The sequence below is a fragment of the Aplidium turbinatum genome, chromosome 17, assembly GCF_918807975.1.
Source record: "Aplidium turbinatum chromosome 17, kaAplTurb1.1, whole genome shotgun sequence".
NCBI lineage: Eukaryota > Metazoa > Chordata > Ascidiacea > Aplousobranchia > Polyclinidae > Aplidium > Aplidium turbinatum.
The window spans coordinates 3,938,722-4,082,900 of record NC_137488.1 but is presented as its reverse complement, the minus strand read 5'-3'; the positions used below and the strand labels follow the sequence as shown (position 1 = coordinate 4,082,900).

Genomic DNA, 144,179 nt, shown 5'->3' with positions numbered 1-144,179 from the left:
CAGCAGAATTTGATGTTCAATGTAGCAAATTGCAGAAATAGCCTAGGTCCATAATTATGTTCTATGTCATAGTGTTACTTATATTATATCCATTATGAGTTTACTCGATATCTGACTTACAGTTAGTCAATAGATTGGACTGAACACTAAAACCCAAATATAGTATCATTGCCTAACTACTCAAGCTAGTAAGATGATTGGTCTTCATCTTGAGAGTGTTGAAGATTTTATCAAATGCATGCTTGTGCAGTGGTTGACATTTTCTATTAGGCAGATAGAAAGGCAAGGAAATTTATCCTTGTATCATTGTATCAACCTTCTAGCAAGTTGTAAAATGTCAAGGACACAGCAGTGTGCTCTTCAGTAGTGCCCAACAAACTACCATGGAGCAATGTACAAAAACTCACATTACTCGAATCTATAGCTGACATTAAACACAAAAATGTACTTCAAGACAGTCAATATAATGATCAATAAACAAACCTTTATTTTATCAGAAAACGAATTCTTTTGTGATGTTAAAATTGAAACTTCCTTTCTCAGGGATGCCAAATCTGTTTCATAATGACGAACTAGTCCGGACAAACGACCTAGTTCGGCATGTTGTTTTAATGGCATATTGTTTTAATGGAGTGAAACTATGGAATCAAATACGGTACCGGTACCAAAAGAAATACAAGAAAAGTCATATACTAAGTACTTTTAAATATTTATTAAAAAATTTGTACAATGATCACTCCTAAAACATATCATTTGCTTATTTCTCTGCACAGTGTTTTTTTGGCAGTGGTTATTTGACCGGCTCCGGTCTTTTAATCTGAAACACTATTTGACCGGTCATGATGTATTCTGTTTTTTTCTCTTTCAAAGCAAAAGAAGAGAAGAAAAAAGTGCCTATACAACTTTTAAATTCGTCACTGCTTCGAATTTTTATGTTTATTGTTGGAAGTTTTTACGTAATTTAACGTGGAAAGTAACCGCTCACACATCATTACATCATTGGCCAATTTTTTAAAATATTGCGTGTTTTATTTTTTCTTGCCTTCAATCGCACTGCAGTATATAATCTTGTGAAATTTTATTTTGTATGTTATTCGCTTTGAGGATGCGCATTGTCACGGTGCGCGAAACGTTAGTGAAGCAATAAACCATCTAGTTTGTTGTTACAATTTTAATAGATTTGAATTTTTACATGTTGATTATCATCTTATTATCTAGTGTATTGACCTAAAGTCTTATAGTTATGTATAATATTTGATCTTTTCTATTTCTTTACTATATTATCTACTTTTTTACCACTTTTATTAAATTTTATAACCATCTTAATAGTATATCATTCTTTATTATTGTTGCAGTTTATACTGATGAAGCCACACTTGTGTGGCGAAAGCTCTGTATTTAAATAAACCGATTCTTCTGATTTGGTGTGATATTGTTTACTTTATTTAAAACAAAATAAATTGAACTTTTTAATTCAATTGTGATGCTATAAGAACTGAACTGATATTGATCTGTTGAACTCATTCTATTTGTTGCTACATTGATTTGAGTATTATAAACCAGTTGTCTACTTATTCAAATTCTTTTCCCACAATATACATTCTAAACATAAAATGTCATTTAAAAAAATTAGTTGGATAGCTTTTAAAAAGCTTATGATAGCAGGTAGCCTACTTACATTTTCTAACTGCTCAGGTAATTAATGCGATCGCTAAAAGACAAATAAATCATTCAATAATTTAACAGATTTGGCTAAAGTTAATGTAACTCTATGAAATACGTGCTGGTGAAGACTGAAAATCTTCCCTGTCATTTTTGATTCAACCAACGTCTGCCTTGCTGCCTACAAATACTAAACGAGCTGTTGTTTTATCTGTGAACTCATGCGAATCGAAACATTTCGAACGGTTGCACTTTCTTTAAAAGGTATCATCTCAAAAAATACGTAACCTTCTTATGAAATTTTTTACTCAATTAAAAGTAAAAATTAGGGTGGAACATTTAAGAGGACAAATATTTTTAAATATTAAATAATTTCTGCTTTGTATAAAAATACTTATCGAAACGAAATTAAAAAATAGTCACACTTTTGATAAGTTATCCTTTAAAAAAAACATGAAAAGAAATGGCTAACGTTTCAGCATGACCGTTGGATCGAAGGCGTTGACTGATGTCTCTTGGTGGGCCTTGGCCAGCTGAATTTATGGAAGCTCAGCTCCAAAAGCAGTGCAGCCAGTGGTGACTGGTCAGGCCAGGAATTGGGCTTCCAATCTTTCGTGAGAAGGCAAGATAGCGAAGTATGTACAACGAGATATAATATTGAAGGCAAGACGTTTGATTTCGTGTGAGTTCAAAGGTGTACTGTAGGGATGTGATCAGGGGCGGCGCCAGCCAAAAATGAGTGGGGTGGACAAAAATATTTTGAGGTAATATACTACCGTAAAGTATGGTCACTAAGATTACCGATTGCGATGTGACTCACTGCAGCTCGGTTGTGAAATTTATTGAAAAATAAATAAAGGAAATCCGAAAGGGGGCAAAATCTCGTTTTCCATTAAGCGCACTCTAAATTATGAACAAAAGAATAGAATGGGGCCAAACGCTCCCATACATTTCCTCTGCGGTCCATAGAATTGCCGAATACGATCTTGATGTTAGCAAGCTTGTCATTTTTTGTCATGGAGCTGCTGCAATGATAAGCGGCGTCATAAAAATTTATTGGGTAGCCCCTTAAACAGATTTTTAAAAAAGCCTGGCTATTACCCAATAATACCCATAGGTCAAGAATCACTGCACTAAAGTTTTATTTTGCGCTCGCAGGTCAGTTTAAAAGCTTTCACCAATTTTTGAGGACCAGTGTTATCGGCAATGTCTCGCTCACTGCTGATCTGCACAAGATGTTCAAGTCTTTGTGATGACATGACAGGTCGCAGATAATAGGCCTAGTTTATTGTCTTAACTTTGGTGTGGATACGTTCACAAGATGCCACAGTCATGGACAAAGTAGAAACAGTAGCAATAATTTGAGACAAAACGCTGTAGGCTACAAATTATTTAAGATCGATTTTTCTACACAATTTCAAAAGTGAAGGCAAACACAACCACACGGTCCACTTTGGTGCTTTTCAATTTCTTGTTTCCACTTGTGACAATTAGCTATGACCTCAAAAAAAGAAAATCCTATTGCTGCCCAACCTGATTTTCATGGAAATTATAGAATTTGACTAAATAGGCTATTCAACTTTAGGCAAATTTGATGGAGACATGTGCGTGAAATAAAATGCAGCTGCATTTGACATTAATTCACATGCTTGATCCGAGTAACGCCTTTTAAGTTCATTTAGCATTCTGTCAAAAGATAAAGAAAAATCCCTTAACTTTTCTGTAATGGATTCAGATTCACTCCACGGAAGACTGTTGCAACGTAGCCTACCAATGATAGATGACCATCTCGGAAATGGCTCGGTGGGTAGTGGCATCGCTTAGCCGGCGTGGTGGTTTCACTGGTAATTTGATTTCTATCCACAAACAGCGATGAGTTGAAATTTGAAAACCAATTTGTTAAAATCTTCTCTGAACGCAGTGAGTCAAATGCTCTTGTCAAGTCGTTGATAGCATGCAACCCCAGTGGTGAGAACCATTTCTTCACTTTTTAAATAATCTGAAGCCTGTTGGCTGTTTACATAACGAAAAGCATTTATGAGGAATAAGACTAGCTGTAACAAATTCAGTTTGCTTGATGCGGAACAACAAACCAGTAGCTATACCATTACCTTCGTTTGACATTTGTTGGAACATTGACAGCAGTACTGGATATAGGCTACATTAATAACAGCATCCAGATCATCTGAACGTGCAGACCATCTAGTAGCTTATCAGATAACGAGTGCAATGCAATTTTTCCAGACGTGATTCCCTCCTTTTTCAAATGCTCTTTATACAAAAACTGTCTCTTGGGAGAACAGTCCATCAAGTGGTAGGCCTAGATGTTACCAATTGTTTCAAAAATTGTTTTGACTATCGCTACGTTTTCAACATTGTGCCCAAGCGCAAGACTTAATCGGTGTGCAAAACAATGAAAATATACCGACAGTTTGGCACCCGCTGCAACTAGGTGTTGCTGTGCACCTTCATTCATGCCTGACATGTTGGTAGCCCCATCAAAACCTTTGCCTATTAGGTCTTACAAAGCTTGTGTCTCAGCTGTGATAAAAGCCATCACCTCAAAATGGTAAAATTAGACTACAATCAATCAATACAACAGAGCGGTAACAATGAAGATTCTTTATTTCTTCTTATGTCAGTGCTGCAAAAGTAATTCATACGTAAGAAGTCGAAATTAATTTATGACGCAGTCACTAGGCCCCCCTAACCCCCTGCATACACCCCCAAGTTTTCTCATCGGGTCTCGACGAATTACATAATTGGCCTTAAATAGGAGTGGGGTGGACATGTCCACCCCGTGTCGCCGCTACTGGATGTGATCAAATAAACTTTGTAATTGGTCCAAAGTTTGCACAAAGAATTTCAGAACGTTTTACTAACTTTAAATATTAAACGTTAAGCTTTTAAAGAGTTTTGCTCAATATGAGAAGAAAGATTAGCACAATCAAGCAAATCGTCAATCATTAACGCGTCCGGGACGAAAAAGATACTAACTACAAAAATCGATATAGGCCTACCAGCACGTTAATGAACGGGAAAAGGTGGAAAAACCTTGAAAGGTTTAAAACTAATCCCACAAACTAAATGATAAACTAAATCATCTTATGATGTTATGTATTAAGTGACAGTACTATTGTGTACGTATTTTTCATGTATATATGACTGTATGTTTTCATTCTCTGTTCTCACTAATATGTTTTCTAAAACTTAAAAGTTTATATATAGTATACTGTATGTTATCAGATGTTATTGATGGTTAGAGTTAGTAGTTATGAAACTAGCTGTTGACCTAATTAACAGCAAATGCGTTATGTATATCAGAATGATGAAAAAGCCGCTCGGTTCTTACAACATCAAATATTTATTGATTATTATTATTATTATAACCTAACCCAGGGATATCTATAACTACGGGATTGGAAACTCTATTCAGTGCTATACATCAGTAGGGTCATCACATTACTACGACTACAGAAAGATTAACAAAATAAAATACCGACTAAAAGATATACAAAATTCGATTTTACAATAATAATACAAAATACACTCCCATTGACACTTAATTGATGTATAAGAGTACATTTACGCTGCTAGAAAAAAAACAATGAATCCAAAAAATAAATGAATGCAACGAGTCCAAAAACCTCCTACTATTGTTCTTTAGCATTTTGCGTACTGCAAATAGGATCAGAAGTAAATGAGGAGTGTTCAGCAATCAGTGAAATATGCTGTTGTATCATCAACTTGTTCACAGACCAATCCAGTACGAAACCAATTCGTTTACGATGTCATCAGAACTAAAACCAATAGTCATTCTGGAATTTTTTAAGCAGCAAACAAAATACAACATGACTGCACTAATGGAATACAAACAAATAAACAAACCAGGCAAGCGTAGACCTTACAATTTACAGCAGGGGAATTGATTGTTACACTTTTGGTTGTTCGTTTAGTCTACTACGTGCTGCCCTTTGAGGTCAATTTATGTGATTATTTATCACAGCAGCGCACATAGAAAAGTGACCCTACTGGTGTATAAAGTGGTTTTCAGTTCCACAGAGTTTCCAATCCCGTAGTTATAGATATCCCTGCCTAACCCCACAAACCACATGAGGTGGTAAGTCACCTGATGTGCAAGTGAGGTTTACGAATGAACTGAGCTGGCTACTCAGTACTCATAGACTCCTATGAAACATCGGAGCTGGTTTATAAGTCTCCGCCCTGGCCGTAATTCTATGACATGAATACACATCAAAGCATGATTCCAGTGTATGATGTCTAGTAATAAAACAATCGGTGGCTCCAGCCAAACTCTGGCCACTTTTTTCAACTCTGACTCCGGACCGGAGATGATGGTGGTCCGACCCATAGCCGGAGATGTGCATGTCAACTGTGTGTGGCTGTGGTCAAGTTCATGACCTTGGATAAATGTAATTTTATGTATCGTTGTGGTATTGTAGTAGGCCCAGGGCTGCAATTTTTGCCTTTTTCGGTGGCAATGCCGCTCGACACGCGCCGTCACCATGCGGCAAATACGGTGCTTTACGAAAAAAAAAAACTGAGAGAGGACGTCAGGTCAGGTTTTGCATACTTGTAGGCTTTGAATTACTGATGCATGCCCATTTTACTGAGATTAACAGGTAATTGTCTGCAAATTGTTTCATTCACTTGGTGCCACTGAATAATAAGCAACCCTAAAATGCGTTGCTCTAGCACACATCCTGAGAGCCAAGCCAGTGTTGCTTAATTATTACGTTTTTTTCATGCACAAAGCTGGGTGCTCAACTAACTGAGCTAGTACCGGTAGGTAACAAAGTTAATACTGTAGCAACGAAAAATGAGTTGAAAACATGATAAAAAACAAAAGTTTTATTAAACGAAAAGAACAAGTTAATTGTGCATTCCACTACATTTTGGTGCATTTAAGTTAAGTTTGATATTTGCAATCAGTTTTATAAGACAATTCAAAATTTCTAATTCATCGGTAGGTCTACTACCAACACATTACTGTAGTTAAAGTTTAATTAAATGTATAAGCACAATGTAGAGTGCTTTTTTATATGTTTACTTTTGTAGTTTTTGTACATTTTAGTAATATGTTCAAGAATATTAATTGTGGTTAATGAAAGACATGGAAAAACTACTTGATCAACTTGTAACTCCGCCCTTGACTCTGGATGGAATACAGACAGAAAGCATTGGACTTAATGCTGCTAGTTTTAAACTTCCAGTAAGTCAATTTATAATATTTTTTTGGAAATGTCAAAGCTTGGCAAGTACCTTACCACCTGCAATTGGAAATTAAAGAAGTTTTATTATGGCACGCTGTTTATATCAGGGATGTTGAAATGTTGTCATTCGAGACCTAAATATACATAACTGGATTGGACAGCTGGTCACGCCTTCATTTAAAATATGAGTTGTCTACCAGTGGCTGACATAAAATTCCTTTGACTTTGCTTTATTTCTTATTGTAGATACCTAATTGTAACAATGCACTGCTGAAGATAAAGCATTTTAACTTTTTTTAACAACTCTCATAGCCTAAAAGAAAAGCATTTGCACTTGATTTATTGGTATATATATCTGAAAATGAAATATCATCTCTTCATTTATGTAGACAAGTATTCAATATTCTGGTATTGTGCATTAATGGTATCCTTTATTTTTTTCTAAATTTTTGTTAGCTAATTTTAATATGTATAATTGTATACACATGCGGCTTTTGTGAAACGTGAGGTGCTTAAAAAAAGTTCTTACTTAAAAAATGCACTATAATCCTTTCAATTCATGCATCTTTGCAGGATACAAGCATTAACCTTGAAGAAAGTCACAACTCATCAGCAACAAATAGTAGCAACAGTAGCTGGATGTCAGAATCATCTTGTGGATGCCATTCTCCAAGATCCTTCAATTATCCTACCACATCATCTTTGATTTTTCACAAGCAATCCATCCTTCCTCCACTGGTATATGCAATACTTACTATTTACTAAGTATCGGTAGTTGGAACTTTTATTAGCAACAAAAGCGGTTGGTAAAGATTTTGTGACACAAGGAAGGTCGTCAATTTAAGATATTTTTTGATAATTTTTTTAATGTTTACCCTATTTTTACTGACAAATAAATTTTATTGTTTATGTTTACTTCTTGGTATTTAGTAGGGTTAGTGATTGCTGCAGCAAGAAGTAAGTTGGCCATTAAGTTAGTTTGGTTCTTTCATTTTGATTCTCATCTTTTACTTTACCATATTTTGCAAAATTCAAAAGTATTATATATATATAATTGTTCTAATATGGCCTTCAGAACCTGATCTGGATACGGTGTGTTGATGTTGATTATGTTATTCACTTCCAGTTTAAGGTGATTTGTTGTACTGTATACTCGTATATACTGCAGTTTGTTTGGGGTCTCAAGCTGGTTTCTCTTTTTTTCTATTGTATCCAGGCTTACCCGGTAGTTGAAGATTTAGATTAAGTGAGTCTGCTACTATTCGGTGAGTCCGATTCGGTGAGTTCCTAACCTCTAACCCCTAACCCTAAAACAGCAATTAGGCTACGGTACCCAATAATTAAAAAAAAAATTGACAAAATCACCGAATAAGGATCGGACTCACCGAAACGGGCCATTCCGAGATTAAGTGGACAAGGCAAAGAAGCCAATCTTCAAGTCCACCTTTAAGCATGTCTTGCCAAAGATATGGCGTGTGCTCTCTGCCGGCGTCCATTCATTTTTTCGAGTTTTGTTCAGGCACTGTGTGTGTACAGCCGACAGTCTGTCAGTCAAACCGTCTACTAATTAACAAAATTATTAACCTAACTTCAGCTTTGCTCTGCTACACGAACCGAAATGCAAGTTTATCGAACTAAAGCTTTGGAAAAGGAACGTAAACGACGAAAGCAGCAGAAAAGTACCTTGTTGTCTCGAGTGGAAGCAATTCTATCCAGTGTGGATGTAAGTTTCTAGAAATGGTTTGCTTCCATTAGTTTCACTGTTTGTAATTAAAAACTTCTTGGTGCATTATACCCAATATAATTTTTCAGCAATTTATTGTTTATTTTGATCAATTTATTCCAAGTTAACGTTGCTGCTGTCAGAAACCCAAGTAAGATACATGTATCAGCTTGTGATGTAAGATGACTAGAACGAATGCAATTGGTGCATTACTTTTTGACTTTCTGTTTGTTCCCTAAAAAATCTCAAAACATATTCCAACTTTTGATCAAAATCTTAGTCTGACGTCACAACTTCAACTACCAATCCTGACTGTTCACCACGATCACGTGGTGACGACAAGACACCATTGAAGACACCTTCGCCTTCTGAAGGTAAACAACGTAGTTTTACTGATAAAAGTACATATTCGTTGATATATTTGTACTTCCATTGACTTGTTTTTAACTTTTCTATGTTGCAAGTCCAACCGAGCATTGTTTTTGCTTGTATCATACTAAACTACAGTAAATTAAAAGAAAATACGTTGAGAACAGACACTTAGAGTTGCTTTAAAAAACCAAAGCTCTGCATGGGTATTTTATCTTTAACATCCGCAAACTCTTTGTTGTTTTTTTGCCCATTAAGAAAAACAGTTGTTACATTTTACAGATAAAAGCAATGGTTCTTAAACATTAATTATCAAAAATGAATTTTGATTAGGATTACTATCTAATGCGACTGTCAAAGAAAGTTCCAGTGATGCCACTTCCCTTACGTCACATCCGGAAAGTAACCCCGACGAATCAGGTGAAAGTATCACCACCTCCCACGAAGATGCATACCGACTTAGCTTGCAAAACTTGCTTCAAAAATCATTAACGTTTGAATCAAACTCGCCTGGCATAAAAATCTCCATTGCTGGAAAAGTACCATGTGGTGGAAAGACACAACAAGGTTTGAATGCTTTGTTACATTCATTGACCCGAGTAGCTTTTGCTGTGTGTTGCCTTTTCTATAGATAGCTGTGTCTTGTCATCATCATCATAATCCATCGTCGGTTTGTTCCCCACTAGTGGGGGTGGCCGATTGTTTCCGCGCAGCAATTGTCTTAATCCCTTTTCTCCATTTCACCCTGTCCCTTGCATCTTCCTCCTTCAGTCCGACTTTTTTAAACTCATCCTTCACTTGTTGTTTCCACGTTCTTCTTGGACGACCGCGTTTCCTCTTCCCATCCACCTTTAGATCTAGTGCCTTTCTAAGAAAACTTCCTTCCTCCCTCCTTATCACATGCCCATACCATCTTACTCCATTTGCCCTTGCCAGTTGGTCTATGGTCTCTCTCATCTCTAGCATATCCAACAATTCTTCAGTCCTTTTTTCCCTTCTCGTTTTCACCCCACACATTGCTCTCACCATTGACCTTTCTGTTCTTCTCAAGATTGCCAGTTCACTCTCTCTCAATACCCATGTCTCGCTACCATATAGCATTGCAGGCCGCACACAGCTCCGATATACTTTTCCTTTCATCCTTAGTGAAAATTTTCTGCCATACAACATTTCCCCACATTCCCTGAACTTTGCCCAGCCCAATCTTGCCCTTGTTGTCACCGCTGCTTCACATCCACCACTTCCATCTATCCAACTATCCTTGTAGTGAGAGTAATACAGAAAGGTTGGTCTGATTACTATCCTTTATCTTTTAGTGTCTACTTCTTCATCTGGTGGAAGTGAATGGGCGGATAACACCATGGCAACTGTCATTCCTAACCACTCACTTTCGAGTCGTGTGGAGAATGGAGGAGAAGGATTATGGGTTTCTGAAGAATGTTTAGAGCAAACTGCTGAGAAAATGGTCAACACTGCGTTGGAACATGCTGCAAAGGATCTGATGGCTCTATGGTCCGCTTCAGAAAGACTTGATCAAGATGGGGAAGCAAATTGTGATCATGTTGGATTCACAGATGAAGAAAATCCCCTGACAAGCAGCAGCGTTGATTTTCCTTATTATTCTCCTCGGGTCAATGCTTCTGGCCGCCAATCTACTTCACCATGCAAAGCAACTGAGCATATCAACAAGGCTTTACATCTGATAGAGAAGAACCTTATTCGGAGCTCTTCGCACACTGATGATAATCCTGCTCAGGTCAGCAGGTTCTCAGAGGACTCCACTATGGTCACTGTGGAAACTGTGTCATCAGAAACCTCCTCCCCAGACTTTTTCAAGGAAAAGTGTCCCACCTCAATGACCACATCAGTAACTCCAGAAACCGAGTCCTTACTCATATGTTACAGAAATGCTTTGGAAGCTGAAGAGGTGAGGATTTGCTGTAACACGTGTAATTTGCTGTCATATTTTATGCATATTTTACTATGCAAACTCCTAATGTGTGCTCCACAAAGATTATATTGTAGTATTTTTAATACGAGACTGAATACAAGATGTTGTAATTTCAGACATAACTGAAGCGAGCTTTTAACGCACTTTCCAATTGTGGCAGTTACATTGTAATGATGTAGGAGATTAAAAATACGTTTCTTTATTCTGCCCACATTCCAATTTTTACGCTTCTTGTCAGGCACTTTGAATGATTGTTGCTACTATTACTGGTATATTTACACTTACTCGGAATATTCAGGCTCAGACTACAGATGTGGATGGTTTGACGCTGACAACCACTGCAAGCCCAGCAACTGTCGCTCCACCAGGTAACGTTTGAGTTTCGTTTCATTCAATGTGCAATGAAGTAGTTTCCAGTGATATCAATCTGCTGTGGCTCTAATATATACTTGCGCTATACTTTGATAGGATCTCAATTGACCCCAACCGCTTTCAACCTTGTTCAATCCGAAGCTATCCAAGAAGGTGGGTTTGTGCTTTTGTAAAAATAAATATAAATGATTTTTTTACAGATTCTGTTTCATTAATAATGAAGATAAGATAGTTTTACTTTAACAAAATAGCCAAAAAGGGACTTTTTTTTACAATTCATCCAGCATGTAACTATACGTGGTATCTTTTTCAACTTCAGAGGATAAACAATAAATAGATGTCATAGAAGGTCTTTTCTAAGATCGCTCAGATCTCACCGCCATGCAATGCACTGATTGAAGCTTGTAACTTTCGCTGAGCTTCCAGGACAACAATGTAATTAACAAACATTTTTCGTTAACAGTGGCCTCCCACTTGCCAGTGATAGATGAGCCTCATAGATCGGAATGTGATGCCACGCAAGACATCACCACCTCCTCCTCCATAGAACGTCGCGTGAGGAGAAATTCTTACTCCCTTGATGCTCCTTCTCCATTCTTGGTCAGTTCCCGTGATGCGCACACGTAAGTGAAGTTTATTTATTGAAAGTTTTGGCCTTCATATTGTGATTTTCGTTTCGTCATGGTAAAGTTTTGGTGTTCATTCAAAGGTAATTCTAAAAGTTGCTCGGCAGTCGAGTGTAGCAAGAATTAACAGCAATAGACACGTATCTCGCCTATAAGGCTTGGCTCATCATTCGTACCACGCCACTGACTTATTCCAAGTTATGCACTGTTGAGAGATTTTAAAAAAGTTTACTGTTAAATCATGTTTTGACGTATATGTACGTTGTACGTACTATTTGTGTCACGTGATCTGGTTATTGTTCGGAAATCTAACGATTAAATAATTAAAATCCCATCGATGTGACTTTGTTAACAATACAAATGTGTAACTGACTAACCGCATCTCGTTTTGTTGTTTGCCATTCCACCTATGAATCGCTTCAATGAGTGGATGTGGGAAGCTTTACATAGCCGAGTGGTGAGAACCCTGATTTGGCCTTCGAAGGTCACTGGTTCGACACCGCTCAAGAGCATGCGGTTGTGTCTTGACAGAACACTTAAAGGCATGCCTGAAGATTGGTTTCGTTACCTTCTTGTCTACTTAATCTAAATCTTCAACTACCGGGAGTACGCCTGGATATGACAAAACGCGTCTATATTTGACTAATTGTGTGCGAACTTGATAGTGAGATAACAAGTTGCTTGTGTAAAGCTCATCCTAAGTCGCTAAATGTTCCTGTTTTCATCAGCCACAAAATAGAGTCTCATCTCTCTCGTTGTAGGGTTCACCCTTTGGAGGATGAAAGCAGACCACAAAGTGTGGAAGCGTTTTCCAGCGATGTAAAGCGGAAGTTGGAGATGCCATCTGACTCTGAGGAAAGCTCAGTCTCCACAGCTCGCCCAGAATACCATCCATCGTCCCTCTTTTCCAAAGGTACGTTTTGAAATGGTACTCGGTTATCAAGAGTAATTGCTTGTTTATGTATATTTTCTTGCCGAAAAGGAGGAACTTTATTGTTCGCGAAAAAACTGATGATGATAATACGCTTTCTTTGTTAACTATAAAGTTTTCTTTCCATTTATGCCAGTTTTTGAGCGGCTATTTGCATTGCAAGTTTACATCATTTCAAGGGGTTTTTCAAATCACTTTCTCGTGGGGAAGTGTCAATGCCAGCATATCACCTCATCAAGGTGTACGAAAAGTTTAGTATTTGACGAAATACGAATACAGAAAAGCCATGAAATGACGTCATACCTTTGAACAGCTCCCGATGTGAACTTAATTTAAAAGCGACCGATACTTACAGAAAACGCAACAATGTCCGATTATTGCAAAATGCTGGAGGAACAGCACAGGAAGGAGATGGACAAACTGCAAGCACAACACGAGGCTCAACTCGCCAAGTTCAAAGATGTAAGCGCTTTGTAGCGGAAAGGATAACTTTGCTCTGTATTTGCGGGTGGCTTGGTCAGGGCTGCGTCTCACTGTGGGACGAATCACAAAAATGAGCTCCACATTGTAATTTATTGTCAAAAAGTTTACAATGAACCAACAGCTACTCACATATTTCGACCACACTAGTAGCTCGTTTGTGTAGCCAATAAAAAGCGACTGTTGCTCAGTGGCCGTATTTCAAACTATAGAAATGTCTTTTCTTGACCGGAGATTCTGAAACATTTTGCTAATCTTTCCGTTGTTAAAAAAGGAGAAAAAGAACTCCGCCATTTTATTGCCATAATTCTGCTAGCATTTGCCTTGCGGTGAATCTTCAAAGTTCAACATGCAGCTATTGCTGACAGCATTTCGTTTACAATGAGAACTCTTCATTGTACGTTCACTACTCAGTCACTACTCAGTCCTGAGTTGGAAAAAATCATGATTTTTTAAAAAAAATCAAAAAAATCGGATTTTTTTGATTTAAATCGGATTTTTTTGATTTAAATCAGATTTTTTTGATTTTTTTTATATAAAAAAGCGTCGAGTCTACTTGGGGGAAGAGATCATTTTAGTAAGATAGCAGAATTATTTTTAACCCCTTGATTGATTGAAAGGCTTTGCTTTGCAAGTGTTTAATCATTTTTATTATCATATTGTAGGCTAGCCTGTCTAGTGTCTATTGCACGGTACTACGACAGTTTATCGAACGACAGTTTATTAAACGACAATTAATCGAACTACAGTTTATCGAAACGACAGTTAATCGAACAACAGTTTATCGAACGACAATTTATCGAATGACAGTTAATCGAAAACCTAACCCTTACCAGTTACCCCTAGCCCCTAACCATTATCCCCTAACCCCTGAGTATTCCATTGCATATGTGCTTCGTCGTTCGATAAACTGTCGTTTCGATAAACAGTCGTTTCAATGAACTGTCGTTTCGATGAATTGTCGTTCGATGAACTGTCTTTCGATAAACTGTCGTTCAATGAACTGTCGTCCGATAAATTGTCTTTCGATAAATTGTCGCGTCAGGTTATGGCACATATTTTTAAGTAGGTGTGATATGTTGCTTTATACTAAATCATAATGTGCATATCGAGATTGAGGTATGTCTCAGACTGTCATCTCACTACACTAAAATCTTTTCTTACGTTTGAGCACACATTACTTTGCTTTTTTGCTCAACTGATGCATAGCCTACAACCAGACTTTTTGCAAAGAAAGTTTAACTGTGTAATATAATTATGTTACCGACGTATCATACCATGAAACAATAAAAGTTCAGATGACACAAAATTGCAGTTTATTTTGCATTGAGAAGTTTGTACATAAGTACAAGCTCGCCAGCTTTTGCAGTGCCCAATCGATTTCGAACTTCTGATTCAACCAGACCAAAAGTGGAAAAAACTTGCTCAAAAACTATGTTTAGTGAACAACACTGTTTGTGAACTGCCAAGTAAACGAAGTTGCCTTTCAAAACATGCATAGCCTATAGCCTTAAGTATTTAAATATAACTTTTGTATTACAGAGAAGCAGTGAAACATTTGTTGATGTATTTATTTTTATTTTAGCAAATAAAAAATTATTTGATTTTTTTAATTGATTTTTTTGATTTTTATTGTTTGATTTAAATCATGATTTAAATCAATGATTTAAATCATTTGATTTAAATCAGCCAACCCTGCTACTCACACAAGGATGTTCATGGTTTCAGGAGCTGCTCCACGGGAAGTGTGAGTTGTCGGACTCTCTGATGAGCTTTTCTGTGTTTGAAGCCGTTCCCGCGTGGCAGGAGGACAATGTGTCATTACAACATTATAATCCTCCAGTAAGTTGCTTGTGCTCGATTGAAATGTTGCAAAGATTGACAATTCTATACTTGATGATGACAATGCAAACTCGTAGAACTGTATGAGTTTCCCATAATTAAGTGTCTGATGGTGGTATTTTTCATTGTTAGTTTGGAGGTATCATCTGAAAAAATGTTCGAAAATTGCAAAGTTCTGAACTTGCCATCGTACTTGTCCCTTCCATAAAATGGCTGCATTGCCGAGTGATGGAGCCCTGGAACGAAGTTCGAAAGGGCGCCGGTCCGATACCGCTTACGAGCATTGGGTTGTGTCTTTGGCAGGACAATGAAAGGCATGCTTGAAGGTGGACACGAAGATCGGCTTCCTTGCCTTCCCTTCCACTTAATCTAAATCTTCAATCACCGGACGTAAGCCTGGATACGGCTAACTAGTGTCGCCATCGTACTGCTCATTGATCAAACTACTTTCTTTCTTTCTGAATGGTCTTCCAGAATGTTTGACCAATCTTTGTTGAATTGTTTATCTATAGATGGATGAAGAACTTCACCAGAAATGGTGCAAATTCTCTGCGCTTATCAAGGGCCATCTCATTAGGATGCTTCTGACTACACGGCCCGTGCAAACCACAATGCAGACGATTAGAGTAAGTCACGCCCTGTTTGTTTTCCGTGACTCTGTACCAGCTGACTGGCAAAAAACATCTTTCTAATGTTCATGTATCATTTAAAATTTCTAAAAGGGTATCACAGTGCTCTGATTTTGTTGCACTTGCAATATTTTGTTTTTCCAACCCGTGTGGTCTCGGAGTAAGCATAAACAGATCGTCTTCACTGGAGGAAAATAGAGTCCACACGAATCTTGCTAAGTAAATGATGTGTAGAAGGTTTAGGTATGACGTCAGGAGACGTGCACATGGGCTGGGTGCCCAAAGACATGAAACAACCGGATCAAAAACAATATGAAAAACTGACCAAACTTTTCTTTCAGGACACAAGCAGAACGATTCTTTCGATGAGGAGCGAAGACTCTTCCGTGGCCACGAGTATGTCCTCCATCCAGGATGCTACTCTCATGAACAGACTCTTCTCACAGGTGCTTAGAGTTCTAGTCAATATTTGTATGTCGGCAGTCAAACTTTTGTTTCGCTTGTAGAAAAGTTGCCTTTGATTGGTTGGTTTTGTCCCCAGACTGAGAAAGCCTCTGAAAGGTGATTCCTGGCAATGTCGCATACTGGTAGAGGCTTTGAACCATTGACGACTAGAACGACTTGAAATCACTTAAAGTTAAAGTGATTGGAAATCGTATTCAAATTTTAACCCCATCACAGTTGTCTTAACGTTGATTCAACGCCTTCAGAAGTAGAAATGTTGTAAAAATGTAAACTTTCCACCAGGCAAAACCAACGCCACCTGGCAAAACTCATGTCTTAACAGCATTACCTTCTCACAGTTGAAAGCGGCATTGTACGATTTCCACACTGTCTTCTTCGAAACCCCACTTCAAGAACGTATGGAGATGATATCACGGTCCAGAAGCATGTTAGCTCATTCTAAAGATGCCAAAGTATGTTCTTCACGACAAGACAGACTTTCAACTTTTCGAATATTGTGCTTCCTGTCAAGCCTTTTAACAGCATTGTTTTTATTCGTTAGGTGGCAGACTTGTCCAAGCATCCGCGATTGTCTGCTGCGACCTTGAAATCGCTACAGCGAAAAAAGAGCGAAAGGTAAGTTAATTTATATTAGATATAGGATACGACTGTTCATAAAGACGTCTTGAAATTTCTCATGTTCTTCTGTTGTCTAAAAATTCTGAATTAATGCATGGTTATTTGGAAGCTATGCAGCCAGTGTTTGAGTCCTGTCATGCCTTTCCGAGAGATTATTAATTTTGCGAAGTTATGTTTCATCAGCCCTAATAAACAAACGCGATTGTATTAATTTTACTATAAAGTTATTGCTATTAACTTTTTTTTTCAAACCTTGTTTACTGTTCAGAAAGAGCAAAGGAAATGACCAGAAATTCACTTCAAGCATTTCTAGGTGAGTTGCATTCGCTTCGTTTAATTAGATTCGTGGCACCCATTATGACGTCACTTGCGACCAGTTAGATGCCAAGTAGCCTACTTTCATTTGGATGCTGTTTTGTTTGTGCAGATCACAACCATGGCCACCTGAAGATGCGGCCTGATTTGTCACATTTTGCAGATTTTGATTACAGCTACTGCTAGTGTTTGACTGACATTTTTTTAGATGTTTATACTTTCTGCGGTTTCCTAATGACAAAAAACTTTTTTGTTGCCTTGGGGAAGCAGTAGCAAATGAGAAAAAGTAAGTTGAAAAACGCAAAATCAGACTGTTATTGAAAAATTAACAGTCTGACTAAAATCTTCGAAATCAAATTTTCTTTGTTTTTCAACATGTGAGGATGTTAAAACCTATTGTGTCATCTGGGGAAACGAATAAAGAAAGCGTAAAAATCTAATTTTTAGAAAAATTTATTTAAGCGTTTGCCCAAAGTTAGAAAAACCTGGAAATTTCTACAAAATGTGACAAATCAGGCCGTATCTTTTGGTGGTCATGTCACAACATATTATTTTATGCTTCTGTTGGGAAAACTTTGATATTATTTTCTAGGTCAAAGCGTCCAGCAACTGCAGGTCATAGCCAGCCTAGGCAGGTGAGAGGATGATTGTTCTCGGTAACGATGATGATTGGTGTTGATAACTTGCCCACAAATTTTTTATGATTTCTGATACGTTATTTTTTGTGAAAAGCATTTTCGGCCCCGTTACCTCAGTGGTTACGCGCCCGGCTCGAGATCACGAGGCGCAAGTTTGACTCTCGGGGTGTGCGCTTGAGTAATGCATTTCAGGACTGATCTTCATTCAGCGGCATCTAATAGATGGAATAATTTCCCGGCAACAACACTTCAACAATCGGAAAACTTCAATCTGCCAATTTCGGTAACCGGCCCTGCGTCAAGAGCCTTTACAAGAATGCAAAACTATCAGAAATAACCAATCAAGGCTTTGTCAGTCCGAGGATAAAGATTCAAAAACCAACCAACCATTTATTATGTAACAAAAAGTTTATAGAACAATGAAACTTTCTGGAATGTCGCGTTCGTAATAAGTTTGTATTCAGCGCAATTTAGTGTGAAATATAATGCGATAGTTTTTTTAACTTTGGAGAAGTTTGACCAAAAAGAACAAATCTGACATTCCAGAAAGTAAATTGTTTTAGTACCGTTTCGTAGTCTGCACTGTTTTCATGTTTTGTGCGAAAATACATTGTGTAAAAACTTTCTGTCTTTTTAAAAGTTCACCCATGTTTGAGTTGATAGAATCCATACAACAAGTCTTGTTTTGTCCGATTGATATTATTCAAACAGAACATCGAAGGCCTCTGATGTTTTCGGGATACTAGGCTATATGTCGCGATTTGTTCAACTGGTTGATCTTGATGTGTCGGAATGAAACCCATGCTTTTTTGAAGCAAAATGGGATGAGAGAGAGCAGGGGCCTTATCGTTGTGTTCAGGATATTTTAATAAAAAGTTTTGTTTTTTCATTTTCTAGGTGACAAGCAAAATATCCTACCTCTGGAAAGTTGCTCCTTCAAAAAAGTTAAGTAGAGACTCCAGCAAAAAAGTAACACGATCGCCACCAAACGTTGATCGTAAACTGAAGCCATGGTCACCAGGTGGCGGAAAAAGTGCAAAAAATGCAAAGTTATCGAATCCAGCCCGCAAAGTGTTGCATCGTTCAATGGCCGCTAACCTGACACCGACATTGCGTTAACGTCGTCATTTTGATCTGCTTTCTACGTTGAATTAGACGTTTGATAGGTGTAGAAATGTCGATGTTTGCTTTGTGGTGTTAAGAATTTGTAGTACACAGACACGCTCAAAAATCCTCATATCTGTTTTGAACACAACAAAGCTTCTTGCCTATGAAAACCAATCATCCATGTCGTACTGCTGCTGCTTACGTCAGTGATCTATTTGTCATATTGCTGGTGACGTCAATGTATTTAGTTGTTTTTGTAAAAGCTCGTTTTGCGGGGTTGTTTTGCTGCTATGTTTTGTTTTCGTAGCCCTACTAGTGATATGTGCTATGTTTCCAGGTAATTTGTGCGGCTAATCTCATTTCTTGTGACGTAGTTAATAGACCTTTGCATCGAAATAAGCAAAACCGCTTCAGACAACTTACATTTGCAGAAAAACGCCGATTTTGTTGAGATTTAGTTTGTTCTTTGACCCTGTTGTGACGTCTAATTACGTCATGCAACATCCAGTTTGTAACATGTGAAGCACTGTTTTCTGTTATGGAACTTAGACGTTTTTTATACAAAAATATAATTCTGTTAGATAGAAACGTTTATAGCCTACATTTTTATTCTAAAAGCTAACTGTAGCCAATACAGGAAAGGTAGCCTAGTCATCTTTTTTCTTTATAATTAGGTTATTAAATTATTTAAAAAAAAAAAAGGAAAACGATTAGTTATATGATCTGTTCTTTGCTACTTCAAACTGGTTCTTGTGCATAATGTGTATTTCATATAGGCCTACCGGCAGCTGTATTATGCGTTGGTCATGATAGGCTATCTTTGAAGACAAACCCGTTAGCTCAGTGGTTCAGGGCCGGATTTAGCTGATGGGGGGCCCGGGGCACTTTTAGATCGGGGGCCCCCGTGCAAAAAAATTTTTCAAGCCTACGGCGCGAAAAACCATCTCTACGTATACAGTAGCATCAGTCCAGTACTGCACAGCATTTTGCAGAAACTTTAAAGGCCAAAAGGAAAAAAAATAGCACAAAATCACCTTTTTTTCCACATAGGGGGGCCCTTCAAAAGTCGGGGGGCCCGGGCAACTGCCCCCCCCCTAAATCCGGGCCTGCAGTGGTTACACACCCGGCTCAAGATCACGCGGTGCAAGTTCGACTTTCGGGGTGTGCGCTTGAGCAACGCATTTCAGGACTGCTCTTCATTCAGCGGCACCCAGTGAATAGAATAATTCCTCAGCAACAACACTTCAACAAACGGAAAACTTCACTCTGCTATTCTCGGTTACCGGCTACAAGTATGCGAAAATACCAGGAATAACCTATCAAGGTTATGTTAGTCCGGGGATGAAGTTTCAAAACCAAAAAACATTTTATTTTCAGCTCAACGGTTAAGCATGGCAGACATAATGTTTTATGGAATTTTGTATATGGATGTAGAGGTAGTGTGTAAAGGCGATTGCGGCACTTCGAGGTGAATCCGGCCACCCTCGGTAACGGGGACATCACCGGATTAAAACTGGACTACCGGTACTACTATTCATGATATTTGAAATGAAGCAAAGTATAAGGCAATATCTCCTACCGAAGTTGGATAAAACCCATGTTAATGTGACCCAGCTGCGCTACTCAAGCGCCTGGCAGGTTCTAGCTGGGGGGCGAGGGCTGACACTTTGCGTATAGCAGCCTTAGCCCTTATCTACTCTTCAGCAGAGTACTGTGCACCTGTTTGGTGCCGCAGTGCTCACTGCCATAAACTGCGCACAGTGACCGGATGCCTGCGTCCCACACCATTGGACAATCTCCCCATTCTCGCTGGCATCCAATCCGCTGAGCTTCGTCGCAAAGAAGCCACTCTGTCGACGGGCACTGGAGCCTAACCATCTTCTCCACCACAAGATCTCTGCTCTCCCAAACGAGTACCCCCATCGACTGAAATCAAGACACCCATTCGTGCCAGCCGCTCAACTTCTTATCAACGAAGCTGATGTACAGGACATCTCTGCGGCTGCTTGGGCGGACCATAAATGGAAGTCAACCGCCACCAGACTCTATTCGTTCATCGCCGACACACGCCCCATCGGTCTAACACTACCAAACGGCATGGGTGCGCCTCAACCGTCTCCGTACGGGCGTCGGGCTTTTCCGCTCAACCATGCACCAATGGGAAATGGCCTCTTCCTCATCCTGTGAATGTGGTGCCGAGGAACAGACCGCAGACCACATCATCAATGACTGCTCCATCTTCAAGCCACCTAATGGAGCAGAAGGTCTGCGTGTCATGGATGATGAAACCAAAGACTGGCTGCTCTCTAGTAGTCTTCCAGTGTAGTCCGGGAACATTGTGAATTGGGGTGGTACAAGGATAGGCCCTCGGCCCCAGAGGCTCATATGACGACGACGATGTGACCCAGCGACCCACATGTTGATATCATTGCTGTGCAAATAGGCTTACGCAAAACCTCTTAAATTGAATTTCAGGACTACCTTTCAATTTGAGGTTTACATTTGTTCAAGAAATCACCGCAGGCTCAAATAAAGCAATGATTTTAGTCTCCGACTCGACTTGAAACGCCTCGCTGATAATGATTAATAAACAAAGGTTCATGGAACCAAGTTGGTCTGCATTCTGCACAACATTTGCTGAAAAGGAAGATTGCTTCTTTGGTTTCTCAAGCATAAAACTATGCAACCACATGCTATTTGTGCATGTTGCATTGCAACAACAAGAGTACCATTTTCAAAATGTGAAAGGTCTGAACACGACCTTTATGCACTGAACCTTGACTTTGAAGCGTGGGAGTTGAGCGCTGCAAAATGCAAACGTTCGCTTTTAAACATGCATTAACATTGAATTCAAGCTAAAAAGAATAGCTCTGAGACTTTGAGAGAGGCTAATAGGTCCGGTACCAGTGAGATCTTCTGGTCCTTAATGAAGACACCTCTAAGAACAAAGCACTAGGCTATATCTAAAGAGCTACCATGTAGCCTACCGGTAGTTTAATCGCTCCCGTGGCCAGAAGTATCCTTGGGACTCCCTGTCAACGCTTGCCTACTGTTTGTAACTAAAATACTGATATGAATCAAAGTTTTTATGTATTTAGTTGCGGTAACTAAACTTTAAAAATAAATTAAATTTTATCAAAATAAGTTGGTTGGAAAACAACTTGAAAAGATGCTGAAAGTCATAATGATTCTGTTTGTTGGTAAGTGGACAGGTGATTGCTCAATGGTCCTACAACTGAAGTACGGGCTAATCTCTGTTGTTAATTGAATAGTCACTAGAATTGGGGTTTCAAAATAAAATCTTTCTAAACGTAAACAAAAGAAATGTGATAAAAATAGTTCTGTTTACAAGGAGCGATCTTCCTGGCATCAGCACGAGGCTGCACTCGACCGCCGAGAAACAAAAATATTTGTATTGTGTCGAATACAAAGCGATTTTTCATTGTAGACTATCGTTTGATTATTGAAGCAAGTTTCTCGGAGACATTTTAATTATGCTTGCGTAGGTATATAAACACTTCTATACACTGTAGACTTGAAAAAAAAATTCTTGTTGTAGGCTATGCGCTTATATTTAATCAATTTTGCAATAGTAGGCTAAGTTATAAACTGTTTTGCAGGACTGCATTGCGTAAATTGCTCAATCAATTTACGAAGGCAAAAGAGGCTGCTTAAAGAGCTCAGTGATCATCTAGAATGCACACAAGGTAACGAAATAGTTTTACACGTTTTGCGTCATGGCTTATTAAACCAAAGGTAGACTGCTGTCGGTGCTGATAAAAAATGCATTTTCTTGTTGGTTGCATTTACAGGTATTTAAAAAATAATCATTATATCTCTAACATCATCATTTAGCAACCCACTTGTCAAAACATTTCAACAAAATTGATTAAAATTTTTATGAAAATTTATTTTATTTTTACAGTTCACGGGTCCTTCAACAACCAAATTGGACAGCTGTTCAATTGCCCAAAGGGTAAGTCTTGCCAGTAGTGTAGGACGTTGAGGGGATAATTTTGGCCTGCTACCAATAAGAGGTCCGGGCCCCCAAACAAGACATTGTGAGACAAAAAAAAAATTAAAAAACATTTGGCGTTTGTTTTTTTCCAGGCCGCTAGAATTTCGGGTTGGGAATTCAAATGATTTTAACATTTAGCGTTTTCTGTCCAATGTTGGTTTTTGATCAAGACACACACACTGGTATTTAACTAAATTCATCAACATTGAACTTCCGTAGCCTACAAGTCTGAATTATAAGCTTTGGTTTAAAATTGAAGACTTTCGTTTTAAATTTTTTGTTTTCACTACAACTTATTGCATTATTTTCTTAGTTTTTTTCAGAGCATGTAAAATTTTTCTACCCCTTGGACCTAAATCGATTGCCGAAATAAACCCTGCGCGCCCAACGCCGGCGATTTGGTTCATATCTTAGGATTGAACGAGCCGAGTGAGCGAGTAAATTTTACAAAAAGGAAAAAAAATGACATGTTTTTTCTCGATTTTGGGAGTGCATGACCAAGTGTGTCCTCTAAATACCTTGACTGGTTTGTTGGTTGGTTTTGAATCTTTATCCTCGGACAGACAAAGCCATGATAAGTGGTGGTTTCGCATACTTGTAGAGGCTCTTGACGCATTGCCGGTTACCGAGATTGGCAGAGTGAAGTTTCCGATTGTTGAAGTGTTGTTGCCGGGGAATTATTCCATTTACTAGGTGCCGCTGAATGGAAAGCAGTCTTGAAATGCGTTGCTCAAGCGCACACCCCGAGAGTCAAACCAGCGCCACTTGATCTTGAAGCTTCTTCGTTCACGAAGTCACGCGCTAACCAACTGAGCTAACGGTGCGGCCATTTGATCCGCATTGCCATCAACTCACGTTTTTTGTTTCGATTTTTCGCAACTTACAAAATTCGTCGCTTACTTAAGAAATTATATTTACCTGCAGTGCAAAGAATTGCTGCAAAATTACGCGCAGTCGTGCAACCAACTTTTGACTATCTCGATGAGAACAATGACAAGACGATCACCAAGAAAGAATTATTGAAGCGAACCCGTGATCTGAGGATTCACTCAACTGATCTAAGTATGTCTTTAGTGTTGCAGTTTGACGTGTTTGTGTGCTAGGAAAATTGACTTGGTTGTACCGATAAAGCCCACTTCGGCCTCAATGCTCTGATTTTTTTTACTATCACAATATGACACACAAACTTTTAAACTTTACCGGCTTGTCTTAATCAAACAATTTAAAGATTGATTAAGGCCGCAACAGCATTTCAAATTTCTTTGCTTTCGATATCTAATAATTTTTCTTTTTCCGAATAGACCTAATTGGAAAATACTATTCTTGTCTATTAAATTTAAATTTGATTTAAATACTGATCAAGATTGTTGGGCAAACTGAAGATGATAGGACGCCCGACAGTCTGCTGCAAAGTGAAAATCTTTTATATACAGTAGTAAATACATATCATTCTAGCTTTAAAAGAAAAAAAAATGTTTAAAATCCCATAAAGTTACACTGTTATTAGCCTACATGTTTGGTTATTCCAACCAGAGAATAAAGAACCAAAATGTAGATACTATTCAACAATACATTACTGTTTCTATTTTTCTAACATGCCGAATTCGATTTTTTTTTTTTTTTCTTCTTCACTTTTGTTATGGTTTAACGTGTAAAACATACGGTAGCCTAACCCAAATTTATCATACTACTGTGACATGCCACTACTACATCCCAGCTGGCGATGCCTGTCGTTTTTGCATTAATTCAACGTTTGCTAACGTTGGATCAGTGTGGAGGTGACGAGTTTAGCTGACTGGGGTCTAAAATTATCGCTTTATCAACGCAAGTTTTATCAAAGCACGCTTGATATCTTCAAGATATAACTTCCCTGGGTATAATTGAATTTCCGCAAGATGATGATGTTGTTTTTGCTAGTTTGTTTTATTTGTTTTTTTCATTGTTTTCATGTCGTCAAGTTATAGCCTATCTATTTTGTGAGTCGTGCAAGGCATGGTGCGTTGCGCTTGAAATGGCTTTGCCCGTGGTAGGATTTCTTTGTGGGGTTTTCTTTGCCTGCCTTGCTCTTCTTTGCTATGAGCTAAACGCATCAAGACGTGTTCCCCTTACGACCATCAGCACTCTTGATAACGCACCATGGCCGATCTTCATAGCAACTGTCCATACAAATCTTAAATATATCAGCTAAAGCTATGTCGGCTAATAAAGCTATAGCCTAAATATGTGTTGTTTAATTGTTTTTTGTTTTTTTGTAACATTTTCTTTTTTTATTTTCCCTTTATATCTTAAATTTTTCTGAAGGTGTTGCGACCGTGCCAAATTTCTTGCAAATCAATAACTTACTTCGGTCTCAAGCACGTTTTAACGTTCGCGTTTTGTCGCTTCTACCCTTTTCTCGACCTTTGCTATGTTGACGTGTATTGTTTTGATATGATGGTCAGAAATAAAAACAACTGAACTGAACTGAACTGAACTGTTTTTGATGGTGTCACGTTTAAGTTTAAACGCAACGTCAACAAAGGAAACCGCGCTTGAACTAACATATTTTGAAAAAGACTGTGAAAATAAAATAAACTATAAGATTCACTTTATCAGCAAAGGAAGAAAATTTCAAAATCAAGACTTGTGACGTGGACGGAAGTCAGTCTTTAGATTTTACAGAATATGCGCAGTGTTCGGTCTGGGCATATGGGATTCCCATAATGGTGAGCCACTTTTATATCAACATAACATCTTAAAGCCTAGGCCTATAGATTAGAAATGTTTTGTTAATGTCAATGCGACAACATGATTGTGTAGAAGTAGACCAGACATCCAATTATGACATTTTGATAGTGACACGACGTTTTGATAAATAATGACTCGTCTACATATGCTATAGCCAGAGGTGTTTAGTAGCACGCCACTTTTTTGTAATTTTTGCAGTAGCGGCGCTACCATTTTGTTTAAGTAGCGGCACTACTTATTTTCTAATGTAACGGTAGCAGAAAGGCGCTACATTTCTTTCAGTTGCACTCCTGCTATCCACTACTTTCCAATCTAAAATTAAAAAATGGCTTGTTTTTGGAGATTTTTTTATGGCAACAATGCGGAAAAAAAAGAGCCAACAAAACCAGCTGATTTTTGTTTTTGCAGATTGCTAACCCTCACAAGGCTCACAACTCACAGTTTTCCAAAACTAAATTAACAAGACTTATCAACCATTTTTCTACTTACTCTTACAAGACCATATCTCAAGAAAAGCAACAAGAAGTTATTGATAGCATCCCTCCAGAAGAAGCTGGAAACTACAGCATATTAGATCTAGCAAGAATCGATACTGAGTTGCTTCGTTTGTACTTGGTTCAACTTCGTGCGTCTGCTGCTGAATGAGAGGAAAGATCAAAGACTAACTAAAAACTCTTTTGTTGTAAATAAAGCTCAATGATACAGTGTAAACAATAGCTTCATTATCTTGTATCTATTGCGCCCACATGAAGTACAATTTACAGAATCGGGATGTTGAACTAACCTAAGATATTGCAGATACGCTAGTGATGCGTTACCAGCGAGCAGAGGTGTAGCCAGCACAAAAGTTCGTGGAGGGGGGGGGGAATCAATATTATTGGACATGCCAGTGAGCACAGCAGTGAATCGGCGAAGGCGAAGCACCTGAACGGGGATCTGCGGGCTGCCTCCAGAAAATTTTGAAAAAAAACAAAAAACATTTCAACATTGCTCATTCTAAGAATACTTTCAACCTAAGTTAATAATAAAACTCTGTCAAAAGATACTGTAATGCAAGTTGAAATTCTTATTTAAGATATTTCAGGGAGAGTGGCAATTGCCTCCCCTCCATGACTACGCCCTTGCCAATGAAATATACCTCGGCGGTGACGATCTACTAGCTGTGGCGTAGACATTTACGTCCTAGTAACTCAATCTTATGTTATTTTTCGTCCTTGAAGAAAAACGCGTCAGGAACAAAAACGACCCTTCTAACTACTATAACTTGGTCAATGCACCAGCAGTCCAGCACGTCAATGAACGGGAAAAAGTGGCAAAATCAACATTAAGTCGTGCCGAACAGTAGCACAGTAGGGCTTACCTTACGGTACGGTATATGTCTGTGGTTACCACGGTGACTAACAGTAAAAAAATGAAAGAAAAGGACATGTAATAATAAATAACAGCTTAACGAAAAGTTTTGTGGATTGAATTTTCCAGTTCCAAATTTGATGTGGATGAGCAGATGAGCAGTCATCATAATATATATATATTTTTTAATAAGATGGGGAAAGAAAAGCGGACATAAGAAACCCATTCGCAAAAGCCCGTTTCGATGTGGCCCAGGAGAACACAGTAGCCTAACGAGTGATGCCATGGACAACAATTGTCCAGTCTGCTTCCTGTGTTTGTAACTTTGCGTTTGTAGATAGCGTCAAAAATAGTGTAACGGGCCAATTCTATTGTGTTCGATTTTAATCCTTTACGCAATGGTTGTCACGCAACTAAATCGTAATTGGCGTCCGTAATTGCAAAGAAACTCGTAATTAAAAGATTAACCAAAGCAACTCAAAATTCGAGTTTGCAAGCAAAAGGCGGAATCATTACGGTTGAATGCTTTACGACAAAGCCAACTCATGAGATATCTTTGTCGCTGTTCCAAACACGGCGGCGCTCAGTAGGCTAATGTTAAACCTATTAATCAGCATAATTTAAAAACACAAGAACAAGCTAGTAACAAGCTAAAAGCAGAGTATGTTATGAAAATCATGTCACATCTCTAAAACTATAGACCATAGCAACGTCATTTAACAGTTGAAAAGGAGCGTTCTTCTTGGCGTCAGCACTCCTGACTACTCACTATAGAACAGCGAGCATTGTGTTTCGCTAACCATACCGGCGTAAGCTTCCACACTAACCATCAAGACTTTTCCCAAAAACATGTGTTTCTTGGCAGTCGAGTGTAGCAAGAATTGATAGCGATAGACACGTGTTTGAGGCTGGGCTCATCAGTTTTCCACCGCTATAATTCATGCCACATAGTTTTCAACCGCTGCTTTTTTCAGTCAATTGAATTCTTACCTTTGTGGAAGAAAACTAAATTAACTGTCGCCAAGGATATGCACTGTTGAAAAGGAGCGATCTTCCTGACGTCAGGACTACTTGACTACTCACTATAGAACAGCGAACATTGTGTTTCAGCGAAACATACGACCTTGAATGGTCACTTCGCAGCCTCTCGTTGTTGTGTTGCTTTGCTATTATCATTTTATTTTTTCAATTGTGACCTTTTCAACAGTTTTAGCCTACTGTAGCCTACATTGTTTTGTGATTTATCTTACAATTTTTTTTCACAGCAGCCAATAAACATCTATCCATCTTTCCCGACTGCTTTCGTGCCTCATTTGTGAGCGGGCCAATGGTTTGAGAAACACCATACAACACGTGGAGCTTGGTTGGTTGGTTTTGAATTTTTATCCTCAGATTGGAAAAACTTTTGATAGGTTATTGTTGGTAGTTTTGCATCCTTGTAGATGTAGAGGCTTTTGACGCAGGGCCGGTTACCGAGATTCGCAAAGTGACATTTTTCGATTGTTGAAATGTTGGTGCCGGAAAATTATTCCATCCACTAGGTGCCGCTGAATGGATAGCAGTCTTGAAATGCGTGGCTCAAGCGCACACCCCGAGAGTCGAACCACCCCAGAGTCGGGCGTTTAACCAATGAGAACGCGGCGGACCTACAGCTAAAGCGCTTCACTAAAAACAATAGGAGCCCAATAGAACGTATTGAGGAGAGCAAGATGATATTCATACTGTATTGTGCATAGAAAATAAAGGAAAGTACCAAGTTTCTTCTTGTGTTTCTGTTGAGTAGACGGTGCACAATATGTGCAGAATGCTGTCATTTCTAATTATTTCCTGTAATTGAAACTTTTTTCAAATAGCCTATTTCCTCATTTTGTCGCACGTATGGAGTACTTGAAGTGTGTTAGAATATATCTGGTCTAGTTCATTGTGCAATGCCACACAAAAAAATGTTAACCAATTTTTTGGTATTTGTTGGTTTGTTGGTGAACTCTCGTCAGCGAGTAGCCTAAAGTTGGATGAAATAGCACGAATATATCCGTGGCCAGCATGAACTTGTTTGTCACTTATTGCGGAGTCATACTTATTGCGTGTTGTGTTGGATAACCCACCCGAAACTATAGCCTACTGTAGCATACACAAGATTGATCAGAAATTGTTTTAGAAATCAAGAAGCACAGTTTTTTGAGCGTAGAATTTGTTTTCTCGATTGATCACAGATTTAACAATCATTGTACAAAGCCCCGTTTCACTGAAAGACTAAAAAATACCTTAATTGCAAAACTTGTATCTTTGTCCCGGGATTCAGCCCTATTGTGTATGTATTTTTTCAAAAGTTCAATGTTTAGTTTTACCCACGAGAAAAATTCTTGCAAAAATATCGAGAACATTTCTAGTTTAAATACTGCTTGTTAGCATTTATCACAATAATTTGAAACGCTAGGTTTGCATAATTGCAAAGCCAACGCTTTATCCGTTGCGCCATCCCACCTAAAATACTATTATACCAAATTTTTCAAAGCAAATGCAAAACCAAAAAGCAAATGCATTAGTTTTGCTAATTTTCGTAGTAATCATAGTTGTGCCTTTATGTTTATATCACAGAAACTTGCAAAATTAAAATAGGGATAGTTCAGAATCACATCGACGAAAAGAATGGTTTCTAACGATAAAATGTCTGCACTCAATCAATCAGTTCCAAAGAAACAAGTTTGAAATCATGATTTTAACATATCCAAACAGCAAAAAATAACGTGTCACAAATTTATTTCACAAAGTTTTCTAGCTTTCTATTTACAATAATTTATTTTTCGTGCCAGTATCGATAAAAATACGAAGTTCTTGAAGTTGAAGTTAGCTCCGGTCTCAATATTTATAGAATAAAATTTACGAAAAAGATATCGTTCAACAATGAAGGAACTCCTATTTGACGTGTGGTTAAATGTTTCTTGGGTGATTGTTGGTAACCGCCATGTTGTCCACGCAGTTTTCTATTTATAAGAGTGGAAATTTTATTCCTCACGCTTTCAACCTATATTTAGGTTCAGAAAACAATTAGTGGAATGCGGAACTGATCGAACTGAAACAATATCAGTGATTTGTTAATAACGCATCTCACAGAGTGTAGTGACCAGGGGGTAGTAAGCAAAAAATTTGGGGGGCGGGCAAATAAGTATTATTGCTCATGTCAGTGAGGCCGGTGACGAATCAGGAAAAAGCGAAGCACTCAGAGGGATCTTGGGAACCTTCTATAAAAAATTTGTAAAAATACCTTAAAAATGTGCATTCTGAGAGTTCTTTCTGCCTTAATCTATAGTAAAACTCTATCAAATGATGCTGTAACAGAAGGTAAACTGTTTATTCAAAATATTTCTGAAAAAGAGGAAATTGACTCCTCTAACTACGCCGCTGGTTGTAACCTCCGAAGAGTTACCCTCTTTGCAAGCTAGTGGTTACACATTGGCATAAAATAAAGTAAACATGCACTTCGATTCGGTCAAAAAATTATTTTATGCTAATAAGTCGTGCCCGCATGGCTTTAACAACTAGCACACCTCCAATTGCATATGGTGCAATATGCAGTATAGGTATGTGGAGCCAACTGACTCTTTCAACTAATTTACCTACTTTAAACTCTTAGGTTTGGTTGCCGTGCTTAATTTACTTTCGTGTAAGTAACCTTTACATCTGCATCGCATGCACGTTTTAAACTTTTATGGTTTTGCCACCTTTTCCTTTTGTTGGTTTTGTTCCGGTGCTCTAGCTTAAACATCTCCATTGCTCTTGCATTCCGCCACAGAAAAATAAATTGAATTAAATCACTAATTAAAACCATGGCACCAAGACCGACAGATTGTAGTAACTAAGCGTTAAGCAGATTAATTTGTTTAATTATTTTGTTTATTAATTTATTTATCTTTTTGACTTGTCCCCAAAATAGCCTAATTAAGCCTAATAACTTATAACTTCTATTGGAAAAATTCTTGCGGGAATTAGGCTAAAAAGTTATAAAGAAATGCTTTTTTTCCTAAAAGATACTTCCTTGAAGATAAAAATAGATCTACAGTAGAGCAGAAAGGCTTGAAGTTTTCTAGGCATGAGACGCATTTCGCAGTTCATGAGCGTTGGCGGGTTGGCAGCGATTTTAGTTTTTAAATTTTGGTTTAAGCGTTTATGATTGTGAAGATGAGACCGGATAGAAGATTTTCTCCCATCGACCGTAAGCGGGCCACACTTTGAGAACCCTGGTTCATTATTGCAGGTTTAGGAGTTTTAACAAAGCTTTTCATATGAGTTTTTACGCCTGGAAAAAATCTTTTTTTTTATCATAATTTTGTTTAAAGATTACTTACTGCATGAATAGCATGAAACAGATCCGGAGATTAGCAGGAAACAGATGTGTTAGACTAGCACCCCTTGGAGGTGCTGGAATAGACTATAGGGGGTGCTAAATGCATGCAGTATAATATCAAAAAATACCATTTCACTTTTCTGTATTTTTTCGTCTTTCAGCCAGTATCAGCAGTTGTCATATCAATGATTGCTGTTTCGAAGTAGCCTACATGATTTGCTGTTATTGTGGTCATCTCCTAGTCAAGTACGCAACTTGATCCTGAGTAGTTTGTGAGAACTTACCTGGTGGGTGCTTTGCTGTAATATTGTTGCTCACCTCTCGCTCTAGAAACCACCATGGCAAAATACGTTCTCACAAATCACCATATCCAGAGTGGATTCAGCAGCCCTTCTTGGCAGACATGAGTGATGATAATAGACTAAAGGAGGAGCTGATTGATATGCAGGTGAATCAGAGTTGTCGAACAAAATTTTGTTCTTCCGCTTGCTGATTTCTGGTGTGATCAGTTGACAGCATATCTTCATCTTGCATTGGCACGGGCAGCATTGGAATTGATTGTTCCATTTCCGACTACCTACCTGTGTGAAAAGGCGATCTCCACCATGCTCCAAATCAAAACAGTTGGCCGGAACCGCCTTCAACATGGGTTGCTCCACGATATGACAGTGGCTTTGACCAACACGAAGCCTCGAATAGAGAAATTGGTCACACATAAGCAACAACAGAAATCACATTGATACATGTGTACCCGGCTGGGTAACTTAAGTTTGTCCATGTTCTTTCACTATTCTCGGGTTTTCCTATTTCCTTTATCACCAATGACGACAGTAGTTTTGAATAATAAACAAAATGATCAATTTGTACATCGCTTTCCTTTCAATAGTGCAGGCCAAAGCTTTGACATGCTTTTTGATCGCTGGCAGTATATTTTGTATTTTTTTGTCGCTTAACAAACTGTGCTGTTGTTTTAAGAGAGTTGATTCACTTACATATGGTTATAATTGAGTTTCTGTTGGTGAATGAAAGTCAAATACCAAATCCTGAATCAACTTCGTTAAAACAACTGCACAGTTTGTTAAACAACAAGAGACTTCATTACAAAATATATCACCAGCAATCTGAAGGCATGTCAAAATTTCGGCCTCTACTAAACTTTTGGTCAGCACTGTAGTAGTCGTATATCAACAATAGTTAGGGAGTGCTAGACTGCTCAGGCCTGTTTACAGGGGTGCTAGAGTCAGAAAAGGTTAAGAAACGCTGTGTTAGAGAGTGCAGACAGTGTGCTTGTAGCAATGCAAACCGTACCGTATCTTGAAGTGCATAAACATTTTTATTGTCAATCATTATAGACCAGGGGTCACCAAACTTTTTCTCTGAGGGCCGGATTGCTGCGAGATAAACAGCTGCGGGCCGAATGCAAATTGCGAAAAGATATACAACTATTTAAAATTTCCATTGACTTGAATTGAGCACAACAAATAACAAAGTCAGCGGTGGAATAGCAAAGTTGTGATGAAAATCGAAAGGTTGCTGGAAAATTTATCCCCTACTGTGATACACTACAGGGCATCGTTCTCTTGAAAAACATTACATCTTTCCCAATTTGGCCTAGGCTGTCCCCTTTGTAGTGGCCTAATGACAAAAAGCAACGTCAGACCTTTACTAAAAGTTTGGTAACTTTTTTTCTTAACAGTTGTAGTGCAGCTGTTATTTCCGCAGCACGTGGCGGGCCGGATGAAATCAGTTCGCATGCCGTAGTTTGGTGACCCCTGAACTAAGTGAAAACGAATCCTCAGTAAGAAATAAACGTATAAATGACCCGTAGTGCTGAATATATGCGACAGTAAACTATTTTGTTATTCCACGTTCAGATGTGAAGAAAATATACCAAGATTCATTCATTTTAATGTAACTATATACTTCTTTGTAAATAATTAATTGAACTAAATTGTTTTGCAATGTCATTAGGCTACATGTCAAACAATATTTTCAAACGGTACAAGCTATAGTCAAAATGAAAATCTTTTCCTGGCTGTGTTTGCTAGTAACCTAGCCTCTCCAGGGTGTCCATGGGGTACGTTAGAACCCAGAATGATTTTAGGGGCTCATGAACCTTTTCAAGGGCACGCGAGCTTGAAGAGACTACCACGTATCCTTTACATACAGTGAGTGTTTCTTAGAAGTGTATTGTTGATTCGGGCCCGAGGTTCTCATTGGTCATGGACTAAAATTATCCACTCAATGGCTCTGACCTTCTGGGTTTAGATCGTGTAAGCATTGCTGATTAGGCTATGGGGCGGTAAAATGCTAAATCTTGGACCTTAAAAGTTAAATCAACGGCGACGAAAACAAATCAATAAACTCAAGGCAATTTAACCACTGGTTGGTTTGGTTTAGTTTTTGAATCTTTCTCCTCGGACTGACAAAGCCTTGATAGATTATTTCTGGTAGTTTCGCATACTTGTAGTGTAGAGGCTTCTGACGCAGGGCCGGTGACTGAGCTTGACAGAGTGAAGTTTTCCGATTGTTGAAATGTTGTTGCCAGGGAATTATTCCATTCAATATGTGCCACTGAATGGAGAGCATTTCTTGGAATGCGTTGATCAAGCGCACACCCCGAGAGTCGAACAAGCGCCGCTTGATCTTGAAGCTTCTTCGGTCACAAAGTCAAGTGCTAATCAACTGAGCTATCGGGGCTGAGCTACCAACTGAGCTATGGACAGTAAAGGCAAATATCTTTTATCGTCAACTCTCAGCCACTCAATCAGTCCTTCATTGATTTAACATTTATGATTTGAAAATGTTTGAGCATTAATACATTAATCGTTTGTTATTTTGTACATCTTGCAGGAGGCTTATATGTTACAGCGAAATCATCACAGAGTTTATCAAATTCTTTGCATCGTGCAGCCTATGATTATTTCCTATCAGGAATAGCCCTTACCGAGAAAAACCACTAAACTAAAATGAATTTAACAACAACAATAACAACAACAAATGGATCTGGGTAAGTTCTGAAAACACCTTGTAGTTAATTAAAACATGAGTAACTTAGTTCAAAAAATCTTTATCCTGAGACTAGGTTATTATACTGTATAGGGTTTGAATTCCTGTCACAATCTCTGTTATAGAGGTTGAGAGCATAATTATGAAGTCTTCGAGCGTCTTCTGTTTCCGTTCTCTCCAGCTCCAACGCGTAAAGAGACTTTGGAAAGACTGATGGCATAGCTTAAATTAGTGTTTCACAACCTATTTAAGTTCGTGACCCACTTTTATTGCATTTTTTTGTGCGACCCGCAATGAGATATGACCAAACGAATAAAAAAACAAATACAACGTATCCACATGCAATTTAGGCTACTATTAATGCGAAACTTAAGTTTGCATATTGGATATTATTAGATCAAGTCGAGGCTTGATAGAAGACAAGCTCACACGCAACGTAGCATTCAGAGTGTCCGTTTTCAGGCACTGTTTTTATTGGACTTTTTGGGTAGTGTGTGTGTCCAGGTGCCTCTGAAGCTTCGATGGCTTGTATGACGGATTCGACAATATGTTTGCACACTCAACACATTGTACTTTTGGCTCAAAGTCATTTCTTGCCTCAATGAAATCATATTTGATGTAATCAAAGTGATATTTTCTCATTACAACTTTCCTAGATTTCCTTTCTTTTCCATTTACTTCGTTACTTTTTCTTTTCAAAAAACTATTCATTTGGTGACTATAAAAAAATCAAATACTGTAAAGTTAAAGAGTATAAATAAAATACATCAACTCTTGTTTAGCCATTATTTAAAACACCTCTAATTGGACATAAGATTAACAGTTACATAAACCGACGTCTTAACTGTTTACCTCAATTCAACAAACTACTAATCTGCCTATAGCAGCCTACCTACGCTTTCCAACGCAATGCGACACAACACATAGTTCTAATTGTTACACATTTCTTACATTTGTTGCATAACTGTTACCTAATGATTATGCAATAATTTTCCGATTTAATAGAAAACTGTAGGCTACCATTTAGAAAAAGCTTCGCGGCTCATCTGAAATAGCTTCGCGAGCCACTGGTTGGAAGCACTGGTTTAAATGGAAAATCAAACGCGAAGCAGACTAAAATAATAGTTTTGAGAGTGTTGACTGAAACCTTCTGAGCTAGCGAATAGTTTTGTGCTTTCAACAGATGAACAAGCATTGTTCGCATCAAACTCTGAATAAAACTTGATTTGTTTGACGATTTCACTATAACTCACTTCACAATTTCTAGGACTCTGTTTCACCATAGTTAATAAATATACCTAGTTCGCAAGCTGCCGTTGTTTTAAACTCGGCACGTACGCCCTCTGTCGGTGGTTAACACGTTTTGCTGACTCAGCAAAACCACTATGGGAAAACCTGTAGAAAAATTGGCGAATTGATGGTTGCAGTGTTTGTTAGGTGAGTTTGGGCTGCTGAATGAGGGGGAATAACGCTAGAAAGAAGAAAATGTGCTACAGAAGTGCTAAACCTTCCTTTTAGGCCTTCACAGTGTAATTTTAATTAATTCTCTTAGGCCTAGGTTAGCATGAATATAAGTCATAAAATTGTGGTTTGAGTTTTCAATCACTAAGCAATTGATAAGTTTAAAGTAGTGGTCTTTAAAGTTAATAAGTTGCAATGTACCAAGTAGGCTACAGTGACCTACTAATTGAAAGGTTTAATTAATAAATATTTGTGGAAGCTTGAACTTTAAGCTGAATTAGGCTTGGAATTACCGTAGTAATTGATAGATGCTTCTTAGCCAGCATCATTTACAAAAAGTATTGATTGATCAACTAATTCAGTTGTCAGTTATTTTAAAAAGGTGTTTAAAGTTGTTTTATTTAGTGATACAACAAAACAGTCATGGGATTCAATCTGTGACACTCAAAATAGCCACTCCCAAAATAATTTATAAACAAAAAGAGCATTAAGATAAATTTGAGTACCGGTAAGTATACTGTATAGGTTCATTAATTTAAAGCACCAATGTCATAACTAAGGTTAAAAGTCCTGAGATTTAACTCAAAACTAGTTAGACTGAATGAAGCACAGCAGAATCAGATAACTTGTTCCATTTTGGGGAACCCGCTTTGCGACATAGCATCTAAATTGGTTATGTATATACCGTAGACAAAGGTTATGTTTTGTCTATTTCCTTTGTGTTGTAATTTTCTATTAATTAGCAATTATATAAATATCTTTTATTGTTCAAAGTCTTTGCACATTACAGTTCATAATCAAATGCTGAACGCTATTTAGGATCTTGTGAATTATCTTAGTTACGATTATTTAGTTTGATAATGGCACAAGTTAAGCGTAAATGTGATGAACTAAACTGTTGTTTACCACAATGTAACAACACCACAAATATGGGATTTTGTTCCAAAGTGGTGAAAAGAAAAGGTTTGCTGTTTCAACAGCACAGTGGGCAGAACAGTTTCATCAGGTAAGATCAACACTATAAAATAGTGTAATTTTATGTTGTACCGTATGCATAATGGTTGATGTTGGTAAATATTAAGAGCTTATGCCTAGTGAATCACGTAATGTGTCACACACGTCATGTTTATTTTTTGTAATTTAAGCAATAAGCATATGGTACATATGGTGCTTACTGCTAATGTACTCATACCTATATAGAGAAGATGCACTGATCTATCATTCCTGTGTGTGTATAGTTAATATAATTAGTGATGAACACGTGTGCTAATTGTAACATACATTGTTAAATGTTATTTATGATATAGGTCATTGATTTTCAGATTTAATCGGAGATGTCAATAGAGAGAAGATGCTACTAATTGAAGCTTCTCTAATCGTCCCTGTCCTTACCAGCGATAAGTTGAGAAACGTTTGCTGCTCGCAGATTTTATGTACTTGCAAGAATAAAGCAGGATCCTCTTGGAAACTACTTTTCAAAGAGTTGCATGTGATACCATGCCTACAGTTCGAATGTTTAGCAGTACCTCCAAAACTTTAGATATTGTAAAGCAATCTGCAGTGAAGGGATCTAATGTCGTGAGTGAACATTAGACTAACCACCCCGGCATACTGCACTTTACTCGAGACTGCATAAAACAGTGATTGAAATTGGCACTTTGAGAATCCGTACCTACATTGAAGGAACTTCGTAGCCACAATGCATACTGTTATGCTAATTTCCGGTGCAGTCAACCTCACATATTACATACGGTATGGGTTATGGACGAGAACTTTAATCCTGATGGTTTCTTATACTTTTTAGTTCATTCGGATGAATGGGAGTTATAAGAGTGGTTTACTGTACTTTCACTGCAACTACATCATTGCCGCATTGGCACCTTCTTTGTACTTTTTACAGTATATATTTAAGTTATGGTGTTAATAGAAAGCCTATTTCATTCTTTAAAGTAATGTGTTGTGAAATCAGCTTGAAAAGCATATGTACAATAAAAGTATGCTACGATTTTATTGTACAAAATAAAATACAACAGGAATCCTCCTTCAATGTTTGCTTTTAGAATTGTTTATACTTTTCAGAGTGCTACATAGTGCACTGTTTGGCTTATACGACTGTTTTGCTGTTTTGTTTCTACCATGTAAGAAGTCTTATAGCACTGGCAAAAAATATGACTCCTCATACGCATGACATATCTCTCCAGCACTTTTTTTTTATAAGTTCAGTTTTTTTATTTCTGACCATCACAGCAAAAACAATACACGTCAACATAGCAAGGGTCCAGAAAAGTTCTTCAAAAGCGCATTCATAGAGGGTTTCCAGTTAATAGATTGCCGTATACCTTGCACAGTCCAAGTCCGGCAATAAGCTTCCTTCACAATAGTCATGACATGCAATTATGCAGATTAAGGTTGTTGATTTCATTGCGCAACATGTCGGTGTAATACCACACTTTTCGAAGAGAATTTCCACCTTCCAAATCTTCATTCAACTGTAAAATACAAATAAATTCAGTAATGCACCATCTTCATCAGGTGCCATTAATCTGTCCCAACTTAGGTGACCATGTGATGCCATTGTTCTTTAGCATATGGTACCAGTAAAGTAATGCATATGCGTAAAATAAGTCACGTTCAATTGCTATATGTATATAGTATACAAAAAATGGCATCCAAAGAAGAACGTTTATTACCTCAAAATGTAAATATAGCTACGGAATTATTGAATTAATGCACTTCTAAAGTAGCACCATCATAATGGATTAATAGATTAAAAAATATTATTTTTTGTTGTAACATTGACTGATTATGTCTATCCAAAACTAATATGTAACAACAACAGAGGAGCAGTGCCAACATGAGTCAAGTAAGTTTGTATGCAAATAATTTGTTGTCTCATAGCAATGTTTTGTGGCATTATGATTAATGCTAAGAACAAGCTTATTTAAAACATATATATTCATTCAACTTACCTGATAGGAATTGTCTCATGCTCTTGGTAATAGTCTTGCGTAATAGTTCATTTACAACAGGTGGATTTAGCAGCATTCCTTTTGTTCCAAAAATGCAAAAACATCACACAGTTCAAAACACTCAACATGGGAAAGAAGACTGTGCACAGAGTCAGCATCATCTCCATGCAGCTTAAAGGAGTATCATATATACTGTGATTTTCCGGCAAACAACAGCTTTTGATTGTGGAAGTAAATTTCAAATCACTTTTGATAGAAATGCTGTATTGTGGCACACCTTTACATAATTGCATTTGCATATATCATTAGCTTCCCAGTACCAGTAGGTAAAATGTAGCCATTCAGATGCAATGCTATTGCTTGAACCAGCAGAGGTTGAGGTAGTATGTATTCTCCATTTGTAGCCAGTACATATAGTTTTTAGTGATATAAAGCTCAACTCAATATCAGATAAACTGGAATATAATTTTTTCTTGTGGGATACTGGTGATACTTCATTGTGAAGCACAATTCTACGCCTCTCTGGAACTCTTTTGCATGGTATCAATTTCTCAGGGACATTCAAACTTGGCAGTGCACCAAACTTTAACCAACTTCTTTGTGAAGTTTTACAAATATCACCTTCATTGAAATGCATATTACAAACGAAAGCTTTACCATCATCAATTCGTTGCTTGAAGGAAAGGTTTGTAGGTGGCCTGTATTTGAACAAAACTTGCAAAAACTTGTTTTTACATCTGCAGCCCTTCCATAGCGACCATGATTTTTTTCCGTTGGGAACAACAAAGAGTGAAATGTCAGGGTATGAAGAAAAATTGGTACATCCTGGCATACAACAATATTTTCCAAGACAAGCCATAATACATATATACAGCTTAGCTAGAGAAAAATTAAGAGAAACTTTAATAGCTGTTTTTACCTAAGAATACACATCGATCAAAATCGCTCACAAAAATGCACTAAAAGTATCCAAATGCTGATATGCTTTAAAACTAATTTTTAATATTTACATTGCAAGTCACTCTTCGTCAGGTAGGAATCTACTGTAAGTATGCAACACTGCTAGCAGCTGAGATGGGCTATACTAAAATGTGTAAGACTGCATGGTGCAGGTTTTCGTGTGGTTTACCAGTAATATTGGCCATTTAAGTTCTTGGCCATAAAACTGTACTAAGTCGGCTATTCTGAAAACCACACTAGCCTTAGCCCAAAATTTAATAAAATGTGTATAGCTGTTAGCTATGTTGCTGGTAACCTAGCATCCTGCTGAAATAGTAGCTGTGGAAAGCTACCAGTGCCTTTCTGCCTATATGACTCAACTTGGTGCTGCAAGCATTCTGAGGAAAACGTGCTCATGGACTGTTATATTTTAATTAAAATTGCACTGTGAAGGCCTAAAAGGAACGTTTAGCACTTCTGTAACACAGTTTCTTCTTTCTAGCGTTATTCTCCCTCATTCAGCAGTCCAAACTCACCTAACAAACACTGCAACCATTTAATTTGCCAGTTTTCTACAGGTTTTCCCATAGTGGTTTTGCTGAGTCAGCAAAACGTGTTAACCACCGACAGAGGGCGTACGTGCCGAGTTTAAACGGCAAAATTCGTATTCAGTTGGCGAACTAGGTATATTTATTAACTATGGTTTCACAATTGTATAATTCTTTCACGATTTCTGAAAAACACACTACCATTTATTACCAGTTTGACTTGAGTAGATGACCAGAGTCACCCAGAAGCTAAAGTAATGTTACGTCATAAGAGCTAATTCTTCCGTTCAAACTTGTGAAGAAATAATTATGAAAATATCTATGTTTTAATGAACAAAACAGCACCCCCCTAAAGAAACACTAATCTACATATAAAATCACTGTTAAAAAGGAGTCCTAGCGCAAAACGCTTTTTTTCAATTAGGTTGAGTTACTTTTAATCCTGGAGGCTAAGGCTAGAAATTTTATTTTTACACTCTACTTCTCAGTAACCACTCACTGTATAAAAGCCAACCGCAAGTTAGTTATGATGAACCTAACTGGTGAAAACGTTTTAGCCTACTTAGCGGAGAAAGGGTGCTCGAGATGTTGGTTCGACACCCAAAGAGAGCAAGTGGGTGTGTCTTGGTAACAAACTAATTGACCTGCTTTGAAAATGAAAATAAAGTTTGACCTTTGACCTTGTTATTCGCTTTTTTTCATAATATAAATGTAGCTAAAATTTTACTACTGTCAACTGTTCAACTTGATTGGTAGTTAACTTATTTTTGTTTCAGGGTTTCCCAGTTACCTTTTGGGACAACCGAGATAGTAATAACAGCCTCAATTCTGCTGCCATTGTGCGTGTTTGGAGCTATTGCAAACACTATTACAATCACCGTCATTGCGAAGTCAGCCAGTTTGAAGTGAATATTATTAGGATTTCATTAATTTATACAAACTGTAGTAAACAATCAAACTATAAAATGAAGATTGTTTTTGTATTTGAAATTATTATCAATCTAAGAATTATAAATCTAACGTATGATCAAACTGATGCCTTACTTACAGTGGATGACCATCTTTCTGTTTCTTAAATTACAATATTTATATTTCATTCTGAAAATTGTTACGTAAAATAAGTTTATCATCTTTTTCCATACATCACATATCGGTATGACACAATAAGACCAACAGTCTACAAAATGATTAAACTGCAATAGCTTTTAAAAACTCTCAGCGATAAAACTCCCTATAGAAAGTGCGACGTTGTCTTTCTGAAAATTGTTTACGGTACAAACGTGAGCTAGCCTATTTGTATTGTAGGAGAAAGGCTAATTAGGCTACCCCAAACATGTTTACCATGGGAAAATTTTACCTAACCTGAATTGTTACATAACCTACATTGTACATAATGATCGACAATAAAAATGTTTATGCACTTCAACATACAAAAGAACTAAAAGTTTGTGGAAATTTCGAAGTGGATTGTCAAAGCTAATTTAAAGCCACAAAGTGCTTTTATTTACCAAGGAATAAATTTAACCAGCTCTGTAGAAAATGTCTATGCTTACGTCACTTTTAGGCTACTTTGCGCATGCGCGTAATCATGTGCACAAATTGTAACAACAGCTTTACCGTTAGCCTAGAACAATTGTTTACGGCTGTCGTACAACAGTTTTAACGTGTTTTAATGTAGTAAAGTAGCAAATAATACTTGACTTTTAAATGCCAATACAAAAATGGGGTAGCGAAAATACACAATGAAGGGCAATTTTTATGGTGTTGTAAATATAGCTCTTCCTGAAAAGTAATTTTGGGGTAGAGGAAGTTTTGGATAAAAAAATCCTAAAAAAATTTACCTATTAAATATATATAGTTTTATCGCAAAATCAGGGCTAAGTTAAACTAAAAGTTATCGCCCTGAGTCACTAAGTTATAATTGTCAATTAACTCCAAGCATCACTATTAATCTAACTAGTGGTGTTTTGTGCTTTGTGCAGGACAACGTTTTATCTGCTTATCCTGAGCCTAAGTGTATCTGATCTTGTGTCTGCTCTTATCAGTCCTCTGGCTCTCTATCGCCTCACTTGGGGGTTCGAGTATTGGAGATGGTCCACCTTTCTATGCACTGTAAGTTGTAAGTGTGTGAAATTATCATTTAATACAATACTCTCCGCTTATCAAGTCCACGGTAAATAGGCCCGCCCGCTTGGTAAGCCCAATTTGCAACAAAATTATTGAATGTATAGGAGGTGCAAAGAGTGGTCCCGATGAATAAGCCCAAAATTGTCCCTTTTCGAGGTGAGCTTAATAAAAGGGGACTGTTTTATAATTTTCTTCATAGTTTTTATGAATTACCATCACTGTTTGAATCAATTAGTTGAAATCCTATAGAACTTATGATGTGTTACACCAAGATTTTACTAAAACAACTATATTTTTCTCGGTTATTTCTTGCAGTTTTACTGGTCAACTGATATTTGGACTTCATGCGTCACAGCTTTACACATTTTAATGTTTTCTGTGTTTCGTTTCATCTCCGTACAATGGCCGCATCTTTACAATGCTTTCACACTCAAAAGAACCAAGGTAAAGAAGTAGGCTTCTGCATGGTTTGGTCTAAAAACATGATAATAAAAACGTTTTTTGAAGACTTTCCTGATGTTGATATTATCAAGGTAGCTTTTTTCTTAAACAATGCATCACAATTATGCCGTGTGATCAAAAGTGTTGTGTAAACAGATGCGTCGTTTGCCAATCTAAATTCGAAATCGGTGACTTAGTTGCATGTCTAGTACAGGAGTAGGCTAGGTGAAAAAATAGAAAATGCATAGGTCTCATTGGCTTGCATGATGCATGTGTGACATGGTAACAACAGAATTACAAGTCGTTTGCATTAAAAAAATTACCTAAAATACAGTAAGCCACATTTTTCTAGTCCATAATCACCAATAGGCTGCAAGTGTGCCGTGTCTTCATTTTTTCTACTTATAATTAGGTCAAAGCTAACATCTGTTCTGTGTCAATGCATGAAGGCAGTTTGATAAGCGATATAATCGCTTTCTTCAAATAGTAGCAGTCTCACAAAAACAGTCAAACTCTTCCTATAAAAGTTCAAATCAAAACTTCATTGAAAGTGCGTTTAAACAAAGAATTCTTTGTATTTACAGAATACATGATAGTGTATGTATTTTTACAGTCAGAGCACCCTCTAGTCACATTATAATTTTTTCGGAAAACGTAAAAAGGGATTTAGTTTGTAGATTGGTCAATTCTTTATTTAATTTTTAGTTACAGTTCTTACTACATTGGTACTGACTGGCCTTCAAAAGTACAAGGAAGTAACCTACATCGACCTATAGAAAAGTAATTGCAACAAATTATGTACAAGAAGCAACCCAAGAACTAACAGGGAACAATTTGTCTTTACGTCATCTTAACGTCACAATCAGCCTTTAATGTCGATAAAGTCAAAAGATTTCCTAGATTTTGTGACGGAACTACTCTCATACTAATCTTAGTTTCGGTTAACGTTTTGGACATTTCGAAACGAGTTTTTTATGTTAAAAATAATAATTCAAAGAAATAATCTTGTCCTTTTATTTAATTTTGTGCCAGTTTTAATTCTTGCTCTGTTCTTTTTTACGTTTCTGCTCTAAACTATAGGCTTGCCATTTTTTGAAAAGCAGTACGGTAACAGAGAAGCTGAAAAAAATTGAAATGGCTTATTAAAGTAAAACTAACAACAGCGATCAAATGATGATTAGAACAAAAAAAGTGATACATTATGGGCAGCTTGTTTGAATTAATTTTTAAGTTACAAAAACAAACATTGGGAAAAATGTAAGAGCAGATCGTAAAAACCTTGCACAAACAAAGAGAGAGAGTTTATAAGGTAAAGGTCATAGGTCACATCTGTCCAAGCGTGATTAATCTGTTGAAGAAAGAAAAAAATAATGTCATATAAACGTATATGTATGCATATTACCTATTGTTCAACCACAACCATATAAAAACTAAACGATACCCCAATTTCAACTTTGCTTAGTTACACAAAAAACCTGCAATGGATACGAACAATAGCTCCAACATTTGCAAATCCCATTGTAGGTCTATACTATCCATTGTTCAACCACAACCATATACAACGAAACGATATCCCAAGTTAGTGACAGTGAAACTACTTGTACCATCCTTACCCCAAGTTCAACATTAATTTAGTTGAACACAAAAGAATGCAATGGATACGAACAATATCTCCAATATTCTCGGAACCATGAAGCTCTCACAAGAAAAGTTAAATGCGCAACAAAAGCGGGGTTTACAACGTAAAGTTTGCAACAATAAACTTTAAGGATTTCGTGGACAGGAAAAAAATTATCAACAAAGTTCTGGAATCGGATAGAACAGAGAAAAGGTTAATAACATCTTATAGATCTCAGCGCAATCAAATGAGAGTAGAGAGTTGTCTTGAAGTTTCAGATGCGATAATGGTTTTCAAGAGTGTAAGCCCAATGAGAATCCCTATGAAGATATTAGACTGGACTAAGTTGGTCACTTTCCAGCATGTTCTAAAAAAGGCAACTGGCAAACTTCCAGGATGCACAAGAAAAATTAACATGTATTGCATGAAATGTGAACATTCGTGGTGTTCTGAAACAAAAAGTGTTTCTACAACTATCACAACAAATGATTTTGCACTTTTGTCAACAGTAGTTTTATAGCCTATATATTTTTTGTTTTTGAACCATTTATTGTGTATTTGTATTTTTTCCATACTCATGAACTGTAAACAATATGTTTCTCGGCAGCCGATTGTTTAAGAATTGATAGCGATAGACACCATGTTTCGCCCACGAGGCTGGGCTCGTCAGTATCGCACCACTAATTCTTGCCACAAGGGTATTCGCCCGCCGCTTTCACCAGTCAGTTTAACTCTTATGAACTATAAACTATTAGGACATATTTTTCTTCTTTTGCGCATGACAAAAACTAGCCGAACACACTACTAGGGCATTTATGTTCTATTAGAATATAATTAATGTAATTATCAGAAAGAATCAAAGATGCGTTTTATACGAGGTATGTGTTCAATCTTTCATGTTTGAAGAAAATAAACCATGAAAAAATATTTTTGTTGCAAATAAATAAATCAGGGAATAAAGGGTTAATTTTTAATTTCGGACTTCAGCGAAACGTAATTTTCCTGCCGAGTAGAAGATAATAATAATAATATTTGCTTTTATTTAGCGCTGTATTCATCGCAGAATGCGTTGCTCCTCAGCGCTTTACAAAGCAGACAGTATCAAGATGTGATTTTTTTGAAAAAGGGTGTCCTAAGAAATGATTTAAATTTGTTAAAAATAAATTACTTGAGAAAAATACAGAAATTTATCGCGAACCATGAAAATCATCATCTCATCCGAAACTTTAAGACAACTCTCTACTTTCATTTCACTGCACTGAAGAGATCCGATCGAAAAATTGGCTTTTTTTCACTTGGTGTGGTTTTTGTAATTTTACACTTTGTGTGGAGCTACATGTACTTGAGAGGTCACTGATAGTGTTTGTCCACTTGTTGATTTATGCAAATCAGTTTGTATCCTCCGTGGGTCCTTGTTTACATCATGAACCAATCCTATGGATGCTGGGACACCACTTCATTTTCTTTGAAGATCAACAATTTGCTTTTAGCGCAATTTTGACAAATCGTTACATTTTCCTCAATCCATTGATAAAGAGTGGTAGCAGTTCGGGCATGACGAGATAGAATTGTATGGAAGAGTTATAAAACTCGGCTCTTCAGTTAATGAACGCGCCAAATATAAAATCTTGAAAAAAACTTTAACAAAATTTCAGCTCCTTAACTTAGAAAAATTTTATTTCAGATATCCATTTGCGCAGTGTGGCTGTTAACTTTTGCTTGCGGGTTTGTACCATTAACTTTTTGGATCGGCGTCAACAAGTGGATGAGAGGTAGCGGGATGCCTGGAACTAATTTACCTTCGTGTTCTTTAACTCCGACAAGGTACAATTCTGATCTGATGTCAAGCTGTATACTTTTGCATGCTTGGTCGGATTACCGGATTTGTCAAGTGATTTGACAATAGCGACCAATCGACACTGCATACCTAATCTATTAAAACAAGAAAGTTGCCACATGCTTACGTCCAACACTGCAACAATACTTACCAAAGCTGCATGGACTCGGTATTCTAACCATTCATGAGCACAGGAAAGCACTGATGGCTTTGTTATTTTATAAAGCCTGTGCAAACTCAAATTAATTATGACACAACAGCGATTATCACGGCCTTCGAAACGTAGTTCCTGAGTCATGTGCAATGACGAGTCATGTGGAACGTGGAGTCATGTGCAAGTGCAATGACGAGTCATGTGCAATGACCAGACGACTATCAACCTATCATAGCAAACCCGCAGCATTTGGCTGATACGATCGTTCTATCCAGGTTTGTGAAACAACTAACGACCATGTTGCTAAAAGGGAAACTCAATTTATCACAAGAGAAGAATAGTTGATTTGAGTTTGTATTTTTGGTTGGTTGATTTTGAATCTTTATCCTCGGACTGACCAAGCCTTGATAGGTTATTCCTGGTAGTTTCGCATACTTGCAGAGGCTTTTGACGCAGGGCCGGTTACCGAGATTGACAGAGTGAAGTTCTCCGATTGTTGAAGTGTTGTTGCCGGAGAATTATTCCATTCACTAGATGCCGCTTAATGAAGAACAGTCCTGGAATGCGTTACTCCCCGAGACTCGAACCAGCGTCGCTTGATCTTGAAGCGGGTAACCACTGAGCTAACGGGCGGACAGACTTCGGAGTCGCATTGTTTCTGTTCTTTTTTTTAATTGCAGACAACGTGCGCGATTTCTGAACTGATTCTGCGTCTGTAGAGATGAGATTACAATTTTAGAAATATCTTTTGCTCCGGACCTGGTTCAAATACGGAGAGCCGCGAAGGAATCCAATAAAAAAAAAATAGAAGAAAAAAAATTTTTGAATACCACAACCCGATCAGACTTGGCTACATCCAGTCTAGGATTTCGTCAGGTCTAACAAGACAGAAGTCCTTTGTAATCCAGAACCTTGCTGCAGCAAACAAAAAACAATCAAAATTATTCAATCAAGCATTTTATTTCTGTGTTGCAAATTAACAAAAAAATTGTTTTTCAGCATCCACCAACTTCAGCTTTACTCTAAAATATCCTATCCAATCTTGTTCTATGTTCCTCTTCTGATGATAATTGTCTTCTCCCTTGGAATCTTCCTCAAAATTTATCTGTTACGACGAAGAAGAAAAAAGCTGAGAGGTATTCGGAGCGCTGTGAGAATCAAATTTGTTTGCTAACAATCCAACGCCCGTGAAGTTACGTTTTTGAAGTAGGCAACGCTTCAAAACAGAGCAGATCTTATTCCATAAATTTTAGGCATAATTTTTTATGAACATACTTTTTAAAAGCAAAACTTTCTGCATACGTTTTTCCTTGGAAAATTAAAGTACTGTAGCTCTTGGCTTTGGCAGCAACATTGCAACAACATCACTAAAACGTTGACTGTTCAAAAAATTTTTATTCAACGAATTGAGTTTTTGGAAAATTGATGTGTTAACTTTAGAAAACAAACTTCCATCAGTGACTTTAATTTACGCCCATAATATAATTTTTAAATAAAAAATTGTTTTGTGTTTACGATAAATAGGCTACCTGTGCAAGCATCTTAGCATCCTATTTACATTTTAGAAAGCAGTACTAAGCAAGAGAAAGATACTATGGAAGCAAAAAGAAGACGAAAAGAAAATTACATCCTTCTTCAACTTGGATTAATTGCTGGATCCTTTGTTATTGGGTATATTCCAAGAACAGGTGGGTCATATGTCTGACTGCAGAAATGTTTTTTACATGTAGTTGTAGGCTACTGGGTAAGTTACAGCCTGAAGACTATAGAAGCTATACATTATTTGCAAAAAAGTTACACAAAGAATGCTGTAAGAGCTAACAGGACTGACAAAACATTAGAATATATTACTCTAACTTCATTATCTTGTAGCTTATTTAGAAAACTTTCACCATAAATGTGTGGCTTTATAGGTAAGCTACATTTTCTTTTTCAGATAGAAATTTATTCGAATTAATTCATAAAATCTTGTCAGCTCTAAATCATAAATAGCCTACATGTGTGGGAAAGGGCTACCTATTGTATAATATAATAAAACTGAAACTTGTCAATTTAGCGAGATCAGCGTGATGGTTTCTCCCATTGTAATATTGATGGGCTATGCAACATTTTATGCTGTAATATTTGATGTTCACCGATGAATTAAAAGAAAATATTGTATGAAACGCTCAGTAAACAGTTTTTTTTTATCTTGAATCAATACGTAATAAAAACTAGGTATCATCCTTAACACCACGAGGTAACCAAGTAGCCTATAGTCACCAGAAGAACGCAAGTCACTTTATTTATCAAATGCCTGGTGAACAGTTTCACTGTCTCTACGTAATGAATTTGTTGATACATCTTTAGTTTATCACTTTATTACTCTGGATGCACCTTCTATCCCACCGAGTGAGTACTGGAGGTTCACAATATCGGAGTACATAGCTGTTCGTGTCAGTGAGTGCTTCAATCCTGTCTTCTACGTCATATCTTCAAGGTAATTCTTTCCTATGGTTGTTGGTTGAAGAGGAAAAATGTCAATTTCAAAGAATAGTATGCAACTAATTTTCATGATCTATAACTTATGCAAATACTACTTGTTGTTGCCTTACGTTGGCTTTCCAATTATGCAAACTGGTTCGACTCCCGGCTTCAGCTGGTTGTTGGAAACACCGCTCACCTCTACACAGGGTGTAATAAATTGGATGGGCATAATTGCTGCAGAAAAGGCGACCGAAAGAAAGGATCTGGCTACCCTACTCTCCTTAGTGCCAAAGGCGTAGTACAATGAGCACCTTATCTTCTCATAGCCGACACTTGAATCAAATATGGGACCACCTTTACCTTTATTGCTTTCAGCTTTTTTAATCATTTCAATTAGTCGGGTAATAGTTCACACAAAAATATTTCGAGGAGCATAGACTGATTCAACAAGTTTGTATGGTATGTGTCCGAAATGTCTACTTTAGTCTTCCGTAAACTGAAGTAGCTAATTATTATTATCACCCGGTGCTTCAGGTTAGGCTACAAAACCGATTGTTATGCTCGGATGAAAGATTTCGTCTTTTTGTTGAAAAGCATTCTAGATAATGCTATTATTTAAACAAGAAAATTTATGTTGCGTTAATTTATTTTTCAAGGACAATGAGAAAAGAAACCACGAAAATGTTTAAATCAATCTGCCAGAAGTTGCATTGCAAGAGAAGGGAAGATGCAGTCAAGCCAGCAACAACCACAACAGGAACTTCTTCTCAACTATGAAGATCCACTTTGGTTTTGACTTGTTGAAAACTTTGCTTCATTCGATAAAAAGGATTTTTAAATGCAGTACACAATGTATATTCCATAAAAAGTGGCTTACTTGTGTGCAATTACGCGTTCTCAACGATTTACTTCATGTTTATAACATTTAAACTGCAAATAGACTACTTCAGAATCAAGACATTGGCAGAACTTGTTGGAGATTTAATCAAAAGTAACACCGCGCTGCAGTATATAACTTCGTAAATTTTAAGTTTTATTTTGTATGTTGTTCTCTCTGAAGATGCGCATTGTCATGATGCGCGAAACGTCAGTGAAACAATAAATCAACTTCTTTATTGTTGCTTTTACTTTCACTTTGATCAGATGAACGTTGCAACTACTGCTAAAACTTTTCAGTGTTCGATTTAATTTCGATTCCAGTATATCAATTAGTTTAAATGTTAACATACATTGTACCACACGCAGCAAATTCAAACGTCTGCTGATGTTGAATCAATGTAAAGTAACCACTGATTTTCTGTCTGGGACAGTGCTTGAGATTAATGTCCTTCTCATCTATCCAGCTAGCAAATCAGCTGTTTTTGTTAATTCAATGTAAAAACAACCGGTTTGCTAGCTGGGATTATACGACATCTTGTTAGCAATGTTGAGCGAAGAAAACACAAAACAAAAAAAACGACGTTTGCAACAAAAAGACTTAATGGAAGCAAAACAATCTTGAATGATGTGTAAGCTCAAGTTTTCTTTGTTTGGTTTCAATTTATTTCGTTTCAATATCAACGCATTTTGTCTTTCATTATACACAGCTCTGAAAGCGGTCCACACGTCTTTTTTGTAACTTTCTTAATTTGAGACGTTTGAAGGTATTTCAACAACACTAGTTATTATAGCTCAAAGTTATAGCTCAAAGTTATTATAATTTATCGAATAATTTTCTGTTAGAAAAGTTGGATTTGTAAACCTCTTACGCCTTGTACATGATCAACAACCTTGTGGTGGCACGGATTGAAGTATTTTCTATTTAATTATTTACCATAATAAAGTTGTATTTATTATATGACCGCATGTCATTCGTTCTTTTTCAGTCTAAACATTTTTGCTATAAATGTGCGTTGCTGATACGATCACCGACTGCGCGGCCAAATAGCGATAGCGTCTGCCCAAAATCCAAAAGGCCGTCAGTTCGACACCGCTCTAGAACACGCAGGTGTGTCTCTGCAAGACACGGAATGACGTGTCAAGTTCGAGCGACTGACTTGATAATTACACGTCCCTTGCTACTTCCTACGGTGATGTATCTGTATCGCAGTGTACTGAACTGTAAGTTGTTCTAATGGGAACAAAATACAATAGGATTATCATTATTACCATATGGGGTCTTTTGTTGATAAGAGTGATATTATAACTTTGATTTATCATCCCGCCAGTTGACAGCTTGTCTAGAATTAAAGTTAGATAGGCTTGTGCCACTACACGAGTTGGTTAGCAGCATGTTGATACCCGCTGTAACTTGTACAGTGATGTAACCAAGGTTTTTATGAGTTTTTTTTTCTATTTTAAGAAAACTGTTTAATTGTTTATACTAGCCATCATAATTGGATGATAACTTCCCAAGTCCAGTGGCTCGTAAGGCTTAGGGATCGCAACCACTAAAGCTCTTCTCCACATTTTTGGGGCTGTGAGGTGGTGCAAGCAGGAAGAAAGCAATCCACGTAACAAGGACTTGTAGGCAGAGCCAGCATGGAGTATAAGCTCAAGACAGGTGTTGTCTGGCCCTGGAGACTTGTGTGATTTCACTAGGCGGAGAGCGGTGCTGAACTCTTCTGGAGTGAAGTCTCCCTAATAGGCCACTTCTCAAGTTTTTTCAAAAAGTCTTGCTGGTTTGCTTATGGAAATTGTGACATCATAGGCAAATGTTGCGAGTTGTCAAAAACCTGATTTACGAAACTTTTCCCCACAAAATTTTTTTCAGTCGTGTTAAACTATGCCTTTTGATTGGTCAAAACACCCCATCTGTTGCAACGACCTGCAATTTACAAATATGTTACCGGGAGCAACTGACGTGATCCTCGTAGAAAAACTAAAGGGCCGGGAGCTTGGAAAAACCCGGAATTTTACCTAAGAGACTGACGCAGACGACACAAGACTCGCAATTGCAGTATTCTAATCTCGGCCACCTCTGGAACGTACATTGCAGCTTACAATCAAGGTTTTAAAAGGGGTTGATTAGTTTATTTACTACCTTGATAGTTTGAATCTTTTATTTTGCTTTGGTAATACCACGCGAACCTCAAAAAATGAAACTGCTTATCGGTGATCATGCCGATTGGTGGAAGGATGACACCGAAACAACACGATGTCGTAAATCTTTCTATTTGCATTGTGGAAATACTAATTATGCGATGGGTAAGTGTATTTCAGGCTGTAGTCGTGCTAACTATAGTTCCTCGTCTCTTATTATAGAGCAAACTGATATTAAAAACGTTATGTACTTTTAAGCGTGCGTTTGCTGGAGTGACATAATTATGTAGTCATAAAATACTCACGAGCTTTCATGATACATTACGTCCACATATTCCCACAAAAGCGTAGTTCGGTTGTGATGCTTGGGTTTATGACCTCGGTTTAAAACTGAAAACATTATGTGACTTCTTTTCCTTTCGTGACATTGGTAGTTTGTTGGTAGCAGACTTGCACAACTAGAATTTTGTAGTCTTTCGAAATTAGATTAGAATTATAATTAGAGTAATTTAAGCTTTTACAAATTAGACTAGGATTAAAATTAGAGCTACCCAAGTTTTCACAAATTAGAGTATAATTTAAACTAGATTAGAATTCGTTGGACGCAGTTGTCACATATCTTTAGTTGGATAAAAACGCCAATGTGGCAACTCGGGATTAAAGGGTCATTCCACCATCACAACGCCAAAACGACGTACGTCATAATCTACATTGTAACGTCAGTGAATTGATGAAATAATCGAATTTTTCATGACCTTGCTGCTCAAGGGATAGAATGACACTTTGATCTTGATCGTTTTTATTGCATTTTCTTTGTATAACGTTGATAAGAGCGCAGTATCCTTCCATTTTCCAAAAAATACTGTTGGACAAGCTAAAATTTTTAGCAAAACTGGAGATTGGATAAGAACTACAATTAGAGCAAACAAGTTTTTACCGAATTAGATTAGAATTACCGACATTTCGCTCTAATTTATCGAGTTAGACAACTAGAATTATCTAGTTGTCCAAGTCTGGTTGGTAGTGAATTGGATTATGACGGAAATGAAGTTACTTACCACGTGACAGCAACAAGTTGCGTTTAGAAAGCAAATTTCAGTGTCAGGTAACTTAGTTCGATTGTAATTTTTAAGCTCATGTTTTTACTTATTCCATCACAGCATGTGTTGTATATAACCATGAAGCGTTTCCAGCTGAAGTGTCAAATCAAAGACGTTTTAAAAAAATTGAAAATCTTGTAGTTACTTTATGCTCAACTTTTGTGTTTCTTACGGAGTCTACCGTATCTTATTTTGAGGAATACTGAACGATTTTTTTTGCTGCAAATCGTTTGAAGATACCAAAAGATTTAGTTTTCATTAAGACCAAACATTTTATTATGTTTAAAATTCTCGTGAACTGTGGAAAGTAGGCTGCTTGCTCTTTATCACGTTTCTTTTACAACACCTAAAAGTTGGGACAATAAATTTTAACCATTTAGTTCTTCCTCTTGCTTATGAGGCAACAATTCAGGCAACATCTCCCAATTGTTGCAACCAGTGAAATGTCTTCATATCAGGGTCCATGAGATCCACATGTTCTGCAGGTCGAAACACTGGACAGTGAACAGTGATTTAGCATGGAGCTCTGTGAGCTACAATTGCTGTCTCGGTTTGTTGTCATTTGCTTGATTGCGACAATCAGTTACCAGGGCTCACCACTAGGAGGTTGACAACTTGAGCACCAAACCTAACCCTAACCATTTAGTTGGTCTATGTATTAGCAATCTGTTTTTATAAATCAATTAAACTCATTAAAAAATTAGTTTCATTCTCTTTAACGTAACATGTTCAAGCTGGGGATTTCCCGTGCGTCTAAAACACTTCCAGATCATACTTTATGACAGGATGTGACGTCAGATCTAGCAAGGCGTTCGAAAGCGACTTTCTAGTATTTCCAAAAAGAAATTTCTGTTGTCATTTAATTAAGACTGCTTGAATCACGTCAGCAAAGATCACTATGTATTTGAATCTTAAAATCTAGTAAGCTTGCATAGTATAACAACTGCAATAAGTTAGAAAGCAAGGCCAGAAGAATACTAAAGTATTATTTCTTTGGAATTTAGTTTGACAAAGAAAACATGATTCCGCACGAATTTTGCTTTATTATGCTAATACAATGTCATTTTGAATACATTTTTCTCATTTGCAAGGGTGTTAAAAGGTAAAGAAAATTCATAAAAGAAGAAAGTGATTCTAAATTATACTATGTGCCTTCAATCACTTTCAATTTACCATTTTAGCGTTTTGAGTTTAGACAGTTTAAAACACAAAGTCACTTTTTTCAGCCCGTCAGGACATTTTGCAGTTCTTTCACGTTTTGTTTTTGTATTATACAGTATTAGTAATGTATATTGATAAATCGGTTTTATTCGCATTTAGAAGTAAGTTTTATTTTTATAAGCGCAACATGTTGTTTCAGCCCAGTAGTTGTTAACTTTTACAAGCATGCCGAATCCCCGCGATATTTCTAAAGTTTACGTCGAACTCTGATAAAACTATAGGCTTAATGATCAATTTGCATTTATTTTTTAAGATATAGGTTATGCAAAGTTCGTACCGTACTACGATACTTGACCACCAAGAATACACTTAATTTTATTTAAACGATACGTAGATTTTACCAAGTAACCTAATGCTTACCTTGACTTGCCTGTCGATAGATGAACTGAAAGTTCTTTATTGAAATGACAAAATGTACTGAACTCTCAACATTCTTCATCTGTTGCCTACTTGGTCAAAATAAGTTGCATTAATAGACCACAGAACGGTTTTCTACCTGTAGTGTAGGTTTGTATAGCCACTTAATCAGTTTTATGCAAAGTGTCAATTGGTCCAGGCGGAATATACTAGTCACTACTTTGACCTACAGCAGGCTAGACCTCTAGAGCAGGTTGCGAGTTGCGACCACAGCATCCCTGTCGTTTTTTACATTGATTTAAGGTCTGCAGGCATTCACTGATTTGCTGTCTGGGATATTGAACACAATGTGTGGTGCTTGGATTAGGTAAAGCATAAGACGCTCGCTTTCCAATCAAGCGGTCCTGGTTCGACTCCTAGCTTCAGTTTGTTGTTGGAGAAAAACACAGCTTACCTCTACTCAGAATGTAATCGATTGGGTAGGCATAGTTTCTTAAGAAAGGTGGCTGAGAGAATCTGGCAAACTTACTTTTGGCAGTGCTGAAGGTATAGCGCAACCATAATTTCATCTACCTACAGGCTACCCGATGCTTAGTAGCCTATTAAGCATGGCACCATCTTTTCTACATATGGCATATCGAAACGAAATTTCATGTTATGCTCTTATTGTGTACAGCTCAAGTTGCTTGCAAGTTATCGAAGTTGTGTTATTTAAGAACGACATGAGACGTTTCTTGAGGCCACTTTTCATGTATTTCCTTCTCCGCTTTACTTCCACTCAAGGTAAGAGCCAGCTGGCACGTGACGCACAACACAACTGACGTCATTTCAAGAAAATGACGTCATCACGACATGCACGAGAACGCTATTTTAGTATTTCAAAATCTATCTCTATAATAAGTGATTTCATATCGCCGAGATGAAAGTGTCAAGTTATTTTATACGTTACCCAGACATCCTGTGCTGATGGTATACTGTAGTACCGTAGGAGAATGCAACATTTTGGGGGTGCAAACAAAATTTGCCCAAATTTTGTCTTTCTAAATATACTTTTAAAAACGCAACAGTTTATAATTTGCTCAAATAACTGAATATTTTTGCCCAAATTTGCGACGTTTTGTTTTTGTAGCGGGGGTGCGAATGTCTTCTTGTACCCCCGTCTCCTACGGTAAAATTTCATCCTAAAAGATATTTAAAGAAGTTGTTCAGTCTCTCTTACATCCTCTCATACATCTCTCATACATGCTCATACTCTAAAATAGATTTTCAAGTCCTATGCCTAAACATCGCAAATATCTACTGTAAAAGCATATAAAAACATAATTAAACAACAATTACTATTAATACTACAAAAAGTGCTCAATGCCAAGCAAAAAAGCCAAGCAGAGCAATTACTGTACTTTCTAAAACCTCTAGAGCCTGTTTTATCTTAAAAGGGAGATCATCAGAACGTCATTTGAATAAGAACCTTCTGATGATCCCCATTTTAAGGTGAAACAGGCTGTAGAGGTTTTAGAAAGTAATAACTATATTTGATGTAAAAACGTAATTATGCGTAGTCCACAGATAGTCATACCTACTTTTATATGGTTTTCCTACCAAGGCAGATTGAAAAATGTCTTTTATCTTAGTTGAAGAGAAAAAATTAGTTTCAGGTAGATTGTGGTGATAACAGCCATATTTTTTGCTTTTCAAAAGGGAAAATTCTATTGTGTTTTTACAGAAATCTCTGCAAAGTGCCAAAAACACTATGTTGAACCTGTTACCGTATTTGTTGGGTGGTCACACAGAATCAGTTGCAACGTCTTGGAGTCTAGTTTATATAACTACATAGACTCTGACACAATACTTCAATCAATGGAGGAGAGTGAAAATATTGTTGTAAGATGAAGAAAAATTATTATGTTTTTTAAGAATTCAGTTTTTTTGAATTCTGAGTTTAGAAAATAAAATCATTTTATTTATTAAACATTATAAGCTGTTGCATTGTTCTTTAATTTATAATCGAAACACAACGAAGTAGCAAATGGCTTTTAACAATTGACTGCAAAAAATTGAACTAAGTTATAGGCTGGCCTAAGAAACTTAATACATATGCATGGAACATTTTGCACTCCCAACAAATGAAACATTAAGGTTGGTTTGATTTTTGAGTTTTTATCTTCGCTCTAACATGTTATTCATTCCTGGTAGTTTCGCATACTTGTAGAGACTTTTGACGCAGGGCCAGTTACCGAGATTGGCAGAGTGAAGTTTCTGATTGTTAAAGTGCTGTTGCTGGGGAATTATTCCATCCACTAGTTGCCGGTGATTGGAGAGCAGTCCTGAAATGCGTTGCTCAAGGGCACACCCCAAGAGCCGAACCAGCGCCGCGTGATCTTGAGTCGAGCGCTTAACCACTGAGCTAGCGGGGCGGTTTTGTTCTGCACATCAACCCAGACAGCAAAATCCGTCATTTTAACATTGATGATAAAATGACAGATTTGATGTCTGTTGCCTGGGTTAATGTGTAGACAATCAAGCAAATAGACTACGTTTTTGTATAAACTTTAATGACATATCTGATCCTCTGGCGATTTGAACGAATGATGAACAACATAAGAATGTTTTGTTTTTAGTTAAGTTGGGTCTGGACTCTGAATTCTACGAAAGATTCCGTTAGAAGAAAAGTTTCCCGGACTTTATCTGATCCCGATCTTTATCAAATCGGGTCCAGATAAAGTAGCAGTCTGGGAAACTATAATTTGGGAAAAAGTTTGATTAAATTTTCTTAAATTCTTTTTCTTTTAGTGTGAAATTTGGAACCAGACGGAGTTATTGTGGAACATCAGCATCGAAAACTACAATGACCTCACAAATAATTCAAGTCATAATTATTTGATTGAAGATGTACATGATGACAGGGCTTACAAATTCCAATTGGTTTTAAAGGTCAGTCTTTAATTTACCACAAGTAGGCTAAGCCTATAGGCTTTAAGGGATGTGTTTTAAGGGATTGTAGAAACCTTTTCTGAAAGTTTTGCTGACTAAATGAAAATGAGGATTGAGTCGCTCCATAACTCTGTTCAACTTGGTCTGCAACAACAACCAACTCTGTCCCAACAATACTTCTACTTAGTTTTGATTATTTTACTACTCAGTTTTTAGGCTACTGCGGTACATTGGTTCAGGCAATACGCGCCTTATAGCCTACTGCAAACCTTAACATTACTGAGTGTATATTAAATACCAGGGCCGTTGACAGGATTTCTCGGGCCCGGTACCAATTTATTTTCCGGCCCCTTTCATCGACAATGTTATGAATAGAAAGGTTGCTGTTAAAATGAGGATGACACATGCCGTTCAAAGTAGAAAATTAAGAGGAATAGATCAAACCCGATATGTCAAAAGCATGGTTGTTTAACAGATCTTGAACAATCTTAAAATTTCTCGAACCGCGAAACTTGCTATCTCTATTTAGCGATTGTTTTTTGAACTTTTATTTGTCACATGGCGCTAGAGTATTACTTTCCTATTCCATTGATGTTTCACTAGTCATTCTAGGCTCACCAGAAGACAATTTACAGCAAAGTTAGTGCAGACAGTCAGAAAGTTTTCAATTTGATTTGGGAAAGGTTGGGCCTAACTCAAACATTTGATGATTGCTGCGATTTGAAAAACGGTTTTGGTCTAATTTTTAGTCCAGAAATAGGGATAGCAATCTTCTTACCTGTGCCATTTCAGTTTTTGAGTTTAAACAAACATTAGCTTGTATATTTTGAAATTCGTGTTTCGGGTTAATATTATTCGTGGTTAAAGAAATATTCGTGGTTAGAGAAATCACTATACAGTAGCCTACTAGACTAAACTAAATTCTTATTGTACTGTTTGGTGGCTAAAGTGGCTATTTTAGCACCACAGAGCTGAAGTGGGCCCGGTACCCAGAAGGGGGCCCGGTACTTTACCATCTGACGGCTTAAGGGGCTGTTTTAACCTCGGATGGCAATTCCTTTAGATCTGATATATTAAGATCTTGATAATGTTTGAAGTCGCGGCAAATCTTTTAAATCCGGGCCCCTTAAATATTCCGGGCCCGGGTCCAAAAGTACCACCTAGACCCCCTGTCAACGCCCCTGTTAAATACACATTATCTTAAGCTTCAATTTATTTATTTGTTGTAGTTGCATTTAACGAGGTATAGTATAGAATGGAAGCAGGCTGTAATGCACATGCAATAAAATAGTTGGTATGCGAGGTTAACTATGGACCTATTCAAATAGAGTCGTACCACGACACCTGATACTTTATGAGATTTTATAATCTTTCTCTAAACAAATGTGCGTTTGTTCAAATGCTGTAAAACAATGATTGTCAAATTGTTTGTTAGTTTTTTAATATTTTGTTTTATTCTTTCAGCATGCTAAAAGTGACGCGTGCCTTTACGCTGAAGTCAATTTAAATCCTATCCCATTTGAAGAAGAAACATGCGAGCAATTTCTTGCAAAGCCAAGGAACAATAAATTTCCAGCAACTCTGATAGGTGACAACAAGATTTTATCATGCGCAGGTAAAAAAAAAATTGAAGAACATTTTATTCCTCAGTCCGGTCGCGTATCTGTTGTCTGTAGGTCGCTGCAACAAATGGGATATTTTGACCGGTAGACATTCATAGAACAAATTTTTCTATGAACCTGCTGGCTGCAGAATTGCGAGCCTTCTAGCACTCAGCCAGAGATTTGATTCTTGCTTTAAACTAAGTTTGATAATTACAGAAGAAAAAAGAATACTGGCAGGAGTGGGAGTCGAACCTACGCCGTCGAAATGACTATTCCCTAGTCGCATGACTGCAATCAGCTGATTTACACCTTGCCTTCTGATTGGTTAATAAACTTTATCCACTGCAACGATATGCAGATTGCAAATACCAATCCCGATCAACTATATTTTCAGTTTGAAAAAGTTGAAATGGATATGGTTTACATGCGTAAACTTAACATAATTGTATATACTTAAACACCCTTTAAAATATTACTCAGCCAGCGTAGTCCAACTTCTTTTCATTGCGGGACAAAACTTTTATTTTTTTTATCTTGCGGGCCTATGTTTTTAAAAAGCGATTCACAGGCTTACTGCTGAAAAATTATACATAGCCTATGGCATATAGTTACTACTCTCTAAAATCTCTACAGCTTGTTCACCCTAAAAGTGGGATCATCTTTAACTTTATCAACTTTAGATTTTAATTTTAGACAACAGAGTTGGTATCTACAAGAATTGTAGTTGTGGCCATGCGAAATTTGCGAACGCAAGCGTAAAAAGCCTCGTTTCCAAGTTGATTTCGATTTTTGGTTTTAATATTGTTCATTGCCGAAAACGTACATTTGCAAATGTATGTACTTCCAAACATCGAGTGGCCTACAGGTTCAGAACAGCATCTTTTAAAAGGGGAAACAAAAATTGAAGTGATATTGCTAGATTAAAGCAAAGCTGATTATCAGTTCGTGAACTTCGCGGGCCAATAAAACGGAGCTCGCGGCCTGCAGTTGGCCCACGCTGACTCAGACGATTAAATTTGAAACTAATGATTTGAAAAGTGCTTGGACAGCAGCAGCTAAAATCTTCTAAAATCCCCAAAACATATTAGCCTAAGTTAATATTTAAAATCATTGACCAGTATCCAAGTCATGCATTCGACGCTTGGGGTAGTTTATTCATTTCTTTTTTTTAGGCTGCCCGACTTTCCACACTGTTGTGAATTTTGGTTGATTTGGTTCTATTTGGTTGGCGGTGCCTTAGCCTACAGGTCTTTCAGGGAATTGTCATGTTTAAGTGGCTACCATGTAAAACACCTACAACCAAAAAGCAGAAAATTTAATATAATGTATTGTCTAAACAAGGTGTCATACCTAAGCTGGCTATAATTAGCAAAGGGCGTAATTCTGAAAAAAAAGTTTTCTCAAGAAAATTCTGCGTATTCCACTGACTAGAAGTCGACATGTGTTCATGTCATTTGAAATTTTAACAGTGCCTGCATCTTCATCTCTGGGGCAACCAGATGGAAGAGATGTAGACTTCATATGGACAAAAAATTGCTCTTCTCAAGAGGTTGAACTTCACTTAAACAAACCAACGGTAAGCTTTGTGGAAACTATTATGACGTAAATATTAGGCTACCTTGCAGCTCCGCAGGCTACAAAACAGTGATTGCGAGTTGTAACAGTTATTGGTGCGATGGCGCAGCGGATAAAGCGTTGGCTTTCCAATATTGCAAACATGGTTCGACTCTCGGCTTAATCTGATTGTTGAAAACATCGCTCACTTCTACCTAGGTTGTAATAAATTGGATAGGCATAATTGCTGCAGGAAAGGCGGCCGAGAGAAAGGAACTGGTATCCTCCTCTCATTTGTGCCGAAGGCTTAGTATAATAAAAACCTTATCTTCTCATATCCGACACTTGGAATAAAGTATGGTATACCACCTAGTACCTTTACCTTTTAGTTGTAACAAGTTGCGAGCTGAGTTTGTGACATAATACTTTTGTTCCGGTCTCAGATAGCCACTATCTGGCTCTGATCTAGTAGGGATGTGGTCAGATAAAGTGGCTGTCTGAGATTAATTTATTAATTTTTGAAATAGGGTAAATGCAAAAGAATGTTTCCTTGGTAGGTCACACTCAGTTATGAATTTTACATTACACCACATTACTTTTCAATTCGACCCAAATACATCAATGGGTATTGTTTGAAACATAACATCACTTCAAACTTTTGTGATTTTGAAATATTGTAAAAACATTGATATACTATTGTTTGAATTGTTTGTTTGTTCATCTTTATCCTGCATTGCGGGAAAGCGGACTTGAGCGCTATGCGTCGGTGTACGCCTTCCGACGTACACCTGACCCACGCTGCAGCCGACGGCAATGTCTGTTTCCGGTTGTCTACTCTATTTATGACTTAAATTTGGTACTACCCATTACTCGAAATCGATCACTGGGTAGAGGCAATTATCGTAAAGTTTCTTGCCCAGAGAAACAACAGCAAGTGCGGGTGGCTGGAGTCGAACATGCAGGCTCTCGACTGCGAGCCCAACGCGCTAACCACTCGGCCATTGCTGCATGTGTAATTGTGTATTCATCTACAGCATTTCCAAACCATTATTTGAATTTAAAAAACTAAATTCTTGTTTCAGCTCATGTTACGATCTATCACTTACGACCAAGCAGGGCGATACGTATGTTCAGCTAGGTCCAAATCCACTGGCCTCGTCAGACACCTTTCAGTTACTGACATTTGCGTACTACGTAAGTAAGCTGCCGTAGTATAGACGTTGGACAATCAAGCATTTCGTAAAAAATAAAATGATTGAATTTACATGCACTGTTTTATGCATATCCTTCAAAACAAAATTAACTTTGATAATTCTAGAAATTTGAAGAAAATGAATAGCAGAATAGGTTTCAACTGGTTAAGACTGATTGAAAAAGTTTACCCAATAAGATGAAATTCACACTAAAATTGATTCTTCATACAACTTAGCATTTGATTGTAAAATAACCTCTGTGCAGGCAGTTGTTGTTGCCTGAACAACAGTTTGTGCAAAGTTGACACATTACAATAACATGCAGTGTTGCCATTATATTTTCTACAATTATAAAATTATACGTTTACAGCTGCGGTTAAGTTTTCTAGCGTCACGCTGAATTGTCATGAAACTGCAGTTGTAGCAAGAGAAAACAAAGACGCTACATTTCACTGCAGTGGAAGCTTTGGAGGAGCACTCCCAAAGCGATATGATTTTGCTTACACAACTCCAAAGGTAATGCTTAGCGGACCGATGGGACATATGTGTCCCATGAAATTAGCCGACTACCCCCCCAGTTAACTTCAAAAAATTTGCCACTGCTGATACCCTAACGTAGTATTGGATATATATGCTTAATTTTAGGATAGACATCCTTTTTTAATTTTTTTTTGCCTAGGTGCTGTTTATATGACACATGAAGGGTAAACAAACAATTTCTACATAAATATTTTTAGGGGAAAATTAATGGTCCTCAAAGGGAGTCTTAATTATTTCAGCAATGCAAACTTGTCGTGGCCGTATTAAAGAAATTCTAGCTTATTTGTATAACTACAGTTGCCGTGCTTATCTTTGCATATTTACTGTAGCCTACATGAAAATGTATATCTGATTACATTCAATTACAATAAATCCAACTTTATACTTATTACTAACGATTCTTCTTTTGGCAGAGTCCGCACAATTTCAAGAAATGTCGAGAGTCCTTGTTGCCAAACTTAAAAGTCCAATGCATAATGTGAGTTAAATAAAAAGTTAAACACAGAGAATTAAAATTAAATTGGTGAAGCTCTGAAGGCTATATTGTAAATAGCCTACTTCCAATCTTTTACCAAAACTCGGTCGAAAAAAGAAGTTGATATTTTATATTTGGTAAAGGGATTGCATTTTTCCAATTTTAAGCACTTTGTTAAACTTCCGAATTAGGAGAAAACTTTCATGGTCCATTTATCTTTCAGACAACCTCCTCCCAAATGCGTCTTGTATTCCCCGAGTCAAATTGAGATACGTGACTCGATAGGCATCCAACTGGTAATCAGGTAAGAGACAATCATATGCTTTCATCTGTATTCTTAGATTGCATTGGATGGGTCATTTTTTTCTAGTATAGGCCTACTATCAATATGCATACAATAATTATAATCATGTATAATATTTTCTACATTATTTTTTCTTGGAATGTAGCATCCGTGTCTACCTGCATTTGTTCCGTAGCCTACCATTCTTGCTCTTTAGGTTACGTTATAGCGATTGGGTTTTCTTGCTTCTGCTTTTCCTGGGGCCCTGCTGTGTTTCTGCATATTGCATCTGTGTTCTTGCAACCTAACTATTGTGAAACAAACAAAAATCAAACAATACTGAACTTGGTCAAAGATCTATCAATTGCTTGCTTCAAGAGCTTGTACTGTGACAGTTAAGGCCACATCGCTGATAAAACGTGATCATACGAAAGATGTTTTTATAATTTAAGTACTATCCCACACAGCAAATCAACGTTAATCAACGTTGAAAAAAATTGAGTATTTTCTCTTTGGAATACTAATTCATTTTTTTTATACTAGAGACGTCAGCTCCGACGCAGATGATTTTGGGAATTACACACTTCTCCTAACAGCTGATGGATTCGATCGAAGGATTCAATTGATGCTGAAGAAAGACAAAGTTACAAAATTAACAAATCAGGCAGTGGTGACAGGATCGGCTATAGCGGTTGTGTGTGTGCTTCTATTGGTGCTCTGCATGGCTTTGTACAACGCAATGTACATTAGAGTCATGTACAAAAGATATTTCGGAAATTACGAAACAGGTGAGCAATTTCTTGACTGAATGTTGGATATTCCAGAAGCAGCAACGATCCGACTATAAAGTATTTTTGATACTGTGAATATTTCTTGATGGGACTAGAAAAGATTGATTGAATCTTTTCCTCGGACTGGGAAAGCTTCTTGCAGAGCTCAATCCTGGCAGTTTTGCATACTTATAGAGGCTTTGAATCACTGACGTTGGCCGGTTACCGAGATTGACAGAGTGAAGCTTCCGATTGTTGAAGAATTATTGTCGGTGAATTATTGCATCCACCAGGTGCCGCTGAATGGAGAGCCGTCCTAAAAGTGCCTTACTCAAGAGCACACCCCCAGAGCTGAACCAGCGTCGCTTGATCTTGCAGTTTCTTTGTTTAAATAGTCAGACGCTTAACCAACTGAGCTATAGGGCGGACTAATAAATCTAAATATAAAAGTAAGTTTTCACAGTTTAATAGGCCACGCTCGCTGTTCGCTGAATCTGTTGTTATAGGTTACTTGTCCGCTGTATTTTTGTAACATCACGGCTTCATAATATTTATACATTGTAAAACGTTCAAGTACTGACAGTGTTTTCTTTCAGATACAGTGAATTAAAAGCGCTGCCAGGGCTTCCTAAACTATAAGTCGCGACCTCGAACGAATTCGCAATTCGTAATTTTAATGTCGCCATGCAAATTATAAATAGCCATACAGCGGATGGTTTACGTTATAATCTGCCCACTAAGGAATCTCATAGGAAATTATTTTTTGAAATGAGGTCGCGCAATAAAAGATTTGTAGTACGAGAAGCCCTGCATTAATTTGTCTCTCTAGGCTAGGAATTGAAGTAACCGAACATCGGCTTAGCATAATTATTTATTTGAAGATGACAAACTGTACGGCGCATTCGTCGTGTACAACTTTTCGCAAGACATTGATAAGTTTTCTCAAGAGAGTGTAAAAGCTTCCATGCCGATGGTCCGACGAAAGCTGGAGGAGATGGGTTATGCGGTGTACGACGAAAAACGGGACGGTTACCACACAGACTGTAAGAAAGTTTTCTATGAACAGAATTCATGTGCATGCTATTACCTTTGAAATGCAGGAGAAAATATTTTGATGACATTTTTATTTTTTAATTATTTGCAATGCATTTAGTAATCTTCTTCTTCTTCGTTTGAACCTTCTTCGCCCCTCCAGGGGTCGAGGGGCTTTGCCTTTTACCACCCTTGGGCAGTGGCGGCAACGCGGTCTAGATGTTTGGGCAAGGTGTTGAGCAGCCACTGAATTGATTCGTCATCCAGTTCACGCAGACCACGCACACCATTTGGCGATGGTAGATGGTGCAGTTACAGTTGGCGTGGTCTGAGATTTGTTCCTCCTTGCCACACTCACAGATCGCGGATAGAGCCATCCCCCATTTTATAATGACCATTGACCAACCAGTAGGCTATATCCACAATGGACGAGCGTAAAACGCTTTACTGGAAAACTGAGGGTAGGCTAGACCTCACAACTATGCATAAAACATATTACGTGCTGATGAAAGACTATGAGATGAGAAAACTATGAGATGAGAAACTATAAAGACAATGACACCGCAGCCTACTTTCTTAAAGATGCAATGCCAATAAAAAATTTATGACAGACATGGACTAAAATAATTTCCTTTTGAAATCAAATGTAAGAATGATATTTCAGTTTGTAAAGACAAAGCATTTAATCTATTAATAACATCAACTATAGCTTTCGGTGTATAAATTTTTGTATTTTTGCAGCAAGGGCGGAAAATCTTCGCACTTCCGTAGCTAAAAGTCATCGAGTGATTATTTTGTTGACGACAGATTTCATAAGAGACGGATGGAGCATGTTGGCTTTCCATAAGGTATTGAAGCCAATGCATTGTGTCATGCAAAGTTTAAGTTTTATCAAATACTACTAATTTTCCCGCACTAGGTAGCCTTACTGCAGGTTACCGTGTAGCAGCTTAGGATGACTTGAGATGTTGTTCAAGGAAAAACGTGGTACGGTAGCTAAATAAACTCTCATTCTCGACACTTTTGATAACAATTCTAAACTTTGATTTAAAATGTACTCCGGCTTCGTGTGAGCTGCTCAGTGTTATGTAAGTTTGGCGGCCTAGGTCTCCTTAGAAAAAGACCACAGCTTTCAATTTTTTTTTCAAAATGTTAACTATTTTATAATATTAAATGTGTTAACCCTGTTAATTTTTACTTGCTGTGTATAGTGCGATGTATAGTTAAACAGTCGATGTTAACTGCGAAGACCTTCAATAAGACATAGTGGAGGCTTGTCAAAATGTCATATAGCCTACGGTTTACCTGAAAACGTCTCTTGGTTTGGTTTTGATTGTTTATCCTCATACTGACACAGCTTTTGATAGGTTATTCCTGATAGTTACCGAGTTACTACATACCGAGAGTGAAAGAGTAAAGTTTCCGAATATTACCGGGGAATTATTCCATCCACTAGGTGTCGCTGAATGGAGAGCAGTCCTACAAATGCGTTGCTCAAGCGCACACCTCGAGAGCCGAAGCCGAACCAGCTTCGCTTGGTCTTGAGTCGGTTGTGTAGCCACTGAGCTAACGGGGCAGGTCTATTAACAAAAAGCTTTGGAAGTCTACTTAAAATCATCTTTTTTTTCAGTTCAGTTCAGTTGTTTTTATTTCTGACCATCATATCATATCGTTGACCATCATATCGTCGCATAAACACTTGCCACTTCTAATTTGATATATAATTGCAAATTAGATGGCTGAAATTTACCTTAAAAATTAGTCGGCTGCTTGCAAGAACAAAACAGTGAAGACTATATGAGGTGAAAAGTGATTCAAATCCCGTTCCGCTAAACACAACTGGTCGAAGGAATGCAAGCAAAAAGCTTGTGCAAAAAGCAAAAAAGCAAGCAAAAAGCTTATGACTGGTGCCTTTTTGTTTTTTCTCGAAATTTTACTAAGATTTTAATGTTTTATAAAGGGATTTGAGGAAACGATACAAACTGGATCAAAAATAATATTTATTTTACCACCTGGAATGAAAGAATATTTGAAGCAGCACCAAAGCACAAATGATGAGTGTCGGTTGATACAAAGGGCGGTAAAGGTAAACATTTGGTTTTCCTTACTCATTTGTTTCAATGCCGTCTTGTATGCAATACGCTAGGCTCAACCTATTCCCAATTAAATGCACAATTTTACGAGGTCCGGCTAAAAAGAAACGAGACTGGTGAATTTTAAAGTTTATTAAAACCCATAGCAAGTGAAGTTCACTTTGAATACGAAGTGCAACTCTAATGTGACCTCTTACGGTCACCTTCAAAATATTCGCCATTGGTTTCCACGCACTTTGTCATTCTTCTTGACCATGCCCTGAAGCATTCTTCAAATTCCCTTTTTTCTATGGATTTGATTTGATGTGTGCCATCACGTTAGTTTTGATATCATCAACCCCTTCAAAGCGTGTTCCATTGATTATCCCTTCAATTTTGGAAACAGAAAAAAATCACAAGGAGCAGGGTATGGAGAGTAAGGTGGATGGTGCAATGTGGTGATTTGCTTGGAGACCAAAAATTGCTTCACCATGAGGGATGTATGAGCAGGTGCAGTGTCATGGTGCATTGTCAATGCCCAACTTTTCTACCAAAATGCTTCGGACTGTTTCTTTGTCAAGTCCAAGTTCGCCAGCCATAATTCGAATAGTGAGCCGGCGGTCACTGCGAACCAACTGACGAACCTTTTCGATGTTTGCATCTGTCTTGGAAGTGGAAGGCCTTCCTGATTTGGGATCATCCTCCACATCCTCCCTGCCCTCCACAAATCGCATGTGCCATTCAAACACTCTTGCTCTCGACATGCAAGAATCACCATAAGCCTCACGCAGCATCTTCAAAGTCTCTGTTGCTGTTTTTCCAAGTTTAACACAAAATTTGATGTTGATTCTTTGTTCAGTTGCCATTTTGCAAAATTGAAGACAAAATCACTTTATTCAATAAAAAAGTTTAATGGAGATTGTTAACAGATACTTTACCACCTTCACTTAATTCTCCCTAAAAACAAACGCAACAATGTCATGGTGACAACACATCTGTCGAACACTCAACAGATGTTATGAAACTCTGTGAAAGCATTGATTCGAGTGAGACTTTTCTATCAAGCAATCTGTGGCATCAGCCTCGTTTCTTTTTAGCCGGACCTCGTACAGTGAATCAAATGACTAGGTATTGGCATCATGTTTTGATTAACTGCCTAGGTTAAGGTTCAGCTTTGCGATTCTGATCAGCTGCCTGCTGAGGCAAAGCGCGTTACAGGGCACAAATGTTTCCAAATATGTTGGCTATCTAATCTTTGCTTTAACTACGTATTTGTAACGACGCTCAAAATAAAAAATATTAAGAGACTTTTTCCAGCTGATCTCAGCTTCAAACTAATTGATAGCCCACATTGTTGCCATTTAAATTCAGGCCACTAAGGCACTAGGCTTGAAACTTGTTTGACACTTCATCAGTTTATACGTTTTGAGCCAGGGTAAGTTAATTATAACCTGAAAAAAATGCAAGCCATTGTAGATTTCACTAAGCGCTTAAAACGCTGGTTGATGATGGGGAGCTTTGTCCTTAGACTGAGAAAGCCATTTGAAAGCTTTCCAGAGAGCCACTTTATCTGGCCCAGATCTGGTCAGAACCGTACCCAATCTGGTAAAGATCTGAACCAGGTAAAGTGGCTGTCTGGGTTTATTTTGGCAGTTTGGCATAACTTAGCCTACTTCACAGTGTAGATTCAAACGATAAAAGTTCCCGCGCTTTTCAAAGCAAGCAGCAAAAATTTCTCTCTCCAGGCCCAAATCAAAAAATGGACTCATAAAAATAATTAAGGCCTGGAGAAAAACTAATTCTAGAAAAACCAAGAAGAAAATTTGATTGTAGTCATATCAACACCAAAACTATCAAAATCAACCAGGAAGTTGCAGAGATAATTAAACTTGAAAAGACCTTCAGTTAGGCTAGCTAAGAAGTCAGCAGTCATTGTTTGTTTGTTTTTTTGCATTTACGAAGATAATCACAGCTGCCAGTAAAATCCTCAAGTTTAGAAGACAAAGTAAGTTAAAAGGACTCATTTTTGACTTTCTTACATTTTCTAAACCCAGCCATTATTTTTCACCCAACCGTTACTAATAACCTTCAACCCAACCAAGACCAATTTCAGCACAAGCTCAACCATCAACACCAAAGAGGTTAATTTATTGGAAACAAATCAAATTTCAGAAGAAAAAAAGATCAAATCTGGACAGTTTATTGTACGCTACCACTCCATTTTTTGTTTAATTTTAGTTTGTTATTCTATTAATTTGTAGTTCTACACAATTTTGAAGTACAGTAATCAGATTCAGCTAGGTCAAGACTGACTAATATTTTTCCCCTAAGTTTCATCCTTTGTGACGTAATAATAATATTTTTGAAATCTTCACCTTCCGAACTCGTATTTTTTTTTCTCGTACTGTATTTTACAATTCGTATTCCGACATTGATCGATATCATAAACCGACTAACTTAGGCTACGTCTACGTAAGTATATCCATTATCCTCGCCAGTCTTAATTCTCTTTTTAAGCTGCATATTTTAATCAGGTCATTTTAACACAATTCATTTGATTCTATATCACTGCTTGACGGAATTTTGCCCTGAGTTACCTCTCATCAACTAAAGTACCGTAATTTAATTTAGTTTCAAATTAAAATTATTACTTAGTCAATTTCCAAAATCCTTGCTAAATTAAATATTTCATAACGCAATAATAGTGTTTTGTTTATTTTCTAAAGTGTTTCTTACACCACTTAAACCAGACTTGTTATTTGTTCTTTTTCGGTGCTTGTTGGTCACCGTCCTATTTCGTCACACATAAGTGAATTCTTTGATTATCCTGACTACAAGTTATAAATGCAGGTGTTGGTGATTTTGCTTTTAATCTGTTTTGTTGCAAAGTCATTTTGTAATCTTTCGTGTCCTGCGTTATTGGTTTTGTATTCATCTGTTGGTCATACTTTGTTTGTGGCAATGTCTGCGGATTGTAAAAATTTTTATTCAAAAAACTCCTTCTCTTTAACTAACAATATTAATAGGAACCAGCTATCGATTTTACATGTAAACATGAGAAGCCTAGTTGGCAACTTTGAAAAATTAGAATCACTGCTTGTCGAAATGCAAGAAGCACCGGACCTTATTGCTGTGTCAGAAACCTGGCTGAATGAAAATCGATTGCATTTTGTTAGCTTGCAAGGCTATAATTTTGTCCACTTTAATAACAAACAAACTGATGCTAAAATACAAGCAGGTGGTGTCGGGCTATACGTAAGCAGTTCAATAAAGTATAATCAAATTAATAATTTAAGTCTAAACTTACAGGAATGTGAAGATCTCTGGGTGGATATTACTTTATCAAACAATAGACAGTGCACAGTTGGTGTAGTATACAGGCATCCCAAAAATAAGTTAATTGAGTTTCAAACCAAATTCTGTGAGTGCATTGATTCGTTAAATAATTTAAAAAAACAATATTACATTTGTGGTGATTTTAATATTGATATGTTAGCAAAGACAAAAAATTCTGCTGTAAAAAATTACTGTGATGCGTTTCTCTCTTTAGGCTGCAATCAATTAGTACAATCCCCAACCCGTGTAACTTCCACAAGTTCAACTTTAATCGATCATGTATACAGCAACGACCAATCAAATAAAATTCAATGCCATGTTCTTATTCACGATGTTTCTGACCACTTTCCTATTGTAGTTGTGATAAACTCTGTAAAACCAAAACAAGAAAAATATACACAAAAAGTAAGGAACATGAAAAACTTTGTTGCTGATGAATTCGTTTGTGATCTGGAAAATAGCTTGACCAACCAATACACAGAAAGGAATGATTCAGTTCATAGCAAATTTAATCATTTCATCGACACTTTTAATGACACTTTAAACAAGCATGCACCTTTACGATTGTTGTCTCGAAGAGAAAGAAAACTCAAGACCAAACCATGGCTAACAAAAGGAATTTTGAACTCCATCAAAACTAAAAACAGACTATATCACTTAAAAATAAAAGACCCAACAAACACTTCTGCACAAGCAACATACAAAAAGTACAGAAATGTACTTACTCATACCAAAGAGCAAGCAAAACAAATGCATTACAGTTTTCTTATTACGCAAAGCAAGCACAACACTGGAAAAATATGGAAAACCATAAATGACATCATCAAGTACAAACATAAGCACACAGCTCACATACCAGAAGAAATAATTAGCACTGACAATGAAAAAATATCTGACCCTGCACAAATAAGTAACTGTTTTAATGATTATTTCACAGAAATTGGTCCTTCTATGGCATCTAAAATCCCTCTACCGTCTCCTGGCTCATTATTGAAATTGCAAAGTGTCCCATTCTCCTTTTTCCTAAAACCTGTCAATCAAGAAGAAGTATTAAAACATCTTAATAATCTTTCTGTCTCTAAAAGTACAGGACATGATGGAATACCTATGAGATTTGTCAAACTATCCTCACCAATAATCGCCCCTTTCCTCACCAACTTATTCAATGAGTGTATCGATAAAGGTGTATATCCTGATGTACTAAAGGTCGCTCAAGTTACCCCAATCTTCAAAAGTGGCTCCAGGAAAAATTGTTCCAACTATAGGCCCATATCACTATTGTCCCCCTTCACCAAAATATTCGAAAAATGCCTGTATGAACAAATGTACAATTATCTAACAAAAAAAGACCTGATCACACCACATCAGTATGGATTTAGACCACAATATTCCACTTCGTTAGCTGTGTCAAACGTTTGTGATAACATCTTAACTAACCTAGATAATAAAGATACAACTTGCTCTGTATTTCTTGATTTAGCTAAAGCCTTCGACACAGTTGATCACACTATTCTCATACAGAAACTGCAAACATACGGTTTTCGGGGCCTTCCATTACAATTGTTAAAAAGCTATATCAGCAATCGTCTACAGCACACGGTCGTCAATGGAATCTCTTCAAACTCAAGACAGGTTACCTGCGGTGTGCCCCAAGGATCGACATTGGGACCCCTTCTTTTCTTACTCTATATAAATGACTTACCAAATTCAACAAACATGAATGTTAAACTATTTGCTGACGACACCAATCTTACGATGAGCGACAAATGTGAAATAAATTTGCAGAACAATGTGAATGCCGAAATGCAAAAAGTTTACAACTGGTTGAAGCTTAATAGATTATCATTAAATTTCTCAAAAACTGAATACATGCTAATAACAAATAAAAAACACATAAAAAATTTTAACATTAACATTGGTAACACAAGCATTCAACAAAAAGATCAAATAAAATACCTTGGCGTTTACATAGATAACAAATTAACATGGAAATATCACATAGATAAAATTTGCGGAAAAGTAGCAAAAGGTTCATGGGCGTTGCTTAAACTCAGAAATTATGTCAACACAGACACTTTAAAAGATGTGTATCACGCTTTGATTTACTGTCATTTGCAATATTGTATTTCAAGCTGGGGAAAGGCCTGTGACAATGCACTGGATCCGTTAATAAAATTACAAAAAAAGGTTATAAGAATAATTACGAAACAAAATTACTATGCTCACACTAATTTTTTATTTTTCAAAATGAACATCTTGAAACTAAAAGACATACATAACATTGAAATAAAAAAACATATGTACAAAGTTCATATGAATGAGTATCCGTCTACGTATTGTGATTTATTTACAAATGCTTCATCTATTCATCAGCATAACACAAGATATCAAACAGGCAACAATTATTTTATAAACAGATCAAACACAGAATTTGGCAAGAAGTCCATGCAGGTATTGGGACCAATGCTCTGGTCAGAGGTTCCAAGTAGGCTAAAAAACTTATCATTTCATTGTTTCAAAAAAGAGATCAAAACGTTAATTTTACAAAGCTACAGTGCATCGTAAGTGATATGTTATGGAAACCAACTTGTCAGTTGCTTCGGAAACTTTATTATTCTCTGCTTGCTTCATGGAATTTTGTGTTTTGGCCTACGTTATCATCAATATGTTGTTTTTTTGTGCGTATGCTGTTGTTGAAGCGCGGGAACGTTTCAATTATTATTTTTCTCTTGTAAGCTTATTTTAAATGGCAAAATCGTAATTTCCGTAGGGTGGCAATTGACTAGTAGACCGTATGGTCGTCTCGTTGTCTCCCTGTCGGTATGGAAATTTGTGTAACTTTTGTACTGTGTATTTTGCATATTTCAAACATGTACCTATGTTCCTGTTACTGACAAATAAAACATTGATTGATTGATTGATTATAGCCTGATGCTGCGGGTTCTTTTTGGCAATATCAAATTACACTAGCTTTCGGAACACAGTTCCCTAGTCATGTGTTATGACGTCATCAGGCTATAACAGATCGTTTGAATCTACACTGTTGGTCACGGCGGTAAACCATAATCTCTTCGTGGGAAAATTGTAACGTAAGATTCCGGAATCCGTTCGTCTGTATGTAATGACCGAAAAACAAACACTCTTTTGAAACGTCTTTTCAAAAAGTGTATTCCTGTAAAATTAGCCCGCGGCTATCGAAAATGGGACGCAACACCGTACGCCTCTAAAAACTTGTCACTGCAATACAAACTACTTAGATAAAGACGGATTTTTCGTCCAGCTGACAAGCACTAAGCAAACAGTTAAATATTTGACCAACTTTCGAATCAACAATTTTAAAATGACGAGAATAGATTTCAATATCTCATACTCACGTACGCAGTTACTGTGACGTCATAGTGAAACATTGTGAAGTAATTCTCAACAGGTGTGATACAAGTCTTACGAACGATGGTGCAATCTTGGCTCATTTTTAGGAAAAATTCCATGACGTAAGATTCAGTAGACCTGAACGGTTTTATATGACGTTTGATTTGTATAGAGATTGGCCGTAACAACTGTGAAGTAAGCAACGATCATGCTGCTAAAAGCGAAACTCATTCAACTACATAACTTAGCCTACTTGTAACCAATGAATGAAGGCCTGGTAATTAAGACTGTCAAAGTTAAGTTTTCGCTTGCTGCTTATGCATTAGCCTACTCCATCCATTGAGTTCTGCTAAATTGACAGCTTTCTCGAAAATGCATCGGTCAAGCGCATATCCTGAGTGTTCAACCAGCAGGTTATTGTTTAATATTGTTTTTTGTACAAAATTGTTCACAAAGTTATTCAACAATGGCTTTTACTATTGCAGCGGGTGACATGCGAGCATAGCTTGCTTATTTACTTTTAAACTATTTATAGATTTGCAGAATAATCCTTTTTTAAAAACGTTTGTTATTGCAAAAGCTCGTGGTTCTGATTGAAATCTTACAGTGTTTGCAAAACTTTATATAGCTCAACTACTCCATCCAGTGGTCTACGAAAAAGTTTAATGAGAAGAAATTTTCATTGAAGTTGGAAGATGCAATGCCAAAGCTGAGAACTTCAAAGATGAACAAAAATCAAAAGAACAAACAATTACAAAACGCATCGAATAATATCTCTTTGAGTTTGAGTATTTAAAATTTTAACGAAGTTATTTATGATTTTCTTAAAGTGAATGTATCTCAACACTCATAAATAGCGCACTGAAAGATGTTTAAGTTCGATAATTTTTATCAATTGTGTTGAGATAAGCAGCTTGAAAAGTGCTGAGTGTGATGTTGGATATCTGGGGAACGCCATCCACAAATTGATAATAATTTGTTTGGTCACAATAAATACAGCAAATTATTTTAATTCTTGAATCACTTAACCGATTTCTCCCTTTGCTTTTGATCTGCTATTTATTGGCTACCAGTGAAACGGACACTTTAACAGTAAAGCATATGAATCTATGATAGCTATTAGCTACTGTTATGATATGGCATTATGGCACCTTATTATAGCCTAGGCCCTTGGCTATAGGCTTAGTAGGCTACTCATTCAGATTGTGATAATACGTAAAAATAAGCGTTATCGGCTGCTATTGTAACCTAGCCTATTTATTGTGTTAGCCTATTGCCAAGAGTGCAAAATCAAATTATTGTTATTATTATTTTTACTTCACCATAGCTTGTGATTTAGTAACTGGAGTTCTTGTTGTTAGTAGGCTACCGGTAATCCTGCAATTATTTGTAGTGTTAGCAAGCAGCTTGGTACTGAAAGCGTTTTGAAGTTGATTTATTTTAATTTTAAACATAGCTTAAAATTGTAGTGAAACCAACCACAAATTCATAATTCGATTATTCTGCTAAAACACAGTTACACAGATAGGTTATTGAGTGCTCGACTCAAGAGCACCGGAATAATTTTCGACTGGGAGAGGGCAGGATAGTGAAAATTGGGCACTTTTGATACTACTGAAAGGGCATTTTTTTGTAGTTTTAACATGAGATAAATAGGCTAGCTATAATGCTGGGCTGTTCGTAAATCGTTTTTCTTCCTATTAACCATATAAATCGAAATGTGAGACGGTTTCAGTACAACACGTTTCAGTTGAACATTTTTCTTCCTTCTTCCTTTGTGTGAGACAGGATTGTGCAGATTTCAGTGCGGGGGAGGGTCGCTAGTCCTCACACCCGTTGGTCGACGTTGCCTTACGGTACATGCGAGAGTGTTTTTTTTTCGTGCAACGCTCAAAGTTCAAAATGGATACCACTACATCTTGCAGGTTTACAATTTTCCAACATGAAACTAAGGATACGGTACATCTATTTTTCCAAGTTACATCTCTTTTATCAAATCAATGAAAAAATTGTCACCACTTAAACACCACCTAAAAAGACACAAATTCAACAGTTCAAACATTAAATAAGCTAAGGCTATTTATTTTGGGGTAAGTTGAGCAATTGCTCCAAGATACAGTACTTCAACTAGCATTGCACACTTTACCCCATCCTGATTTTTGTGACAAAATTACAAATATTTAAAAAACTACATGACTAACCAACCTGAACGTTTTATTGAATATCCTCACACTTTATACTTACCAATACAAAAAAACAGATTTGATTTACATAGTGTAACAATAAAGTTATTCAGTTTTTGGCAAAAAAATAAAAATTTCGAATTTTCGACATATGCCATATAATCTGATATAATTGCGTGCCATTGTAAAATGCAATTGTCAGTGGACATAACAAATACATTGAGTGAAGTGGCATTATGAGTGATACATCCAGAATAAAAATAAAAAAATTCCGCCGACTCGTTTTTCCAAAAACAGGGGTTGCTCATCTTACCCCATTGCACACTTTACCCCAGTCTCCCCTACATAAGAAAAGTTGCAAACAATGAGCAAGGTAAAGAAGTTTTGTTCATTGATGATGGCAATATCATCATGCCCACCATCTAGTGTTTGTTTTGTTTTTCATATCTTTATCCTGCATTGCGGGAAAGCGAACTTGAGCGCTATGCATCGGTGTACGCCTTCCGACGTACACCTGACCCACGCTGCAGCCGACTGCAATGTCTGTTTCCGGTTGTCTACTCTACTTATGACTTAAATTTGGTACTACCCATTACTCGAAATCGATCACTGGGTAGAGGCAATTATCGTAAAGTTTCTTGCCCAGAGAAACAACAGCAAGTGCGGGTGGCTGGAGTCGAACATGCAGGCTCTCGACTGCGAGCCCAACGCGCTAACCACTCGGCCACTGCTGCCGAATTACTCGGCCACTGCTGCCAACAGTTTGTGCTATGTAAGTATTACTTGCCCTCAAAACGTAGGTTTGTTATTTGTGTAAATTAATTTCATGCGTTAATATTTATTTTTTATTTGTATTAATTTATTTTTTTCATGCCATGCGTTGAAAGGTCCTTGTTTAAAAATAAATTGTGCATCCAATGCCGGTCGGTCGCCATATTTGGAAGTTACGCTTGGCCAAATCTTGAAAGGTTTCTCAATCAAGGAAAATTTTAATAATTTTTTGATTTGACCTGGACATCTAGTCCACAGTTGAAAAGTTGGAACTACTGCATCTGGATTCTGGACTGATTTAAAATTACTGAAATGTTACTCGACTGGATCGGTATTAGCTGTGATGCGCGATGCTTCACACAGTCTGCTTTATAGATTTGCTTTCTTAGATTATGACAGCCTGTTTTACACTCTTTTCGAGGCAGCCAGATTTACCCTGAACAGAATATTTCAAATTACTTAAGAAAGTTGATGATGCAGCAACTCTAGTTTGTGTCTTGATATACTTTAAGCTGGCCGGTAAAATCAAATTTAAGTCTATTTTACTCCAGCTAAAGTAGGCTAGTGTACTAAATTTGGTTGTAATACTTGTCGTATTAGCTACAGTACCGTATTATACTGTTTGTATTCAGAACTGTGCTAAGTTATGGTACCAGTGCAACCTGAAAAGAAAAAGCTGTCATAATCAAACAAGCACGATTTGATCAGTGACAATTAGCATTTATCAAAGTAAAAAGATGACTTCAATATAGGGTAGCCTAATGAGTTTATCAGTACAGAATGAAGAGCAATGATTTTTCAATAGTTTTCAGCAAAACATATTTTGAGGAATTCTAATTAGCTGTAGTCCCAATCCGGTTGGTGAAATACCGGTACCTTAAATTCAGATTGGATACGCATCCGGCTGCTGACTTTAAATTCGGCAAGATTTGAATCCAAGTCCATGTTCTTCTGCGCTATGTTAGGCAGTATGCTTGCAAGTTTAAGTAAACCAGTACCGTAGCCTAAATACTGAATAGGCCTAATATTTCAAAATAACACCTTTCAACAATATGTTAGCCTACCCTAACATTAACAAAAATTTTGAATCATGTATTAGGCTTCACCAGGCCTCGAAATTTGTACTTTTTTTCGGCGGTCAAGCATGTCCTACCGGACTGGCCCTTTCAGCGGACATTAAATATCTCAACCGGACATATTTATTGCATGTAGATTTTGCACAAAATCACACTACAGTATTGTGTCACAGTCGTGTTTGTGGAAGAAGATTTTCTACAACAAAATAACTCTGCTAACTTTGCAAGGCGTTGAAATGATGTAAAAATGGCTACTTTTGCCATCAGCTCGTTATCCACGCCACTCTAATGTGATCTTTAAAGCAATTGCCTGTACTATTATTGTTTCAGCTCCGTATTTGTTCACGTTAAACTGTAAACAATTGTAACAATTCAAAGTTAAAGTATATTTTTGCTGCATTAGCTCTATTTTTGTCAAGAATTTTGCGGCGGTCAATCATGACCGACCAATGAGTCGGCTTCGGCAGACATTCAAGGTCATTCCGGAGGTCATGACCGCCGGATATTTCGAGGCCTGCTACACAGTGCGTACAAGTACATTTTGACTAAAAAATTTGTCACAAATTGGACAAATTTAGAAAGAAGTGCCTGTATCTACACTTCTACAGCGTCATATGCATAGGCGCCGGGTTTTGAAAATTGCCGGGGAGGCAAACTTTCTAGCCGACTGATTGCTTACATTCAAAATGCTGATGTTTGTTTGTCAGCATTGATGTTTGTTTGCGTCTATCTGCCATTGTATATCGCCAAGCTTTATAATGTAGGCTCAGGCCTCGAAATTCACGGCGGACATGGACACGTGCGGCACGGCATGCACGGGCACGGCACATCGGGCACGGGCACGGCACACACACGGGCACGCACACGGGCACGGCACACACGGGCACGGCGGCAGGACACGGCGGACATCGGACATGTCCGCCGTCACAGCATGTGATGTCCGCGGGAAGTACCATCTAGATCGGTCATATTTGTCCGCCGAGAAATAACACAGGAACTAGCGATACAAATCAGCATGAACAATTGTTGTGATAATATATTTTCCAGCGCATTCTAGCGCCCATCTAGAAAGTGTGAATACTGTATCCCTGAGCTTCCATTCAAAGAGGAAAACTTTTGATTTTTACATTGCTTCAACCGTTGAATCAGCGTAACAACGGTGAATTCTTCGCTAAGAATCGATAGGAGTACCGGTAGGCTACTTCTACACTTATCACGCGCAACTTAGTGCATGTCTTACGTCACAATGTCTGGCTTTGATCTCCGAGTAATAATGATACGGCAAGGTTGGTTACTAAATTAGATTATACGAGTAGGCTATTACAGCAAGATGCAACAAAATTTGTTAAGTTTTGGTATTACAGTAAGAAAGAAAAGATCCAAGGAAAATTGACTTTCGCTCACATGACACGCAAAAATAAATTTAAAGAAAAAAGCCTGTGAAACTTTGCACAGCAGAAAATAGTAGCGTTAGTGTAGAAATTTTCCGACTCCTGCCCAGAGCATTGTGATGCAATAAGCTACACGACCTCGTTCGGTGGAAGTTAATCAGTTATGTGACATATTGACCAGGTACAACGCGCTTTGACTCTTCAACCGCAAGTCGTTTGTCTGATGAAAGCCTTTCTTTTCAGAGTGACTTTACTGAATTTTTAAAAAGCCTTCTAAAACCGTAGTTATAGTTCTGAAATGGCGAAGAATTATTATCAAGATAATGTGATTAAGCATGAAGAATTGATGATCGACGGCTAAAACTGGTGTGTCCGTCGTGAGACTTAATTTGTCCGCCGAGATAGCTGCTCCGATCGGACACGTTTGTCCGCCGTCAACAAAAACAAATTTCGAGGCCTGTTAGGCTACTTCGAATTATATGCTGGTCACTTTGAACTTTAGCTCTTAATACGCGTAGATACTAAACTGAGCAAGCAGCAAACCGCACCTCGTTATTGACACTCCCAAGAAAAAACAAAGCAGAAGAAATCAAGAAAAACGTTTTTCAATCATTGTTACTATGCTTCAACGGCACCATGCTGGCGTTTATCAGCTACCGTACCGTACTTCTGTTTCTTTTGTTATCTTAGGAGCAGCGCTCTTGTTGCAACAAGTAGATCTTTTAATAGAGATCAATCCGCAATGAAGGTTAAACTAACGCAAATCTGAACTTAGAAACATTTGATTTAGGATTTTTTTAAATAATTTGCGGGGGGCAGCCACCCCGAGTTAAATTTACAGGGGGGCGCCGCCTCCCCAAAGTCGGCGCCTATGGTCGTATGTGTAGCATGTACCATTAAAAGATAAAAATTAGAAATTTTCCTGACATAAAATTGCACATTGTCTGCAAAAGTAAAGAATTAAAGCTGATGTAGAAAAGACGGAAATTCTATCTAGCCATTGCAGAAAAGGCAAAAATGTGTTCTTGTTGTCTACATTACACAACATAGCAATGAAACCATATTGAAGAAATGCAATATTGTTGGGCTTGATAGATTCATTTAGAAAACAAATTAACAGTTTTTTTTCTACAGTCTAAACTTTTAAAACATTTGGCTAGGCTAACACACACAGTCACACAACAGTATTTCAATAAAAGTTATAATTTATGTTGTGGAACCAGTTTTCTTCCAATAGGATTGTGCTGATGAATCCTATTGGAAGAAAACCGGTTCCACAACATAAATTATAACTTTTATTGAAATACTGTTGTGTGTTAGCCTAGCCAAATGTTTTGAAGGTTTACACTGTAGAAAAAAAACTGTTAAATTATTTTCTTAGTGATTACTTTTGTATTAGGTAGATCGCCCATTTGAGGAAGTGTCTTAGTTCCAGATCGCCTTTTCCAGTTAGTTTTTTCCACTTTTGATAGATTTATTTAGGCTACACTTTTTTATAGTTTCTTCCTTTTTCGTATTGTCTGTTTTTTTGCCTCAATAAATTATCTTGACTTGCCTGTTGTTACTTAACCTGGCTTCATTGCTACTGTATGTTGTACAATATAGGCGCCAAGGTCCAAGATCGGACCTCTGCCTTTTCTACATTAGCATTAATTTTTTCTTCTGCAGACAACAAGCCAACTTACGCCAGAAAAATTCTGCCTTTTGGTGGTGCCCACATTGTCGTTCCATGCCAAAAACATTATATATCTATGGTGCGCTGATTTGTTTCACTTTGAAGTTGACATCAGAAAAAGTTTAAAGCAGTGTGGTGTTGCCAGAGAAAGAGTTGTATCCCAATCTAAAAAAACACCATAGGCATGGGAAAAAAAATTTGTGATTTAGGAACTTTTGATAGCCTGGGCAAGAAAAATGGGTTTAAATTGTTTTCGATCAGTTGACATTGGTAGAAAAAATTCCTGAATGAGGTAGACTTTTTGTTTTTTACAATGTCTTGGTCTAACAAAACCAGTGTGGTGAAATGAGATTTTTTGTAAGCATTATCAGAAGAACCAAAATTTCATTTCTGGACAAACTTTCTCCATGCTCTTTTTAAATTAGCTTCAGAGTCCTAAAGTTTCTGAGAATTTTACTTTGTTTTCTTTTTATCCAAAAGAAATTGATTTTTTTGCACGTCAAGTTACCATCCAGTTGCTTCAAAACATTCAGAACAATCTTCTCTGTTTTTGCTGTTTACTAAAACTGGGAAACATCGCACAGCACACACACGTTTTTCTTACCGACACTTCAAAGTGAAGCTGTCAATGGAATGGTTGAGATGCGCAGTGAGAGCGCCGTAGATTTAAAAAATTGCATGGAGCGGCTATATTGTATACATTATACAATTGTGCATCACTGTAGATAAAGCCACTTTAACTTAGAAAGCTCTGCTGTTGAAGGTAGCAGGTTAAAATTAACAACTTCTGTTTTTCTAAAAGCTCTTTGCCACAAATGTGTAGGTTGTAGGCTTCATCAGTTCACTTCATTTATTTTTTCTGTTGGTACATAATCAAAAATATACCCAATACAAAAACAGAAATAATTTGCATAGCAAAGATGGCAGTGAAAGACCAAAAGGTCACCAAAGTCAGCTGCCACCCGAACATACTGTGTATGTAAAACACAAAAATTAAGGAACGTAATACTGGTGGGCTACTTAACATAATACAGCAAAATAACAAAAAAGCAACATAAAAACTACCATATATTTGTTAAGTAAGAAGATAAGCAGATGGTATGTTTTAGGTGTGATTACTGTACAGTGTACATACAAATTTTTCAAGAAGCATGCTTTGCTTGCTTGCAACAAGTGCTTGCTTTATTAGAATCAAACATTACTTTGTAATATATATACCGTATATATAAAAGTAAACTTATATAAAATATGATATAATATTAATCCATGGCTTTAGTTAGTTTTATAGGTTGTATAATTTGTTACGTAATCGTGTTTATTATTATTGGAGTGTTTTAAAATTACGGTATGCCGAAAGTGAAAGCTGAAAAGAAATCAAGGATTCATTCAGAAAAGGTGAAGCAAGGAATATGTTTCGATACATCAGTTGGCCAACACATCCTCAAGAATCCACTTGTAATTGATAGTATGATCGAGAAGGCTGCCTTACGAGCAACTGATACTGTCTTAGAAATTGGTCCTGGAACTGGAAATATGACTGTTAAAATGTTACAAAAAGTTAAAAAAGTAATTGCTTGCGAAATAGATCCTAGAATGTCTGCTGAGTTGCAGAAAAGAGTTCAAGGAACTCCTGTGCAACGAAAGCTGCATTTAATTGTAGGTGATGTGTTAAAGCTGGAAAATTTGCCATTTTTTGATTTGTGTGTAGCAAATTTACCATATCAAATTTCTTCACCTATTGTGTTTAAACTGCTTTTGCATCGACCGTTTTTTCGTTGTGCAATTCTTATGTTCCAACGAGAGTTTGCTCAACGACTAGTTGCTAAACCAGGTGATAAGTTATACTGCAGATTATCTCTCAATGCTCAGTTGTTAGCAAGGGTTGATATAGTGATGAAAGTGGGAAAAAATAACTTCAAACCACCCCCAAAAGTTGAATCTAATGTTGTTCGAATAGAGCCTCGCAATCCCCCACCTCCAATCAACTTTACGGAATGGGATGGCTTGGTTCGAGTTGCTTTCATTCGGAAAAATAAAACCTTATCCTCCACTTTTAAGACGGCTTCTGTGCTCGAAATGCTTGAAAAGAATTACAGAATCCACTGCTCTTTAAATAACGAGGCTGTTGAACCTGATTTTTGCATCAAATCTCGTATAGAAAAATTACTTGTAGAAAATGATTTTTATACAAAACGAGCTCGAACTATGGACATGGATGATTTTCTTAAACTTCTGCATATTTTCAACTCAAGCGGAATACATTTTGCTTAAAACACAAAGCTTGGTGCAATTTGATGTTGGGAACCAATATTTGTTTGCATAGTCTTTTGGTTGAAACTGATGCTAACTTTCAATGTCATGCATTTGTAATATTATACTGTAATGCCATAATAGTTTGCTAGCTTCATTGCAAAAGTAGTTTTGAACTTTTTTGCATACTGTAACATGCAATTGCTGTATAATGGTACTTGGTAAGATTATCTGCATTATGGTGGAAATTTAACAGTAACTGTTTTTTGAAAAGCTAATTTGCTGAGTTGCTGTTGTATGAAAATACGCAAAGTTGGGTAATTTTGTAATTACTGCTCTGCAATTTATTCAAGTAGTGATTTAACTCTATTCAAAAATGTCTTAAATTAAACAACAGAGGCAGTAGCACTTGTAGAAATTTTTGATAATATTCTGAAAATACTTTACATATTTGTGAAGTGGGTAAAAGTGAACCTGTTCCTGTTACAATGTTATTTTAACCGTCATTTACAACATGAATCTTTGTACCGTATTCTGCCATTTCTTATGACTAGCAAAGTGCATCTTTCTCTGTGCACTGTACCCCGTACTTTAAATCAAATGATATTTAAACATATAAGATTGAAACCTTCTGCTCTGCCATTGAGTAATTGAGAATGTATTCGTGTGATTAAGCTATTGGTAAACCCTGTAATAATGCATCACTTTTCAGGAATCATTTTAGGGAAAGTTGTGTTGCAAAAATCAATTTGTTTATTCCTCTAAGTTTGCAAAGAGTGTGGAGATTCTCTCTCTGCCCTTTTAGACGATTGTCCAAGAATCTCCAGAGTGCTTTGATTGTCGGCTTGCGAAGTTGACCATCACGTGACGCTACGAATACAAGCAAACCATTGATGACTCTGTGGGACAGTGTTCAGGTCGGTACACTGCACGTGAGGGTATATTTTGAAGATTATATATAGAGGATAATAATTATATTCAATCAATAAGCTAGATGCTAACACATCATACTGTTGCAGCCTTCAGTATAACCCTTTTTCATCGGTCACATCTCTGTCACTAGCTCATTGTCCATATTTACAGGGCATACAAAATTTGAACATTGACGGCAACTTGTATTACCAGCATCCGAACCACCACCATCTGGCATACTCGCACTTGTTTTACCAACAAAAGTAAGTTTAGCTGTTTTCACTGAAAAAACTTACAAAAACTATAATAAGTAGGTTAGCCTATTTAAACAATATCATGATGTTTCTTTGTTATAAATCCATACTCGTTCATCACAAATTCTCTAGTTAGGGTTTAATAATCAAAAGACACGATATAGCTGAACATAAGCATAGCGGTTAACATTGACAGGAGAAGGTAGTTGGTATTAACTTAAATAAGTAGATTACACAATACACACTACAGCTTACATGCAAGTAAAATATTAACACAACTAAACTGTCAGCTGTATGCATCTGGTAGAAAACAAGTATGATAAAATGTCCCTACAGGTACGACGTGATTGTAAGCGAGCAGTTGCCAACATCATAGTACCACAAGGCAAAGCAATAGGAATGATTAATTATGATATCAAGCAAAATAAGAATTGTCGTTTGTAATCTACAACAGTCTTTACAAGAAATAGAGCTAATTCTGTAGTGTATAAATTCAGGGTCTGCTACTATTTGGAGAATCCGATTCGGTTAGACCGATTCGGTGAGTTCCTAACCCCTAACCCTAATCCTTAACCCCTTACCCTAAAACGGCAATGATAATTAGGCTACGGTACACGATAATTCAAAAAAAAAATTGAAAAAATCCCTCGTTAAGGGGTTGGACTCACCGAAACGGGCCATTCCGATAAATTCAAGTGTTTAAATAGCAGTAGGCTACTATCTATAATATATGAAGAGCTTGTTTCCAAAACCGCTTACATCCACTTTCGGTGATTTCGAGAAAACCACGAAAAACGTTTATGACAGTTTCGCTTGGTAAATGTAATGCGCTTTTGATTTCTAACGATGTATAACTACCTACTGAATTGAGCCATGACGTTTGTCCAGATCTAAGGAATATTAGAAGGCTTAGAATCGCCTTTTTATAAAATTAGAAATGTGGATATAAGCGGTTTTGGAAATAAACTGGAGAATAAAAATTGCCAGAATGACAGAAACCAATTTTTGAAACCATTTTTCCAAGCTGACCACCTCTAATTCATCACCACAATCCAAATCCACTTTAAACAAAGCAAAAAAACACAGTTATAAAGCTCAAGTAGGCTACTAAGCAGTCTAAGCACTGTTGGTAGCTGCAACAATAGGCTGCAAGCCTATAACAGTGCTTATCAGTGTTGCCAGATAGTAGATGCTTCAAACTACCAAACACATTTCAAATTTTGCCAAACTGACCAGAGACTGACTGTCAACTCACCAAAAATGTTTGCCAAAATTCTGCCAACTCAAAATTTTACTGCCAAACAACGTAAAATTCTGCCAAATCTCGAATTTGGTAGTGAAATTTGCCAAATGGTAACACTGCTGCTTATCACGAAACGATGACGAAAACGGTTTAACAATCAGCGATATGTCACGTGATACAATGGCTTAATATGATTGGTTAATTGTGGATATAAGTGGTTTTGGAAACAAAGTGTGATGGCGCGTAAGCGGTTTTGGAAGAAAACGCAATTTTTAGTGTCGAATTTGAAGCAGAAAGAGAAGGTTTTGGAAAAAAGGAATTGATAGTAGGTACCTATGGTAATACTCTAGCCTACCTAATGACACTCTAAACTCAATTTTGGTAAAAGTGGCGCCTAAGCGGTTTCGGGAACAAGCTCTTCATATGTTTAACAAAATATGATGGTATACTAGGTTATCATATGTTGGTCTTTTTGTGTATCACATAGTTATGCTATTGATATGAACTTGAATGTAGTATAAGACATGAAGAGCATGCATCATTTGTATAGAAACTGTAACAGAATATCCACAGATTTTGTTTGTACATGATAGGCCGCAGATGCATGGGCTAAAGGGCGGTGATTTCATTCCATTGAGAAGCAGAGAGAGGTTTGCATCTTGTAAGAAGACCTTCATTGCTGTTGACGATGATGGGTCTGCAAAGTTTCCACATGGTGGCAAGAAGCGGCGTGAAAATGATAATTGTAATCGAAGTCACAGACGTTGTACTCCATGGATAGTGCGGAATTATTGCCCAGGGATGGTTGGGTAAGTACTAAGCAGTGTGGGCTGTTTGTGCTATTCTAAATGACATACCCTGCTTTTGATATGAACATGAATAATGTTAAAACAAAATTACGAACCAGCTCTTGGCATAAAACTCAACTAAAGCTTGCAATGTTTTTAGAAATTGTAACTTCAACACATAAAAAGATACCAGAGAGCCGGCCATTGCTGTGTAAGGAAAGGAGAGTTTTTAGATTAAAGTTTGTTGCTACAAATTTTACAACGCTTGATAATGATGGTGCTACAACATGAATTCATCTTTTTTAGCTTTTCTGTCTGTATCTCCAAGTATGAATTGTAAATGATTCCATCTCTGATCTGTAAAATTTTGTTAAACTTTGCCATCTTCACAATGTAGATACTAACGACCTGTTCAAGCCTATTGCTGCGAGTTCGCTGTGATATGTAGTAGCGGATCTAGCGGTTGGCACTAGCTTTTCGAACACAGTTCCGCAATCATGGGCTATGGCAAATGGCAGTATATAGCGTTACGTACCATATCATACTTGTTTTACATTTAAAAAATAAATGCATGAAATCTGGTTGTGTTTTCACCCACTTCCAGGCCAGGCTATCAACAATTGGTTCTATCTTTTCTTGTTTGTTCCGCATGGCTTGAGAGTGTAAATCTGTGAAAGTTTATAAACAATTCTATTGAAGACAGTTGCTGATTTTCACATGTACACTAAGCATCCCACTGTGATATTTTAGTAGAATAAACAAATATGTAATATAGTTTGTATTAAAATGCAATTGATGAAACATACTGTCTTGTGATATGCATCTGTCAAATTTTGCTAAGGTTGCTAATTTTGTTTCACTCATCCTCAATTGTGTAAACAAATTTCTTTCTTCTAGATTTACATTTTATTGTTTTTAGAAATTTAACTGTTTTATTAAAATTCCAATATACTTTTTTTAATTATTGAACACTTCAAAGACATTTAATTTAAGCATGTAAGCTTTTTATTAAACGAGATGATAGCTCACAAAGCTGTAATTATAACCGTGGTGTTGAGCATAGTCTCTCTGGTGAGATAAAGTGCAATGTCTGTCACAATATTTAAACTGAAGTGAATTCAAAACAATCTTGCCCAATCACACGTTGCTTAAATGAATATGCAATATGCATGGTATAATATAGAAAATAAATCAAATTAATTGTTAGATTTATCATTTTGAGAGAAAATTTTATTGAACTTTAAAAGTTAACCAAAACTTAGTTTTATTCATTTGCCAATTGTGAAATGGAAACCGCGTACTACTATGCCACGGTTGCACGGCCATGATACCTGCCTGTGCACATGCTTTGTTATTTATTACACAAAACCACAAAAATGAGCAAAACCGCATGTGAAGCTTTGCAATTAGAAGAATATCTTAACTTAGGATAGTTAATGTGAATTAGTAGCCTACTTCAGAAAATAGAAAGAAAAGGTCTTTCTACAATATTGTTACACCACTTCAGCAGCACAGTAATCTAATAATCCTTTTTTCCAGATTGCATGAAGAAATTGAGGACTTTTATCATTATATGCGGCCTACTGATGAAGAACACCGCATGCGAGAACACGTTATACAATCGGTCAGGAACGTTGTGTTAAGATTATGGCCAGCCGCAAAGGTATTTATTACGCATTGTCTTATTTAATTGTATTCACTGAATCTGTCTGACCATTTTATCGTAAATCAGAACAAAATGTGACTATGAAAAATTTATTTTCTAGAATCCTAGGTATAAAGCAGTTCTACTTTCCCCTTGTGTTGAAAGAACTGCTTGATTGAAGATTAACTTTGTAGAGACGCAAATGAACTTTTTGTACGCATTAGTGTGTATCGCTCTAAAACAGCATTATCTACATCTTTACCTTGACGGCTTCACAAACTTAAAGTGACGTCACACGTAAAGACGTAAACAGGTCGGCCAATTATGTTGCTGACCGAACCAAACATGCACTGAAGTATAAACTACAAAGCGATCTTTTGTGCCTACCTGTTGCTTGGCAAATGGCAGTATATAGCGTTACGTACCATATCATACTTGTTTTACATTTAAAAAATAAATGCATGAGATCTGGTTTTTTTTGTTTTTTTTCAAGACATCTTCCATTGAAATTGGTAATCTGTTGTTTTTCAATCTCTTTCACAACTTTGCTTTGGCAATTTTCTTCCAGTTTTTCATAGGTCATCAATTCAAATGTCAAGTCCTCCATCGTGGTAGTGTCTCATTAAAGCAGGCATCTTGACCGGAACCGGTTTCTTTGTTTTATTAAATGTTAATTACAGAACAAAAATAAAGAAAATCATGCACGATGCCTGAATTATGTGTATGCAGGCTTTTGTACAGCCTTTACTTGCTTGCAAAAGCATTAGATGAAGTCAGCAAAAGTAGCCAATTTTACATCGTTTCAACGTTAATAGACGTTGCTTGGGTTTCCACTGCCTCAGTATCGCTAGCTGTAGCTGTCTAGTGGCCTGCGAGTTATCCACAACAGTTAGTCTGTAGACGTTAAGTTAAACCAATGTAAAAAAGGACTGAATTGCCGGCGGGGAACACTGGCTAGCAGTTTGAAGGTGAACCGACGTTGCAACTCAATCGACAATTAATTACAGTATCTTTAATGGCTATGAATTTCAGGATGTTTAATGTTTATGCCACCAAGTTTGAAACCCTTGTGTAGCAGTATGTCTTTGATATTGACACTGTAAGTCTAATGCTGTGTTCTTTTCATCACAGCTTGACGTATTTGGAAGTTTCAGAACCAATCTTTATTTACCCACCAGGTAAGCAGGTAGCGACTTAACCCTTTAATGCCCGGACTACTTTCTACAAACAAAAAATTTTTTTTTTTGTTTTTTAGTGACATTTGTGACCCAATAAATCCATTTTTATCAAAAATTTTATTTTTTGTGTTTTAAAAAAAAAATTAAAAAATGTTGCCAAATGGCTACATTGGGCATACAGAGTGCGCAAATATGAAAATTCTTAGATACAAATTATCTTGTAAATTCGATCGCTGAAGGTCAAAAACCGAAGAAGAAATGTTATATGCATTTTACAAAGAGTAACCAGAAAACTAAAATGGCTTTAAGATTCTTTGGCAGGCTATTTGCAATTTACATTATATTCCTCTGGAGGAATTTGCTGACATTTCGATTACAGATGCTCTATCAAGGGATTCACTTCGATTGTCATAGCCTTTCCTCCTCTCTTTTCTTCATATCTGTGTTATCATTGAAGTGCATGCAACAGCGTTTCAAATCTGTTGCGTGGCATTCAGTCAGCTATTAGAGAGTATCTCGTTCGTCTTTCCCATTACATCCTTCTCGAAGGCATCTTTACAATACTGATGTGTAGGAGGAGCACTCCTATAAGCTTTTTCATTTCAGCAATAGATGTAATCAAGACATGTCCGTCTTTTTGATGAGCGTAGAGTTTTGATTCACGGACAATATTTCCAAACAGCTCGTCATCAAAAAACTCTAAAAAATACTCCAAAGGGGTTTCATATTCAGATAGAGTATACCCTTGATCCTCCCACTGAACATCCAAACTGGGTTTAAATACCTCCTTCTTCCACGTACACTGGCGTTTTGTGGTTTTACTGGTTGAGCGTTTTGTCGGTTGAACCTCTTTCACACTTTCCTCAACCACTTCCACTTGTGGCTGTCTTGTAGTAGAAGGCGCCGAAGATAACCTTGATGAAGAAGTAGGCATTCCGCATCTTCATCGGACTCATTCTCTTACTCTGAAATGTCACCAGCGGGCACAACTATCGCAATATCCCATTCAACACCAAATCTACATTATTTTCATCAATTGTAGATAATTCAGGCAGCGTTACAGTAAAGAACGTATCTGCATAAAAAGTAAAAAAAAATCAAAAATTTATTCTATTCCATGGAATTTGGACTCTTTCTACGCCCAATGTAGCCATTTGGCTACATCAAAATTTCGGGTAACATAACTAAGATTAAAAACATTAACTTCAAAATTAAAGTATTTAGGCTAGTTATTTGTTGATATGACTTTGTGAAAACACACAAAAGTGCAATCATTTCTTCAAATAAACAAATCTGCAGTGCTCTGAAGCTGCCTCATTTTCTGACTATTTCAACTTTTCAATGGTCACCTCATCACCATGCTTTCTTCGGAAGGGAATTGTGGGTAATTAGTGTTTCCAATCAATTTCTTTGCTATTATTGTCTTCACAAGAGATAGAATGGTGGATTAAACCATGACAAAAAAACATATTTGTTTTTAAAAAAGTTACAGGGGCCCCTCAATTAAGGTGTGCCAATTGGCTACACTGGGCATTAAAGGGTTAAATAGCTCTACTGCGTGGGTGTGTACAAGTCTGTACATTGTTAACAGAAGTGCTTCGACATGAGCGGTGAACGAGCAAGCTGTAGTTCTTGTTTGCATACTTAGTCGAGAAGTGACTGAAAATTACGCCACTTCGGATGATGCTTAATGTGTAGTATTTCAATGCATTAAAATACATCCACATATCCAATAACCAGTGTACCGGAATATTACGAAATTGCATGAGAATTTGCTTATTTCTACGGCTAAAAGTGTGAACTTATCTCTCCAGCGCAATTAAAGTCAGTGTTTCTTACATTTTTCAGCGATATTGACATTGTTGTGTTTGGAAACTGGGAGCATCTGCCCCTGTGGACACTACGGGAGGAGCTCATTAAAGTTGGAATCACAGACGAATCCTCTGTCAAGGTTCTGGATAGGGCTGCGGTATGTTTGTGTGCTTGCAGAATGGCATGAAATTTTGCAGGCATAATTATTAATCAATATATACTGGAGAAGTGATCTATGAGAAGAGATTTTTGCTATTTCTGTGTAGTTTCACTTAAAATTAAAAAAAAAGCAATTGCAAACATATCAAGGTTTTTTAGTACATAAATTCACAATTCATTTATTTTTTAAATATGCACTTTTGGAAGAAAATCTCCTATTATTATGTGGGTATGGGATGGCGACAGTGCCAGCAAAAAGTTAGGAATGATATAAGTTCTCCCTTGAGACTTACTAAATTTTACCGTTAGTAAAAATTAAAAAAAAAAACTGAAGAAACTTTTGCATTTCTTTGACTTTTTTTCACAGAAACGTTTTTCATCTATTTTAGTGTCATATTTTGATTGCAATTTTCATACTCTTTCCAAAGATATATAATATGTAGAGTTTTCTACAAGTTAAGCACATTTTTTGACCAATTTATTAAGAGCGGTGCTGAAATTGATATCCCATTAGGAGTGTCCCCTTAAATCTACAATATAGCCCAATAAAATAAGAATTATAAGATAATCCTAACTATGCACTATAACTGTACCGACGCAGTTATATTGTGTCGTTACAATTATTATAGTGCATGGTCAGGATTTATATTGTAATTCTCGTTTTGTGTATATTGCAGATTTAAAGTAATTCCTGATGAGGACACAAGTACATGTCGAAAACATTTGAGTTAATTAATTATGTTACATTTCTTTGTGTAATAAAACATGTTAAACCCGTTAAAGTTACTTTTTTGTCTGTCTGTGGTTCAACAAAGCGAACTCTCTACCAAAGCTTTATAATTATTTAAAAGCGGAACAGTTCGACTCTTACGTGTTTGCAATTAAGTTGTACCCTAGCCCCCGTTTGCAAATACAACACCCTCGTAGTGTGAAGGTTTGTATGGGTAGTGAACTGAGGACTTTCATCGTTGGGTCTGCTATTCGGTGAGAGCCTTTTTCGGAGAGTTCCCTATTCGGTGATTTTTTGAAATTTTTTTCTGTAAATTATCGGGTACCGTAGCCTAATTATCATTTCCGCTTTTACATCGTTTTAACGTCGCTAAACGTCGAAATAAGACCCTAACCCCTAATCCTAACCCCTAACCCTGAAACGGCAATGATAATTAAGCTACGGTACCCGATAATTTAAAAAAAAAAATTCAAAAAATCACCGAATAGGGAACTCTCCGAAAAAGGCTCTCACCGAATAGGGAACTCACCAAATCGGACTCACCGAAACGGGCCATTCCGTTCATCGTTATACCACACGGTGCACAGTCGTTTGGTCGACAGACATTTGGTCGACAGGACGTTAGGTCGACAGAACGATTTATTTTAGGGTTAGGGTTAGAGTCAGGGTTAGATTAGGGTTATGGTTAGTTAACTAACCCTAACCCTAAAATAAATCGTTCTGTTGACCTAACGTCCTGTCGACCAAACGTCCTGTCGACCAAATGTCTGTCGACCAAACGTCCTGTCGACCAAATGACCGGGTACCATACCACACAGCTAGCTGCACTGACAGACTGATCTTGGAAGGTTTCCAACATGCGTTATGCAGCTGGTATACTATAATCTCAGTGTACCATTTGTATACAATCAAACAGTCCCCTCTGCGGTGCCAGTGAAGATCCGATTTGGAAAACGCAATCTATTTCAAATGTCTATTACAGCTCCACATTTTGTGTTTGTAATCTACTTTTATATATATATAGTTATTCCAACTTGTGAACTATTAGGTTCCCATCATCAAGTTTAACCATCGGGAAGCCCAGGTTCGTGTGGATATCAGCTTCAACACCAAGAGTGGAGTGCAATGTGTGCAACTCATAAAGGTACGTGCTGGTGCACAATGCACAATGCTTTGGGTGGGAACACCCAGAGATTCCTATGTATGATATTATTTTTTTAAGAAAAGCTTAACTGCATGTAAAGTATGATTTAGCTATTGCAAAGGAATTTATTCTTACACGAGTCTTGTCACTCACAATTGTCTTGAGGATTCAGCTATATATTCTCTGCACTTGTTTTGTCATTTTAACTTGACGCTCACTGCGGTGACTTAGGGTTTTGTACGATTTGGTTGTGATTTCATCAGAAAAACCTGCAAGAAAACTTTTGCTATGTTGTTGTAGTTTGTTGTTGATTTTTTTTGTGTGATTGTGAATTTCTATCATATGCAATGTTGATTGTTGAATATTAGTTAAAGCAAATGTGTATCAAGCAATATCCCGTGTAGTATTTCATTTTCAACAATCACTACCATCCAGTCCTATATCCAATATCCATGCTCCGGCTACGGACGTTATTGTTGACTTGTATGCTTCATATTAGCTTGCCTTGTCATAGGCGAAGGCATACCCTACTTTCCTGTTCGGGGATTATTCAGCGCTAACTATTGTTTTTCTCGAGGCAAAGCCAGACTTGAGCCGACCTAGTAATGTGCTTAGCAAGCACGTTATGTTGTGGCGTGTATTCAATTTCTTGATTTTTTATGATGGTCGACAAACGATATTGAATTGCTGCAAGTACCAAATGTAGCATTTTTGTTTTCGTCAGTTTTTTTTTACAATTTTTTTATTTATAATAAAGCACCATTACTATCAAGTGAGATTAGGCAATAGCAATGGGCAATAGGCATCCCGTATTAAAGATTGTTACTGTGTGACGCTGTTGTGGTTAAACAATCGGCTACGGTAACCTAGAGCAGTGCTCTTCAACCGGTGTGCACGGTGCAAAATATGCATGGGGTGCACCAGTACGAAAAGGTATACATGGGTGCATCACAAACTTGTCACACTAAACAGATACTTTTTACAAAAACTTTCTGTGAGCAAAAATGAACCATTAATATTTGACTTTCAGGATATTAGAAAAAAGATGTAGGTTTCAAGTCATTTTGCAGCAACTGAAGGACTATATTGACTGTGTATTTATAGACCGCAATGCTACTACAATCCTCTGTATTTTTTTAAATGTTGATGTCTAATTTGATTTTTGTTTTTTAGGTATAATATTATTATTTAGTTAACTATTTTGTCTGTGATGTCTCTATTCAAATATTTTACGAAAACTTCAACTTCTGTATCAACGAGCGAGGGTAGTGTCTTTCAGCAAAACGAAGGCAGTGCAAGGCATGAAGATAGCCAAAGCTGTGCAACGGAAACTGAAACTCCTCTGACGTCTATTGCTTGCAAAGGCGGGAGAAATGTGAAACGCAAAAGTCAAACAGTGTCCACGCCAAAACGAAGAAGATGGAATGAGGATTATGTGAAGTACGGTTTCCATCTTTCAACAGATGATAAACACAATCAGTATCCATCGGCTAGTTGTCTGTTTTGTGCAGTCAAGTATGCCAACTGCAATCTTGTTCCTTCCAAACTCGAGCTGCATCTTCAAAAACAACATCCTAAAAAAGTCGGACTGAAGGAGGAAGATGCAAGGGACAGGGTGAAATGGAGAAAAGGGATTAAGACAATTGCTGCGCGGAAACAATCGGCCACTCCCACTAGTGGGGAACAAACCGACGATGGATTATGATGATGATGATGATGAACACCAGTACAAGTCCAAGGAGTTTTTTGAGTCACAGTTATCATCAATTCGTGAGCAACAAAGATCCTTTGAATTGCAAATGATAGGCAAACAGAGTAAAGACATTGTGTTAGCTTCGTTCAAGATGGCTCATGTTGTTCTTAAAAGCAAACGTCCTTATACAGAGCTAGAATCAGTAGTATTACCATGTCTTAAAGTAGCAGTAGATTTGATTCATGGTGGTAAAGACTAAAGAAGCAGTTGATAGAGTTTCAAAAATTTCTCTGTATGATACCACAGTTTATCGCCGATGTCAAAGTATATCAACAGACTTGGAGGATCAGTTGATACAAAAGTTGAAGGAAGCGCCTTCGTTTGCCATCCAGTTAGACGAAACAACTGATATATCTTCAGAAGCTCAACTCATTGTGTTATGTAGATTTGCTGATATTTCACATAAAACAGTGAATGCAACCGCCAAGATGAGGGGAGCAATTGAAAAAGATATCATACCTCGGTTTGAGTTGTTAGTTAATAATGTGCAACAACAAAACAGTCATTAAATAATGATTTTTTATATCGCTTTTACCTCAGTTTACCTTTTAAGTAAACAGGGTGCATGAGTTCGTCACAATAAATTTAAGGGTTCACCAAACCAAAAAAGGTTGAAGAGCACTGACCTAGAGTAAGGAATAACTATGAACCAACATGAAAAACCATGTGTAGTCGTACGTATTTGTTGTGTAGGCCATTGCTTATTTTGAATTGAATCGTTTAATGGCTTTAGTTTAGGCTTGAATATATACCACACGTTTCCGGGGAAACTTTCATTAAGAATGACAGATCTGTAATTACAACCTCCCAAATTACATTTAAAGCAAATTGGAATGACTTTCCGGATTGAAAATCCACACTGCTTTGGGTTTGTTAACTTTGATATCACATGTTCTGCTTTAAAACGGAATCCTCATGGCAAACCTCCAAAATGTTTTCAGGGCACTTGATCTCTGAAGTTACCAGCAATAGAAAGTTAGCAGTACCACTCGTTTTTTTAAGGTCACGTGACAATCGTGACATTTGACGTTTTCAAACTTTGACCAATCATAATAATTTATGTGCTAAATATTCTAATGTACCTTAAGTGGCTAAACTACCACTAGAAATGTCTCGCTAGGCAATAACAAAAAAAATTGCAGCATTGTACCTCCATTAGAGTACCGTACTTTGTTTCAAGAAAAATAGTTTAAAGTCTAAACTAAAAAGTAGCACATTCTTACATCTTGATTCTGGAGTGAAAGCTGGTAGTGTCCAGTGGTTGTTTGTTTCTATGGCGACAGGCCACCATGAACTTTGCTTTCTAAATGATACGCTGAAATGCTTATGGCTGTGTGAAAAGTTATTTTAGACAGCTATCTTCTCCAAACGTGATTGGACAATGCATGCTTAATTCTAGCTGTTAATCTTCAAATGCATCTGTTGATAGTTGCTTTGTGTCTTGCGATCTATCCAGCATTGACGGGCCTTGCGAAGCCTTCCGGCTATGTAGATGGCTATGTGTTACAATGCCCGCTTTGTGTTTGTGTCGTGTTAAAGTTACTTTTTAGCATTTGATGAAATCCGCTTTTCTGCTGTACGAGGTACATATAGCGTACTTTTTGTCATTTGCACAAATACAAAACTTTCTACACTAACCCTCCAATTGCCGAGGCTATAGGTGTTGCAATTGTTTTGATTGAATCTAATAGTTTTATTTGCAGAAGATGTTCCATGCATCAATATTTCACTCATACTTTAGCAAAAAATGTTAACAATGCATGAATGCAAGAAAACGATTCGTCTCTACACCTTCTCTCAACGTCAATTGCACCAAAAATTAATCAAAGTTGCTTTTGCTCCGACTGACCCAAGTGGGCAAAATGTCAAAGTTAATTATTCCTCGCTGTGTTTGCTCGCTTCACAAATAGATATCCCGTTTGTGTTTGTCTACGCCGTAGTCTGGGAATTTTACAAGAACATTACTTCTTTCTTAGTAGTCTGATTTACGCGCCACATAATATCAAGCAAATACACATCTTTTCAAACCTTCGTTTCTGAATTTGTTCTTTTTGTTGAATCGTTTGTTTGAGGACTGATAGCAACGGCAGACCGTTTAAATATTGCCTTGATCTTGTAAAAATAGCTTTTGAATTTATATAAGTTATTGCTTTTATCTGCATTGTCTAATGTCTATAATTTAAAGTCCATAGGCTAGCACAATTTCTTATTCCAAAAAGGAATGTGTTTAAGGTTTTAGCTACTTTTTCAGTAAAATTCGTTATCAAATTGTGTGAAAGCTCAAGGGCACCTTAAAATTTTAGTATTTAAGTTGCGTCATGTCTGTATTAATCTTAGTGCCACCATGTGTAGCCTGTTAGCTCGCAAATAAACTTCCAAGTATTCTCATGCTTAGTCTGGAAATGATTTTGCCACCGCCAGAGCTTCATTAATTAGACCCCATTGCAATTTTTGGCTATGAATATATCTCGCCTACGTCCGTCTTTCGACGCTCAAAGGATCTTACGCAATGGTGCTGCGGACAAGACAAACAATACGCTGAGTGCTTGACAATGGTCGCTGTGTGCTTTCAGTGCCTTGTTGTATATATACACAATTATCTTCGTTGAACTGCAGTGTGTTTCCAATTCATTGTACTGTTCCCTGCGGAGGTGATCGGTTATGTTGGAATTTTTTGTCCACTTTTTATCATAGGTTTTAATATCTTACATTTGAAACACTTTACTTCGCAAATACGTAAAACACAAAAACAATCATGCTGCATTGTTAAGTTATCACCATCAGGCTGACTGACAATTAGATAGTGCGCCCGGTTTGTTTCTTTCTGCGTGATAATAGGGAAATAATTTGCATATCATGACGATTCTTAGACTATGGAGCGCAAGCATTTGGTTCATAAAAAGGAACATAATAAAAATAATAATTACTACCCATACATTGCTGACTTACATAATAGTCAGCAACGCATGGGTATTGGGTAGTAACTATTATTTTCAATCAGTATGATAATCAAAGAAAAGCCTTTGATATTTTGTGATGGTTTTATGCCACTTTTTCCAAATCTGGGTTAGGAAAGTAGAGAACTCTAGTTTTGTATAGTGACCAATCAACGAGTTAAAGATTTTGTTACACGTATGGAAGTGAAAACAACGTATCACCAATATTTTTAAGTATAATAATAGCATATAGGCTAATCATCTTGTGCCTTGTTAAAAAAAGATGGTAAGAGCTGTTACGTGTATAGAAAAGGTTTGAATTTTAGTTAGCAAACTGTTGTTGAAGATGAATTGAAGTCAGTTTCCCCATTGAGTGTTTTTTGTTGGCTTAAAAAGCTCTATGAAACAAACCACAATGATACAAATTCAGACAAGGTGTTGATAAAATGCACTGTTTTGCTTTTTTAAGATCGGCTTGTGATCATATTCGTTTGGTAGTACAGTATCGCATATGGGTAAGTACCGGACTTCTTAGTGAACAAAGGATTTGTCTGTGCGTTGGTTCATAGTAATGTAAGCTACTGGGCAGTGGGCAGCAGGCTTAGTAAAATAGTATACAAAGCATTTTTGGGAATTCAATGGTTTTCTCCGTTGTAGATAGAAAATATGAAAATATATTATTCAATTATATTTGTAGCAACTGACGAACTGTGTTTATTTTGTGATGTTAGTTTTTTCAACGTTCACTCAAAAATAACAAAAAATGACATGAGATACATGAAACTGCTTCTTACAATTCAATTCATACTCCCATCATTTGGCCTTCTTCACAGACTTTGCCTTGTCGGTGATGCTATTTCCCAGAGACAGTTGTAAGAACACAAAGTGCAACCTAACTTCAGTCCAAGTTGTCTTTTTGACAAGATGCCCTTCATAGTTATACTCCGGTACTTCCGTGAATCTCAATTTATTTTGTTTTGCTTGTGAATATAATCCCATTCCTTGGATGTTACATGAATGTTTCATTAATATCTTACCTTGCAGGACTTCATCAAAGACTACCCAGTTCTTCCGAAGTTGGTGTTTGTCTTGAAGCAATTCTTGGTGATGCGGGAACTCAATGAAGTCTGGACCGGGGGGCTGAGTTCTTATTCCGTTTTACTTCTTTGCGTCAGCTTCTTACAGGTTTGATGAATAACTTCTTCCATTGAAAGAGCCCATTGATCGTATGTTCATTAATTTATTCTATCACAAGCACAATATAGCAGCTTCTTTGTAAGATATAATTGATAAAAGCTTTGAAAACGTATCTACCGTACTAAACATGTACCGATGCCACTATTTTTGCCAATACCGATATTATTATATCTACCGATACTTCGGTGTTGCAAGAAATACATAACAATGATAGTCAAATTAAATAACAGAGTTTTGCCAAGCACCAAAACGCATTTTGATTGCACGAAACTATTCAAAAAAAACCTCATGTCATATTGTAATAACAAAGAAGCAGATATGACATGAGGCCTTATTGAATATGTTGTTTTTATGACATCATAATGACAACAACAACATAATAAGCGTTCTGTAAATTAATCAAAAGTCTTGCACTAATTCTGCGAATATTGTAGAGTAACAAAACTAAATCAAAGTACAACTGTTCCCAAAGCGTTTCATGGCACAATTTATTCGTTGCGTTATACAATTACTTCTAAATTGTTTATGTACGTCATAAATACAACGATAAAGAAACAGGCACCATAATTAGGTGTTCTGTAACATAAACGGAGGGTTTGCGCAAATCCTATCATCAAATATGTTAAAACAACTAAATCAAATACCAAACTGTTGAAAAAGTCTTAAATTCAATGTTATTTATGCATTACGATGCGTTATTTCTTCCTAGTTGGTTATGTCATTAGAATGATAAAGACGCGGATATCATAATTAAATGCTTTGCCAACTTAAGAAAATCCTGCAAAAGTGTTTCAGCAAATTTTATTTTGATAAGCGTTTTCAATGGGCATCGGTGAAAGTATTTGCCAAATTTTGTCGTTCCCGATGCTCCTAAATCGGTCGCTATTTGCCGTTACCCATATATCGGTACATCTCTATGATGGAGGCCTACACTCAAAAATTCTTTTTAAAGTTTGTACTGCCTTGTTAAGTCACAGTGGTAGTCCATTACCCTGTTAATCGGGCATACCCCGTGCTACTATTTCTCACACCGCACTACCGTGATGTATTGTGTTCTTTTCCTCAGAGGCATCCCCGCTCCGATGCTCGCGATCCAAACGCCAACCTCGGCACTTTGCTGATCGAATTCTTCGAACTGTACGGTCGATGTTTCAAATACGAAGACACCTGCATCAGTGTCAAAGATGGCGGTCGATATAAGCAAAAAGCGGAAGTAAGTCAAGTCTGACCGAAAGCTGTTTCTGTAATATTTGTGAAACTCCTGGTATAAGCGGCTTATACTACCTGCTCATTACGAAAAAAAGAGATTTGGAAAGTTTCAAGATGTTGTTATGATTATCGAAGGATTTCATGTGAACCTAAAACTGTTAAGCTTTTACCCAACAATTCTAATTTATCACACGTGCCATAATCATGAGGAATATAGGTAGAGCTAGCGCAGCAGTCACGAGTTTTTTTTGGCGGCAGTGTCCAGGTAACGTTGATGGAGACGTCTAAGTGTCAGCGAAGTACCAACTAAAGTTTCTTGTTATTGGCGCTAGTGCTTTAGCTCCAACCTGATGTCTCACTGGCAGCATTTTTCGCCAAGTATGCCATTGCCGGAATGGCTATGGCCGACTGTTTGATATCAATTTAATGAACTATGCATTTGTCTATTTTCTTTTTTTGTGTGGTAACCGGGGGGGGGGGGGGCTACGGAGAATTTACAGAAAATATCTGGTAAATACTGCGACAACACACAGCGGTTACGCATCTACCCTTAACTCTACTCGGTGAAGTGAACGCACGGTGTGTGTTCAAAAGGGAAATACCCTTTACCAAGTCATTTTTCACTACTTCCATACAAAAGTGTTATTTGCTCAATGTAAAGCTTGTGGTGTGACTGCGTGTCACTGAGCTGTTTTAAAATCTACTCCTAATTTATGTGAACCAAACTGAACATTAAATCAACTAAATCGAACCCTGGTGTTGTGTAACGTTCAATTAACTTTTCCAGTTTTGCCAACAATTCGATAATGGCTTCATTCCTTCGCTGCTTTGCATAGAAGATCCTCTCACTGAAGGTAATACATTACTGTAGATAAGAAAACTTTACAATCGTTTAAACTGCTTGTTTATTTTTTATAAAGTCATACATATTATTTGTCTTTTTCATGCTTTACTCACTACTTCCTAACATACCGACGAACACTTGGTCTTTGTATAGCACGATTTCTCGAAAACTGTTGTTGCCTAAATTAATCACTTCCCGTGTGCTGCGAATTCTAACTCAGTTGCAATATTTGAACACGACAGAAAAAGAACTGCTCTATCTGGATTTGAACCCATGTTTGATGGAACGTGAGCTAGACACCCTACCGCCACACCACCATAGATGGATTATTTAAATTTCTCTTTTGTTCGGCTATGTACTGAAATCTTGCGGCGTACATTTCTACTGTGGGTTTGGAAACTGACGTTGCAGTAACGTTAAAGTCACAAAAGGCATGGAAATTAACGTTACTGCAACGTCAGTTTCCAAACCCACAGTAGAAATGTACGCCGCAAGATTTCAGTACATAGCCGAACAAAAGAGAAATTTAAATAATCCATCTATGGTGGTGTGGCGGTAGGGTGTCTAGCTCACAAAAGACATGGAAATGTATTTTTGGTTCTATTCAATTTAATTTATCCACCTACAAAGTCGATCGGGGCCACTGGAGTCAAACTGTCACCGACAATAACCGTCCAATTGCAAATGAAAACTTGCGTGAAACCTGAAACAAAACCTTTGATAAACGTATGAATGCGACAGGAAAGAACACACTGCATTATTAACTGCACAAACTATGTCGCCTAAACGAAACAACGCAATGGCTGACCGATACCTGTCGTAGCGTAGTCCATCCCGCTGCCAGTCAGGGGGCTGGGAAAAGCAACGTCTCTCGATCTTTTAACTAGGGGGAGAGAGTTCAAACGAAGAAGGCTGATAAATATAACCAGTCAATACTGATAAACATAATAAAGGAAAGAGTGCATCAAAGTTGTGTGTGGCCTGCGATATTGTGTGGTAGCAAGACATGGATTCTAAAAGAGAATGAACTGGCAATTATGAGAAGACCGTAAAGAGCAATGTGTGGCGTGAAAACGAGAAGGGAAAAGAAGACTGAAGAACTAGATATGCTAGAGATGATGGAATCTATTGACCAACCTGCAAAGGCAAATGGAGTAAGATGGTATGAGTATGTGCTTCGGATGGAGGAAAAAAGTTTTCTTTGAAATGCATTGACTTTGAAGGTCAAAGGGGAAATGGGGACGTTCAAAAAAAAACAGATGAAGATTGAGGCAGACAAAGTCGGACTAAAGAAAGAAGATGCGATGGACAGAACGAGATGAAGAATGGGAGTGAAGGCAATTGCTGCAAGGAAAGAATTGGCCACCCCTACTAGTGGGGGGAAAGCCGAATTTGGATGATGGTTATGATACTCATTACTCAACCTGAACAATTTTACAGCTAATCTTTAGGTCACAATCAATGCCACGATGTAATCCATCTTTCAATTGGGTAATCTTAATCTTTCGTGGGTCTCTTATAGGCCTAGAAGGAAAACAAGTCATTTATTGATTTAAAGTTTATAAGTAATTTAATTTTTGAGATATCAAACAACTTCACAATTTAGCGTCTCAGCATATTTTCGATAAACTCACCGAAAGTTTAAATTTGTGCCAGGAGAGAGTAAACATTCAAAGCTGAAAGATACAAAGGCCATATTATATTTAACACAAACTCATTAATTTTCATACAAAAGTAAAGCAAGATGCAGGGTTTATGTATACATTTTACTTGGTGAAAAGTTCACTTTTTTGTCAGCTACAGTTTTTCGAAGCCAACACTTCGTTTAAGCTATGGTCTTAGCTAAGTTAAGGCTAAATTGAATATCTGATTGTCTTCTTTGTAAAGGCAATGATTTGGGCAAAGGATCTTACGGTATGTTGCAAGTCAAACGTGCCTTCGATTTTGCCTACTGCCGTCTCCATTCTACGATGTGCCGCCATAATTACAACACCGATCGGCGCTCTACAAGGTATGTGCCACTGTGCCTGGTTGGAATGCTACATTTGGTTTAATTTCAAGATATTTTTCTAAATAGTTGCCTTTGAGTAAAGGCATTCTCTTTAAAGTATGAGTACATTTTCACTTTCTTTTTTATCTGTCTAAAACAAAACTGACCCAAGCAGCTTCCATGGCCAACTAAATTTTGAATCTTCTTGTATTATATCATATTTTCCTTACATATCCATTGTAAACGAACCGTGTAAGGTCTGCGTTGTGATGGTTGTCGACGTAGTTTCGTCATTCATTTGGTAATGTTGCTTGTCTTGAACTACCAAAACTTAAATAGCAGATGAATATTGAAAAGGGAGTGACGCATATTTTTTCAAAAATCCTACGCCAGTTAAGGGTTTCGGGGCTCGTGATTTATGCCATTTTGTTTGCAGCTATCTAAGTCTCATTATCGAAATATCCGATGCTGTCATGGCGAAGCGGCAAGCTGCCTGCGACCGTTGGCAGATGTACGTCTCGACATCCTCGCCCCCTTTAGGTGAGTTAATGCCTTTTTGTTGGTGTCTTCAAAGCAGAAACTTTCCCATAACAAAGATCAGATGGAACTTACTCTAAAGTAAAAATCTCCATCGTGGTATTTTTGAAGTCATGTTGCCCCCATTGTCCGTGTTGTGACGTCATATGAGCTTTTGTATTGCGAAGTTTGTTAAGTAATGGTGTTACAATAATTGTCAAATACATGCAATGCAGCATGGAGTGTTGCAAAGATGCTTCATTCACTGACTACAATCGTGCGCTTTCATCAGCGTTTTAAAAGTGCAGTTTCATTGCAGTCCCAACCAAACGCAATGCGTTGAGATTGGTTGACTTAATTGTAAGCTTTTTAGAGAAAGTAAACCGGTGTTTCCAGATGCATGGTTGAACCGAAGCCAATCAACAACGAATGCTTGTTGCAGTGCCCTTGCCAAATGCTGCATTGTCTGTATTTTTGCCACAGGCAGCTCCATTTAACTCTGTGTTGAAAGAATAACAATCTAAAATTAATTTATTTCCCCCTTGGCCCTTACCACAGATTGAAATATCTTTTCTCTGCATTTATTCAATCAACCGATTAAATTTCTTCTTTAGGTGAAGTCCCCACTCCTCAGCCACGCCCTACAGACGCCTCCACTTGCAGCACAAGTAAGTGCTGTTGTGGCACGTTGTGCTGCATACCAGATGCACCTCTTGTCCATAAAATGCATTTTGTGCTTTCTGGTTTCATGTTTTGGTATTCAAGTAATTTTACATGTCAGAAAGCAACTAACTTTTCTATAATTTCATCAATTTATGTTTTCAGTGTCAAGTTCAGACGCGAACACAAACTCAACTTACACCTCGTCAGAAGAATGTAGCTCTTCGACGTCTTCCGAGTCGGTGAGCGATGATTGTGAAACTCTTTGGTTTTGGTCTTTTAATTTCTCATATCAATTTTCTTCTGTAGCATTTTTTCAGCAAACTTATCCCAGTATTTCATCGCATTCAGTTTCCATCGGCCTACTTTTTTTACTATTTGATCCAGTTTGTCGAATGCATTTGTATCGAACACAATCTTGCCATGGCTACCTAGAGATACGGTCTGATTTGTCACATTTTGCAGAAATTTCTAGATTTTGCTAACTTTAGGAGACTGTTTCAATGAATTTTTCTAAAAATTATATTTTTACGCCTTTACTGTTATCCCCAGATGACACAATAGGTTTTAACATCATCAGTTGTAGAAAAATAAAGACAATTTGACTTCGAAGATTTTAGTCAAACTGTTAATTTTCAATAACAATCTTATTGAGCGTTATTCAACTTACTTTTTCTCATTTGCTACTGCTTCCCCAAGGCAACAAAAAAGTTTTTATATCATTAGGAGACAGCAGAAAGTAAAAAAAAATCTCAGAAAATGTCAGTCAAACGCTAGCAGTAGCGGTAATCAAAATCTGCAAAATGCGACAAATCAGGCCGCATCTCCAGGTGGCCATGGTCTTGCAAATCAGCAATTTTATTATTTTGGTCACATCTTTGCTTCTAGTGGAACGTAGTAATCCTTTTCATGAGTGACTCGTGTAATGATCACAAGTGTTGAATCTTCCTGCTGTCGGAGTCTCTTTTCACTTGTAAAATCCCGGTCTTCATCTCTGAGCTAACGACAACTCCGATCCTTAAGTTTTTTTCATTTAGTAGCCATCTCCCCTTAAAGCAGATCAACATGGGTTATCTGTTTCCAAGAGTCACGATTTTGAATTAGCTGCCGCGTTTTCTCTTTCCGTTGGCTTTACCTTCTACAGAATTCTTCAAGGAGTACTTTCCAGTCCTTTACTTCCGTACAATGTGGAAAATCTTTCACCCCAGTTTTGATTCTTTTGTTCTAATTTTCAATGTAAGGATTCTTCAACTCTCATAGAGTCATAGTTTTTATCTTGCTTCCCATCTGCCTCCCTTGCCTTCTACTCTTTTTCTTTATACAGTACATTCAACATCAAATTTCAAGTTGTCGCATTAACAATCTCTTTTCAATAACCTTTAGGTTTTTGCATTCTGTCTCCGCCACTTGATTTGTTGCTTGACTAACGTTTTCCAATTTTGCTGACGAGCATTTGAGGTTGCTACTAGTAGACAGTAGTTGCCTGTTTATCATAGCCGTGTACCTCTCATAGAAACTACATTGACTTGAACTGCGGCTGATTCGTTGTTAGTGTTTCGCTAAGCATACGTCACTGTTTCAACTCTACTGAATTTTTAGGACTTGGAAGAACAGACCTCTCGTCTTCGTGCCCCACCTCACACAGCCACAGAACAAAAGTTGACTACCAGCACTAAGTCTAAAACTTCTGCTGCACAAGGTCGAAAAACCCAGATTCTAAATCGCAAAGAAGGTCAAAATAAAGCATCAAGGACTCGATCTGCGGAAGGAAAAAAAGTAAATTCATCTCCAAAACACCGTTCCTTGACACCCGGGTTGAACCGGTTTGCTAACAAAGACAATTCCGTTCCACAGAAACCTCAACGGCCTTCCTCCGCAGAAGAGCGGTTAATGTCAACGAAAGAAAACAAACTCAAACCAACTAAAGGAACAGTGAATAAAAACAAAGGTAATGATATTGACAACTTAAATACATTAACTGCAATCCCTGTGAATAGAGAGCGGATTAATCGTTTGAAGATCCTCCTCAGCTACAAACGTGAAAAACTGAACCACCTTTTCGTGACTTGTCGTTCATTCTGATCTTGTATTGATTGTGCATCAAGAAGTGATTCTCTTCAATTTATTGCTCAAGATGTTTTTTGTTAATCTAATCAAAAAACTAAGAACCCAAAATATAGATATGGCACCGAAGATGAAGACAGAATAATTTTCAAAACCTTTGCTGCACATGAGTTTAGTATTTATGTTTTGGGATCTTTATTTTTTGATTAGATTAACCAGGTGTTCCAGCCATTTTGCTCCTATGTGTTTTGTTGTTATTCAGGTGTTAGTTTAAAATCCTGTGAACCGGCAACCAGGGAGAAGTCTGAAAAGCTTCGCCTTTCTGCAAGTCAGACCAATTCCAAGAAGCAGTCTAAGGTAAGTTTGATATAACAAACCCCTATCTTTTGCAAGCAAGTGTCCACTTATAGCTCGGTTGTTATTCCAGTAGCTGCTATACTCCGTGCTGATGTTCACTTCTTGTTTTCAAAACTTTTTGAAATTTGAAAAGTCAACATCTTTGACTGCAGCACAACATCTGCCGAAAGAATATTGCATTTGAGCATTAATTAATGCAAACAACAAAATAGTGAAATAAATAAGCTCCTCACTAGAATTACCTTGTATGATGGAGGTTTCTTACTTTGTAAACTCACCTTGGTAATAATCTCTCCGTCTGACTTTGTTTTACTTCTAACAAATTAGTTATGACTCTAGTACTCATTAAGTAAATCTACTGAGCACCGTTGCTTTTCAGAACTCGATTGAGACAAGCAAGGCCCTCTCCTCCCGTACTTTTTACAACTCCCCCAGCCGCAAGACTCCTGACTTCACCAAGTCTTCATCAAATCTTTGCATCCCGGATAGGTGATGTTGATCCCACCCTGTCTGTGCAGTGCCAACCACATTCATTGTCCTATACAACAATTGCACGTCTTCAAGCCATCAAAACAACTTTTTTTTTGGCCGAGTCTGCAGCATGATTTCCAACTTAAAATCAAGTCGATTTGATGTCCACTGATGTTGCATCAACAGCAAACAACCGACGAGATTTCAAACACTCTTATTTTCATTCTTCTATATGCATCTGCTGTTTTACCAACAATCCAATGCGTTCACGTAAGCTTACCATCAAAACACATTGTTTCTTTGTATTTTGATGAAAACTGGGTTGAGATTTAAACCAAACAAGTTTTCATTGGGTTCACTACCCCTATTATTGCTAGAAAAGTTACCAATTGCCCCAGGAACCACAAGGTGGTGTGTGTACCCTTTACAGGTTATTCTGCAGTCCTAGAAAGTATCTGAGACAATCTTGAGCCCGTTTTTTCTTGGGACTGTGCGGAAAGCAATTGTTCAGCCCATGAGCTAAAAATTGCGCCCTGTGAAGCATCCCCGCCATCACTGACACTGCCTACATTGTGAAACCTACACATCACCATGGCGAGTACAGCGTTATTTAAAGGATTCCCACAACTGATTTACCACACAGCAAGCCATATAATGCTGGTATCTTCCTCGATGTTACATGACCATTTCTGGAAGTATGCTCTCCGCGGCTGCTGGACACCTAGCTTTCATTAGCACTGTTCATCTTGGTGTTTCTCGACTTCGCTTTTGAAATTAGACTGGGTGATCTTTTTGTAGGACGCTTTGTTCAACGCACCGAGGCCGAATGTTGCGGCTAAATGTTGAGAATGAAACATACAAACTACTTAGTCGCTTGTGTCGAATAAGTTTTTAAAGTTGATCTTTAAAGATTGCGTACGTTAGTTTTCAAGGGTAGTACTGGTGTCTCTCCGTGACGATAAATCGGTTTGGGGCAAATATGTTGATTTGCCCATGACGTACGCTTGCATGTTGCATCTCTTGATGGCTGTTTTTATTCACTTTGCATTTGAGACCATTTTTGTTCTGATTGTGTTGTGTTTAGTTAGGCCTTGCAACGATACCTGGTGCTAAAAAAGAAAGCATTTGACAAAACATTCATCTTCGTATAAATGTGGTTATGAGACTAAAACTCCTGCTAGAGGCAGAGGTGAAGTGAGCACGTGAAGGAAACCAATTTCCATTTGTGCCATGCACTTCGTTGCTCAAGCCAGAAAAAAAAATATTAATTCTTTTTGAAAATTAATAAACAATGGTAATGGCTGGGTTGGCAATTGATCCTTCCTGTGGTATGTTGGCTCTTATTACCTCTTTATTACTGAAAGGCAAAAATTATTTGCGAAACACAAAAAGTGTAGGCACAGCAAGCATAAATTTTTTGGTCCTGAAAGATATGTAACAAAAACGTTGATCGGTGTCAATCATCCAACTTTATAGCAGGATTTGTGGATTTAATTGCAAATTTACATTGACTGAATTATGCTCAACAAAAAGTGAAGACGTGATAATATGTTACTTTTTCCTCTGGTTTATCTTTGTAATGAACTGTGACAGTTTTGCTTTTACTTAATTGTTTATGTTATTGAATGTGGAATTGCTTTGTTTTGGCCTTTGCTACTAATCCAGACAGCAAAATCTGTCATTTTTACATTGATTCAACGTCTGCTGACAGATTTTGCTGTTTTGGGAAAGATATGTTTCCAGAAAGGCCAACCATTGCACACAATCATAGAAGCCGGAGTGCACGAAAAACACTTTTTCTACCAATTTCTATTGTCTTTTCGTTGATAAGACGTCACATAACGACGATGCATTGTTAACATCATGGTTTGTGTCCTGTGCTATTTGGAATCAACATAATTATTTTTAACAATGTTCCAGGCTGAAAATCATTCATTTTTTACATTGGTCTAACGATTGCAAACGTTAAATCGATGTAAAAAACAACTGATTTGCTTACAGGAGATAGTCCTTACAGTCCTCGTTTGATCCCTAATATTAATTACAGTTTTCTTGTCTCCATCTTTTCATCATTATAGGTTTTTTACACACCAAACCATTTGGTTATACAATCTGGATTCTATGGTAACGCAGTACGACAGTTGGTTCATGTAGCAAACCAGTTGTTTTTACGTTTATTTAACGTTTGCAGACGTTGAATCAATTTATAAAACGACTGTTAGAATCAGCTGTCTGGAGATCTTCAGCAATATGTTGTGTGCCATCTTCAGCAAATCCCGCCGTGTCTACATCGTTTCAGCGTATAGCAACGTCATAAAGCGGTTTTATCATAATTTTTCAAGTTTGAAGTCGCACGCTAGCCAACCCAGAAAGCAAAATCCGTCATTTTTACATTGATTTAACGTCTGAACGTCTTCAGACCTTGCATCAATGTAAAAATGACGGATTTTGCTGTCTGGGGCAGGTTGTCTTTCAGCAAAAGCTTGTCGCGTGTACCCAAACTTTTGTTGTTTCAACGTCATGAAAACAGCCCAATCAGTCAATATAAAAGCACTGACTTCCCAAGATAGTAACACCCATCATGTTTACATTGATTCAGTGTCTGCATACATTGAATCAATGTAAAAGTGACAGATGTTGCTATCTAGGAACTGCTGGGTCATCATTTCGTCTCTGCTTGTGACATCAGGGTGTTGTGTGACGTCACTGGAAGCAGCGTGTTGTTCTATTTTAATCTTGAAGTTTACTGCGTCGTCCCCTGCCTTGTGTTTTGTTCATTTTACGTCTTACGATGGTATAAAAACGTCATAAAATCAGGGACAGAAACAAATCCAGACAACAAATCAATCCTTTTTTAGATTAACTCAGCTTCTGCAGACGTTGAATCAATGTCAAAAAGGATTGATTTTCTTGCTGAAAACTTTAACAGAAAAGCATGAAAGAAGAAAGCAAAGGTGTACATGTTCCTGTCACACTGACTATTATAATTTGTTAATTTTATGTTTATTTAACATCTTGTAGCGTTGAATCATTATATAAAAAAAACGGATTGAAATAGTAAGTGCATTTTTTCGAGACCTTGTTGAATTTTAACAAAGTAACAACTGGCAAATGCTTGTAACGAATTATTGTTTTGCTTTCCATTGAAATACCTTATTTTGTCAAAGCTGTAGACCCATTGTTGGAATATTATTTCAACTTAAAATTGTTTCCATTTAAACAACGTTCTTGGTAGACCACCCTTTAGTTCACCTCCCCACGTAATTCGATCAATATAGTTTGTTGATGTAATTTTGCAAGCTTGGTTGCAAGCAGGCCAACCCTCCCTTTTATTCATCACATGTTTTTTCGTTTTTTGCAAAGTAATTGTTCAAATAGAACATGTCACTGTCGCAGTCTTTTAATTACTCAAATGTGACGTTTAATCGCCAGAACCTGATATTAAGGTGACAATTGTAGAGTGCGTGTTATCCCGGCTAGCAAAAGCTGTTCTTTTGAGTTATGGCATTGATTCAACGTCCAATGTAAAAAGGGCCGAGTTTCCTACCTGGGATGGATATTTGACCAGCCTCAAACAGCTGTTATGCTGTAAAACTTTTGCTTGTCGACATTGAATTTATGTATATTTACCCTTATCATTTCGATGACATTTTGCTTCGGCTTAAAGCACAGTAGTTGAGTCCGGTACTGGGGTGTGTGGTGCATCCAGGTGAGTATCTCCAGTGGGAAAATTAGTCCTTTTTTACTCGATTTAACGTTTACAGTCGTTGTATGGATGTAAAGTGAAAACGACTGACTTACCGACTGAGATGAGTGTTGGAGACCTGGTTGTAGCCAGTTACAGTTTTATCGCACTCAAACATAAAAATTACATCTGTTTGATCTTTCACTGCTTTCACGTTACCAACCGTTCTGGAAACCGGTTCTTACTTTCAACACTTGTCCTTTGGCTGGAACTTTACGCAATTTCTCAGCTAGTTTTCGTCTTACATATGCCTTGCTATTTTATTTTCGAAAATTAACAAAAACTATAAAAAAAAAATATAAAAGTTGACAAAGCTGATGAAAACAAGTTGTAGTGTTTTTATTAGCTCTAGTCGGAGTGGTTAGTGTCATTGACAGTTGCACATCAATCAATCAAATGCAATATTTATTACTCTGGGATTGACAACTGTATTTACATTATTTTTCGTGTAAGTCATTGTTTTTTGCCAGTCCTAGGGTCTTCTGCTGAGGTGACGGTAGGCACTTTAAGATACGAAAATTTTCCCAACAAATCAGCTGATTACAGTCATGTGACTTCGTGAGCGTGATATTGTGAGATATATTGTGAACGTTCTTGAAACTTTGCTTGTAGTTCAGGCCCTTAGGGGAATCTTTAGGCTAAACGCGTTACACGTTGTTTTTTTGCATATTTTTGCAGTTGATCAACCCAACTTTGATTTTAGTGGGTGCCGCAACTTTTTGGGTCACGTGATCACCCCCAAATCGGGGATTTCCCCAGAAATCACGTTTCAGCTCTTTTTACGTCATTTTTGTGCAATTACATATTTGATTTTTGTATATTTTAACTTAAAAAGCACATACAAACAAGTGAGACAAAATAAACACAAAATAATTTGATAGATGACGTCATTGTGACGTCATCACATATTTTTTTGCTTTTTTAACCTATTTTGGTCGTTTGCTGTTGGTTTTAGTTGGAGTGCCGGTTACTAAAACCATTTCACAATTCCTAAAAGTAGTTTCGTCATGATTGCATCTTTTATGACGTCATCATTACATTATTAAAACTAGACAACTTGAAATTCAGGAACCAAAGGTAAGTTTATTACGAAAAAAGCGATGAAATACTCTCATTATAAGTTTTGCAAATGCTTAAAATTTTACAATTGCAAGCAATAACAGTAATTCCAGTACAGTATGACGCAATGACGACGTCATCAAGGGAATAACCAGAAGAGCAGCTACCAGGGGTGAATTTCCCTTTTGGTCATGCCACTTTAAAATTTAAAATAATATGTAGGCCTAATTATGATCTACAAATCAAGTTAATACACGACCCCAGATGATGCAATGTCAGAGTCTTAACACTGTTAATTCAAGATGAAAAAACTAGCGGTTTTCGATGATTCCTACCATACGTAATTTGATGTTAAAAAAATTCGTGTACGACAAGTTTTTTCAAGTTACAAGATAGAGTTTAGAAAGTCAAAAGCATTTCTTGAATGATCAGTGTGGATTGGAGATGAAACGTCAATGTGGATTGAAGATGAAACATCAGAGAGGATTGGATATTTTGTGGTCGAATTGCATGTTTCGTACTCGCATGAACAAAGACTTGTGCATTTTATGGATTTTTTCTTACAGGAACATCGAGAGCCACAAGTAGACTGACAAAACGGAACAAGCTGATTTGCATCATTATGTTTCCAACCCCAAGCTAAAGGAGAAGGTAGTTGCTGAACATTTACGAGGTTTGATTTCCGTATTTCAGCTTGATGTATCGCTCTGCGTGTATGCTGCATCAGAGCAGCTGACGTTGGTGGCAGCTTTTCAATAGTGCAACCATTGGTAAACATCATATAACGGCATTCGTCTACATTCGTGATAGTAGGACCATTGCCATAAAGAGCTATGACATACTTTTGTATGTCATTTATAGAACTAGGTGAGCTTGAGAAATTCAGAGAGTTAAATAAGCCACACATTGCCGTAAGATAAAGCATCCAACAATCCCAAGCCTTTTTTTCCAAAGACGAAACAGTAGGCTATCACAGATTGTGATAGCATAAAACAAAGGTAAAGAAGCGCAAATCATCGGAGATTGAGGTGAAGATGAAACAATATCATGGATTGGAATGAAGCGAGTTTTTTCTCCAACTCCAAATTCAACCCATAGTTTACAGATTTCTAACTTGTCAAAACACGAAATTGCAATAATTACCACATCAGTATCTACTGTTTTGACTATGGCATCGGATTTTCCATGTTTCACATGAAGAAACATACGGGTGTCTGCCTCTTCGTGATCACATGGGAAACCTCAGACATGTCCTATGTTTGATTGTAAAGAGCTGTATCTAACGATGTTACAACAATCGTAAACAAGTTTGGATCGACTGAAATTATCACAGCTTGTTGAACCAGTTGATATAGCGCAGTTTTGTTGCTGTCATTTCCCAAAAACTCAGACCAGATGAGAGAAAGACGAGTATTACTTGTGACAGCCACGTAACATCCAGACCCTGTTTCTTGCAGAAGATAAGCCTCAAATAGCTACTGCCATCACAGAACATGCCAACAGTGTGATGTCAGCCGATTATGAAGTAGAGAAAGAATCTGCCTCGAAAACCGATCACTACGTCCTTGATGGAGGGTTCTTGTTGCATCGAGTGCCATGGAAACTGGAGACAGTTATGGGTCTATTGCACAGTCGTATGCAGATTTTACCATTCGTCATTATCGCTTAGCAACGGTGGTCTTTGATAGATATGGTGGTCCGTCTATCAAAGACAATACCCATCAAAGACGCGGCATGAACGTCCACCCGGTTGTTCACTTTACTGTAGACAACCAGTTCATTGGAAAGAAGGAGCAGTTCTTGCCTCGAGCTTCCAACAAGGAAGGATTAATTTCTGCTCAACTGAGGAATAGAAGCTGCAATGTGAGGAACGCTCCAGGTGATGCAGATGTTGACATCGTCAAGACGGCAGATGGACAGCCCTCATCGACATAGTACGACTTTAATTGGTTTGTTTGTTTTTTATCTTTATCCTGCATTGCGGGAAAGCGGACGAGCGCTGTGCCTCGGTGTACGCCTTCCGACATACACCTGACCCACGCTGCAGCCGACGGCAATGTCTGTTTCCGGTTGTCTACTTTACTTATGACTTAAATTTGGTACTACCCATTACTCGAAATCGATCACTAGGTAGAGGTAATTATCGTTAAGTTTCTTTCCCAGAGAAACAACAGCAAGTGCGTGTGGCTGGAGTCGAACATGCAGGCTCTCGACTGCGAGCTCAACGCGCTAACCACTCGGCCACTGCTGCCGATTGATTAAGACATTGAAGACACGGACCTTTTAATATTGATACTACGCTATGCTGACACTGACCCAGACATTAAAGACCTCTACTTCCGCTCCGAAAAGGCTTACGCAACCAAGATACACGACATCAACAAACTTAAAGCAATCATCAGACCAGACATAATTATGCTTACAGCTCCTCTTCATTCACCGGTTGTGATTCAACGTCAAGGATATTTGATATCGGGAAGAAGACGCTTTCAAGAAACTAGTGAAAAGTCAACCAATAATCAAAGAATGTGCAAATTGCTTTATTCTCCCAAATCAGACAGACCACATAATTAAGGATCTTGGAAACAAAGCTATGACCGTTATGTTTGGCAACGATGGCAGTAGTAACCTAGAAACACAGCGATACAATACATTGGTCAAGAAAATTAAAACAACCAAATCCTTTCTTCACCCTGAACGTTTGCCATCTACATCATCCTTTACCAAATTCCACTGCCTCAGAGTTCACTAACAGATTATGGTCAGGATGGGTAGGCTACTGACGATGGTATGGATGCTCTAGACTGGGGATGGAAAGTAGACAATAATCAGATGGTTCCAATCATGACGGACATGAAAGCTGCCCCGGACAACCTACTGAAAATGATCACTGCAATTGCGAATCGTGTTCACCTCACTGTAGTTGCCGGAGATATGCAGTGATGTACGCGCATACAAAAAATATTGACGCCGTCAGCGCAAACGCAAACATTCGAAAAACTATACGCCGCATGCGTCAACGCAACTTGTAAAAAAAGTTGGCGGCGTCAGCGTTAGCGCATACTCTAGCGCAAACTCATTTTGTTTGCTAGGTGCCAAACATTCCCACGGTATAAACCACTCGAAACAACACACTTTTCAAGCCACTTCGCGATTTCTCGTCACAAGAACTTATCTTTTTGGCCGGAAGGCACATCTGGCATTGAAAATATAAGTTTTTGCCTTTCGAAGAAGAGAGCTTAAAATACTTTTCCATGTAGGGCCATGGATTTGTATTATCATGCTCCATTTCACTTGGAGATTAGTATTACCGTAAGTTATTCCCTCAATACAATGGTGTAGTGTAAGAAACTGTAGCATAGGCCTATGCCTATCAAGAAAATTCTAGTATTATACTAACTGTCGCTCCGAGTAATATACTAACTGTCGCTCCCTAAAAATCCATTATAAAAAACACTATTTTTAAAATGATTCCGTTTGAATAAGACTAATGTTGCTTTTAATGCCATAATTCTCTCAGTAAGCTCTATGCTTTTTTCTGATAAGATTTTTAAAAAGTGGGTTAATGGAAGACAAAACTGCCAGACACAAGCAAGTTTAGATTCTGAACTGCACAACTCTTTGTTATTAGCATTCAGGGATAGTTAGCATTACTAGTGTTATTAGCAGTAGGCTACTCAAAAGCCTCTCACAATTGGCCCCTGGATGCATGTTTTGCTAAACTGCTCATCAAGTTACAAAACATATATAATTACATACTTACGCAACAGAATGTATAAATTGTCAAGTAAAAATTACCTCAGCTTGATAGCCTACTGCAGGGGTCACCAACTGGCGGGCCGCATGCGGCCCGCCACGCTGCATCGCTGCGGCCCGCGGAAGGTATCAGCGTACAAGTATAACCAAAAATACTTTTCTTGAGGAGTTAAAGAGCACGAAGGCAAAAAATACTTTTCGGGAAGCATATTTTCGCTTTGCATACGATTCCACCGACCGACCAATCAGATTGTAATTCTAGGTGGGGGTCGCTTAAAGTTATTCCAATGCGATGTCCAGCCACACTTTCCCAGTGGTTGATTAAAACGTCTGTTTTCGAATTTCTGTGAGCATAGGGTTGCTTATTTTAAGTTTGCAAATGTCATGTAAACACTAATGTGCGTTTCACCGTTATTGTGTTTTACGAACAGTGTTCTCTTCATACAAGTTTTTGTTGGCAAAATAGGTCGGTGTGCCAACTCAATTTACAATAAATTGGCAAAATATTATATATAAATTTAAAGACTTTTTCTGATTGTATTATGACAATATTTAGCTTAGTACTGCAAAATGTTTTTTTGAAAGAAATATGGAACGCTTCACGATTATGCGTGTCATCCTTGCGCAGGGACCATGCTAATGTTCTCTGTATCGTTCCAATTTTAATATATGTAGCCTACTGCCGAAGCAAGTAGGCTACTGCAAAATGTTGTTAATCAACAAATTCTTGCCACGCTGATAAGCACCGCAAGTGACAGTAGTCTATAATAAAAGAAAGACGGTTTTATAGACTCTCACAAAAAAGGATGAAAAACCAACTCATTGCTTTTTTAGAGGGAATACTGTTCATGAATTACGATAGAATTACGATTTTTCGGTGATTTCCACAAGCGTTTGTTTCATGGTGCCTGGTGTCTTTTTCCCTGTTATTGCAGCCTACTTTTCGCTGATAGGCTATGTATGCAGGTCACTATTGTTGCCTGTATTGCGATGTGTCAAACATTTCCTTGTTTACTGAAATTGTTAATTGCAAGATATCATTTGTGAAGCGAAGTGACAACACCACTCTTGCTTGGCGATGAATATTCTGATGAAACCGCTCGCCTGGCTATAAGTGCGCCAAACAAGTGGCCTCGTTTATTAGGCATTGTTAAAAAAGTCAAAGGTGTTGTAAAAGGAGCTTGGCCTGGCAGTAGCGTTGTTCGATTAATTTTGTTGCTGCGGTATTCTAACATACATATGAACAACCATGGCCAGTGGCCACCTAAAGATATGGCCTGATTTGTCACATTTTGCAGAAATTTCCAGGTTTTTCTAACTTTGGGCGAACGTTTAAATAAATTTTTCTAAAAATTATATTTTTATGCTTTCTTTATTCTTTTCCCCTGATGACACAATAGGTTTTAACATCCTCACATGTTGAAAAACAAAGAAAATTTGATTTTGTAAATTTTAGTCAGACTGTTAATTTTCAATAACAGTCTGATTTTGCGTTTTTCAACTTACTTTTTCTCATTTGCTACTGCTTCCCCAAGGCAACAAAAAAGTTTTATGTCATCAGGAAACCGCAAAAAGTAAAAACATCTCAAAAAATGTCAGACAAGCACTAGCAGTAGCTGTAATCAAAATCTGCAAAATGTGACAAATCAGGCCGCATCTCCAGGTGGCCATGGAACAACATGTAACGCCTGGTCCTACTAGGTACGAAATGCGCTCTTTTCTAGCATAAGAGTCAACCTACCTAAAATTTTATTAGTGCGGCCCGCCACAGCTCTCCTTAGTGTCAAAGTGGGCAGTGGCCCGCATGCAAAAAAGGTTGGTGACCCCTGGCCTACAGTATGTAGGCCTACACATTACTACGCTACAGAGCCTACAACAAGAATAACCGGCAAAGTAATGTACTACATAAAACATACAGAGTACAACACTATGCAAGCAATCACGGTCGGAGACCAAATATTTGAGTTTGTTTAGATACGTATAGGCTGCACTGCTCATTACCTGAGAAGTTTCTGATTTGCCGCAAAATGCAAGACTTAACTAATATAAATTAAAGTGCTTACAAACGCCTTCAACACCGCTTGAGTAAAATAACTTCACACTACGAAGCCAAGTCATTGTTTACATTTTACATGGAGCGACATTACCAACCTACCTACTTGCTTGCTTACATTACATTCCTGTTCTGACCCGTAATTTACTAAGTAATTTTTCAGTAGGCCTAAGTTGTTTTAACTAATTCTTTCTTTTTTTCTGCAAGACTTCAGTCTCCACGTGAGACTCTAGCGTCAAAGGCAGTAGTGCGATATGCAAACAAACTCCAGCTGACTGAACAATAGATGACACTGTGACACAACACTAGAACAATGGGCAATTGCAAGACGTCAACATTTCGCAGTTTGACAAAAAAAATTGCAAACAACAACTAAGACATTAAAAAGTATGCGTTGACGCTATGCGCTAAAAAACCGCGAAAACTTTGCGGCGCAGCCTCAAGCGCAAACTATCCAAAAAAATGTGGCCGCAAGCGTTAGCGCAAACAAAAAGTCTACGCCGCAAATATGCGGCGTAGAATTTGCGGCGCATACGTACATCTCTGGAGATATGTGCTACCATACCATGCTGGATGTCGACCATGCCAAACTGGTTCATGTGTCCATACAGCAATCACATAATTACAGACGATGACATCGAGAGTGACAGCGATGAGCATTAGTAATACTTGATCCATTTGCTTTCTTTACACTGATTATGTCAAGAGTCTACATGACCACATCGTATGAGCTCTTTATGCCTGCTCAGTTAACCCAAATATATATATAAATTTGCCGGGTTTATTAATAAACAATACATTGTTATTGTACATTTTTAATTGTTTTGGCAGCCATCTTGGATTGCCATATTGAATTTATAGGCTATCAGATAATTTAACAATTCTGAAAATGGTCTCATTGACTTCACAAGATATAAAAACCTAGATATAGACACCAAAACTACACGTTTTGGTCATATGATAACCTAGTCATGGTCAATTTACTTTGTTATTTTAATGGTTTAGCGGCCATCTTGGATTGCCATATTGAATTTATAGGCTATCAGATAATTCAACAATTCTGCGAATCGTCTCATTGACTTTACAGGGTATAAAAACCTAGATACAGACACCAAAACTACATGTTTTGGTCATAGGATGACCTAGTTATGGTCAATTTACTATGTTATTTTAATGGTTTGGCGGCCATCTTGGATGGCCATATTGAATTTACAGGCTATCAGATAATTCAACAATTCTGAGAATAGTCTCATTGACTTCACAGGGTATAAAAATCTAGATATAGACACCAAAACTACATGTTTCGGTCATATGATGACCTAGTTATGGTCAATTTACTATGTTATTGTAATGGTTTAGCGGCCATCTTGGATTGCCATATTGAATTTATAGGCTATCAGATAATTCAACAATTCTGAGAATAGTCTCATTGACTTCACAGGGTATAAAAACCTAGATATAGACACCAAAACTACATGTTTTGGTCATATGATGACCTAGTTATGGTCAATTTACTATGTTATTTTAATGGTTTAGCGGCCATCTTGGATTGCCATATTGAATTTATAGGCTATCAGATGAATTAACAATTCTGAGAATGGTTTCATTGACTTTACAGGGTATAAAAACCTAGATATAGACACCAAAACTACATGTTTTGGTCATATGATGACCTAGTTATGGTCAATTTACTGTTATTTTAATGGTTTGGCGGCCATCTTGGATGGCCATATTGAATTTATAGGCTATCAGATCATTCAACAATTCTGAGAATGGTTTCATTGACTTCACAGGGTATAAAAACCTAGATATAGACACCAAAACTACATGTTTTGGTCATATGATGACCTAGTTACGGTCAATTTACTTTTTTGTTCAATGGTTTGGCGGCCATCTTGGAAGCTATCTTTAAAATAACCACTTTCCGGAAGTTGGATTCCTTAAAATTTTGAATATGTTAGTACTGACACTCAATACTAATCAAATCAGTTGAAAAACCATTGGTAACTTATTGTAACCAAAAAAGTAACACCAACAACAAACAAGCGACTACAATAAGAAAAAAACAAGCAAAAAATTAATACATGACGTCACAATGACGTCATTAATAACATAATTTTGTGTGATTTTTATCTCGTGTATTTTGTAGTGGCAGTCAGTCCAAATGTAAAAAAATAACGTATCTAATTGCATAAAAATGTCGTGAAGAGCTCAAAATTGACTTGGGGGAATCCCCGATTTGGGGGTGATCACGTGACCCAAAAAGTTGCGGCACCCACTAAAATTGAAGTTAAAATCATCAACTACAAAAAAATGCAAAAAAACAACGTGTAACACGTTTAGCCTAAAGATGCTCATTTTTGCCCCCAAGGGCCTGAACTATTGTAGCCTACCAAGTAAATTAAACAAACTTTTTGCCGTCGGCAACATGCCCTAGCGGTTTGAGGGCTAGGGTAGTAGTCGTTTCTGTGGCGTGGGTTCGATTCCCCCTCCTGCCATCACTCTTTTTTCATCTGTAATCACTGAATCAGACGTAATTCAGGCATACCATGTTGCCCTTTTGAGATTCATCATGTTCACGAAGTGGTTTGCTCCTTCACGCCACATCCGGATGTCGTGGTTGGTGTTATCCTCCGGCTGCCTGAACTTACATTATGAACTAACCCACGACTTTTGCCAAAGATTTCAAAAACTCTCCCCAGAGATCCGCAAGTGTGGCATCTCGACTTCCTGGTACCAGGGCTGTGGCGTCTGGCGAAATATATGATTCGGGGTCCGCCCCGATAGCTCAATTGGTTAGTGCGTCACTTCTGGAACGAAGAAGCTTCAAGATCAAGCGGCGCTGGTTCGACTCTCGGGGTGTGCGCTTGAGCAACGCACGTTAAGGATTGCTCTCCATTCAGCAACATCTAATGGATGGAATAGTTCCCCGGCAACAAGACTTCAACAATCGGAAACTTCACTCTGTCAATCTCGTTGACCAGGCCTGCGTCAGTGATTCAAAGCCTCTACAAGTATGCGAAACTGCCAGGATTAAGCTCTGCAAGAAGCTTTCCCAGTCCGAGGATAAAGATTCAATCAATCAATCAATCGGCTCCTCTGTTTATAACTGGCCAACTTCGGCTTCAGTGTTGCCAGATTTTTTAAACTTTGTTCTTCATTTTTATTTAACAAAAAATTTATTGTTCATCGTTTTGTATCAAGCCGGAGTCGGCCTTTATTGCAACGTCTCTTCAGCCTTGCTTGATACATCCATAACGGGGAGGCGGTCGCTCCCTCGCTGAAAAAAAAACTTCGTGAATTTGGGCAAAAATGTGGTAAAAATGATCTGGTATGTCCAAAAGGCTCAGATGTTGTTTTTTTCCGAAAATCACTACTTTTTTTCATCAACATACGCCTTGCTCAAGCTCTTCTTAGCCTGTTCATTATGTGTCCTAGCGATTTTGCTTTTTTATCCTAATAATCCTTTCATTTCGTATTCATTGCGACAACATACAGTAGCCTAGAAGTGTCGTTTGAAATGCGACACAACAGACAACTGGTAGTATTGAAAGATGACAGTTAAGAACATATCGGCCTTTGCATGTCATTTATTTTCCTTGCAAGGCACAGACGTGCTAACTCTCGCGCAGTGTCGAACCTCTGTCTTGTCGAGCGTCATGCAATTCCTCGCTATTTGGCCACGCAACCGATCTGGTAGGCTATTTCGTTTTTTTCGCATGAGATCTCCTCCATCAAGCATTCTTTGACCCAACAGATCGATTACAGTACCGAAAATAAACCACGTTGTAGCAGCAAATACCTGAAAAACATTGAGAGCTGCAAAACGATTGCTTTACCAACGAAGCCCAACCTCTCATGTGTGAAAAGTTTCGTAGTTGTTGATGACTTGGGTTGATGCTGGAGATCAACAATCCCTTTCGTGTAATTATAATTGTAGGCCAAATTGATCCTTTTTGTTGTTGTGTAATTGTAAGTTCAAAAAAAAAAAATGGCCCAAATTACAATTACATTTAGTAGGTTGCACGCATGATATCCTAAGAGTCATCTTCCATGGAAATATTGGTTTTATTTCTCCCGACTCCGCAGCGGGCTCTATTCAAGCAGCACCACTTCCTTCTCTCAAGAGTGGGAGCTTGTTGCGTTCGAGGCTTTCGGAAGAACATTAAAAGCATTGTTAAAGTTCAATTAGCCTGCATTACAATTACACCATCAAATTGTTGAACAGATGCTAAAGTCACAGAAAGGATCAGGCCCTAAGGCACTTCCTCTATGGGCGATCTATTATTGTAATGCTGTGTGGGAGATAGCTAGTCGTCGATGGTATAAAGATTGACTTCGAGCAAAAACTTTAAAGGTTTACGTCACCATCAAACTGTTTTCATTTTGATAATGATGAAAAAAATTGTATTTGTAATGTAAGCTAATTGAACTGAAAACTACTGTATGTATTTAACCAACTCTGCTGTACAGTATATAACCTACGTGTAGAACATAGGTTCTTAAAGTTTTTGGGCTGTGCCTCCCTTGACGTCACTTGTAAAATTTATTTTTGGCACGTTATTTGTGACGAGCTAAGTTTAGTCGTGGTTAAACGGTTGTCGCCATATTACAATATCTCTACATTCGCGCGAGAGTTTTTGTTGAACGCATTTTGTGTTCAATGTAAATATTGCATGGATTAGGAGATAGCTGAAAACTTGCCTTAGGCTACTTCTTTTTGATTAAGATCAAAAACCTCGTCAACAAATATTCTTAAACTTTTTCTTGAGCGTGCAGCCAGCAGCTAACATTCTTCAGCACCGATAATAAATTTTCGCAGTCGAATACACAAAACTAACAAAGCATGATCCTGCATTTTGAAAGGGCGTTATGAAAGGGCATACGCAGATATCTTTTATTCAACCGTTACGAGAGACATTGAAATCAGCTCAGTGGCTGGTATTTCAGAGATTCGTTTTTGATTTTGGTATGCCGTCGGGGTAGGATCATGTAAACCAGGGGTCGGCAAACTGCGGCCCGCGGGCCTAATGCGGCCTGCGGACAAACTTTTTGCGGTCCTCGAACGATCTTACTTTTAGTGCATAAACTAAAGTTTCATCATTATGTACGCATGAATTTATTTTATATCATAACAATGTCTAGGCTACTGTTGTTAAAATAATCAACTTTGTTTTGGCAAGAGGCCTTAACCACAGCCAATTCAAAAGTTTATTTGAAGAAATGAATGCTGTGCATCAAGATCTGGTGTATTTTTGCGAGGTTAGATGGCTAAGTCGCAGTGCTATGTTACAACGGTTTTATGATTTGCGAAACGAAATAGTGACTTTCTTGAAACAAAACAATGCAGGTTTCGGCATTGATGAACTTAGTGATCCTGATTTTAATCAGATGTTAGATCATACATCTTATTAATCAGTTAAATGATCATACATCTTATTAATCAGATGTATGATCATTTAACTGCCTTCGTAAACAAGCTACCGGTAGGCCTACGTCTTTGGGAAACTCAATTAATCAATTCCAACTTTGCTCATTTTCCCAATTTTGGCCTTTGTAAACCTTCCAACCCTGATAAGTAAATATCACTTATCGTTTCCACTAAAACTAACTTTGAATCTCGATCTTGCAATTTGAAAAATCAAAAAAACAGATTCGATTTATTTGCCTTCCATATTCAATGGATGTCAATACTGTTCCACATGAGATGCAAATGGAAATAATTGAACTTCAATCATCCAACATATTGAAGGCCAAATACGATTCAGTTCCAATTTCCAACTTTTATAAAAAATATGTCCAGAAATCCACCTATCTTCATATGTTGACAATGCAAAACGTGTAATGTGCATGTTTGGAAGCACATATTGCTGTGAGCAGCTTTTTTTAAAAGTGAATTACGCAAAGAATAAACTTTGCACTCGCCTGTCAGATCGTCATTTGAATTACGTACCGGGTATTGCAAATATCATCAACAAAGTTGCCAGTTGATTTAAACACCTTGGCCATGACACAGAAACATCATCCTTCACATTGATAAATGATAAGTAAATAAAAACAAAGCATTAGCCTACTTTTTATTACGTGTTTGATAATAAATATGAAACGGCAACAAACACGTCTCATTGTGCAATAGACACAGGAATAGGAGTTGCAGGTGCGCCATGATTTTAAGGATAATGTGGCGATTGTTTATAGGTTGAAATTTATGCGGCCGGCACGTTACCGGAAGTTTGTTGATTTGGCCCAGTAGTACAGAAAGTTTGCCGACCCCTGATGTAAACAAAAAAACGGTAGACCTACCGGACAACAATGTGATTAAATGATGATAAATATTTTACCACATTGTTGTCCACACACACATTGTTGTCCATTTATCACATTGTTGTCCACAAATGATAAATACACTGCAAAAGTAAAAAGTTCAATCATTAGGTTCAGTCAAGAGACTATAGCCCAGGGGTGGCCAAAGTGTTTCAACAAGGAGCCGTATCTATAATAAACGAATCCTTGAGCCGTTAAATTATAAAGATGCAAATACAAATTATTTTTTTTACAAACTAAACCGAAGATGATGATCTATCAAATCGAAATCAATTTTTAGCTATTAAGTTTGAACTGACCCGGGTGAAAAGAAGTTTATTTGTAGGCTATTAGGCTACAACAGTCGCTATATCATTACTGTGAGTTTGACACCGGTCAGAAGTTATTTCCCTTTCCTAAGTTCAATCAGTTTATTGTTTTTAATGTTATTACAAATGCTATTTTGCATGTTTAAGACGTTTCATAAATGTATGACTACATTCAGTAGCTATTATTTTGTACAAACTCTTTAATTCAAACATTAAAATATTGTCCTCTACCCCAGCACTTGCTTTTGTCTTCATAAAACTTTCTTTCTAACTGGTTTCGTCATCGTTTTCGCATGAAAAATAATAGTTTAGCAATTTGAAAATTTAAGAAAACTCGTTTGACGGTTTGTTTTGGAGACTTAAAAGCAGCGCATCTTTTTATGAGGTTTTGTTTTATTCTCGCTAAATGGCAACGAATAGGCGAAAACAGATTAAATCTGGGCCGTTTTTGGCAATAACGATATATTTTTAAAGGCATACTAAATAAAATTTTCAAACGGGAATTAAGCAACTGCATAAACTAAACATTCAAGAATACATTTCAAAAAAATTACCGAAAAAAATTTGTTTTCAGTGGCACTGGCAAGGTTCAAAGTCCAATGTTTCATTTATTTTCAATTTTTTCAAAATGACCAAAAAGTGGAAACACTGCTCGAGAATACGTCACTATCGACAGCAATAACAAAAGCCACGTTACCACATCTGATATTTTGAGCAATCTGTCTGATATTTTGATGTCGAAATCTGATGTTTTGATGTACATACATAGGCTACATAGCCTACAGTTAAGTCGCCCGCAGTAAAAACTATTGCCAGATCAGCTGATTGCTAGTCTATAGTGACCTTGACTGTACAGTCGCAAGCTTCGCTGCTCACGCCCATTCCCGTTTTGAAAGCTCTGACAAAAGCACGCGCGGAATGCTGATCAGACCGCAATGGGGTAAAATTTTATTGAAAATCGTTTTATGGTAGCATGTTAAACACAAAGAACCTGTATAATAGCCAAGTCAGGTTTTTCCTTTAGTATCCTTTTAAGATCGAAATTATGGTTTATCAGCAACGTTAACGGATGATATTATTTGACAACATACATACTGTAGCTTTCTTTTGCCATAACGTATCTTTAAAGCACAGTTTAGCACAGCGCCTTGGAGCTGGAAGGTCGCCAGGTGCGTAACAGAAAAATTGAAAAATATATTTCTTAAATCTGTATTATATTTAAAATTAGGGATAGAAAGTATGTGTTATCTGAAAATCCTTATGTATGTTACGTTTCATGAGAAATGAGAAAAAATTCAAACTAATCTGAGAAACACAAACCTAAAGTTATTGTTGTACAATAAAGATTTTTTATATTTTTTTAGAAAAAGCAAACAGAAAATAGCAATTATTTCCCAGGACAAATTTTTTTTCTTTTTTTGTTGCACTTTGTAATGCGAGATGCAAACATCAAATATATTTTATTGTGTTTCATGTTGTTCCAAAGTTCACAAATTTTTACCTTATTTTAGTCGTTTTTTGACTCCAATGATGCTTTTTGTTTAAGACGCATACTTTAATTGTCTTGAAGCGTAATTCAACAGGATCACAGATACGTTCTGTAAAAGTTAAACTTGAAAAACTTTGTTTTACGTTAGAAGCGTTCTAAGTGCGCAGAAATCAATCACTCTGCGCAAATGGTCTGATGTTACTGCGCATTTGAGCAGTTCCGCACGCCAGAAGGCGCGCTAGTAGTCTACCCTTTGAGGACCGTTGGTACATATGTGTACCATGAACTTTTTCCACGATGTATAATCATTTTCTTGTAGTTATCAAAAAGTATTTGTCTCTAAACGTTTCTTAAATAGATAATCTACTTATAAAAAAAAAAAATTTGGAAATTTTATTTTGTTTAAGCTTTGTTTTAACTGGTTTTGTTTGGTGAATTCGTCAGGGTTTGAAGCGGTAAAATTTGAAAGATTAACAAGACAAGAAAAAAATGTAAAAAAAATATAATTTTTATTCTACATCAATGTTTAGTGATTAATCTGACTTAACCCATCAGTAAAACCATAAAAAAATTGAAAAAAATGTTGTTAGACAATGCTAAACTTTCGTGGTACACATATGTACCAAAGGTCCTGAAGGGTAAATTCTATTAGTCTAATGGAGGGATATAGTGATGTGGGAAATACATACAAATTAAGACTATTGTTGTGAAATTTTAATGTAAATAACACGTAATATTTTAGGAATGTATTTTAGACCTACATGCAAAAGTAAATTTAACTGATAGCATTACTTCCGGTTGAGAATTTTCAATAATTTGGCGCGAATTATGTCAATACGGTATATACAAGCAATTATGATTTTCGTCGTCGTCGCCGTGTGAGCCTCTGAAAACAGTCCCACCTAACCAAATAACTTTACAGACTTTTTGAAGTTAGTTTTTATTTTGCAGTAGCGATGAGCCATGAATGTAGAAGTGTTAGCTGTAGAGTTATGGTATTCAACAGGTTATAGAAAGTGCTAGTCCAGCCTAGGGCATCTCTAAATCACTTGAACCTAGTATGCAACGGCTAGGCTAGTCAAGACTAAGCTCAATACTAGTAAAGTTTGTCTCCACAGTAATACTGTTGGTTTTTTTTAAAATACAACTTAGGAATATCAACTTCTCAACAAAGTTTGAAAGCATTTTTTCAAAATTTGGGGTAAAAACATGCTCAGAACGCACCAAATTTAATGCGATTTTTCAAATTTTTCTGGGAGGAGATCCCCCAGACCCCCCGCGAAGTCGTTCGCCTTCGGCAAACTCAGTGGCGGGCTTCGCCCCCCCTCCACTATTCATTGCAGCCCCACTGCTCACAAACAGCACCAGCGGCCACTGTGTAAAACCATACCAGCAATGATGCTAAACACATTACCCTTAAGGACCAATGGTACACATATGTACCACAGCGTAACTTCTATTTGAAATAAAAAAAAAAAAATTTTTTTTTAAATACCTCTTTAAAGTGATAAACTTGTAGTAAAAACCATCAATATTTCAATAAACCATGTCTCAAAAGTTTATGGTCCTCAAAGGGTTAATGTTTTCCAAGAGAAATTCAAAGAGGAAGGAAAAGCCATTTTGCAGCAGAATCTTGCAACACTTCTAAAAGTAGCCAATAGAGAGTTTTATTATTCCAGAATAACTATAAGATTGGTGTAGCCTTTTACCATATCAATGAAGCCAACTTTCAAGCTGAATAAACGTATATGGTTGTTGCATTTTATGTTCAAGCTAACTGTTTGAATCAATCAGTACAGTAGGTCGGCTAGAATGTCAAATAAATTTTCACTGCTTCTCAGTTAGTTATCTTACTTTCTGGCAAATCCGTTTTTGCTTTACTTTACAATTTACTGGTGTTTTGCTGGGCGAAGTTCTTGGCTTTGTAGTTGCTTTTAGCGTATCGAGTTTCAAATCCAACCACGCCATATATTGTGTTATTGTCAGGTGTAGATAACAGATGAGGTAAAATAGTAGCCTTTGCTGTTAGCAGTAAAGTTGTCCACTAGCAAACTAATAAAAGTGAACTACTCACTAGAAATAAACTTCGGTTGCAGTAAGAGTGAATTACTATGAGTTAGCATTGAATTTGTAGCTCCTGCGGTTTTTGTTGTTTCCTTGTGTCTTATTGCTGTTTGGAAACATGGAGGCCTTTTAGTCCCTGCAGTTTTGCTATAAGAATTAATGCCGTTTATTAGGAATTTGAAATGCTAGCAGTAATTGTGCGTTCTCTTGCGATCGGCAGTTTGATACACATCCTACGTACTTTACGTCTTTTTAGCGTTGTGCATCTGCCGCATGCGACATTGTGCTTGTGCGTCGTGATTAGGTGCATCACTTGGAGCATTCCAATCACATTGGGTGAACTTATGCTGCACGTTTGGTTGGGCGATGTTGCGCACTCGCAGATAGGGCCGTTGAGGGGATGTTTTGGCCCGGTACAAATGAGATCTTTGGGCTCCAAATCAGGAAATTTATCAGCAAATGTACTGTGTCCAAAAAATAAGCTACGCTGTAGTTTCTTCATGTTCCCGGAACCCGTGAAAAGGTTTTGGGGTCCTGAAATTATCCTAGCCCCCGTTCAGAAGTACTCCCTGGACCAGGCGCGAATCTAAGAGTTTTTTTCGGGGGGGGCCCAGAAAATTTGAAAATCAATTAAAAAGAAAGAAAAAGCTAAACAGATATGAACAATGATACTACGACATATACGATATGCTAGAAAATAGACATTAAAACAACCATTTTCATCAATTGTGATGCCGAGGGACTAATGTCAGCTGTTTAGAAGCATATCAAACCATTTGATGCGGAAACATACAATTTTTCACAAAATTTCGGGGGGGCCCGGGCCCCCTGGGCCCCCCCCATAAATCCGCGCCTGCCCTGGACCCCCTGTCAATACCACTGCTCGCAGAAGTCCTTGCGCGCAAGGTTTAGAGTTTCGGCATCAGATCATCCAAGCGTGCGTAGCGAGATACAGTTCATCACGCAGTGTCACCCGCAATAATCATTGAGGCTAAAAGATCTTTAACTTTCTTGAAACCGTTCAAGTCATAGTTTGTTAGTTACGCTCAGAGATGTCTATTAATCGCCTCTCAGGTTTGTGCACGCTTCGAGATCAATGAGCCGAAAATCAATCGCGTTGTATCGAGGCTCGCCGGTGAAATACGGTCAATTTTAATCCTAGGCTATTTGCTTATTATGAGGCTGTAAATATTTATTGTGATTTATCTGAAAATTTGTTTGTTGAAGTTGATTTTAAATTTATAAATGCACCACCTTGTTTTTCTCTGCAACGAGAAACAATGTCCAAAAGCTAAGCACTGTAGGCCATAGCCGTAGGAGAGTAAAACATTTTTTTTGGAGGGGGGGCGGGCAAACAAAGTTTTCCCAAATTTAGTCTGTGCAAATATACTTCCAAAAATGCAACATTACTCACAATCTCTGAGGTGGTGCATATAGTCTAATACAAGGGCGGGGAACAGGGGCGCCGGAAGCGGGGGGGCAGGGGGGCGGATGCCCCCTGCCTTCAATTTTTCTGCAGATGGAGGGGCAGGGGGGGCAATGGTGCCCTTTTAAAGTCATGTAAGCTACTACACATTTTGCAATATAACAATTTCTGCTATTCGCTTTTAGCCTACTTATAATCTTTCATTTTTGCCTCAAAATAATATTTACGGCGCAAAATTTTGCAACACAGTACAGGCCTTAAAACTCGTCTTTTTTTTTCGGCAGCCATCGTGGCCTACCGGGAGCTCCTTCTCGGCGGCCAAATCTGCGTGCTTGGAGGCCAAAATACAAAATAAAAATAACGATAGCACAAGTAAATAGAATTAAACTTGCAACCAGGCGCGAATCTAAGAGTTTTTTTCGTGGGGGGCCAGAAAATTTAAAAATCAATTAAAAAGAAAGAAAAGGCTAAACAGATATGAACAATGATACTACGACATATACGATATGCTATAAAATAGACATTAAAAGAACCATTTTCATCAATTGTGATGCCGAAGGACTAATATCAGCTGTTTAGAAGCTTATCAAACCATTTGATGCGGAAACATACAATTTCTACAATTTTTCACAAAATTTCGGGGGGGCCTGGGCCCCCTGGGCCCCCTCCATAAATCCGCGCCTGCTTGCAACAATGCTAAAATGATCACTTAGCGTTGTTGAAGTCTGGGCCTGGGCGACGTCCTACAATAGAATCGTTGCACCACGCACTAATTGCTGTATCGGGATTGTAATCCAGTACTGCGGGACCATCTAACGACACTCGCACGAGTGTCTCCAATGTGGCTGATTTTAAAGAAGTTCGCCATTCCCCTAGAATTCTTTTTAGCAACGAAAAACAACGTTCGACATGATTGTGTTGACGATGACGGCAAGGAAATAAAATAAGTATTTCAATGATGTGAAGGACATTACCAAAAGAAGCATAATTTTGTAAAATACGATCAAAAAATGTTTTTCCCTTCAGATGTCAACTAACCTGGTTCTCCTTTTTAACAAAGATTCAATGTCCGACAACATCGAATCGACATAAAAACGACAATATTGCCAGCCGACGTAAATTAGCACTTCGGATTAACACTTTGTTAAAATAAACGTCGAGAATTACAAACAAGACTTACAGCGCCGGTGATTGCAGAATGCAGATGGATATATTTCATCAATAACAAATATTCCCGCACAAAGCAACAGTGGCGATTATGACGCGCTGACCTAATTTTGCGTCACTCTTTGATACTATATATTTTCGACAGTTAATCCACGATCATTCTATTGCGAAATTAAATAATTGGCTAGAAGAGACCGGCGGCCAAACTTGGCCGATTGAGGAGGTAGCACCGGCGGTCATTCAAGCACTACTTTAGCGGCCATGGCCGCAGGCTGCTTTAAGGCTTGACAGTAGGTTACATCATTATAACATAGCATGATGCCCTTCTTTGTATACCGAACTGCGGACACTTGTAGGCTATCATTACTTAATACATAGTGAGCTGATAGATTAGCATTATCGCTATATCTAATCTTAAAACTTGAAAAAAAAATTGGCCTTTCAGTAAACAAAAGTGCCCTTTTTTCGTAATCTTGCCCCCCCAGTCAAAAATCGTTCCGGCGCCCCTGGCGGGGAACCTTCTTTAGGTAAGAGAGCTATGAAAGCTACATTTTTGGAAATGTAAGTTATTTTCGTAAGAACCATGTAATGCTTTTCGGTTACCAATAGGCTACCCAGTAGGCTTTCAAAATTGTAACAATGAAGAAAGGTAGATTGGTATGCTAATGATTCATTCTTTTACATTTATTTTCTGCAGATACTGAATCGAACCTAAGCATTCAGCTCAAATTGCAATACCGAATACAAAAGCTTTCAAAATTGATGGTGCTACATTTTACATTCAAAGAAAATGTTAAAGTACTTCAAAATACAACACTATACAAAGTTCCTAAACTGGTAAAATGTTAAAACTCATGGTAAAAATTGATTTGTTCAAATAACTAGACTGTTTTTCGCAAATGATTTTATTAATAATTGCATTAGTAGGATATAGAAATAAATGAAAAAATTCATCAGGTTACTAGTACCCAGCAGACCTTGAGTCCTACCCGTGATTCGTGAAGAAGGGTAGCCTACATTCTATTGAATAAGTTTACTTCTGTTTGCCAATTATGTTCTTTTACATTTGGCTTTTGCAAATGTTGAATCGAAACTTATCATTCTGCCCAAATTGCAATACCACGTACAATAGATTCTAAAATAGATGATAATTAATATTTTTACATTCATTGGAAAATATCAGTGTATTTCAAAAATTATAACAGTTATGTAAAGTTTGTAAACTGGTGAGATGTCGAAACATCATGGTAAGACTGATTTGCCCAAATAACTTGACATTTTTGACCAAATTTACGACGATGTTTTTTTTAGCGGGGGAGCGATCGCCCGCCCACCCCTTTCTCCTACGGCTTTGCTGTAGGCTACCAAACTTATAGTCAAAATATGTACCTCGACAACTCAAAATTTTGTGCTGGCTACGCCACTTCACGGTAGTGGCAGTCAACACATGCTCTTACTGTCTGTACAGCTGCATTCGGAAAATTATAGATACCTTGAACTTTAGATAGCAAAGGAAGTGGACTGGGTGAGTTGCTACAATTAAAGACAAATTTTGATGCAAGTTGGTCAAGCCAAAGATTGTCAAGTGCGTACAAAATTATGAGCATGGTGCCCAAACAGCAAATCAACCGTTTCTGACAAGTTCAGTTCTAACTGTTTTTAGACCGCAAATCAATCTATTTGAAAAACGGTTGTCAGCTACCGCCTTTAATCCAGCCAATCTTTTTAGCATGGGTGGCTTAGCCATTCTTTAAAACCATCGTCAAGAAAAAGGTGCCTGATTTATGGTTCAATAAACATAGACTAAAAACCAGTTTTGCTAGCAGTAAAGTTTTCTTTCAAAGAAGCAAACCCACCTCTGTCTCAACCCATAATTTTTACAATTTTTTTATCCAGCCAACCCCAATAGGAATCGGAAGCAGGTATACTATTTCTGGACAAATTAGACATGTAAGCTTCCTATCGATTGTAGAATCTTCGTTTAGTGGCCAAACTTGTACAGTATTGTAAGAAACTCGCAGGTTCATCAATCAGTAAAATTTCTTCATTTTTAAAAGAAGGAAACTCCGTAGCTATCTCAGAATCATGGTAGGAAATGAACAGTTAAAAGGCGAGCTGCATATTTAAAATTAAAACGAGTGGTTCCTATACACAGCGAAAACTGAAGCCAACTAAAAACAAAACTAGCTACCAGTAAAACATAGACAGATAACACTGGTCTACACAAAATTTCAGGTTTGGGTTTTGACAACTTATTTTAGCTAATTCTGGGGCGTTGAATCCGAAAATGAACTCAGATTTTCTCTATCACATCACGTTTTTGAGATATGAAATATCCCTAATTTTTGAAAAAAATCAATTTTTGCCCCCCCTCTGTTGTCAAAACAAGGAATTCTGATGCAATAAACACTGTTTTACCTGCAATAATCTAGCTTTAATTAGCAAACAAGCATTCTATATTATATTCACACAAATTAGCGTTGTCTTTATTAAAATTTCATGCCTTGGAATAAAAAATAGGCATGCAAAAGAGCAACCATAATAACATCAAACGCTACATTATGCTGACGAACATGTCGATAGGACAGTGACAAGGTATTATCTGAATTATAGCCTACAGTTCACACAATATGCACATAGACATTCCAATGGAGTGCAGAAATTCTGAGGACACACACAGAAATAGCAAAGTACCAAAATAAAAATTGACTCAAAAAGACTTGGGCAGGGCAAATTCAGAAACAGTCAAAAAAAGAGCTTTCATAAAATATGAATTCTTCACTTATAAGCTTAAAAATGCTCTTTTGAGGGACTTTCTTTTATGAGCAGCATCTGGAATTTCTCTTTTAAAACTCCAGCAATAGTCGGCCATCATATGACAATCCCACCGACCTTGATAACGTTCCTCCATAATTTTAATATCCTGGTGGAAACGTTCACCCTGTTCTTCACTAACTTTCCCAAGGTTTTCTGGAAACTCATCCGCATGGCTCTTCAAATAGTGAACTTTGATGCTCATCCTGCATCCCAAATCTTCAAAACTAAGCAGTAGCTCCCTTAAGAGATCTTTATAATTTTCTGCTTTTCTGTTTCCCAAAAAATTTCTCACAACAGCACCGAAAGCATTCCACGCTCTAGCCTCGAATGGCAACATTGATTTTACAACATTTTCACCCTTTAACAATTGCCTGATTTGAGGTCCATTGAAAATCCCAGCTCTTTTTTTCTCTTCACTGAGACCAAGAAAAGCATAACATATATACTTAAAACACTCTCCTTCATGATCCAAAGCTTTTACATATTGTTTCATGAGACCAAGTTTGATGTGAAGAGGAAGCAAGAGGATCTTTTTGATATCAACTAACTGATCACGTATGATATTTTTGTCTCCAGGTGTCAAGGTGAGCCTTGGAGGCCACTCTTCTTTGTTCCAGTGCTGATCTTTGGCCCTGCTGTCCCAGTAGCATAGGAAACATGGGTATTTGGTGTAGCCACTTTGTTGCCCCAGCAAAAAGTTCACCATTTTTAAATCTACACAGATGAGCCAACCATGCTCATAGTACTTTAACTTTTCAAGAACGGTTTTGATGTTCTGATACTCTTATTTCATTGTCACCGAATGTCCTATCGGAATAGAACCGTACACGTTACCATTGTGACGTAGAACACACTTCAAACTTCGTTTGGAGCTATCAATGAAAAGTCTCCATTCGTCTGCATCATACTGTGGTAATCCCATTTCTAGAAGAAGCCCTTCTATATTGTTGCAATAAACGAAATCATTGTGGGAAGCAAAATATGAAAGCAGTTCTTCTTCTCGTTTGCAATAAAATGTCACGCTTGTACCAGCTTTGAGAAGTTTCCTTTCCTGTAGCCTTGATGCCAATAACTCCGCAGATTGCTTAGGCAAATAAAAATCTCTCACTAAATAATTTAATTCCATCTGATTAAACTGGGAAGGCTTGTCTGACAGATCCTCGGGTGCTGGTTGAAAATTTTCACTTTCTTCTTCACTAAACGATGCTTCTGAAGAAGAAATAACCTCTTCGTGTAGTTCTGGAAGTGATGTAAATACTGGCAGTGGCTTTTCATCACTGTGAGGAACTGGCCACAATGCCGAATCCAGATTTGGATATTTCAAACGATGTTTACTCTTTTTGTTACACCCTTTCACACTAACAAGACAAAAATAACAATCGTCAACATGATTTCGTTGCTCTCGCCAAATCATGGTTATTCCAAATTTCATTTGTGAACCTTTTCCTTGCGACCAACTTCTCAGACATTCAACGCAGGTCTTGCGCACTTTATGAGGAGCCCAGCTTTTGTCTTGGTCCCCCAACTTGACTTTAAAGTAAGCAAGATATGCCCTTTTTACAAACGTGGTAATATTGCATTGATGAGACTTCAACATGAAGCATCCGCAAATGTAACAAAATATATCCGGATCATTACAACATTTTCTTCTTTTGCTGGAAGCAGACATAGCTTGAGATCAAATATAACCTTTCTTTGTTAGTAGTTTTCTAAGAGCAAGTTTTTCCACAGAAACACCACTATACCAAAAACTCTAACCGACTTGAACTCAAACTTATAAAGTATGAAAATACTTTTTCCTTCTACAAACCACTTTTCAGCTTGAACTCTGATGTTGGTCTGTACAATGTACATGTGCTTTATGAAACTCTAAATAAATCTTCCTTACTAAGCAAGAATTTATTACTAAGTCAAATCTACTCCCACCATCTGTCTTCCTACGATATTCCATCTGCACACTGCACAGAGATAGCAGCTGACCCACAGATAACGCCTGAGAACCCAAGACAGGGAGTTCAAGCCAGCATGGAAAAAATCAACGCTACCAATCTCCACTATGTCCTATTGCGATTATCATAACAGGAATTTTTTTTATTTTAGAGGAAATCTGAACCAATTTATGAATTTAGTGTAAAAATATCTCTATGTTTGAAAGTTTATACCTGTCAGAAAATAATTATATTTGACATTTTACTGCACTAAAAAGAGTAAAAATTGCTTAATTTCATAAAATAATGGCAACGATAGAAAGAAAACTTGATGTGATAGAGAAAATCTGAGTTCATTTTCGGATTCAGCGCCCCAAAATTAGCCAAAATCAGTTGTCAAAACCCAAACCTGAAAAAAAAAGTTGAAATTTGTAGACCAGTGTAATTAATTCAAGCGAATGGCTCGACTGAGTCGACAATATCTTAGTTTTACTTTTTATTCTAGCCCAACCAGACAACAACATCATCATCATCATTAAGCTCCTTCCTCTCATCGAGGGTTGCAGGCAATGAAGCGCCAAGTTCCACTGTTGTGAGATTTTTCTTTTGCAACAACAAAGGCAGGAAAAAATAGAATTTTCTATACCAGCTCCATATTTTTTCACTTTTCTGTTCCGCCACAGAAATTTGCTTGGCTATTACTTTATTAGAACAAAAATGTATGTTTCCCTTTACCTCAATATAGACCAAGATATTAAATAATTTGCACTTTAATAGAAAAATAGATGAAATCACTCGTGCAGGAAAACCATAATGACAATCAAATGATAATAAAGTTCAGATAACACACCCAATTCTGCAAAACAGAAAAAAAAATTAACAATTAAAAAACACAATGACTCTACAGCAAGTAGAACCGTTAGTCCGTTACAATATCAACGTGTTCTGTTGTCTGGCCATTTCGACTTTTTTCCAAGCTTGCAATGATGACACTGACACTCCCTTTTGGTAACGATAGTATTATATTTTTCCATAACACTAGTTGTGCACAGTTTATAAGTGTTTTGTGTTCCTATAATACTTACGTTTGCCAACTTAGTTTAGTGGGACTGGCCAGTGGACAAATTTTTTGGATTTTTACAATGTACATCAATTTAACAAATGGTTTTGTTTTGATAAGGGGTCGCTCTGATGGGTCGCGCTCCAAATGGCCGGCGCGCAGACACACAGGTATTCTTTTATCGTCAACGGCGTTTTTTGACCTGTATTGTTTCTACTTCAGCTTTGCAGTTGTAACAAAACAGATTGTTTACAATCAATAACATGGCTGAAAAATTATCAAATGGAAGTGCTCAGTTTTTGTGGAATGACATTATCTGTAATCTTTATGTGGAAGATACTGCTGTTCATTTAAAATGCACCAAAGCACCACCATCCAATACATTACCACTCTCTTCATTCGACAAGTATGTTGAAATAGTCAAAGTAATTTCGACAACTTGTGAACAAGATACTTGGAACGTTGATGAACAAGGAGAACCAGCTCTAGAACGTCCATCATTCTTCAGTTTTCGTCGACCAAAATTGTCACCATGCTTTGCACTTATTATTTACTTTTGGTCGCAGTCAGAGAAGCACTGCCGAAAGTTTGAAGAAATTAAACTTCAGACAAAAAATGAGAAAGATTGTATAGACATGCAGACTGTGGTTCAGGAAAAACTGCACAATGAATTACAAAAGCAAGGTTATGTTCGTCCTCATAATTTGTTGATATTTCTTAATCCAATTGCGGGAAAGAGAAAATCCCAATCGCTGCACAAAAATCTAATCTCTCCGATGTTGCGAAAAGCTGGCATTAAGGAAACTGTTGTGACAACACAATATCCAGGTCATGTTCTAGAATATCTTGAATCTGCTGATCTATCTGTATATGATGGTATTGTAGCCGTTGGAGGAGATGGAACATTCAGTGAAATTGTGAATGGAGTTTTGAAGGTGGAACTGCTGAACAAGCATGGAGATTCTATAGATGGGGAAAATAACCTCTACAGACCATTTCAGTTTTCCAAACCTTCAATGAGCTTTGGTTGTATCTCTAGTGGATCAAGCAACGTAATGAATTGTGATTCTCAAGGAACAAATGACCCTGAAACTGGAACTTTGCAAATAATTTGTGGAGAAAATCATCCACTGAATGTTTCTTCATTTTATGATGATAAAGGAAAGCTTTTGACATTTTCAGTTGTTTTGGCAAACTATGGTTATGCTTCTGATTATCTGGCCACGTACAGCAAGTACAGAAGGTTTGGCCCTGCTCGAGGCCCACTGTGCTTAGCAATTGCGCTCTCCAAGCTCCGTCCTTATCCTTTTGAAATGACGTGCATCACCAGCTCTTCTGACCAAGATATTGATCATTATTTGGAAGAATCCAAATGCAGGTACCCCTGTGATAAATGTAATCAGGGTTTGGATGATCCTTCGATGAAAAAGTTTCTGAACATGAAATTTCCACCAGAGAAAATGTTCAATTCAAAGGAACCGAATGAGCAAAACAAACAGCTGTCAACAATTCCTCCCTCTAATGCTGGAAGTAACGAAAATTTTTCAAAGGTAAATTGAATTGTTGCTGATGCTCTCTGAAACTTTGTTTAGAACTTTAGTAATATTATTCTATTTAATATACTTTTCTAAGGGTGCACAAAAATAAATAAGTTAGTAACAAGTAAGATATTTACATCGAACGTTTTCGACACATCATAATTATCATGTGTAAAAATGATACATTTTAGCTACTTAAAACTGTTTACCGTACTTTGAATGTTTTGTGTGGTGTTATGATTGCGCTGGTCAATAGTAGTCTACCACATAGGCTGGTATACTAGTTTAGATAAACTCAGTCTTTAACTGCTGCATTTTTGTTGTTGATGTAAAGCCAAAATTTGTGGTTCCTGATGAAAACATTGCGATGAGTCTAGGTTAGAACATTTGATGTGAACATTGGCGGCGAACACCGCGCACTCACTGTGGAAGCACGCCTCGGCATTGAGACTTTCCAACTGACAGAAAAAACTTACCACATTTTAAAAAGGCTCATGACCCACTAAAGGGCTATGGCACCCAGGTTGGGAACCCCTGCCTTATAGCGTTGATAGTTATTTTAATAAATGTTTGTTTGTGTTGTAAACGAAGATGACTATTCACGTTTGGTACATATGTTGTTACTATTACTCACCTAACATGAAAAAACAATATTTGGTTACAGGGAATACATGGTAATTTGTTCAGTCTCAGTTTGCTCAATATTGCATGCGCGTTCCACCTGGCTCCTCAAGGTCTTTCACCCACTGCGCATCTTTCTGATGGGAAGTTCGACATTGCAATCTTTAAAAAAACAACCAAAAAGAAATTAATGAATGCAATTGTTGGGTCAATGAGTCCAACAGAGAGATATTTGGAATATCCGGTAGTCACCTCTCAAAGAATGTTTGGAATGCACTTCCGCGTTCCAGAAGATGATTCTAGAATTGACAATTATCAAGAAGATACCACCAATGATCCTCCTTCTGCATCACGATCAACATCACAGGAACAAGAAGTATCGCGCTGCAATCGCAGCTACTGGATAGTAGATGGTGATAAAGCTTTCGACAATGTCAACATCACTGTGTGGATGCACAAGGGTTTGATCAATATATTCTCAAAAGGACACGAGAAAGACCTGGTTGATGGAACTAGTGTTTAAATTAGTAATGTTGCAGAAAGATGTGTTTCTACTTGTAATCGCTGTCATAAAAAGGCTGCCTCACTTTAATATTTTGCATATATCTCTAAATCGTATTTATTCTGAAATGACATGCTTTGTAAATTCAAAGTGAAGTTATAAGCACACTGTTTGTGCACTTGCTTTGTTAGAAATCCTGCTATCTTGTAAAAAAACGCATTTTAAGTAAACCTTGGCTCGAAGTTCTTTATGTTGGATGCCATACCAAAAGTGCTCACTTAGCCGCTTGTAAAAATACGTAATAGTAGGCTCGATGCATGATATGAGAAATCAGTGACGTAGTCAAGGGGGGGTGGTTGGGGGTTACAACCTCCCCCCCTTTGACACGCGTGTGACGTCACGATATTGAGAATGATGCTTTCAGTCTAAAAAAAAATTGCCTAATTTTATGCAAAACTGCATTAAAAGAGCGAGTTTTGCCAATACCAAACATTCAAACATCTCAGCCAGGAATTAGCAACAAGAACATATAGCTTTATTTCCGAAAAATGCCCAAGAAAACATGATCTTATCCTTTTGCTATGCCACCGGACAGCACCATTTTACAAGAATATTCTTACCCACATTTTTGTTGAAAATGCTCTCAGTATGCACCAAATTCAAAGTAATTTTTCAAATTTTTATGGAGGAAGCCCCCCAGACCCCCGCCACTGGGTCGTCAACCCCCCCTTTCAAAATTTCTGGCTACGCTACTGTGAGAAATGTATGTATAAATGTAGGTAAGATAAGTGTATGTATAAATATATCAATGTAAGTATAAAAATTATGATAACTAATTGATGATGCATTATACTCAGATTGAGAGAATATTTTTGCGATATATCTTAACATATTTTACTAATCTGCAATAAAAAGTTCATTTTGTTGTTATTGTATTTTCAAAGGTCGATCGTCACGCTACATTAACAAAGTAATCCACTTCTTGTGATTCTATTTCATGAGAAAGAAAACTCCAAGTCAAATCATCTTTGGAAGATATCTAAAATCTAATTCGCTATCTTTTGTGAAGTCATCGTAAAACACTTGGATCAATTATATTTCTGTATTGGAGTTTTTATTGCAACTGAACTGTGTTTTGTTTTTAAAAATTTTGATCATCCCATTCCGTCTGTCTGATGGTGATGATGAACTGTCTAATGGAACCAATATTTCTGAGATGAAAAAAGCAAGATTCAATGCTTGGTACCTTAAAATAACTTAACAAAAGCTACATCAGCATGTCACTTGAGCCACTTGCAAAGTGCATGCACAATGTCTGAGTTGAAATTTTGCAACATTTTGTTTCTCACAATAAAATTGCCATGTATCTTTGCTGGCATCGGATACAGTCAATTATCTTGCTTCATGTCTTAACAACCAACACGGGCACACTAAGAAAATCAGAAAATGATTATTAGGATGGTGTCAAAAAAAATCAATCCAAAATAGAATAGGGTGAGGGAAGATAGAGTTGCCATTTCAAACTTAATTTTTTATAAATAATATACTGTAAACAGACAAAACAGAGTTTTTTAAACTTTAATAAAAAAAATGCCAAAACAATGTTAACATGCCAAACCAAAAATTGCCTGCCAAACGCAAAAAAAGCCTAATTTCTCGAATTTGGCATTAAAACAATCAATATGGCAACTCTGACCTATAGTAGAGCTGCCATATGTCCTCTTTTAGGAGGATTTATCTTCTTTTCTTATAAAAAATAAAAAATGAACTGTTTCGTGAGGATACTTCAAAATGCTCACATGTCTTAATTTCTTGCTTACATGTTCAATAGGATTTTATTTTTATGTGACTTTTTAACGAAAACTAAATAAGGCCAAGTAGGCTAATAGCAAAATAGAATAGCCTGTTTTCTGGTTTGGTTGGTTTTTGAATCTACATTCTCGGACTGACAAAACCTTGATTGGTTATTCCTGGTAGTTTCGCATACTTGCAGAGGCTTTTGACGCAGGGCCGGTTACCGAGATTGACAAAGTGAAGTTTTCCGATTGTTGAAGTCTTGTTGCCGAGGAATTATTCCATCCATTAGGTGTCGCTGAATGGAGAGCAGTCCTTTACGTGCGTTGCTCAAGCGCACCCCGAGAGTGGAACCAGCGCCGCTTGACCTTGAAGTTTCTTCGTTCATGAAGTCACGCGGTAACCAACTGAGCTATTGGGCAGACGGATAGCTGTTGGTTGATAGCTCAGTTGTGTCAGTTCAAAGATTCAAAATCAACCACAATTGCTTTTTCTAAAATGATGGCACATGAAAAATAGACAGAAAATTTCATACATTGCAGAAACGCAGAACTTTTTAATGGACTATTAAAAATTGTAAGTTACGATTATTCGTCTGCAATAAGTTGTAAATCATAATCAAAATGTAGAACGCATTTTTTGTGATGCAGCCACAACAGCGCAAGAAGAAAAGAGGCAAGTTGAGCAGGTTATGTTTCTTTTGCATCTTAAAATGGTTGTGAACAATATTTCAATCATATTTTGTGGAAGCAATTTTATGATCTCATCGTTAAAGTTGATCTCTCCGAAAAAAATTAAGGGAACAGCAAATTATTCATGGTCTGAATGTGACAAATCATTTTTTATTTTTTTTTAGCCGAAACTTTTGTTGCATAGAGTAGACCATAAGACCTGTAGTTATCCAAAAATATGTAAAAAACTTCTTCAAACGCAATAGTTCATTTGCATTTTACTTGTTTATGAAACATGTTCTCTTTTTGGGTGATGAAAATATGATAAGCCTAACCAACTGTATAGTGCCTACAGTAGAATTTGTCCGATACCGCAACTTTATGAACTAGCACAAAAGCGTAAATTCCAATATTGATGCCAACATGCATATCGGAGCATTAAAAGCCTGACATCTACTTCGATACAGCACTTTAATTAAGCACTTAAACAATGATCGTCTTCCGATTGTCACAAAGTCTAGAAAGTATTTTCAAGCCGATAAAAGCTTTTTTCTTTTTCAGACAGAAGTGCAGCGTCTTCATAAGGTAAATCTGAATTAGCCTATGTCGTATGGCAAGCACAACATATTGTAGCCACACAGGAAAATCATCAAACACGTAGGTATGGTCTTCGACTACAGTCAAACCATTAATAAGTTTACTTGTTTAGACGTGTATCCTTACCTCTAATGTCAGATGTAGTAAACAATGTCGCTTAAAACAGCAAGAGAAAAATATCTTTCAAAATTCCGACTCCAAAAAGCAACAAACAACAGCAGAGGGTTGTCGGTTTATTTGCGTAGCTATTATGCGCAATGGATTTCGCTTTATTCTGATAAGATTCGTCCTCTAATTCGAAATACTACCTTTCTTCTGAGTGATGCAGCCCTAACTTCTTTTGAGCCGTTAAAAGTTGAACCAGCGGTTTACACTTGGTGTGATAGATAAAGAAATCCTATTTGCATAAACTTACTTATCAGACATTGCTATTTCAACCAGTTTAAATCAGCACAGGCAACCCGTTGCCTTCTATTCCAGGATACTCAACAAAAGTGAAAAAAGTTCGCTCAAGCTTAAAGAAAGAAACGATGCCACTATCGAGGTCATTTGAGTTTTCTAACGGGACGCCGATTCAAACTTCTTCCTTCGTGTGAGACAGGATTGTTCAGATTTCGGGGCAGGTAATGGAAAGCCAAGTAAGTGTCGCTTCGTCCACTTCTGCTACGCCATGCATTCCGTTTGACGCCTTGCAAACGGAGCATTCAAGAACGACATGATCAGCAGTTTTTTCCTCCGCGCCGCACTCTCAGGCCGATGATGAAGCCAGGCCCCACTTGTACATATCGGAATGAAAGCGGCCAACTCATCTTCGAATTCCATTAAGCTTGACTCAAGTCGGCCGGAGAAGGTCCATATCAGAGTGGCGCGCCACCGGGTGAGGTATAAAACCATGAAACCATGAGTCAGGTTTTCTGGACTCCTGCCCCACTCGGAGTCCGAAATCTGTAACTTCAAATTGCACTCTTGCTCCAAATATTTTGTGGATATTGACTCTAAACCCTACTTCGACTCCGAAAGCAAAACATAAACCACAATCCAGTTGTTTTTGTTGTTGATCTATTCTATAAGTAGATGTCAAACATCGTTTATCCTATTGCTGGTTTGCGAAGCTATTTTTATTTTAAAACTTGCCGTGATAGAAAAAAGGTTGGAGACCGCTGATTTACACATTAGCAGTGATGTACGCGCATACAAAAAATATTGACGCCGTCAGCGTAAACGTAAACGTTCGAAAAACCATACACCGTATGCGTTAACGTAACTTGTAAAAAAGTTGGCGGCGTCAGCGTCAGCGCATACACTAGCGTAAACTCATTTTGTTTGCTAGGTGCCAAACATTCACACGGTATAAACCACTCGAAACAAACCAGTTATATTTTGAATTTCCACGAAGAAACACAAGCATCTGAAAGTTTTCATCTGACATCTTGCTGCGTTTTGGTTCCAATATGTCTTTACCCATTGAAAACATTCTTTCAACTGCAGCGCTGGAAGGTATTGGCGTGTTGTAGCGAAAAAAATACATTAAAAAGTTTGCGTTGACGCTATGCGCTAAAAAAACGCGAAAACTTTACGGCGTAGCCTCAAGCGACAACTATCCAAAAAAATGTGGCCGCAAGCGTTAGCGTAAACAAAAAGTCTACGCCGCAAGTCTGCGGCGTAGAATTTGCGGCGTATACGTACATCTCTGCACATTAGACACAGTGAAGAAAATCAAATAGCATTGGCAATATTTCTTGCAAAAATACGGAAGCAGGACAGACTTTGTTCTATTTTTAAATTCTAATTTTATATGCATTTCTGTAAAATGCGGAAAGAAAAGAAATCGCTTCAAGGAAAAACGGAAAATCCACAAAACACTTGTTGCGAAAACAATTTTTTGTATATATATATGAAGCTAAATCAAATATAGTTGTTACTATCTGAATCCTTAACAGCCTGTTTCACCTTTAACGGATCATCAGAAGTTCTTATTCAAATAGAATCCTATTTCTATTTCATTTTATTTGAATAAGAACTTCTGATGATCCGTTAAAGGTGAAACAGGCTGTTAAGGATTCAGATAGGAATAACTATATTTGATTTAATTCACTCTGCTTTGCTTTTTTGCTTAGCATTGAGCACTTTTTGTAGTATTAATAGTTTTTATTGTTTTTATATATGAACCTATGTTAAAAGTATCTTCGGACAAAAAAATTACACCGGCTCCACCCGACTCTC

General features: G+C 37.4%; 8 protein-coding genes and 1 pseudogene across 10 annotated transcripts in view; 7 read left to right on the top strand and 2 right to left on the bottom strand.

Moving 5' to 3' along the window:
* LOC145786557 (sodium channel and clathrin linker 1-like) overlaps positions 1–752 on the bottom strand; it is a 15,574-nt gene extending 14,822 nt beyond the window's left edge. For both annotated transcript variants that reach the window (XM_082598233.1, XM_082598234.1), the window contains exon 1: positions 484–752. In XM_082598233.1, the coding sequence (XP_082454359.1) occupies positions 484–618 (135 nt within the window). In that variant the 5' untranslated portion in view covers positions 619–752. The remainder of the gene's footprint in view (positions 1–483) is intronic.
* A 5,994-nt stretch (positions 753–6,746) lies between these two features.
* Positions 6,747–19,554, top strand: LOC145786573 (uncharacterized). Its single transcript, XM_082598254.1, has 19 exons — positions 6,747–6,895; positions 7,470–7,634; positions 8,491–8,619; positions 8,900–8,993; positions 9,322–9,555; positions 10,305–10,915; positions 11,238–11,307; positions 11,408–11,464; positions 11,775–11,934; positions 12,699–12,850; positions 13,224–13,330; positions 15,077–15,190; positions 15,703–15,816; positions 16,161–16,265; positions 16,623–16,736; positions 16,826–16,899; positions 17,171–17,215; positions 17,810–17,852; positions 18,753–19,554. The coding sequence occupies exons 1-19, from the start codon at positions 6,788–6,790 to the stop codon at positions 18,972–18,974; spliced, it is 2,718 nt and encodes a 905-aa protein (XP_082454380.1). The 5' UTR covers positions 6,747–6,787; the 3' UTR covers positions 18,975–19,554.
* Positions 19,555–22,023: 2,469 nt separating this feature from the next.
* LOC145786716 (uncharacterized) lies at positions 22,024–28,347 on the top strand. 2 transcript variants are annotated; one of them, XR_014291305.1, is made up of 7 exons: positions 22,024–22,162; positions 22,583–22,669; positions 22,888–22,938; positions 23,905–24,042; positions 25,576–25,685; positions 26,116–27,490; positions 27,547–28,347. XR_014291305.1 is itself a non-coding variant. In XM_082598439.1 (6 exons), exons 1-6 carry the CDS (start codon positions 22,132–22,134, stop codon positions 26,350–26,352), a joined length of 654 nt encoding a protein of 217 aa, XP_082454565.1. In that variant the 5' UTR covers positions 22,024–22,131; the 3' UTR covers positions 26,353–28,347. The 2 variants fall into 2 exon arrangements, 1 of the variants encoding a protein (XP_082454565.1); XM_082598439.1 differs by having other exon boundaries at positions 26,116–28,347.
* A 5,696-nt stretch (positions 28,348–34,043) lies between these two features.
* LOC145786669 (beta-2 adrenergic receptor-like) lies at positions 34,044–50,808 on the top strand. Its single transcript, XM_082598381.1, has 9 exons — positions 34,044–34,412; positions 41,105–41,233; positions 42,311–42,440; positions 42,771–42,899; positions 46,199–46,338; positions 47,505–47,641; positions 48,071–48,193; positions 48,855–48,984; positions 49,628–50,808. Exons 1-9 carry the CDS (start codon positions 34,372–34,374, stop codon positions 49,746–49,748), a joined length of 1,080 nt encoding a protein of 359 aa, XP_082454507.1. The 5' UTR covers positions 34,044–34,371; the 3' UTR covers positions 49,749–50,808.
* Positions 50,809–55,408: 4,600 nt separating this feature from the next.
* LOC145786960 (uncharacterized) lies at positions 55,409–74,700 on the top strand. Its single transcript, XM_082598709.1, has 14 exons — positions 55,409–55,453; positions 56,394–56,551; positions 57,461–57,601; positions 59,066–59,216; positions 60,675–60,781; positions 61,842–61,953; positions 62,323–62,468; positions 62,906–62,970; positions 63,191–63,271; positions 63,794–64,038; positions 64,902–65,063; positions 65,794–65,900; positions 67,013–67,138; positions 74,458–74,700. Exons 1-14 carry the CDS (start codon positions 55,420–55,422, stop codon positions 74,623–74,625), a joined length of 1,803 nt encoding a protein of 600 aa, XP_082454835.1. The 5' UTR covers positions 55,409–55,419; the 3' UTR covers positions 74,626–74,700.
* Positions 74,701–82,206: 7,506 nt separating this feature from the next.
* Positions 82,207–83,878, top strand: LOC145786516 (putative dimethyladenosine transferase). Its single transcript, XM_082598183.1, has one exon. It carries the CDS (start codon positions 82,273–82,275, stop codon positions 83,194–83,196), a length of 924 nt encoding a protein of 307 aa, XP_082454309.1. The 5' UTR covers positions 82,207–82,272; the 3' UTR covers positions 83,197–83,878.
* An 82-nt stretch (positions 83,879–83,960) lies between these two features.
* LOC145786719 (inactive non-canonical poly(A) RNA polymerase protein Trf4-2-like) lies at positions 83,961–111,100 on the top strand. The gene is made up of 17 exons (XM_082598443.1): positions 83,961–84,092; positions 84,259–84,350; positions 86,178–86,393; positions 87,912–88,035; positions 89,149–89,195; positions 91,044–91,164; positions 92,945–93,040; positions 98,774–98,914; positions 99,993–100,139; positions 100,923–100,989; positions 102,867–102,990; positions 103,406–103,509; positions 104,100–104,153; positions 104,311–104,387; positions 105,745–106,093; positions 106,472–106,566; positions 106,946–111,100. The coding sequence occupies exons 1-17, from the start codon at positions 84,069–84,071 to the stop codon at positions 107,057–107,059; spliced, it is 1,992 nt and encodes a 663-aa protein (XP_082454569.1). The 5' UTR covers positions 83,961–84,068; the 3' UTR covers positions 107,060–111,100.
* Positions 111,101–116,180: 5,080 nt separating this feature from the next.
* On the bottom strand, positions 116,181–116,280 carry LOC145787021 (U6 spliceosomal RNA; annotated as a pseudogene).
* A 20,216-nt stretch (positions 116,281–136,496) lies between these two features.
* Positions 136,497–140,353, top strand: LOC145786872 (ceramide kinase-like). Its single transcript, XM_082598612.1, has 2 exons — positions 136,497–137,783; positions 138,436–140,353. The coding sequence occupies exons 1-2, from the start codon at positions 136,497–136,499 to the stop codon at positions 138,913–138,915; spliced, it is 1,767 nt and encodes a 588-aa protein (XP_082454738.1). The 3' UTR covers positions 138,916–140,353.
* Positions 140,354–144,179: the final 3,826 nt, after the last annotated feature.

Excerpts from the sequence above, each read along its gene's own strand:
- LOC145786573 (XM_082598254.1), top strand. The coding sequence starts at position 6,788 with ATGAAAGACATGGAAAAACTACTTGATCAACTTGTAACTCCGCCCTTG. Across the intron at positions 7,635-8,490 it reads AATCCATCCTTCCTCCACTG|CTTTGCTCTGCTACACGAAC; the intron begins GTATATGCAATA and ends ACCTAACTTCAG. Across the intron at positions 9,556-10,304 it reads TGGTGGAAAGACACAACAAG|TGTCTACTTCTTCATCTGGT; the intron begins GTTTGAATGCTT and ends TTTATCTTTTAG.
- LOC145786719 (XM_082598443.1), top strand. The coding sequence starts at position 84,069 with ATGACTCTGTGGGACAGTGTTCAG. Across the intron at positions 100,140-100,922 it reads GATATAAGCAAAAAGCGGAA|TTTTGCCAACAATTCGATAA; the intron begins GTAAGTCAAGTC and ends TAACTTTTCCAG. Across the intron at positions 102,991-103,405 it reads ACCGATCGGCGCTCTACAAG|CTATCTAAGTCTCATTATCG; the intron begins GTATGTGCCACT and ends TTTTGTTTGCAG.
- LOC145786872 (XM_082598612.1), top strand. The coding sequence starts at position 136,497 with ATGGCTGAAAAATTATCAAATGGAAGTGCTCAGTTTTTGTGGAATGAC. Across the intron at positions 137,784-138,435 it reads GTAACGAAAATTTTTCAAAG|GGAATACATGGTAATTTGTT; the intron begins GTAAATTGAATT and ends ATTTGGTTACAG.
- LOC145786669 (XM_082598381.1), top strand. The coding sequence starts at position 34,372 with ATGAATTTAACAACAACAATAACAACAACAAATGGATCTGG. Across the intron at positions 34,413-41,104 it reads ACAACAACAAATGGATCTGG|GGTTTCCCAGTTACCTTTTG; the intron begins GTAAGTTCTGAA and ends TTTTTGTTTCAG. Across the intron at positions 48,194-48,854 it reads TGGGTATATTCCAAGAACAG|TTTATCACTTTATTACTCTG; the intron begins GTGGGTCATATG and ends ATACATCTTTAG.
- LOC145786716 (XM_082598439.1), top strand. The coding sequence starts at position 22,132 with ATGCTGAAAGTCATAATGATTCTGTTTGTTG. Across the intron at positions 22,163-22,582 it reads CATAATGATTCTGTTTGTTG|GACTGCATTGCGTAAATTGC; the intron begins GTAAGTGGACAG and ends ACTGTTTTGCAG. Across the intron at positions 25,686-26,115 it reads CATATGGGATTCCCATAATG|ATTGCTAACCCTCACAAGGC; the intron begins GTGAGCCACTTT and ends TTGTTTTTGCAG.
- LOC145786960 (XM_082598709.1), top strand. The coding sequence starts at position 55,420 with ATGTATTTCCTTCTCCGCTTTACTTCCACTCAAG. Across the intron at positions 59,217-60,674 it reads CAAGATTTTATCATGCGCAG|TGCCTGCATCTTCATCTCTG; the intron begins GTAAAAAAAAAA and ends AAATTTTAACAG. Across the intron at positions 64,039-64,901 it reads TTTCGGAAATTACGAAACAG|ATGACAAACTGTACGGCGCA; the intron begins GTGAGCAATTTC and ends ATTTATTTGAAG.
- LOC145786516 (XM_082598183.1), top strand. The coding sequence starts at position 82,273 with ATGCCGAAAGTGAAAGCTGAAAAGAAATCAAGGATTCATTCAGAAAAG.